The 106,061-nt window shown below is 43.7% G+C and overlaps 3 protein-coding genes across 3 annotated transcripts; all 3 read right to left on the bottom strand.

Annotated features, from left to right (window-relative positions):
* Positions 1 to 2,165: 2,165 nt before the first annotated feature.
* parvaa (parvin, alpha a) lies at positions 2,166 to 24,922 on the bottom strand. Its single transcript, XM_083654655.1, has 13 exons — positions 24,715 to 24,922; positions 17,660 to 17,749; positions 16,228 to 16,298; positions 15,772 to 15,874; positions 15,445 to 15,585; positions 13,194 to 13,309; positions 12,986 to 13,044; positions 10,500 to 10,519; positions 10,337 to 10,398; positions 9,778 to 9,846; positions 8,689 to 8,790; positions 5,414 to 5,486; positions 2,166 to 3,293 (listed from the first exon to the last, which is right to left on the bottom strand). Exons 1-13 carry the CDS (start codon positions 24,851 to 24,853, stop codon positions 3,217 to 3,219), a joined length of 1,122 nt encoding a protein of 373 aa, XP_083510781.1. The 5' UTR covers positions 24,854 to 24,922; the 3' UTR covers positions 2,166 to 3,216.
* Positions 24,923 to 27,903: 2,981 nt separating this feature from the next.
* mical2b (microtubule associated monooxygenase, calponin and LIM domain containing 2b) lies at positions 27,904 to 102,647 on the bottom strand. Its single transcript, XM_083655136.1, has 31 exons — positions 102,520 to 102,647; positions 76,117 to 76,483; positions 68,225 to 68,432; positions 65,786 to 65,902; positions 64,627 to 64,728; positions 63,756 to 63,911; positions 63,088 to 63,188; positions 61,043 to 61,300; positions 60,845 to 60,960; positions 59,415 to 59,541; positions 58,376 to 58,466; positions 56,244 to 56,391; positions 53,461 to 53,660; positions 51,452 to 51,546; positions 50,886 to 50,954; positions 50,613 to 50,741; positions 44,386 to 44,572; positions 43,759 to 43,832; positions 43,550 to 43,625; positions 38,988 to 39,113; positions 38,399 to 38,464; positions 36,715 to 36,833; positions 35,894 to 36,130; positions 35,582 to 35,757; positions 34,881 to 35,284; positions 33,708 to 33,781; positions 33,502 to 33,591; positions 31,787 to 31,880; positions 30,675 to 30,783; positions 30,137 to 30,210; positions 27,904 to 29,480 (listed from the first exon to the last, which is right to left on the bottom strand). The coding sequence occupies exons 2-31, from the start codon at positions 76,378 to 76,380 to the stop codon at positions 29,248 to 29,250; spliced, it is 4,320 nt and encodes a 1,439-aa protein (XP_083511262.1). The 5' UTR covers positions 76,381 to 76,483; positions 102,520 to 102,647; the 3' UTR covers positions 27,904 to 29,247.
* On the bottom strand, positions 90,872 to 91,216 carry LOC310793268 (microtubule nucleation factor SSNA1-like; the record flags this gene model as incomplete). The annotated part of the gene is made up of 1 exon (XM_083655058.1): positions 90,872 to 91,216. One exon carries the CDS (start codon positions 91,214 to 91,216, stop codon positions 90,872 to 90,874), a length of 345 nt encoding a protein of 114 aa, XP_083511184.1.
* Positions 102,648 to 106,061: the final 3,414 nt, after the last annotated feature.

The raw sequence follows: 106,061 nt of genomic DNA on the forward strand, positions 1-106,061 counted from the left end.
TATGGCCCAACCTTGTATCAAATGCCACGTGATATAATAATGTGATACTTCATCGATCGCCACAGGGAATTTCTCTTTTCTCCTGCTCCGGTCTATAAGGAGGTCAGAGGTCATGCCCAGCTACAGAGCAGCAGGCCTGCCGCTGGTATGGATTGCCTTGCTCATGGACACTTCAGAACGTGTGTTCCAGTTGAAGGAGTCTCCCTCCTTCTACCACCCTGCTGCCACACATACAGTAAGAGCATACATTTCTAGAATGGGTGGCTATTATAGGAATCACCCATCAAAGTACCACAAACTAGCTATGACTAGAATGGATTTTTTTGTTATTGTTATTGTTGGATTACAGTACTAAGAAAATCTTTAAAGGGGAAACAATTGGAATATTCTGGGTACAAACATCATGTAGAATATTTGATAGCAGTTGTGATGCTGAAAGCCATAATCAAGGAGGCCAAATTAACAAAAAGTGATTTTTTTTAAATTACATTACTAGGGCAGAGGTTGGAAGGTTCCTGCCTGAGGATCTGCAGCTGCACACAGTCTTACAATAAGAGATCAAAACTTCAGCAAGATATCAAGGGGCCAGGCCACGCCAAGCCTTAGAAGTAATCAATAGCATCTTAAAATCACTTCTGGCAGGCAACCAGTGGAGAGATGCTAAAATGGGTGAAATATGGCCCCATCCGATGCTCATATTCAACTACTTTGGCATGTGTTCTTTACTGGTAGGGACACCAGAGGAGGGTTATTACAGCAAAGAGCACCACACAAGTCCATCATGTTCAGCTAAAGTTAGAGGGACTGGAGACTTCTAACCTGGTGGGATGACAGGTCACCAAAACTCTCTCCAATAAACAAGCTACTTGTGTGAGTCATGTTACTTGTGTAAACTACATTACACTGTAACAAAATTACACAATGGACTATAGATCTCATACAGATTCAACTTCTCAAAAGAAAAGAAAAAAAAACGTAACATTGCCAACCCTCAAACGAGAGCCATTACTGTGGTGTAGTCAATCAGAGGAATGTGGCTCCATCTCCCCATGTGACCCTCACACAGAACGACAATGTAACAATAATGCAATAACAACAATGTAACAAGGTAATAACTAGAGCAGCTCAATCGTTCCCTGGACGAGGGAGCGGAGAGGAAATGATCCAAACGTCATTTCAGATCCCAGAGGATCTGTTGCAACTGACATGAGAGCATCTGGATGGGCAATCATCAGCAGATACTGTTACTCCTATCCAATGTAAAGCTGCGCTCCAGGCATTTAGCTGACACACACATACACATACACACACACACTCGCATCTCTTTCTGTCACACACACACACACACACACACACACAAACGTGAAGGCTGTAAGGGCCAACTGAAGGTGCACTCCCTGAAAGACTATGTTACAACACTCAATACCATTGCTCATACTTTACATTTTAGGCACTTGGTACACACGCACGCGCACACACACACATACGTGAGGGCCCGCGCACACACACACACACACGTGAGGGCACGCGCACGCACACACACACACACACACACACACACACACACACACAAATAGGGCAGAAACAAAACTCAATCGTGATTTTGGCATCAAAAAGGTGACTAGTTTGCATCCCTCTCTTCATACTAATACTTCTCTGTAGATGCACAAAACTTGCTCAGAACTCAGAAGCAGTCTGGAATCAAACACATCTGAGCATCAGTGTCCTTGAAATATACGGTATGTGGGCATCTACAAAGAAGAATAGCACTATACCAAAGTATAATTAATAACACATCAACACAAACACACCAATTCTATATCAGTTTTTTTCCAAAAGCGATTGTGGCAAGTGTGAGAAAAATATACCTTTTGATCCACTCAGTAACTGTCCTCCTATCTATTTCAGTCTATGTTGGGGTCAGCTCCAGTTTAGAACGCTTTTCCACAGCTTTTCCAACAACAGCCCATCTCAATTGACTGAAAGAAGAAGAAGAAAATTAAAATGGTAGTGGACTGTAGAAGTTTACTTGTCTTTCTGAGCGGACAAAATTGGAACCAATCTGACCCCAATTTTTGTTTAGTCTGAAAAGTGTTTCTTCCCCTGCTTCATTTGAGGCTGAGAAAAAAAATGCAATTACCACATTCAGAGACTTGGATGTTTTATTGAATGTTACATGTGGAGATTGAGGTCAAACATTGATAGACACATGAGAGTGTGTGGGCAGCTCAAACTGTAGATAATTAGGCCATTTATTGCTTTAAGAAGTAAGATTGCTTTAAGAGTGTTTGCCTTGAAGAGACACTAAATACAATTTGTTCCTCCAAAATAACCAACAATACAATATATTCAGTCAATAGTCATTTGTCGTGCAGAAAAGGAGTGAAATCTATAGTAATGCCTATAATAAATAATGTGTATAATAATATGTGTCTCTAGTTCATGAAGCATAGAATGTCTATTGACTGGCTGGGATTTTGCATAAAGTAATTCGCTGGTGAGTAAGGTCATTTCTACACATTTGATGTGTCATATTCAGATATGACACAACAGAGCTTTGGTCAAATATTCCACGAGTTTCTCATGCATGCAACCATCAAGAGGGTGGAGATCAGTGAAGGAGCACATGCATGTTGCCCACACAGAGCGAGCGAGCGCTGACAATATCAATAAAGGCACTTATGAATGACATGAAACAAGTAGAAAAAAAATGAAATGATTATGAAGTGTTGGGAATGAGCGCAAGAACAAGTGTATCAAAATGTACAATAAATACAATTCAACAATTTGATTACCCAATAAAAAGATGTTTTGCTCATCTAAAATCTCCCCACCATGATATTAATACGGGGTGATAAAAATATATAAATCTTATAACCAACTGGGGGGGAAAACAATAAGACTTCTGTAACTTTACCAAAACATAATTTATCTTATTTAGTTCATAAATGATACAAGAGCAGGATGGAAATGCCGGATGTACAATAAAAGCAAAACAAACTGTATCTATCTCAAATACAGATTTGTGACATGCTAAAAAAAATGGCAGTTAGTAAAAAAAAAATACAGGAACATTATAGCTTTGTGGTCCATAATCCAACAGCGAGTACATTCTTGTGATGCATGCATTTAGGTAAAAGTTGATTATTTTTCCATAAGAAATAGAAGACATTTCATAAGCCTTATAAGTCCATAGTGTAAAGTGATCTCTGGTGCTCACTCGACGTTCCTGTACCTGGTGAAGAGGTTGTAGAGGACGCGGAGTGTCGACTTCAGGTCACAGTTCACTATATCTGAGAAGAGGCATGAGCATGGAAGCAGTGAGTGTCACCATCTTGCCTGCAAAATGGTCCAGTAAACCAGAACGGCTGCTGTCCCTACAGCTAAGGCCCTAGGCCTAGTGAACACAGCTAAACAGATGCTTAGTCCTGTCCCTACAGCTAAGGCCCTAGGCCTAGTGAACACAGCTAAACAGATGCTTAGTCCTGTCCCTACAGCTAAGGCACTAGGCCTAGTGAACACAGCTAAACAGATGCTTATGGCTCATTTCCACCACATTTTACTGCCCTGTACAGCTCGTCACCACTCGGCTCTAATCGTATCAGCCCTATTGACGTTTTGCTTCCACCGCGGATCATGTGCCCCCACCCACCCCCGCCCACAGCTGGTCGTCTAAAAATAGCGACCGCATATCTGTCCTTCGGCTATAACATAACGTTACAATTAAATCCATCCACAGAACTTTTAAACTGTTTATGAAATACTGGTGCCTCTAAATGACCTACAGTGTACATGGGCAAATGTGACAATCGGCCAAGAGAATGATATCACAGGCATGTGCTGTGCTGTGCGGGGACGGGAGAGGCGCAACAGAGTGAAGCCTCTACCCCGCAGCCTCTCACCAGGCAAGACCGGGGCTTCCAAACACCCGCTGCGGCCTAGCGGAGCGCTGCAGCCTCCTCTCAGCTACAGAGCTCCCTGAGCGAGCAGCGGACTTTTTTCTCAGACAATTGAACACCCGCCACGATTTTATTTCACCGGAGGTGAAGGCAGCGACACAAAATACTGATGGAAATATACATAACAGAAGATAAGGTAAGACCACTAAACTGGTATGCAGCCGCCAGCATTGCATTGACAGTCAGTAGACAGAGTAAACACGATTCTCTCTGACCAATCAGTAGCCATCAGAGTTTTACGTCACCATTTGGGACCTACTCGCCAGCCCGAAGTACCCCGACGAGGCAGGGACCAAAAGTAGCACGACTCGGCCTAAAATCAAACCGAGCTGGGCCGGTTTTTGACGGTGGGATGAGACCAAAAGTCGAGTCGAGCGGAGCGGGACCGCGCTACTAGCTGCTGTGGAATTGGGCCATTAGTCCTGTCCCTACAGCTAATATCCTAGGCCTAGTGAACACAGATAAACAGATGCTTAGTCCTGTCCCTACAGCTAAGGCACTAGGCCTAGTGAACACAGCTAAACAGATGCTTAGTCCTGTCCCTACAGCTAAGGCCCTAGGCCTAATGAACACAGCTAAACAGATGCTTAGTCCTGTCCCTACAGCTAAGGCCCTAGGACTAGTGAACACAGCTAAACAGATGCTTAGTCCTGTCCCTACAGCTAAGGCACTAGGCCTAATGAACACAGCTAAACAGATGCTTAGTCCTGTCCCTACAGCTAAGGCACTAGGCCTAGTGAACACAGCTAAACAGATGCTTAGTCCTGTCCCTACAGCTAAGGCACTAGGACTAGTGAACACAGCTAAACAGATGCTTAGTCCTGTCCCTACAGCTAAGGCACTAGGCCTAGTGAACACAGCTAAACAGATGCTTAGTCCTGTCCCTACAGCTAAGGCACTAGGCCTAGTGAACACAGCTAAACAGATGCTTAGTCCTGTCCCTACAGCTAAGGCACTAGGCCTAGTGAACACAGCTAAACAGATGCTTAGTCCTGTCCCTACAGCTAAGGCACTAGGCCTAGTGAACACAGCTAAACAGATGCTTAGTCCTGTCCCTACAGCTAAGGCACTAGGCCTAGTGAACACAGCTAAACAGATGCTTAGTCCTGTCCCTACAGCTAAGGCCCTAGGCCTAGTGAACACAGCTAAACAGATGCTTAGTCCTGTCCCTACAGCTAAGGCCCTAGGCCTAGTGAACACAGCTAAAGAGATGCTTAGTCCTGTCCCTACAGCTAAGGCCCTAGGCCTAGTGAACACAGCTAAAGAGATGCACACAAGCTTTCCTTCCAGATTATATTATCTGCCCTTTGTTATAAAAAAAATTCAACTGTTTACATGCTAGCAGCCAATGGCATTGCTGGACAGATTTGTGGCTAAAAATTAAACATAATTCAGAACAGAGGAAAAAAAAATGAAATTCCATAATGAATACATTTGAAAAACTTGAGTCCTACCCTCAGGTCTGGGCTTGGGTCTCTCCAGACCTCCGTCCTGCATCAGCTCGAAAGAGAAGGACACATTGTGGACCTGCAGGGAGAGAGACGAGGCTGTCAGGACGGTCGGGACACAGAGATGCACATGTATCAACTTCAATCATGAGAGACCAGTCGGTAAGATTTAACAAGCAGCTTTATTTAGCAAATGCCAAGCATGGCAACTACTTTGGCGTATGACTCCCTTGTCAGGTGGCGCTCCTCTTGAGGTGAGAGGAGGGCATCTGAATAGGCTAGGATAGAGAATCCCCTCCCCGTGGGGAATTCTTTGGGAGTCAAGACTCATTGGTGGTGGACTGGGGAGGTGGGTGGGGCGACAGTTTCAGAGGACAGCTTCAGAGGAGATGATGAACAGCCGTGATGCCAGCTGCTGCTATGATCCAGCCAGAGAGGGAGGTGACGTAGAACCCTCGCTATATGTACTGAGATGAACTGATGTCATACTTAAACTTGACTGACGTCACGGGCTGATCAGGTTATGCGAATATGGCGGCATTCTGATTGAAATTTGGTATGAAACCTCACTACTGCACGCACACAAATGCAGCTCACCCCTACAGGTACAGGTGAGCTGGTACAATCATATGAGCACACACACAACTCCTCGCTGATAAGAGAGTGAGGAAACCGCTCGATAAATCCCACAATACGCTCAGGGTCAATTCAATCGTGCGACCACAGCTTCCTATGTGGGCAAACACTGCTCTGTTCTGTTCTGTAAGACCATAAGCCTTCGGCAGCTGCACAAACACTCTGCTCCCTCGTTTATCAATAGCTTTAGATCATTGGTGTCCTTCAGAAACCTCACATTTTCAACAGTGTCACAGGGATCGACAGCCAGCGCTCGCTTGTGTAGAAAACATTTGAACGACAAGAAGAGAAGAGAAGTGCATTTTCGGCAAAGGAATAAAAGGAGAGGTGAGGGTTTATTGCATTATGCTTTATCGCATTTACTGAAAATACACATTCTGGAATATATGAGGTTCCTGTGGGACGCTGACAATGATGGTCCACATGATGAGCGATGCTGAAATACAGGGCTGTCACTTATTCAGAGCATGCAAACCTTATCCAGGAGTCTACAATGTCTCATATGCAGGTGGAAACACTCTGATCGCCTAAGTAGGACGCATGTTTGACTTGACAAGTCAGTCCTTCTGCAGAAAGTTCCATGCCGTGTGCTCTGGAGGAAACACACAAGGATGCCTTGGATGCCTCCTAGTCGTCCACAATATGATAAGCGGAGTGATGTGGTGCAGGAAAGGGGGTTAGAGGAGATAGAAACAGAGAGATATTGTCTATTTTTTGCCTACTGTATCTGTGCATGCATGTGTGTTTGTGTGTGTGTGTGTGTGTGTGTGTGTGTGTGCGTGTGTGTGTGTGTACTTGCCATGCCGTGAAGCGCTAAAAGCAGTGTGTGGCGAGGGATGATTCTGTGAAAAGCATGACCGCAGCTATCTAATATCTAATACAGTAAGAGCGAAATAGAGGGAATAAGCCTCAAATAGACATGTATTGAGAAAATGTGGGGAACCCCCCCCCCCCCCCCCCCCCCCCCGCCCCGTCCCGGTGTGTCATGGACACGCCTCTAGGCCCTTAGACACCTCTCTCACAAACACAGTAATACAGCCGAACCCCCCGGCCACTCCAATGTCTCCCTGTGCTATAAGAGATTACAGATGCTGTGGGGTCGGTGCCTGTTCTTCCGGGCCAGGAGTGTCTGTGTGTGAGTGTGAGTGTGAGTGTGTGCATGTGTGTGTGTGTGTGTGTGTGTGCGTGTGCGTGTGCGTGTGATGTGTGTGTGTGTGTGTGTGTGTGTGTGTGTGTGCGTGTGCGAAATTGTGCGCATTGTAGCACTGATGCCCATTCTGCTTGGCAGCTTGGCAGTGCCCGCTGGCCAAGGCCCAAACAAAAGGCTACTGTGGTGTCTCCGCAGATCGCCTGTTCAGAATGCCGTAGTACTACAGAGGCCGATGGAGCAGAGGGATGGCTGTGCACTGAATGGGCTCTGGGGAGACGGGATGGCATTTATCAAGCCACCGAGAGAAGAGAGTCCTTGCCCAGAGTGCATGAGGCTCCTCAGAAAATGGACTATTGATTTAAGAGAGTGTTTGGTAAACTGCAGGACTCAGGACTCTAGCAAGTCGCCACATGACAAGCGCCGTTATATCACTGGGGGTGAGCCAACAAGAGCTCTGCTTTCTTTGGCTGAATCATGGTGGAACGTTTACTTTTTTGCATTTTTTCTATTGGTTCATTTAAGGTTCAAACCACCCAATTACAAGTGAACAAGGGGCTTTGTAAACAAAAGTCACGTGACTGAACTCACAAGTAGTTGAAGTAGTTTATTATAGTAGTGCTCAAATGTCCACCATGTTCACAGTATCAGCTCTTGAGTCTGGTTTGCTAAAGGGGTTATCTGCAACATGCGTGTTGCCAAGTGTTCGTTGCTGTGGTGTTTCTGCACTGCTCTTCAGCTGTCAAACAGTGTGTCCAGTACGCCAACGTCTTTCTCCTCAGATTGTCCACGATGCAGTTTGAGTTTCTCTCTTCTTTGTCTGTTCAGACATGGTGGCTCTCAGTGCTCATAACTACCCAATTCTTATTGTTTATTCCAAACAAACTGTCAAAACAAATATGTCACGTCCTTTGTCATGTCAAGTCAGTAAGGCTAAGGGATGCCGGTAGGTTAGGATAGGGTAGGTTATGCTGTAGATTAGCTAGATTGTTTGGTTGATCATTTAGGTTAGGCTGTAGATTATTATTATTATTATTATTATTATTATTATTATTATTATTAATAATAAAATCTACTCTTCTTGCTGACATTGTGTTCTCTTCATCTCTCTTCTCTTTTGCTATGCTTGTTCAATTCTGTTTATTGATTGTGCTTAGTTATACTTACTGTAGCTAGACACATTCTCTGTCCTCTGAGACATGCTTGTGAATTAGAGCTATACAAATAAACTTGACAAGCTTTCATGAACTGGCTATAGGTTGAATCACTATTGTGTTACATTGATCTGTGATGGGAGAGCGTCACGGGCTAAAATGGGTGAGAACAGTGACTGTATGTTTTAATGAGCGTGGAATCACACACAGTGAAATCTGTAAGTAGTTATTTGGCTCTGTGGCTGAAAAACGTATAACTTCAAGGTTTTCCAGTACCTAATACTGTATGATTTCAATAATCAAGTTCAGTGGTACAGGTGAGGTCATAAATTATTCAACCTTACCTTTTGGTCAAAATTCTCTGGTGTGAGGAAGAAGTTGTAGAGTGGGACAAAGTATCCCTCCAGGAGCCCCATCAGCAACACCAGGTACACACCGTCTGCAAACTAAAAGACCCGCACAGTCAGCTATCTAGGCCTGCTCTATGTCACTGTTTCCTTTATTATTTAGCAGTGGGGCACTGTCTAGAGAAATAAAATATAAGAAATGTCCACCATAAGTCATTTAGTCTCAGATTCAGTCTTAAAATATTTACACTCATTTCAGCAATTTCCAAAAATAAGTGATCATCATCTTGTTGAAACACTTGTATCAGGAAAATGAAATTTCATTCAAAACAAATAGTGAAACAAGTTGATTTGCGTGAAATTACCTCACCTTGTTGGTCTTTTGCATTTGTTTTCAGAAGATTATGATTTTTACACCTCAATCTTAGTATATCAATGACATAATAAGATGGACAGGTTGCTGTCATGTTGTTGTTACTGTAAATGTTGCACTGTCTAAAAAATGGGGTCAGAAGCCGTTCCACCATTCTCAAGCAAACTTACAAAATACTATTAAGACTAAGAAGACAAAGACAAAGAATTTCAATTGATTTCACAATGATCCATTACTATCAGCATTTACATCCATCCAGCTGCGTGTGGCTGTAATATTGTTAGATTTATGGCTTTCACTGTATGCACTCATGTACTAAAAGGCACATTAGATAAAGCATTGCCAAATGGCTATGTTAAAGGAATAGTTCACATTTTTTGATGTGGGGTTGTGATACGTTTTTGTGCGCGACTCTGTTCACGGTGACATAATACAGCCGGTCTCAATTTCTCCAAACGAAGACCGTGCCAGCTACATTCTACTGCATGTAGTACACTGACTGTCAGTAAGTACTTCATACAACCTCACATCTAAGAATCCAAACTATCCCTTTAAATAGCATAAAAGTGATGACTATCATTGTGAAATATCAGCACTCAAGGATCATTGTGCAATATTAGATATATAGTGTAGGACTTACTTCATCACCAATGTGTATTATACAATACATGTTACTGCATTTGCATGTGTGTGTTTGTGAGTGTCTCCAGTACCTGTGTATCCAACTCAGAAACCTCTAGGTTGAGCTTGTTCAGGTGTTTGTTCACAAATGTGATCAGCGTCTGAGGAAAGACAAAGAAAATGTTTGTCATCAAGGCTCCTCTCAAACCCGCTAGCAGACAGACATGATATAGATAGAGTACTTTATTAATCCCCTGGGGGAAATTCTTGTGTTGCAGCAGAAGCCAACGTCAGTACTCATGACATACACAAACATCATAACCTATACATGCATATAGAGAGAGAGGGTTAGACAGACACACACAAAATATACGGCTTCCAGGTGACATAATACAGCCTCTGGTGGCCATCTCTTGGGCAACAATGGCTCAAAACAAATGATTGTAATTCTAAACGTATGACTTAGCCCTGTCAGCAGATTTAATAGACATGATTCATGTTTTTGATTGGGAACTGATCATTTTGCCACCAATACATCTGATCGATTTTGTGTAGATGGACAATGTCCATCCATCTGTCAACCATCACCGTGCTGCTGTAAGCAGGTGTGGTTGCTAGGAGATGTGTGATGAGACTGCAAAGCCTCTATACCTTCTTGACAACATTCAGCTTATCTGGAGCGTGGTCGAACAGGGTGTCGAAAGCATCGCGCTCTGCGGAGAACAAACAACATAGATTACTAATGAAAAAAGGGACAACCCAAACATGAACATTTCCAAAATAAATGCTGCTCAAAAAATGCATGTGAACATACCATGTCTCCCAGAGAAAGCCCTGAGAAGAAGAGATAGGAAAAGGAAAAGACAGAGGAAAAGATGGATTCAAAGAATAAGTCCAATGTATATAACAGAGGCCGGTTGTGCTAATTGACAATTTCACACACTGAATATTCATAGGAAACTAAAGAGATAATCAATGAGAAGTGCTTCCAGTAAAAATCACAGAGGAATGTAGAGAATGGAGGGATTAGTTCACAGGAATGACTATGAACAATACATGCACCGTGGGTATCATCATTTATTAACAATAAGCAGAGGTACACCTGGGGTGTTCAAATGAAATTAACAATAGGGGGCATCATCATTGGGACATCAACAGTAGCCACATACTGGAGCAAAACACAACAATCTAAATACTGTTGGGTATTAAATACAATGAATGAAGATGTGCCTCTGCTATCCGTGCAGCTTTTCTATGGGAATGGGATGCTTCCCTTGTCTTGTTACAATGTTAGCACTTTGGAGGATATGATTGTTGGAAGGGGTCAGGTGGGCTTGGAGGGTAGGGAATGCTGCAGTGCGGGTGTCCCTGAGGAAGGGATATCGCATATAGGCAGAGCAGCAAGAAATGGCAGCAGGCACTATCCCACCCACCTACCCACAAGCACTCTCACACATGTCCATGGTGTAATCTGTGATGGCAGAGGCAGGCAGGCCTGGGCAGTGGTCCTGGTAGTGTGGTAATAACCGTGTTTCCACTGTGGCCATGTGTGTGTGTGTGTGTGTGTGTGTGTGTGTGTGTGTGTGTGCGTGTGTGTGTGTGTGTGTGTGTGTGTGTGTGTGTGTGTGTGTGTGTGTGTGAGAGAGAGTGTGTGTGTGTGAGAGTGAATATGTGTGTGTGTGTGTGTGTGTGTGTGTGTGTGTGTGTGTGTGTGTGTGTGTGTGTGTGTGTGTGTGTGTGTGTGTGTGTGTGTGTGTGTGTGATTAACAGTGTATCTATCTACCATGACAAAATGTGTGAGTTTGTGTGTGCTGGCCTGTCGTTATCTCCCTTGCTGCTGCTGTCAGCCTGCAGGACTGCCTCGGAGCGAGAAAGGTGTGTGTGAGTGTGTGTATCAAATTGTCTAATGCTTCAGCTAAGGTGCCATCACATCCTTTCCTCAGATACAATGGTTGGCTATTCAGCGCTGCATACTATTTCTTCTATTAGATCAGAAAAACAGTATCGAAAGCATGATTTTTGGGTCATTTTTGCCTTTATTTGATAGGACAGTGGGCAGACAGGAAAGGTGGGGAGACAGAGAGGGGATGACATGCAGCAAAGGACCACGGGTTGGATTCGAACCCGGGTCGGCCGCGTTAAGGACTTAAGCCTATGTGGTACCACCAGGTGAGCCACCGAGACACCCCGAACGATACCAAAAGCATTTCTATCGTTGGAAGGTCATCTACAGTATCTGATGCTTGTGGATTCAAGTCCCACTGCAGTCATGAAGCCTACTTCTATTCTCGGTAAAGAGGAATACATGTTCCATCTTTGATTGTGCTGTGACTTTGACCGCTACTGTTGCATTCACATCAATCACTCCACAAGCAAAAAAAGAAAAAAGAAAGAAAGCAAAAAGTAACTGTTGGTAAAGTGATAAACAAGTGAAATGTGTATGTGTGTATGTGTGTGTGTATGTATGTATGTAAGTACGTACGTACGTACGTACATGTACATTTGTACATTGACTAAAAATGCTTGCATGCATCATGAAGCAGAGAAACAGGTGAGCTGAGCAGACTGGAGCACCCCTTGCTCCTACCACTAAGCCCTTAACCTTCTGTTTTACATGTTCACGTGTCGGGGGCGGGTAGAGTGTCCCAATTCTTGTTGGCATAAAGGGGTAGTGCAAAGTGGTACTGTAGGGCTTATATGGCCCTTCAAACGGAGGCACACTCGAAAGCGAGTGTTACGAGATATCTCCCAGAATGCCATGCGAACCATCGACAAGATGGCGGCTAATACTAAAAGAAAACCACAAATGTTTTCTTTGTTACTAAAGATTTTTAAATGATAACCATCGTATTTTATTAGTTTGAGGTCATCCAATGTATTATCAACCTTTTCTTTATAGCAAGCATAACAAAACAATAAATTCTAAAACACTAATATGCATTGCTGATGTCTGTGTTCTAATAAAAAATAAAAAATGAAATATTGGAGATAATGCTGATGCCTTTGGCTGGCTAGCTAATGTTACATTGTTTTAAGGCTGATTTGTGCATGACAGTGCGGCATTTTGACATATTCCCTCATATTTATTACATATTTCGATGGCAACAAACTCATCACGTCCGTGTACATAAACACCATCGACGACGACTACTGATGATGCATCAGGGTCTTGAAGGGCTGTCCCATTTCATAGGGGAAGATTTCAACCACTACCTCTTGTAACTCGGTTCCCCGGAGCAAGTCGAAAAGCAAGGGGCACTGCAAAACAAGCGGTAGGGGTAAAAAAGGATTGGGTCTTACTCTGTGTTAGTGGTGATGTCCTCTTGGATTTGTCTGGACTGAAGGATGCCCTCTCGTTTCTGAAAGACAGAAAGGGGAAGCAACGTGTCAATGTATGGTTCTTTTATTCTGCAGAGTGTGAAGGAGACAGGATGAGACTAACTGAGTCAAAGAAAGCCAAAAAAAATGATTCTCAACGATGAGAAGACCCACTGCTGCTGCAACCCACCTGGACGACCACCACCTGAATAGAAACGTGGTCCGGCAATCTGATCGGTGCTCTGAAGTGTTGTGACACCGCCACCAGCAGGTGAAGGATGGCCACTATACTCTTAGCATGGACGGCTTTATGTGTGGGGAAACAGAGAGAAACACCGGGAGACATTTATTACAGATAAGATATAGATGAACATGTGGATCAATAGTGGTACAAGCACATCGTGTTAAAAGTCTTGCCAACACTTTTTCCTATCTGCCATTTTCTGCCACTTCTGAGCTTTTCACATCAGCTGATATTTTGGTGTTTTTTTAATACCTTTAGGAACTTGCTCTGGCTGGTCCCATTTCTGTGTATATCAGTTGTTTTATGTATCTGGATTCAGTAGAGCCTCCACTTTAGCTGCAATCACACAAAATCTAAAATGCCTCCATAAAGCACACATTTAATAATGATACTTCCAAATGTCATTCCAAATACATACTGAGAAAAAGATTAATAAACAAAAGATACAATTTACTGCTATTTCTTGAGTATTTCAATCTAAAATTGAGGCACTGAAGTATATGAATACCCTGCTCTAGCCACATTGTTCCTATCATTTTTCACGACTACGGGGATTTACAATTCAAGGTGTTGTGGCAGGGTCTTGCAGTTGGACCCTCACTGTAAATACATAGAAAGTGACACAAGTTGCCTTGAAATGTTTTTTTTTGTTTTTTTAGAAAAGCTATGGAAATGTGTTCCTTAGCACAGAAGAACCACAGAACAATTGAGCTAAATTCTGCTGGGACTCTGTAGGATAATGTCAACCATAAAGGACTGAACGAATGACATGCCATCTGAATCGTGGGGCCTGAGCAAAGAGGAATTGGCTTTAGATGGCCAAACAATCAGAATCAATTAAGTGGCCCAGGGAAGCCTTTGATTGTGCCTCATGGCAAAGGTAGAAAATGGCAAAGAGCAAGCTAAAAGCTTTCAGAACAGGGGATCCAAACAAGTCACATCAGGAATGAGTGTTTGCATAAGGCTTTTGAAGCCTTTGAGGACGAAAGCAGGGATACACACAAAAGTTAATTGAGCTTCTCAAATAAAAAGACCGCAAAATCAATTACATTCCATACCATTCAATGTGCTCTTTAGCAGTTTATGGAGACATTTCCTACGAGTAGCTTTCAAGGACAAGCTTTGACCTGAGGAACATTGTGAACTATTTCACATTATCTTTACTTTACTTTGATTTGAATCAATATCATCTGGTACAGACTTTCTGTACCGCACTGCTCTAACAAAACCAATGGCGTACCCGATCTTAAAGCTTCCCTCGCAACAAGCTGCCTCCCTCGATCTTGCCATCTTCTCTGGTTTCTCTGCCTCTCTCGTGCAGTCAATTGACCTCATCCATTTCCCCCTCTCTTACCACTCTTGTAGGTCACATACACATACTGTACATTATGTTATGTTCCATGTCTCACACTGTACACATGTTATGTTCCGTGCAAAGACTTCCAGAATGCTGAACAGTTTCTTTCCTCAAGTAGTCAGACTGCTCAACACAACTCATCAGGCCCCCCCTCCCCAAATCACAATCCACGTCTCCCCCCCTCCACCCCCTACCTACCCCCTAACTACCCGTGACCCAGAACCATGAACTCTGAACATGTTTTGGACTATTATATGGTCAGTACAGTACTATTGATCGGTTACTGATGCCTGTGTGTAATGACAATGGCATAATGACGACTACTTAACTTATTATTTCTTCCTTATTTATGCACAGCACACTTTACCTCATGTATTTTGCACTGTACGACTCGGGGATATGCTTTTGCCGTTTGGTTGATAGAGACATTTAACGATGACAATAAGTTGAACTTGAACTGAACTCAGAGCTTTCCTTCTTTCTTCATTAGGATTTCGGGCAGTTCAATTGCCTGGAATCAGCTGCTACAAGTATTTTACCTTGTAAACTGATTATTCTCTTGCAGTTGCAGGACTCATTTGAAATGCTACAAATTCCTTCAAAGTAATTGCTTAGCCGGGATTAATACAGCTACATTCCACTGTATTTTCATTTATGGCGCAGTGGCCTCAATCAGAGATGTCTACCTAACATTATAAAACGTCTCCTTCAAATCAAGCACTAGAGCGTTTTGGGAAAAATGGATGAATGAGAAGTATAGGAGAAAGTATGGATTACATCATGTGTAATATAGTAGAAATGGTATATGCTACAGTATATTAGCATAATCAGGTCCCTTACAGTCAACAGTCCAGCGAATGTTCCTGGGGGAGGGTTTGAGCGAGTCGTTGATGCGTTCTAGAACAGTCTGGAGCTTCTGTTTCTGGGCAATCTCCGACTGGGTCACCTCCGCCACATTTAGCTTCTCCCCCTCCAGCTTTTCTGGAACACAAATGACAGGCGAAGGTAATGACATGTAAACATAAACATCAATATCGACTCAAATGTCTATCTTTTTTAAAGATCAGCACTGAAATCTAGTGCAAATGGATTCAAAGACCGAGTTTAGCTTACAGTCTCAACACTCATGCTATTAACTCCATATATGTTTGGTTCTTAAATCCTCACCAAAGAGTTTCTGTAGGACCTGTCCATCATACAGATCTTCAGCCAGGTCCTTCACAATGATCCTCTCTCCCACCAGAACATCATTTATCCAGTCGATCAGCACCTACATGGGATGATTCATACACTGAGTCTAAGCAGAAAACGGTGTGGCGGCAATGTTCGATTATGCGTATGAATCCAAAAGGTACTCTCCAAAAGGTAGTCACAGCTGACAAATGCAGTAGCAGAACCAGGGGGTAGAACTAATCACGATCAATTTACTCAAGTTTATTTTGCCACTATTTAGCTGGTATGATCATCTTTAGACTGCGGCAACAATAAACTTTGTGGGTGATTTTTTTTTTTGTCAACAATCTACACAAAAGATGTTTGTATGGATCTAATAACCCAACATAGATAAGACATCCAAATGTGTGTACACTGTACATGTATAAAACAAAATGAAGAACTATTGACCTTCATGAGCTCCTGCAGTTTGCGGTCATTCTTGGAGTTGGGGTCCACCATGGTGCGTACTTCATTCTCCTCTAATGGAAAGGTGAAAAGAGGGTATAGGTCAAAGGTCAAAACTGAAGAAGAACACTTTGTCAGGGCTAATACTGAGAGAGGATAGCAACAGAAGTCAGCCAAGAACTAAAGCACAAACAGAAGAACATATTTTCAGTGGACAAAGCTTGCACCCCCAAAAAGTCAAATTTATTTCCTATTCCCCAAGAGTTAAATGGTGAGCTTACTGAATAGCAAAAAGGCACAACAATAAGCAGACCACAACATAATTATAGCCAGAGCCATAGAAAGTGTATTGCGAAAGAAATTGCAATCCTATATTAATCTAATAACTTAAAATAATGTAAAAGTTGCCTAGCATTAATGTAATAACTGCTTTCCTGTTAATATGATATACAATCGTGTTTTATTAGTTTATTTTCCAGTTTTCAAACGTAATAACTGAACTGATAAATAAATACAATTATTATAGTCAAAATTCAACACACACACACACACACACACACACACACACACACACGTCACTCATTAAATTGGTCATTGGTTATGAACTACAGGGCTTCATGTGAAAGAGGGATGAATATGTATGACAGAGGAGCTTGTTGATCACTGAAGATACCTTACATTGCCAGAGTGCTTCAGCATACTGCATGTAAACACAAATAAGCATCATGAAGACTTTCTCAAAGAAATGCCAAATTATATCAGAGCTGCCACATAAACGTTTGCCCTTAAAACATTTTGGTAACAGTTGACTAAATTAGGCTATAATATATTCTATATATTCTGTGATGTACTCAATATTGATAGCTGCAATTAAAAAAAAAAAATCTTTTTAATTTGCTGCATGAAATCCTGGTGTACCAAAGTATTGGATAAAAATGTAGCTCAAGGAGGTCAGGTGGGGTTGGTTGTCATATAGTTAATGTATTACAATTGTAAAACACCTCCTGTTTGCTTCACCATTTAATGGTCTCTGTGCGCATAGGGTCATGTTCAACTCACAAGATTTACACTGCATCTAAAGCTGTCAAAAGCTAAAAGAGTTCGCTTTTGTTGGGTGTGTGTCTCTTAAGGCAAACATGTAAATCAATTGCACAAGCACAGCTCTGTCATTTTGATAAGGTTGAAGAAAACGGTGTGTCACGTGTGTGTGTGTGTGTGTGTGTGTGTGTGTGTGTGTGTGTGTGTGTGTGTGTGTGTGTGTGTGTGTGTGTGTGTGTGTGTGTGTGTGTGCATGTGCATGTGCCTGCTTGTGTGTGAGTGATCGTGTCTTTAAAAGTTGCATCAGTCAACAATAAATACTCTATGTGTTTTTACATAGAGGGCTAACACTGTGTGACATCCATCAGGGACTGGGAGTGTAGCGGTAGCGGCATACCTAGCATGGTGTCTTCAGGGTCCAGCTCATAGTGGGAAGGGCTGAGAGGAAGGTTGATGGCATTGATGCCCTCTTCCTGAAGCTCAGACACTAGAAGAAGAAAGGAATACAGACAGACATTACATCAAATTACATTTAGATCAGGCACCTCATGCACCCTGACAAATGCAACCTTTTTTCTTGAGGGTGCAAGTAAAAATTTCACTGGGTCGCATCAGTGCAAGTGCCTGATAATCATGTGTTGTTGTCCAGCCCTCCCCTTTTAGCCCGCCACAGCCTCTGAAAGACAGTAATATCAGCCACGGATTTTCTTTTCCTTTTTGTCAAATCCACGATGGCCCAAAACAAACAAGCAGGGGCAGGCCAAACTTGGCCTGCAGGCCCCAAATTGGTCCACCATGCTGTAAACGCTCCCTTGATTCCTCAAACAGCCCTCACAGAGCCTCTGTTGAGTCGCTTGACGTCAGACAAACACAGACGACTGCTGCTTCCTGCCTCTCAGCAGGCTTTACAAAGGCCCAGCATGCCTTTCTTCTCCCAGCATGCCCTTCTTCTCAGTGTGTCGGATACCTGAGGAGGCTTGATCATTACTGATCACTGTGTGTGTGTGTGTGTGTGTGTGTGTGTGTGTGTGTGTGTGTGTGTGTGTGTGTGTGTGTGTGTGTGTGTGTGTGTGTGTGTTGGAGGCATTGAGTGAACATCCTGCAAATGTCTCTGCCTTCACCAGAGCAACATCCTCTAATCAACACCATCCAAAAGTGCTTGCGCCTATGTGCACACATCACACACACACACACACACACACACACACACACACACACACACACACACACACACACACACACACACACACACACACACACACACACACAGATAGGTGTATGAGAATATTCTGACAGAGTGACATGACACATACATGCCTCTGTCTTTTTCCTCTTTAAAAGAACGAGATATCGCGCACTCCTTTCTAGCGTTCCTCGCTCACTGCCTCTTGTGCTCGCTCGCCCGCTCAACTGGCAGTGCTCATTTCTACCGTGCCTCGTAGGTTTCTTGGCGACCTCGCCTGCAGCGCCGCGCCACGCCAGCAGCCTGATTATAGTAGTGAGATCATTTGACATGCGCATAATCACCACTAACAGAGTCTGCTGGATCCAACATCAGCCACTTGAGGCCGACTACAAAAGGGAGTCATTCCTCCTAGACTCCCATGTTAAAATACCCGACTTTACAGCAGAAATCAACGTTTACAGCCTGGTTCAAATAACAGTTTTGGCCTCTACTACAGCTTCACCTTTCATAAATGTACCGGGGTGAATTTGTATATAACTCACCAGTTTATACAGTCTATAGCTGCAAAAAGAAATCTGGTTGTATAGAAGTGAATGGGAAAATGACCTGACCTCTTGATTTATGACCTCAGTAAACACTTTCCTAATGAGTTTATGGTCTCAATCGCTAGTTTCAAGTCTCTTCAGTGCAGCATGGTCTATGGTGTTCATTTTGTAAATTAACGTCCCATTTAGAGTCAAATAGACGATAAAGCAGACTTTTGCTCGGGGGCGTGATTGACAGCTTGCCGATCACGGACCAATAGCAGGCGGCGCTGCAGCTCTTCTCCTCCATATATGGTCACTTCTGGCTCCAATAAATCCAAGATGTCAACAGTGACAATGTGAAACTCTTCCCCACCCCAGCTCTCGAATGGTATGACAGAAAACAGAACAAAATCATTATCTGGATGGAAGGCACTGTAGGCACTTGTCGGCTGCATGTCAGAATGTGACTTTTGGGAGTAGTTTAGAAAATTAAAGCAATCTAGTGACATCACTATGGACGGCAGGGGCAGCTAATATGTAAGCGCCATTTTCTCTTCTCTAATTGGACTATGGAAGTCAATGAAAACACTCGGCACAAAGAACCCCCAGTTGAAAGTGATGAGTGATGGAGGGATGATGGTGTTTCTTGGAGTCAAATGCCATCCATAAGTGAAGCAGGTATTCCACTGACTGTGCTGCAGTATGATGCACACTACACTCTACTATAACCTAAAGACTGGATATGAATTATAGCTTATATGTTGCTAAATGTTCAACATTTTAATTTGGGTGAATAATACAACTATGGATTTTCTGCTATTCCAGTTTGACACTTTCACATTTACCGTAAAACTTCTAATAGGGGCCCTCTCCCCAATTGCCGCCGAGTCTCCAATAACCGCAGGGGGTCAAACTCAATTTTGCACATAAGCGCCGGTCTTCCATTAACAGCCGGGAGCGGTTATTAGAATAAATATGTTTTTTCTCCCCCATTAGGCCTACGGTATGTTTTTGTGTTGACTGAATTCAGTCACTTACGGTAATGACGTGTGTTTTGGAGGAAGTCAGGCGGAAGTCAGTCATGCTCTTTCTCCCCCTGTCAGATAGTTTTATATTTTATTCGGACATGTATTGGAAACTTGTCTTGGCGTCTACGTATTTGGTAAGTCTGCTTGTTTGTCTAGTAGTGCTGCAGTGCTGTTTCGTTAGCGTTAGTTTGGTAGCTAACGTTAGCGTGCGTTCTACAATGACGTTGCTATGACTTTCCAATGAAACACTCGTCTCGCTGGACAGCGTCCCCTCCCTACTCACGGAAGGGAGAGGAGGCTAGCCATGGGCTGGCCAGCGAGACTAATGAAACACAAACAACTGAATGTGTGAGCGGTAGGCTAATGTTACTTGTTTAAAATATGGTATTGTGGTGACTGCGCACACTAAGGAGATTGACAGTCTAATTCCCCCGTGGTTTGTTTCTATCTCTACCGTCCACAGACGTGAAGGGAGCGAGACTGAGGATACGTCAGCAGCACAGGAGATGTGTGGATAGTTAGGAGAGACAGGTGAAACTTTCTGACAGCTCCTCACAGCAAAGTCTGTTCACCTCGTTTTTTCTTTTGTTTATTATTACAGGCATTAACGGCAGCATACAAACAACTGTGGGGTTTTTATTGCTGTCATCACCATCACTGTTTTGTAATGGAACAGAAACGACAATAAGGCTGTTACTGGTTGTCAGCTGCAGCGCTGTGTGCGCGCAGGACTGTATGTCAACAATATGCCGCCGTCCGGGGTTATCGAATAAGGTCTATACTTTCATATGAGGATGTCAGCTGAGTCTGGTGTGTGAACTTCAAAGAAGAGACAAAAAACGTATGATTTCATTTCACTTCATCTCAGTTAAAAATTAATTTGCTCATCTGCATTTCCACTTTGAATATATCCAGTGCTAATATCACTTAATCTGCATTTCACTTTGAACATATAATCCCAGTGCTAATGTTACTTAATCTGCATTTCACTTTGAACATGTAATCCAGTGCTAATGTGATGTACCAGGGAATTGTTGACAATACAGTACAAGCAGACCGAATAGAAAAGACAAGACAAGCCTGCGTCCTCCATGTCCTGCACTGGACCACCTTACTGCACATCCCTCCTCCCCTCCTAGCCTAGTGTCGTAAAGCAGAATGCCTTTCTGTCCACTTGGTTAAACAACAGAAAAGCCACATCACGCGGAGCGCGCTTATAAATCTGTGTGAGGCTACATGTGATGAAAGAGCCGCCGTCGCCGTGTCCTACCTGGAGGGCAGAGCGCTCCACAGCCCATGTCTCTCAGTCTCCGTCCCCCAGCCTCCAGCATCCTCCCCTGGCTAGCAGCTCCAGCTCTCTTCCCTTCCCAGCCTGAGCTAAGGCCTGGCCCCCCCCAATTACAACGCTCTATACTGCTCTGTTTCCACAGCGGATATAGGATTCTGTACTATGTGGTCCGCTTCATGCATTGTCCCTGCCCTCTGTGTCCACAGCAGCACACAGCTGGTGTGCGTCCTTATGCGATGGTGCAAAGCCCTGGCTAACGCTCTCTGTCAAACCCAGTAATAGTGATGCAGCTAAAAAAAAAACGTGTAGGCTTTTTTTCTCCTGACCTCACGTTAAGTGACTCTCCTCTCTCTCTCCTCTCCATTCTGACCATAACTGCCCCCATCCTATAGCTCTCTCTCCCCCCTTTCCCCGGCCATCCTATACCCCCCCCCTTCTTGTCCAATCGTTAGTCCCGTGTTCAAGGCTCCTTTCTCGCTCTCCAGCACGAGCAGCAACCATCATAAACGTCAGAGGGACTTACATTTAATCAATGCTCGACACAAGAGAGACCAGCCCAGGTTTTCCATCAAATCATGATGGGACACACACTGCAGACATCCTACACACTGCCACTGCCAGAGTAGTGTGTGTGTGTGTGTGTGTGTGTGTGTGTGTGTGTGTGTGTGTGTGTGTGTGAGTGACTTGGTGAACGCGAGCCAACATGCGTGATTGTAATGTGATTGCGTGTATGCGCCGCAGACTAAGAAGAACATAAAGCGGGGGGCTCAGCTGTGGCACAGTATCCGGGATGACACAAACTAATCATCCAATCTGAAAGAGGCCTTTCTCATTCCATGATAAAAAACCTGGCCTTTAACAATGAATGTCAAGGTCGCTAGAGCCCAGTGCTTTTGGGGGGGGGGGGGGGGGGGGGGGGGCTGCATGGTTATAAAGCAAAACTGGCTACTAAGGCTTTTGGAATGGGTTTATTGGACAGCACATTCTTGGTTGTGAATATGCACGTCCAACATAGCCAGGTTTTATTATCTCCGCCAGGCGTACGCCAGAAGCCTGGAGAAAGATCATGCATTAGGTCGTGTGTGCGTTAGTGAGTGAGTGAGTGTGCGTGCGTATGACGTATGTGTATGACGTAGTGTGCTGCAGGAATGACAGTATTTATGCAAGACAGACTTTTAATTACATTTTTCAATGTAGACTAGATGTGTAGACTACATCAGAGATATATTTCAGAAAGCAATTCCACTGCATGAAAAAACCTTCAATGCATTATTCTGGCGATGGGGTTAGAAAACGTGAGCTTGCAATCTGCCAAATAGTCAGCTGTTTACACATTTCCAAAAAGCACATGGAGAAGTCGGCTGACAAATAGTGGTCGCGGTAACGTAGAATGCTGGAAAAGGCGATTTTACAAGTGGCAATAAAGTCATAGCTGACCCATTTTCTATTTATTTCTCCTCAAAAAATTATCTCTGACAATTGTGTTCATACATACATACACCCCATCCGAATAATGTCTGGATATCTTCAGTTCACTGCATGTCTGAAAAGAGTTTTTTGTTTGTTTGAATGAATACACACCAGAAGTTTGTGGTGTCTTGACCTAACTAAATCTGGGAGAAAATGCCAACAAAATAAGTTGAACCCGCCAACACTGACGTGACGTGACGTGACATACGTTTTGAATGTAAGGGAGCCGGTGTTAACAGGTGTTGTGTCCAACTACGGTAGTCTGTTCCCCCATCAGATAGTGTTTCCTGTAGCAGTGCCCTTCACAGTTGGGTTTTGGTTTAGGTTAGGTTATGGTTAGGCGTAGCGGATTCCTCGACACACCGAGCCTGGCAGAGATCTGCACTCTACTACTGAGTGCACCTTTCTACTAGGGCTGCACAATATATAGTTTCAGCATCGTTATCGCAATGAGCGGCGTGCGCATGTGCAATAGTCACATCGCAGTCAAGTAATAAGGCAAATTAACTCAAACATGTCATGCTATAACTTTTTCGCTGGTTGATACTCAGCACTTAGCACACTAGCATCCTGACAATCCCTCTGGTTGCAGCTAAAAACACTTGCTACTATAGAGACAGTCCGCATGTCTGGGAATGCCCATACAGGCTCTAGGAACGCCCACAATAGACGCTGGGTTAGCCTGGGGGCTGGGTCAGGGTGGGGTAAATTCCCCCAGTTCTATCCATTCAGCAAAGTTAGAATTTAGCTGATAGCCCAGCCCAGGCAGACACAATCGGGGATTTAACCACCGCAGTAAACGCACATCTGAGCAGACGTCTTGTGTTCTGCTCTAGAACCCCCAAACCTGTAGTTTAGAGCCGCAGCACCGTCCTTTGGTGAGTCAGCCCATGAGATATATCGGCGGTTTTACCCCACTCGCGCGCCAGCCGTTTAACATTTTGTGGGCGTTCTCAGACATGCGGACTGTCTCTATGTCGCCCACGCAGGTTACCCACTACCTTCTTAAAAGGCCAAGGCTTGATGAGCTATTCAAATCATTTGGTGAAAATTCCTGTATTTTTTCATATCACAATATATATTGCAGAAACAAAATATATTGTAATGTCAGTTTTTTCCAATATCGTGCAGCCCTACTTTCTACTGTAGTTTGTGAATGTAATCAGGCCACTGGGAGAAAGGGAATCATCAGGAATCCGAGCTGCAGCCTAGTGGTTAGACTCTAACCACGTTCAAGCCTCCACCCTGCATAACTGTCCTGAAGCAAGACTGAACCCTACCTGACCTCTGACCTCCCTGAGGAGGGTGAAAAGCAGACAATTCCGCACAGGAATCATCAAAATAAATAAGATTTTGACTACAGTTAAAAATCCTATTCCCCTGTCAATGCTGTCATATCTATCTAACGTATACACCGTACTCACTCTATCAGTCTGTCTATATCTATCAGTCTGTATCTCTGTCTGTCTGTCTGTCTGTCTGTCTGTCTGTCTGTCTGTCTGGAGATGTGAGCAGTGTAAGCAGCAGGGAGGCGCTGCTGGGCCAGGCAGGCCTGCTGTGTTTACTCACGGCTCATTCCTCACTTATTACATTGTGGCGGACTAGAGTCAATAATACCTTACATGGATACAGACACAGCCCGCGGCCACACAAACTCACTCGCTAGCTGTAGTAGCTGGGGTGTTTGCGTGAAATAAACCTATGCCCAATGCCGAATTACCAGTGTTAAAAGTGTTGTCTAAATGAATGTGCGTAATAGTTTTGGGGTTATTAGCCTGCCCGTGATTGCTACAGTGCCCACTGCTAAAACGATAAGCCATTGATGTCGTTCGATTATGTTGTAAAAGTTAAAACATTGTAGCAAAACATCGTACTGGCGTCTTGTCTTCTTCAATAAAAACGAGTTGACAGAAGTGCTGGTGGTTTGGGCCTGTTATTCTTCTAGCTATGTACCTTCTTTAGCCTTTTTCCTTCTTGCCAAAGTTCCCCCAAGTTTTCCCAGGAACGAGTCATCTTTCTTTCTGGAAGAAGGGGATTTGGGCGTCGTCGGAGACTTGGGAGAAGACGGGGACTTCTGAGGCGAGGAAGCCATCGGCCAAACTGTATCCGAGTCGACGAATAAATGTCACAAAACAACTTGAAATGCTGAAAGTTATGCAGAAGTCACGTTAAAAAAAATCACTGTCCACTCCCTAAAGCGGAAACGGAATTCCAGTCATTTTCTCACGAAGTTGGCAAGAAAGGGTCCAGCTCGGCATAACAGCCAGTACGGAGCACGCCCCTTAAAGTACAGAGCACGCCCCTAAGTACAGAGCACGCCCATATACGAGAAATGGAGAATTAAAATAATAAACATAAGTACAAGTAAATGTAGAGGTGAAAACACTAACACTCAAGCTCTCTCTCTAAAGAGACCAAGTGAGCCAGGTTTTCATGATTTGATTGCACAATGAACTAATTCTCATCAGTGTTTAAGGAGAGCACTGTTGTAAATCTGAAATCTCTGTGTCACTGACAAGGCCAGATTAACACCCCCAGGAGCCCCTGGGCCCTGAAGCTCCCAGGGGCCCCACTACAACAACCCCCCCCCCCCCCCCCCCCCCCCCCCACATTATTCTCAGGCACAAGAAGGGGGAAAACAAGATAAAAAACGGGGGGGGGGGAAATTGTCCAAGTAAAATGCTGATTCTAAATATAACTGACTTGTTTGACCAAGCAAATCTATTTTTTTATATGCATTTTACAAAATGTCTATGGAAAAATGAACGTCTGACCAGTCACCACCAGGGACACTGGAACTGTTTTTAAGTAGGGGGTGCTACAAGGAAGGGACTGTGGGGGTAATAGAGGGTATGCACACCCACTGGAACACGCCCCCTCAATCGGGAACGAGTGTCAAAATGAGTGTCAAATTCCTCCCTGAGCAGCAGGTGTCACTTATCTAGGCTGATTACTGCATTCATGCTCAGTCTTGCTGTGACTCAGTGGGCGTGACCCCACAGTGACTTCTGCCTCTGTGACATCACATGCATACCCTCTATTGATGTTTTTTGGGACGTTTGGATGTTTTTAGCCATGTTTAGAGGAATATCTCATTTTAAATTAACATTAGGTTCTGTTATCTGTTATGATGTCACTATTCAGTATTTTCTCCTTTTATCACTCACTTTTATGTCACCAGCTGCTCTCCCTTTAGGTCATTTTACACTACAACAGACAGCAACACAGGCAGAAACACTGAACTTATTTTAGTATTATATTTTATTATCTTATTATTATAAACCAAACATCAAAAATAACATCTCCACGCTCTTTGCTTTGCTCATAGTCTTAAACTAAACCCTAAATATTGCAGTATGAAACATATAAAACGCATTTTAATCATATATATATAATTGTTTTAATTGACATTACAATTCCAATACAAAACAGCAGAGGGTGCTGCAGCACCACAAGCACCCCCACTTCCCGCGCCCCTGGTCACCACTTGCCCACAGGCATCCAATGATACTCAATCATGAGACTTAATCTTCTTGGAAACAATTTTTAATTTGTCTTGATTCGTCTTAGATTTGTGTCATAGTTCTGTGGAGCCCGACATGAGCCCAACCAAAAAATAAAAATAAAAATAAAAATGGGGCCCCTTCATACTGAGGGCCCCTGGGCACCTGCCCAGGTTGCCCATGGTAGATCCAGCCTTGGTCACTGACTTCTCTGTGGAGGCAGTATCCTTCTCCCTGTTTCCCCCAGTGTTTCCTTTTCACATTTATTAACTGTTAGCATTGGTCAGCATTACATTTTCTGCCTGTATGGCATTGGCAAAAACACAAGCAGTATGCAAATAGGCTGTCAAGGAACTACTGGTATCACTTTACATTACAACTTAGTAACAACATGATAATAGGGGTAATAGTGTGATAATAAAGATGTAATAATTATGATATACCATGTAGGCTATATAGAAATGTAAAAGCTGTGTTTCATCTTAAAAAAGGAACACCTCACCCTATAAGATCAAACATAGGCTATACATTTTCCTCTCACCTGTAGTGCTATTTATCCATCTCGATAGCTTTGTGAATAGCTTATGTAAAACATGATTTTTTAAATTATTATTATGTAACATTGTCTTGTTTGGGAAGGAGCGCTTTGGACTGTTGTTTGAGGTGCTCTTTGGATAGAGGGATTCACCTATGGGCGTGCTCTGTACTTAGTGGGCGTGCTCTGTACTGGCCCCAGCTGGAGCTGGATTTTGAAGTTGGCAGCAGGATTCACTGGCCCCTCCTCTCCTCTCTGGAGGAGGAGAGCCAGGAGAGAGGAGGCTGAAGTGCTGGAGACCTGGGTGCTGAGAGTCAGTCAGTGGAGTGAAAGGTCCACGATGTACCACTGTACCACATTCTTTCTCAGGTTATAGCGACAGAATGGCTATAGTTATATAATATTTCATATTATATAACATATATAGGCTATTATTGATATAGGCTATAGTTATTATTAGTTATACATGTATGTAATATATTAATAATACAATATATTTATATATTTAATTATTATATTATTAATTAAATTATTAATTATGGAAAACATTCATTTAAATACTTGTATTGAAAAATACTATATATGTCTAGCCTACTGGTGGTGGGGAGAATTAGATAATGTAGAGTGAAACCTCTCTACACTTGTCTATCATCATGCATAAGACATTCTTACTGAGTCTGTCATTGTGTTGCGAACTTCTAGCAAATTATCACTACCAGCAACCAATTCACCATTTTGCTGGGGACCCATGGGATACATTCAAGAACCCCTGAGGGGTCCCCGGATCCCACTTTGGGAATCACTTGCTTATGTTATTCTTAATTTAACGCACCTATAATACAGGCATATTGTGCATTTGTATGTACAAATGTCAGTTTCATGTCAGGATAGTCGATGAGAAAAAGTCAATGCAGTACCCATTCACATTTTAAATTATTTTTATTACAGAAAACTTTCATTCAACATAAAACAATTTATGCAGCATAAAACCTAAACACATAGAAACAAAACACACATGCCAGTTTAGTTTTAACGCAGACCCATAACTTGACTTGAGTGTTAGTTCATTCACAACACAAATAAATCACTCTGTGGGTTCTTGAACATTTACAGCCCGGGACCCAAATGAGAACTTTGGTTTCCTGTCCTGGGATCCGAACTCATGTAAACATATTATAATATGGGGACCCAGCCGTTTTGGCTCGCAGTCCAAACCGGAATAACTAAATTAACAGCATGAAACAGTTTAATTTATAATATGTTAGTCACAGATGGATGAGTTAAGGACTTTGCTGGATAAAACAATGAAATGTTCTGCAACTTGGCAAAGGCACAGATGTCTCTTACCGGTTGACTAGAAATATCTGGCAGCTATTATTCTACTTCATTGTAGTTGTGCTTCTTCTGCGTATATATATTAGTGTGTGGACATAAATACATACATTGTTACTTGTAATGCTCCTTCACAAGTACGCATGCACACACAGCACACGCACACACGCACCCAAATGCCACAAAGTTACGAACAGTGCACTGCATAATGCACTCCTCTGGTCTTTGTGACACTAATTAAAATCAATTTACACTGTGCAAAAGACTGAATCTGCATGATCAATGTTAAGTTGCTCCATGTGCTCTCCAGTGGGACTAACAAAGTGTTATGTTAATATATCACACCAATTACACTTAAATAAGGCAAGCAACCATATACAGCGGTTGTTGCTTAGGCAGTGGACTTGGTTTATGAGGTGTGCAAACATTTACAAGGTCATTGGTCACATTATAAGTAAAGTGGTTAAGCATTTTCACATCCGATTCCAGGTCAGTGTCAGACTGTGGCAAGACAGATTACACTTGTGACCAAAAGGTTAAAATATATTAGTAGCAAGTTTTTATTTTTATTTTATTTAACCTTTATTTATCCAGGGAGGACCATTGAGAGCATGCTCTCTTTTTCAAGGACGCCCTGATTACAACAAATACCACGAATTAAAACAATACAAATCAGAATAGGAACTGTGGCATATATAAAACAATACAATCACACTCAAACAATGAAAACAATACAAACATATTAAATCACAGGAGCAAACAAATAAGAGGGCTATGTAAAACAAGTAAGTTATTAACCCTTGTGGTAGTAAAGGAAGTCATTACTGCTCTCCATTCTTCCCACGGTCCCTGAACTCAGCACTCCAGAACAAAGTGAGGCTGACAAACACTATGATTTCTTGCAGAACATCTCCACCCTCACAGATTTTCTAACTTACAGTAGTAGCCTTGTGAGAACACGCCAACGCGAACAACTATGAATTTGTTGAAAAAAACAAAAAACTCCAAGGCACTCTCCTTTAAAAAAGTTAAAATGCCTTTATTTACATGGCAATGTCATATTAGACTTTACAAAACAAAACTATGAATTTGTGTTCGCACTTCGCAAATCTTCGACTATTGCTCCTGCTCCAGCTTTTCAGAGCCCCAGCGGTCGTCGTCTTCCTCGCCCCAGTGGAACTGGTAGCCCCGGGCCAGCACGAGGCTCTCCAGGTCCCTGTCCTCCGCCCGCTCCCTCAGCCTCTGCTCCTCCAGCAGAGACACCAGCGTGTCCCTTCTCTCCACCGTCCGCATGATCTCTGACAGGATGGCCTGCTCCTCCTGCAGCTCAGAGGCACACTTCTTTGTGTCTGGAGTCAGGGGAAAGAGGGGATCAAACATGCGTACTATAGAGTGCCTAAGTCACGCCCTCTTCTGGGTTCAAAAAGGGATTTAATCCCAAATTCCTTTTTCCTCAGATTTTTCGAAAAGTCCTTATAAAAAGAATTGTACTTGGTCAAACTAATCTATTAAGCTAAAATCAGAATCAGGAAGAGACCATATAACTTTTTTTTTGTCTGAGTGAAATGTTACATCTGTTCTGTCTCTCCTGATTCTGAATATAACTTGGTTTGACCAAGTAAAACTCTTTTTATAAGGATTTTTCAAAACGTCTATGGGAAAATTAATGAGGAATGAAATCTTCACTCACTGATGATGACATCACAATGATGTCACAATGCCTATGCCATCATCAGTGCCTATGACATCATCAGTGTCATAGGCATAAGCTGATTTGGCTCTTATGACATCATCAGTGATGTCAAAAGATGATTTCCTCTTATGACATCACTATGATATCATCAGTGGTACAAAAATTGAAACTGAGAACAGAGAAGAGACAGAGATTTCCCACTTGACCCTTTTATAGATAATATAGGTAGATGCGACTGTCAGACTGTGTGTGTGTGTGTGTGTGTGTGTGTGTGTGTGTGTGTGTGTGTGTGTGCATGTCCCCAACCCCTACCATCTATTGCCATCCTGTGTCGTAGGTCTTGCTGCAGTCGACTCTGTGTGTCCTCCAGTTCAAGTTCCTGAGCACTAAGACAGAGGAGGAAAACACACAGGATGTTAAAGAGGTGGTAGTAGTAATCTATGACCTCTACTGGTGACCAGTAGGAATTGCAACAACATCGATTGAACGTATCTCTACCCCTTGAATTAGCCAGTAACTGACACAAAAAACTCTAATTGGCTACTGTAATTAGCGCTCCAATAGAAAATAGTAAACCATGCAAGATATTGTAATACATATGACTGCTTTTTGGCTTGAGGCTTTTTAGCCTTCATAGCTGAAAAGTGTCTTGAAATAAAGCCAGAAATCTCAGCACCTGGTAAAGTAATGGTTAAGTCATTGGCTCTGCTCAGCAACCATATTAAAACCCTTGCAGGTTTTTGGTTTTCAGTGCTATGAGGCTGTAAAAGAGCATATTCATTGCACCTTTAAAGCACTCACACAGGGTATTTGCTGGTTCAGAATGGGCCTCAGAATGGGTTGAACTTACCACAACATGAGTTCAGACTCATAGCGCACCATTCTGTTCTTCTCCAGGACCAGTTTGAACCAGGACTGATACAGCTGGGCCTCCTCACCGTCATCTGACTGAGACTCGTCTGGGAGGGGAGGGAGGAGTCAGTCAATGATGAGGAAGGAAGGAAGGAATGAAAGAAGGGATTCTCATTCAGAGAAGAGCAAGCAGACATGAGAATTGGACATGAATCAGGTTATGTTTTGAGGCACTGCAAAAAGAAATTCATAACGGAATTAAGCTGTGGATAAAGACAGACACAGACACACACTTTTTTGTCTGTCTGCTTGAATGTGTTTTGCTGTGTTTTGACAACAAAATTCACTATAACAAAGGCCATTTATTGTACAAAGAAGAGACAATGAAGTCCCACTGTTTATCGTGAGTACAGCCATTAACTGCCTTTATGTTGTAGAAGCTTTTAACAAGACTGGATTCACAAGCCCCCCCCCAGGCCAAATGGTCTGTGAAGAATCTGCTTTGCAATAACAATAAAATAATAAGTCTCATTCAGGGGAATTCCACTAAACCACATTGTAGTATTAGGATAGAGCAAAAGTACAGTTCAGTATAGAGCTCAACAGTCAAGTGACATTTCTTGCCCCGGAAGTGAGTTTCCCATTCATTTTCTCCATAGACACAAGTATTAAGGCTGGAACCAAGCCTACTGAATTGTGAGTGACCATAAAACATTTCACTTAGAGCAAAAACAAAAAATTAAGACGAAAAAACTATCAAACAAACAAATTCTCTATGGTATTTTTATTTTTGCTCAAATGTGTTATGGTCACTCACGATTCAGTAGGTCATGGGTTGGCTTGGTCCAGGCTTAAAACTCATTATATAAGGATTTTTCTAAATGTCTATGGAGAAAATGAATGGGAAACTCACTTCGGGGGCAATTAAAGATGTCATGTGACTGTTGAGCTTTATTGTAGTGTTAGGATAGAGCAAAAGTACAGTTCAGTATTGGGGCAAATGTACAGCCTTGTAATGTCCTGTTCATGCTCAAAGAACACTGTAAGGACACTGGAGTGTCTGTCTGTGTGTGTGTGTGTGTGTGTGTGTGTGTGTGTGTTGTACATTACCTGTCTCTCCTCTGATGATCTTCTCTATAGCCACTCCTCTCTCCTCTAGGTCTCTCTGTTTCTCTCCCACCTCCTCCAGTTGTCTCTGGATGGTCTGGATATGGCACAAAAATCATGTGTGATCGACATGAAATGCAAGCCAAGAAGCAGTAGGAGATGCCTCAGATCATCAACGCTGGAAAGCCTGGACACTTCTGTATCTCGCTCACGTTCTAATTCATCACTTGTCTGTTGTAGCCCCAATTTGTGATTTAGACTGTTACGACAGGTGTGATTTATAGACTGTTACGACAAGTGTGATTTAGACTGCTATGACAGGTGTGATTTATAGACTTCTACGACAGGTGTGATTTATAGACTTCTACGACAGGTGTGATTTAGACTGTTACAACATGTGTGATTTAGACTGTTACGACAAGTGTGATTTAGACTGCTACAACAGACAGGTGTATTTCTACCTAAAATGTAGTCTCTTAAAACAGACTGTCTCATCTACATCCGGCGAATGCAGCTATACACAGTCTGTACGTTACACCCCCAGAACATGCACAAGGAAGTTGGGAAAAAAACCTTCAGACAGGAAAGAAGTTTGACGGAATCCGACCAATCACGACACGTGTGTCCACGAAAAATGCGGCATATTGGATTCTGATTGGACTAATGAGCGGAAGACCCGCCTTTCTGCGATTCTGATTGGACTAATGCGCGGAAAACCCGCCTTTCTACTTCCCATTCCGGTTGGTGCATGATTCTCCCCCACGAAGTACAGACGGTATGGCGGAAGCATTTGAAAATTGCGGAAGCCAACTCGTCTGTTCTAAGAGACTACCTAAAATGTGTCCGAGAGCAGCTTTAATGCACACAAACTAACACAGACCAAGAAACAAAATCACTGTCCCTTAAGTTCAGCAGCAATAGAGGGATAGAGTGGAGGATAACAACACCACTCTGTTACATTTGAAGAAAATTGAATTGGCCATAACAAGTTAACATTTGTGCAGTCAGTCTGAGTATAAACTGAATTGCACCAAACTCAACCGTGCTAGCAGATGTTTCCACTCTGTTGAAAGCCTAGAATAGCAACGCTTGGGTTAAGAGCATCAGCTAAAATGTAAATGAAACTTGGAGTAGACCATTCACAGATATTTGGTGGGGGTGTGTAAAGAAGTATTAGTGAAGAAACAATCTCCTCTCCATACTATAATTCGAGAGTCGGCGGCAGCGTGGCTTGGCGTGGCACGGCGTGGCACAGCGCACAAACGTTCAACTGCGCATGCTCACAAAGGAGAGAGGGAGGGGGAGGGAGCAAAGCGAATCCATACGGATGGTGATGTCATTCGAGCAACTGTGATGTCATCAGTGACATCACTCGAGCAACTGTGATGTCATCGGTTATGTCACTCGAGCCACTGTGATGACATCACTGATGACATCATCACTGATGATTGATGATACACTTGTTGATGTCGAGATATGGAAAGACATCTTCATGGTTCTGATCAATCACCTGCAGCGGGTTCCAATTTAAGTAATCCAGCACATAGTTGGTGGAAGCTACTATATAATTTGATGGCCGGTGGCACAGTGCAGCACAATTGCTCAACTGCACATGTGTGAAGCGGTGGGTTGTCTACATGCAAGATCTCCAGATTCTCCACTCTCCACCATAGAAATCGAGCGTACAAGATTGCTACTATAAATAAAAAAAATAGTACCTGAGCTCTATGGAGTCTCTTGAGCTGCTCCCTTTTAGCCTGCTGGGCCACTGTCTTCTCCTGGTTCCTCGTCTGTCTCTCGGAACACACCTGGGGCCACACACACACACACACACACACACACACACACACCCTTGCAAATGATTAATATACACACACAATAATGTGACATTTTCTTGCGCGTTTAGTAAGTGCCTTTTCCAAACCTTCTGATTGGCTGATTGGTGTTCATCTTCATCGTCACTGGAGGAACGCTCTTCCAGGCTCTGCTCACTGGAGGCTAGATGAAAAAGCAACAAAACACTTAATTAAAACAAGAGTAGGCAAGCCTAGTTAAGCCAGGCCCAGACTGCTGCCACTCAGTGTTGTGCAAGTTCACATAAGAGCTAGCACAAAGTTCAGTTCCCATTCTGGAGCTGTGGAGTTTGGTTGACACAGGTCAATGTAATCAACTAGTTTTTTTTTTCAACAATATTTATACATTTTTCAATTGAGCATATTCATACACAAACCAACAATTACAATACAAAGACCAAATCAACTAGTTGATTACAGGTGATTACATGCACCTGTGTCCAGTGGGCAAGCCCACCCCCTTCCCTCTGATGATGCCGAAGTGAATTGAAAAGTTGTAGTTCCTCGAATGGCCACTAGGCGTCTGGGGCAGTAGGCATTCCCCCCATGTTAAATGCCCGACTTTGTAACATGATTAAACATCTTTCCAGTGAGGGGCAAAACACGGTTTTGGTCTATATAGCTAATTTCACCTTTTCATAACAATTATAGGGGGGGTCATTTTTTATATAACTAGCCCGTTTGGAGTAAAATAGATGATAGAAAAGGGGGTGATTGACAGACCGCCTGTCCAGTGATCGCGCAGCTTGCTGATCATGGACCAACCAGGTGGAGCTGCGGCTCTGGGAAACTCCCATCTCACATGAGGTGCGGAAGGACTCAACCCATTCCCTCCCACTCTGCTGATGAAAAATCAAGATGGGGACACCCACCGTTTGAACTCCACCAGGAAAATGAAATTTAGTGGGATAGCTACGTCCATATTATTTATGTCAATGCCTGTGTCGCAGGCTTTCATTCAGCTGCCTGCTGCTGCTCAACACCCACCACGTATGCGTGTTTCAACAATGGGGAGTCAGTGAGTCAGTCAGTAAGCCCCTGAGGCTCTTCTAGGCTGGCCCTCCTGGGTCAGAGCCTGGGTGTCCCAACTGAGACTGACATACAAACTCCTATAGAAATAGGAGACCGATACTTGTATAATTGGTGGCTTTTCATAGTCCAGCACACTATACAGGCCATTATAGTTCCACTAACAAAAACACCTTCTCATACAACCTCTGTCATCGTCACTTGAACCCTCTCACCTTTGTTTCGGAGGTTGCTGAGGATGGTCCTGATCTCCTTCTGGGCCTCCTTGTCCTTGGCCTCACTCTCCGACGGCTCCCTCTTCCTCAGCCGCAGGGAGGAGAAGAAGTTGAGGGGCCTCGTGCGGTGGGGCAAGGAACCCATGTCGTCGGAGAAGACCCCTCTGGAGCCTCTGCGGCTCCCCAGGGACACCTGCTGCAACAGAGAGGGGAGGTCTGTCACGACAGCCGCCCCCTGGCGGTGGGGCTCTGGCGCTCCCCGGGGATGGGGGTGGGGCTCAGGCTCGCCGGCACTCTTCTCCTCTCTGGGTGGCTCTGGAGCCGCAGTGCCGAACATGGAGCTGAAGCTGAAGGCTCCTTCTGACATGGGCCTCTGTTTGCGGGGGGCAGCCCGCTTGGTCCTCCTGGTGAAGGGGACAAGAGAAAACCCAAGCTGTAGGAAAGCTATAATTCATACCTTGGATTAAACTGGATTATTAGTTTAATAACAGGCCGCCAACAACAGGCGGCCTGACCGACCAGAGGAAGCACTAGTGCAGGGACCAGGACACATACCCCTAATCTGATTACCCACCCGCAGACACGGCCAATTGAACCTGCGACCTGGGCTTGAACCTGCGACCCCCGTGTTGGTAGGCAGAGAATCTACCACTGCACTACATGGACGCTCATGGGCAATGAGTATTATGTCTTATACATACATGCTGACTGCTGGGTTGGAGTTGGTGGAGGCATTGGTCACACGGAAGGACCTCCGGAAGGCGTTGGCTATAAGCTGGAGGGCAGAGGGGGACGAGGCCGGGGTTTGGCTTGGGGTTGGTTCCCCGTCCTGGCCCGAGTCCACCTGGGGCTTATCTGCTGCTGTCTCTGCTTGTACCTGATAAAACATCAGAGGGAAACAAGGTTGGCAACCACATGGAATTAATTCCTCTTTTATCATCTCTTGCTCTCCTCAACTCCAATCGACAACAATACATTAGAATTTGCTGCATTCATCAGAGAAAAGTGCAAACCTGGTGTTTGGGTTGCTGTGTGGTCTTGGTGTCCAAGCTGATCCGTCCTGGAGTTTCCTCCGGTGTGGGCAGCAGGTCCCAGTCCAGCAGCTTCTCCTTCTCAGACAAAGACAGCACCAGGCGTCTCCTGCACGAGCTGCCGAGCTCTTCCACAGCAGCCGGGGGCTCTTCACGCTTCTCACTCCCCGCTGAAGGGTTCTGGGTATCTGCCAGCGCCTTGGAGCCGACATCGGACGTCTGACAGAAAGGTAATATATTCATGTTCAGATCAACTTTATTATCCCACAGGGGGAGATTCATTTGGTCCAGACTTTCAAAGTCCAATTCCCTCAAATTCAAGGAGCCAACACAGCATAGTTAGACACACGAACCAAGGTTCATTACGCTTACAACACAGCAGGCTTAACAGAAGCTCACAGACAACAAGAGAGAGAGGCTTGAATGTGTGAACACTTCTCAACTGTGCTGTGTTAACCCTATTTAACGTTAAGTAAAAATTATATCAAAAGTTCAAAACTTCAATTCTTATTCTTGCGCAAAATATATAGATTTAAGCACTTTCAATGTCTCTTTGTCTATTTTCAAAAACATTCAGTGCCTTGATTGAACTACTTATTCATGCACGGTCCTTGTTAAATATCTACGTGACATGAATGCTGCTGGACAAAATGTAAGAATTATCCATGACATGACTTTGATTTTGTGCTCGCCTTTGAAGGCCTAATAGTTACACTATTCATGTTTCTTGATAATATAGAAGGTCGTTTCAATAGTACATGTGTAGGCTGCTGTGTGTCTCCAATGAATTCCATTTGACATACAGTTTGTTTCTCCGCTGAAATCTGCTCAAAGTCAGAGTCAGCTTCAGGGACGGTCTCTGGTGCCTCTTTGTCCAGCGACCAGCTTCTCTGGAAGTGCTTGACGAAGAGCAGAGGGAAGGCTGTACATGGGGAGGAAACAAAAGTCTAAGTTTATGAAGGGTGTCATTCCAAAAATAGCTATATATTTATTCAATGTGTGCCATTTAAACATTCAAAACCAAATATTTCATAATCAAAATGTTTTCTAAAGGACTTTCGATAGTTGTTAACTTTAGTTCTTTCTATAGATAGTTTTTAGGATCTGTTCCAGTAGGTGTTGCGGTTTAAAAGTGGGTCTTATGTGGCAGGATGACTAACAAGGCCAGATGCTGAATTTTCATTACATTAATACACTTTTCTAGCAGTGGGAATTATTATTGTCCAGCTGTGTGGGTGGATGCTATCGCTAGTCATCTTATTTGGAACCCAAACCCATGTAACGCTAACCTGACTCTGCCAGACGGGGAGAGTCAGGTTAATGTAACGCCACAGGTATGTATCATTGTGGTACTATTGTAGCTCATGACAGCGCCACATTGGCCTGATCTGTGATTTGCTGCCACATTGTGGGACATTACAGTTATAAAGTGTCAGATTTGCATAAAGACAAAAGTAATGGTGGATTGATCCACTACATATAAAGTAATACAATAGGAGCCACACCCACTGCATAGCATTAGCCTCTTTTGACAATGGGGATATGGATAGGACAATGTTGATACTGATAGATGAGGAAACATATTTTGATGAAAAATAAAGTATCTCTGTTGTAATTGCTGTCAGAAGTGCCAGTCTATTATCTGTGTATCATGTATTTTTATAGAGGAATCAAGGATCGTTGCTACAATCCAGCAAACATCTTCAAGACTTGAAAGATGTTAGTGTCTCAGTGAAATGAAAGAGGATGTTTTAAAGAGAACACTACTGACCTCCACTGTTGTACATGCTGCATTGCATCTATTTACCTTAGCCACACTCTACCTTTCCTCTCTCTCTCTCTTGCTCTACTACCTACACCTACCCACAAATAGGGTGGATCTACTGGATCGAAATGACAGGTGATGTGATCAGGGTTCCCACACCTTCTAAAACATCAAATTCAATCAGCTTTCGAGGACTTTCAGGGCCCACTTCCCTCAAATTCAAGGAGCCAACAGAGCAGTTTGATATACGAATCAAGGTTAATTGCTGTTACAACACTGAGATTTGTTTTTATAATGAGAACTAACTAGAAGGCTTTACAGAAGCTCACAGAATACAGTTAGAGAGGCTTGAATGTATGAACACTTCTCAACTGTGCTGTGTTAAACCCATTTACTAACGTGAAGTTAAATAAATAAATAAATAAATAAATGGTAAATAATGAATTAATATGATCAACAAAAACACAATTTGACATCAGACAAAGTACAGCATGCAGGTGACCCGGCTGGAATACTTTAAGTGGAAATAAACAACAAGAGTACTGCACAAATTAAGTTAGCCAATCAAATTACAATCACCCCATTATCAATTAACCGTAGAAACAGACCAGCCACAGTGCTTAAGTTCTCGATCAAACATAAATTAAGATACAGTCAAGAGCCAGGGAAATCTGATTTTAGAAGAGGCAAAGACAGACAAAAGCAAGATCGCAGGTACTCACTTGCTCGGATCTTTCTCTTCCATCGACTGCCCTTGTCTGGAAGTGGGGGCTTAGTGTTACAGTGATCTACAGGGGGGTGAGAGACAGAGAGACAGACAGAGAGAGAGAGACAGCGAGAGAGAGAGCTCCTTGCATTGTAAGACCCATAACCAGGCAAGAGGGGGCACCACACTATAACTAAAATAAATTCACAGTGTAAAGCAGTGTATAAGCTACAACAAAGTTAATGTGTACGTGTGCGTGCGTGTGTGTCAGTGGACAGAATGTTCAGCCCAGTAGAACTTTGCTGCTGAGATGCCAAAACAAATATTCAGCTAAGTGTGGGAGAATAGCGCCGTCAGCCGCACCCGCATCTCCCAGACATAAGTGGGGGAGGGATGGGGTCTCACACACACAAGCTGAAGTGGGGTCAGTAGCAAAAGTTCAGCCAGTTTAGCATTCTCCCTCAGGGAATATTGAGTGTTCCACCATAACCGGGGTTGAGAACCCATTTATACAGCAGAGCAGCGGTTTCAGTTCAAGTCGTGTGCATTCACACAGTGATCTACCTGCTATTACTATACAGTGCATTGGACCACATAGTTCTAACCTTTGGTATCTTCCTTCAACCCTGTGCTGTCCTGCGCTGACGGGTCAGGAGGGTCCACATCCATCTCTGCTAGCAAAGTGACCTCAGCTGCACCGATCTGCCCACAATGCAAGCTGGACTTCCCACCTGCAAATAGAAGAATACATTTAGCACATTCCAGGTGTACTACTGTATCTCATAGGAAAGCAACAAGACTTGTATTACACCAACATGTAAACAATCTCATTAGCATGAGTTGATCATTACTGCACTCCAACTGTGTACTATAGTATAATATCAAAAATAATCAGGGTTACATGTCAAGAACAGTTGCCAAATACCTAATCACACAAATCCCCAGTAAAACACACATTATCCTATAATGCTATACATACAATCAAAAAATGACAGTTTCTGCATCTGAAAATAACATGCCATTTCATAAAAGGGGATTCCAATTCACTTTTCTAACTGCACAGTATAGCAGTAATCTCCATTTACATTACAAGTACCCACTAATCAACAACACCACCATGTTCATAGTTCAGTACTCACAGAATTGTGTAGTCAATATTGTACAGAACCTTTCCAAAGATGATTCCACTTGGTCACAGCAAAGAAATGAAAGTATCTTGATATAAACTGTGTATACAAATGTGTGGGGCTGTGCCTGTTAGCCAGATTACCGAACCCGTGCGATTCTGCTACTTGTGATTTAACCAGGCTGGACGCTTGCCAGAAGAGGCACAAAATGGCTGGATACCCCGAAAAGTTGACCACATGAGACCACATGGTATATCGATGATAGCCCCAGAAGGAAGGATAGAGGAGACCCACAGGCAGACCCCACTAGAGAGCTGGCAGCAGCCAGGAACTGTAAGTCACTTCAAGTCTGTTCAGTTTCATTAGTCTCTTCAAGTCAGTTGGATCATTTCAGTTTGATTCAATTCAATTTGGTTTGATTGAAGCATGTTTGATTCTAGTTGAGTTGAACTTTTGCATTGCATCTATAGCCATCTGATGAAGGGCAAGCTATGTAACCCCAAAGCTGTGTGTCTGCTGGGAAGCTAAATGCATCGCTCAGGCATGTGTGAATCAGTGGGAAGCATACATCAGTTGTTAAGTAAACAAGAGGTGTGCTCGTGAAAATTATTTGTGTGGGCGATGTTAGGTCACAGGTGGAAAAAAGGATTTGCTTTAATAGAAGCCTTTTTGTAAAGTGTCATTGTTGTTAATTTTGTGGTTAAAAACGATGGAAATGTGTTTTGTAATTATTACAGGGGCCATCAAGCCATCAAGCTATCAAATTAGCCCTGCCACCTAATGTTCAGCCACTTGGAAGCCTTGGAATGAACTAACTTGCTAATTTGTAAGAAACGAGGACGCAAGTGATTTATGTAATCAAATATTTATTTTGTATATACTTACAAGCTTTTAAATATCATAAATTAAGCAAATGGACATTCTTTAACAAATAACAAGGTTGGCAGGCGGCGTCAAGACTTCCTTATCATTATGAACACAACTACAAAAAAATGTACAGTACAGCGAACAGAAATACTCTGGCAGTGTGCAAAAGGCTTTAAGGGGGGGGGGGGGGGGGGGTGGCGATGTCCTGAGCAAAGACTAGGAAGTGCAAGAGACCGATCTGGAGAGGGGCTCTGTGGGGGAGAGGCCTCCTTCTGAAACAGACGAACCACAGACAGACCACAGACACCCGGACGACAAACGTTACAGTCAGAGGAGGAAGGGGGGGCCGCCGATGAGAATCACTCCGGGCCGTTCAGGCTCGATGATTTGTTAGGGGGGGGGGTTAGTGCATGACCGTTAGTGGGGTTAGGATACGGCAAACTCGTTGCGTCTAAAAACAACTCACCAGACTACAATTATGTGACACCCTCAACTCACTTTAAATGGGCAACGTGCAACATTTTAACAATAATAAATCATTACCACATTCATTTTGAAGAATCAGTATAATTACTGTGTACTTGACAGCCTCTCTACTCTCATCTTACATTGTATGTCACTGGGTTGAATTTGGGGGGAAATATGCTGGGCTGCTTTATAGCACAAAAGGAGGTTGCTTTACAGCACAAAACAGGAAGAGGATAACCTGCCACCCTCCAGTAAAAATGGAGATCAAAATTTCGCGCAATAGAGTGCCTAAGTCACACCCTCTTCCAGGTTCGGTATGGGACCTAAGAGATTTCATCCGTCATTCATTTTCCCATAGACTTTTTGAAAAATCCTACAACACTGCTGGTTGATAGAGCAAACCAATCTAGCCTGGAAATCCGAAGGCATCATAAGTAATTTGCCAATGATATATTGATGTTAAAAATGTCACACATAGCACCTTTACTGCTACAACGAACATGCCATGCTTAGAACCCTTTCCGTTGTTGTGATTGGTTAATCAGGGGTTAGGTGGGTGGAGCTACGGAGGCAGCTAATGCAAAAGCAATACGACAAGATTGTATGACCGAAGCAGGCCAATCGTCACCTTCCCCACTGCCAGGAATCAGCCAATCAGAGGGTGCAGCATTGGAAACTTGAAACAGACTGAACGAAATGAAGTGAACAAAAAAGGTGAGGAAAAATGAATTGCGGGGAGGAAATGATGGAGATGAAAGAGAAAAATGGTGGAAGATGGAAGGAAAACAGAAAACAGATAAAATGCTGAGAATCTCAAAGGAAGAGCTTTTGGCCAACAGGCTATTACAATAAAACTCAAAGTGTCCAAATATAACATACTTCAGCAGTGCATTTGAAGATTCCATCTTCAATTCTTTACAATTCTACGACATTATCAGAACTGATTTCACCTTAAGCATTGTCTGCATTTACAACAGAATATTTGCAAAAACTTTTGTTCTTTGTCGCAAACTACAGATATGAAAGAAGAAAAAAAGAGAATAAAGTGAAATATTTTCACTTGTATACATTCTTTGGCTGATTCTGCTTATTAAAGCTGAAATGTCCAGTATTGGGGAAAAAATATATACTGTATAAAGAAAAAAATCAATATGACTGCAGAGATGATTTCTCTAATAAAGTGAAACCAGTAATTTTATTTAAAACATAATATATCGTCAAGTGAATACCAAACGTCTACGATAAAAAAACATACATTTGAGTAACAGAAAAATATTAACTGAAATTGCCCCCCCCTATATTTTATAAAATAAAATAAATAAAATAATACTGTTTGGATTTCCATTGCACATCTCTCTGGTGCAATGCATACAGGTAGCTGGGAGAGTTTAGGTGCAGTTCCGGGCAGGCAATATGCAGAGTCAGTGTAACTTCAAAAGCTGCCTGGACTTTGCAAGATGCTTTTCAGTTGACTAAAAAGGAACCGACATGATCCAGACATGATCCAGACATGATCCAGATGGCTTTCAAGGTTCGAGTCAGAGGGCATCGCTCCAGGGAACTTGTACTGCAATCAAATCCCACATCACCAGTCCTCAGTCAGTCAAACTCTCCCAATTATTTTAAAGTTTGCCTGGCCTGCAAAATGGGAAGGGTTTGCACTTTTCAGACAATCCAATTGTCGAAGTAACTATATCATATTATCATCATATTTCACAATAGCCAATAGTATTAGATGGTGTCTGCAGTCCAAGTAGCCTGGAACAAGCCCAATTAAGTCAGAGATGCATTCAGTAAGGTACAACACAGAGATTCCGAAATGCAACAAGCGGGGAATGGGTGATTCAACACGTACCACCACGTACCACTTTAAAGACCATCAGAGTAAATGTCTGATTGAGATAGCTTGACGGCTGTCTGATTGAGATAGCTTGACTGTGTTTGTTGTCCACTGCAACTGAATGCAAGCCCACGACAATCGTTATCAAGTCAGACTTCACACAGTACAGTCACACCAAGCACTGAACACGGGCATTTGAAGTGAAATCAAGTAAAATGATTTTATAACACTTTATAAAACACTTATAAGTTAAAAAAATAAAAACATAAAATGACCATGAACACTCTTATTTGCTTCCAATGAAAGGCTTTGGTCTGCTTCAAATAAACAACAAGATATGTTGTACATTTGAAATCTGCATGAAATGAGAGGTACATACATGTTTGATCAAAGCTCACAATAGCAGGTAGCGGGAATGTAGCAAATAAAAATAATTATTTGGTGGAATTATTTTTGAATCCTTCGCTCTCATTTGTTCATGATGAAAGTACAAACTGAAATCCATTGAGGCTCATGTCAAGCCAGCTGGCCCAGACTGACCCAAAGGCCCCAAGCTCGCATTGCTACTCGGCCCGGGGGGGAAGGCCTGCCTATGCGAGCCGGTGGCCTGTGAACCTCTGCTGGGCCAGCTGGAGCTCATGGTACATCTGTCCCAGACACTCGTGCATCATGCAGAGCAGAGGCAGCCCCAGGCTCAGCAGCTCGTACAGGAACACGTAGTCGTCTGAGCGGCTCCTGAGGTGGGACGCCGCGGCCGCCAAAGACTCACACACACGCCCCAACAGCCGCCGAGGCAGCACACACACAGCCCGGCCCGCACGCCGCGGCCAGCTCAGGCCTCGCCTAAGCAAGGAAACCAGGGTACCTGGGGGCTGGAGGCTGCCTGTCGCCGAGTAGCTGCTGCCGTCCAGTGCCGACGATGCGCTGCGGCCTTGGTCGCCCTAAACCAGACAGAGCGGGGAATGGATGTAAAAATGATGACCTTTAAAATGAAGTAGACAACCAGCTAATACACATCAAAATACACAATAAATGGTAAATGGATTTTGTGCTGAACTACCACGTGTTGCTTACCATTCTCCTCCTGAACTGGCCCAGCTGAATGCTGGATTGGCACTGGGCATAATGCATCTTGCAGTAGAACTTCCCTGGAATGGAAGCACAATCAATCATAAACATGCTAAGGGACTAGAGTCCAATGCAATTTACACAAATCCTTGAGGTGAAAAGATTTGTGAAAAAGTGTAATGTGAGATATCATTCATGGCATACCATGTGTGTGGAACAGCAGAGCCAAAACAAGGTTAAAGGGGCAACATCTGTGCATCCGTGTTTATAAGGCAGTAGGGGTGAAAACAATTCATTAAGAATATGTGTTGTATGCCATCTATTTCTATGGGAAGAAGATCATTACATCAGTAGATCAGAATTATTCTTTAACTAGTGCAGTGCCCGTTCAAAACATGCCTGTCCGGATTGGCCCAATTGCTGCTTGCAGCTTTCTCAGGAAGCGCACGTGCCCGTACCGCTTGAGCTGCACAGAACCAAATTTGAACAAGTCCGACACTGCACGTCCTTGAGCGCCCAGCAATTGACCCGCCAAGTGTGGAGTAGATCGGATGAACAGTTCTCGAGATATGCAAGGACACACAGACAGAAATTCCTGGCACTGGAGACAGTGCCAATGACAGTTGAACATACCCTGGTGTGAGTCGAAGGCGTGCCCTCCCAGACGCAGCGTGCAGCTGCAGACGTCACAGCGGAAACACTCGCGGTGGAAGAAGTGGCCCTCGGCGCTGAGCCTCTCCATCACATAGACCCGCTTGGAGCAGAAGTGGCACATGTCGCTGCCGCCGAGCCCAGGAGGGAAGTCCTTACGCACCACACACTGACAGGGAGAAGGGGAGGAGGTGGGACAGAAGAAGAAGACAATTTTTATGTTTAATTTTCATTTTTATCCTTCATTGAATCAGGTCGATACACTGTGATTGAGATCAGCTCAAAAGAAAACATCCATAAAAATGAATGAAAAACATGAATGAAAAACATGCCGCTTCAGTCACATGTTCCAGCAATCTCTCAGTCAGCAACATACAGGGATGTACTGTATATAGTAAAAAGAAATGGCACCCATAATAGAAAATGTTGGAAATCAGTGATGATGGATGAGAAAAAATAAATAATCTTGCAGTGGGATATGAAGGAACAAGTGCAAGTTTGATGGAAAAATCACTTCTGAAGCTTTGCAATCTTGTGCTATAATTATACAGTATTTAAAAGACAGGTACAGGAGCAGCCAGCTTTTTGCTATAAATCACGATGGCAATTGACCCCCCTGGGTGATGCACGGCAACCAGTTTGCGCCAGAACGCTCACCACACATCAGCTATCATGGCGGAGAGTTGAGGACTGAATGTGCCAATTAAGTAAGAGGGATGATTAGGTGGCCATGATGGAAGGAAGGCCTGTTTTGGGAATTTAGCCAGGGCACCGGGGTTACATCCCTACTCTTGTGAAGAGTGCCGACGGGATCTTAATTGACCACAGAGTCAGGACCTCGGTTTAACGTCTCATCTGAAGGATGGTGTTCACTCACAGTCCCCGTGTCTGCCCTGGGGCATTGGGGGTATTCTTAATGAGACCAGAGGGAAGAGCACCTCCTACTGGTTCTCCACCAAGGACTAATCAGAGTCAGTCCTGCTTATACCCATATAGCTTACAGTCAAATTAATTTTCTAATTAGCTACCTGTACTTTGAAATGGAATTCATTGAATTGGATTCAATGTGCTGAAAAACAGGGGTTTGATTGTATAGAGGACATTCAATTAAAGAATGATCCATGCCAGGCAGTCTGTGTACTGCCCAGTGCCCACTCACCACAAGCTACAATTAACCATGTTGCATAGGTAAGCAGATAGCAGTTAATATTTAAGCCACTGTGTTCTCTTACTATGCTGTAGCTTGCACGCTCTATTGAAGCAGTGCACATAAGGTGGTGATAAGAGACCAGAGTCAACAAAAGGTAGCAATAAAAAGGCATGTATGTAGTAAAAAGACAACTACCAATGAGCAAACACAGCCAGCAGTCTGCAGCAGCATGAGATGAAAACAAATCACAGGAGAAATTCTTCAAAACACTAGCTGCAGCCTGGGGACCCTTCCCCAGGGAACTAGAGCCTCTAAAGTCAGATGATGTGGTTGTCACATATTTGTGACCACTGACCAGCATGGAAAAAAACAGCACTGTGTTTGTTCGAATTATTAAATCAAAAAGTGCATTTTAATCAGGTTTTCTGTCAAGTTAAATGAGCCCTTGGTTCATGTTTGGTCACATTTTGACTGATTTGAACAAGGGAAAGTTGTAGGCAGAACAGTAGGCAGTTGATATTCTCCCTTCCGTTTACTTTCAATCACGCAAACATAGGTGATCAAATTTTCACTTTTCCTTTTCTAATGGCTAAAAAGCAAAAAGAGCATGAACACTGGGTTAGTGTTATTCCTCTGCAACACCCTCATGCAGCTTACCTGCATGGCACTGGGCCTGTGGTCTGTCTCATAGAGGACAACACCCTCATCTCATGCAGCTTACCGGCATGGCACTGGGTCTGTGGTCTGTCTCATAGAGGACAACACCCTCATCTCATGCAGCTTACCAGCATGGCACTGGGCCTGTGGTCTGTCTCATAGAGGACAACACACTCATCTCATGCAGCTTACCAGCATGGCACTGGGCCTGTGGTCTGTCTCATAGAGGACAACACCCTCATCTCATGCAGCTTACCTGCATGGCACTGGGCCTGTGGTCTGTCTCATAGAGGACAACACCCTCATCTCATGCAGCTTACCTGCATGGCACTGGGCCTGTGGTCTGTCTCATAGAGTACAACACCCTCATCTCATGCAGCTTACCGGCATGGCACTGGGCCTGTGGTCTGTCTCATAGAGGACAACACCCTCATGCAGCTTACCGGCATGGCACTGGGCCTGTGGTCTGTCTCATAGAGGATGGCCAGTGCTTGAGCTCTCGCATCTATGGCTGATGAAACCTTCCCAACCGTACGCTAACATTAACACCAAGGAAAGAGGCACGGAGGCCACAGAGGGAAGGAAGGCAAAACAGAGAAAGAGATGAAAATCACAGAGAATAGTAAGAAGAGAGAAGATTGTATTTAGGAAGTCAAAAATGGATTTCTAACCTATGGAATTGCATTCAGAGTGAGGTCTTATTGACTAGTACCTCTTTAGCGTACTTAGCAGCTCCAGTTGGACAACTCTCGGAGCGAGTGATTCTTCTCGAGTTCTCGAGAGCACTGCTGCCTGCATTGCACTAAAATGAGCACCAGAATGATCATCCCTTGTGCAAGAAAACTAAAAACACCCATGACACATGATGCTACTCATTATCTGTGGACCTTAGAAACAATCAACTCTTGGATACTTTCCTAGAGTTCCTATCATTGGCAACATCAATAGCAAGTAAAAGGTATAAGTGTGTTCAAATTGTTTGAAATTGCCATGCAGGCAAGTTCCCCTGACTTTGATGTCAGGGGAACTGGAGTGTATACATCAATTCTTACCTTCTCGTGGCCATTTTCAGTTAATTTCTTGCCATCACCTTCCTCATGGGACTTTCCGCTAACTTTCTTTTGCGCACTCTCAACATTGACCTGAACCTTGTCCTGAGTACTGTCATCTAGCTTCTGACTCTTTCCCTTGTGCAGCAATGAAACTGGCAGGGAGGAGCATTTCTTGTTTCCATTTTCACAGTTAGTATCAGAGGAGGCAGAGATCTGCTGGCTCTCATCAGTGCAAGGTGAAGAGGGACAAGAGGAGGTGTTCTTGTTGGATAGAGAGGAATTGACACGAAGAGAGATTTCCTCAGCCTTTTCACAATCAGAGTAAGAGAGGGCAGCAGAAGAGGTTCTGTGGCTCTTCTCATTGTGCCCGGCAGCGGTAGGGAGGAGAGAGGAGAAACAGGCCTGGGCGGTGGGGTCAGGGACAGGGTGGACCACAGGGTACAGGGTGGAGCTCTTAGATATAGAGGGTGCGAGAGGCGGGGATGAGGAAGGAGAGGAAGAGCTAGAGACTTCCACCTATAAGAAGAGTCAGACAGAGGGTTGAGTAAAGTAAGGAAATTAAACAGGATGGGGGGAAAACTCTAATGGTCTTATGGAAGGTCAGTACAGTAGTTGTTTGTTTAAATGTCTGGTGACAAGTCAATGGCATTGATATCAGTTCAGTTCAGAAGGCAACGCTTCTACACAGGAAATAAGAAAGCAAACTGTCCAGATTAGTGGCAGGTCACAGAACCAAAAGAAAGCTTATATCTCAAACAGCAAGAGAATGAAGGCAATAAAATGACAAGCGTCTAAACACTAACACCACTAAGTTCATGCAAACTGCTTCCTTCAGCAAAACAAAGATGACAAGCAGCCATGTGCAACACAAAACAGATAACACACATACATATTGTCAATCTGTCACTTTAGAGAACTTTTCTACATGACGAATGAAACGATTTGCACCGACCTCAAGATTTCCAGCCACCATGAAAAAAGTGCTCTAATTGGAAATGAACGAATGAATAATGGATTTGTCAGTGGATGAACACTGCGCTAAAAGCATTTACACGTGCACCAAAACATGAATACACGCAAAACTGAACAAGTCTACCATGCTTGACTTAGCACTGTGAACGTGAACATGCTGCAGTCTGAACTACAGTATGACATTAGTCACGTGTGAAGACGCCCATGCCGGTGGTTGGTGAGATACACAACCTGTGAGTCGAGAAGAGGAGGAAGAGGAGGAGGAGGAGGGTGGTGGTTGGACCCAGGAAACATGGAGGAGAGGAGGAGTGCTCTCTCCTTTATACTCTTCCTATTAGATTCTTTAGCAGATAGTCTCTGGGCTTTATCCTACAGGAGAAGCAAGTGACGGTGAAAGTCAGAAGAGATTAGTTGAGTTTACCTCAGAAATAAAAAATGATCTCTAGTTGACTACCTCATTTCAGAAACGAAAGCACTCACCCTTGCATGGAAACCACAGTCCTAATACAAAGTGTGTTATGTGAAAATTTGAAAAATGTAGCACTAATGAAAGGCTGAATTTTTCAGTGATCTCTATGTAGCAGAGAGAAGTAAAGTTAAACTTGTTAAACCTGCTTTTTATTGGCTGTTCAAAGAACCGATAAAAAGCAGAAAAGGCACAGATGGGTCTTTTCATGTTCAACGGTCTTAAAAGTTTACTACAAGACAATGAATGTACACTAAATGGGTCTGGCATTTTAGTAGCCAATATCAAACATGTGGTGCCGCACATGAATCAGTCAAGTAGGATTTCTCTATACTGTATATGTGAGAAATATGGCTTAAATATGCCAGAAATGGCCCGTAGCTCCTTTGCTGTATGAAACTTGAATGAAATTTCATAGTTAATCTTTTAAAGGCACAGTGTCATGCTTGCCACTGCTATCCACTACTAGGGGACGGTATGTCATTCACCTGGCTGATCGTCTCTTCCTCATTCTCAGAGGGATGACCCATACCCGATGCCGACAGAGACGAAGCAGAGAAATGATGGCTGGCGAAGTCAGGAGAGGTGCATTGTGGGTAGTACCGTTCGGTAACAGGGCTTGGAGAGCGGCGTAGGCCTAACGGGCTCTTGGAGCGTGAGTGTGAAGGGGATTGGCTGTAGCCATTGTCAGGGGGAGGGGTTTTAGGGGAATAAAGGCTTACTGGCTGAGCCACAGCAGTGGGATCCTCCAGTAGGCGAAGGTAGATGGAAGGCTGGAAACGGGAGGAGCAGAGGAGGAGGAAGAGAAGATGAGAGAGAAACGCAGATCTTTAAAAGTTGCTACATCTAGTATTTTTAGCCATCAATATATATCATTGTTAAATGAATTGTCGAATGTTGAGATAATGATTTGTTGATGTTAAAATGCGGGATGTAGCAGCTTTGAAGAAGGTGGAAAAATAAGGGCAACTGTGGTCAGTGTGGACACAAAAGTACTTAGTTTAAAGGCTTGGTAGGACAGGGAACCATATAACAGCTGTTAAGTTGATCCATCGGGGCTTGGCAAGAAAGAAATGTTGCCATCCACTCACATTGAGTGTTCTGCTGTGTACCAGAGCTGAGGGAAACATACCTGCCACTTAGGGCGTGGAGGGGGAGGAGGAGGGGGGAGCTCTTTGGGTTTGGCAAAGCGAGGGTTGTCTCTCTCCTCCTCCTCCTCCTCCTCTGGAGTGGGAGAGGAAGGAGGGGTGGAGATGGGAGACAGTGGAGGAGAGAAGGATGGATCGGATGGGTCTTCAGACTGATGAGAGGAGAGGAGAGGAGAGGAGAGGAGAGGGGAAAGGAGACGATCAAGGAAAGGAGAGAGTAAAGGAGAGAAGATGAAAGGAAAGGAAAGGATCAGAGATCACATGAGCACAGAGAACAGAAGGAAGAATGACAGTGGAGCAAAGAATTGGAAAAAATAATGTTTTAACTGGAGCAATGTGGACTAGATTTCCCTGATATAAATAGAAACAGACCAAACAGGAAGGAATCATTATAACCACAATGTGTTCTTGTGGGCTTGAAAGTAAAAAAAAAAAAGAAGTAGAGTCCACACACTGTGTATAGACTTCACTCCCGGTTTATTTGCGTAACGTTTCGGTCATGGCAACCTTCATCAGAATGAAGCAGGAAGTGACATACATATGGTGTGTGTGTGGTGCTATCACTCCCAAGAGGGCTAGTTTGTCTTAGAAGAGAAAACATTCAAAATAGACATTGAACACTGAATGTTACTGATACTATTACTGATGCACCTACAGGCTGCAACACTGCGTGGGTGTGCGTGCTCTTCTTTAATTTGTACTTAAAGTGAAAAACCCTTGGGTGTATGGTGTTTTTAACAGGATACAAACCATCTGTCTCTCACCTTGGTGCGTAGCTTTGCTGTTGAGGAGTTCTCCTCGAATTTGGCCAGCAGCTGAGTTGCCATGGAGCGGACCTTGTTCTCCCGTAGCTCCCCTTCCTCACCTGCAGGGGGCGCACTCTGACAGGACAACTGGTACCACGGCCAGGATGCAGAGGGAATATAGAGGGAGTTGAGGAGGAGGGTGAGAGAGTGAAGTGTGTATGGATACTTTTGCCACTTTTACTCTGCACAATGATGTTAACTGTAATACATTGGATTTACAGTGCAACCTACCTCAGCCAGGTAGTGGGTGCCCTTCCGCCGTTTCTTGTTGGCAGAATCGTCTTCCAGTTTCTTGTCATCCTATGACAAAGAACACCAATAAAGACTAAAATACACATATTCATTCATATTCACATTTAACCTGACGCCTCTCTGTCTGGATCGGGCCCCTGGTTCAGACCTTTAGAGCCAGCAAAGTTACAATCACAGGAAAAGATAACTTCAGATACTGTCAGTGAATCATGCACTACATTGTTTACATGACCAGACAACAACAATCAGTTGACTCACCATGCAGAGTGACAGCTATGGTTAATGATTACATAACATGTTTATTACAAAAGGTGCATTGATCTACCCGTTAGCTTTACCTTATCTATTAGATAAGGTAAAGCTAACGGCTAGATCAAAGCACATTTTGTCCTGATTAAATCAGGACTTAAATAAATCATGTACCGGTGATGTGTGGAAAGGCCTTAGCCAGCAGAGCAAATAAATGACAGAGAGGAAGACAAGAGAAAGACAAAGAGAACAAACAAAAGAGCAGCAGAATTAAACGTGACAGTATTTTTTCGTACCCTGGGTATCCTCTTTCTGGGCTGAGTCTGGTTCAGCAAGTTGTGGTTTGTTTTAGCGGAATATTCCTCGCTATTTTCGTCCGGCTCTCTCAAACCTGCAACGCAACAGAGTGGTTAGGCTTACATCAAGCCTTATTGGTTTGGAGAAATAATTTTCTAATATATTTCAAATGATATAACAAATAATGATATAACAAAACATGAAGACGACACTGATTAGTCTAGAAGTTGCCCAGTAGGCAATCCAAATTCAACTTAAAATTATAGCCATTTTCTTGAACAGAATTCAATTCAAGGCAACAATCCCCTCTGAGTAAGGTTATTTGAACCCTGTATGAAAACATAATCAAGATCCAATTCATATCTCAGTGGCCAATTAATATTCCTAGATAAAGAAAAGTTACACAATCAGTGCAGTGTGAAGGGAATTCACTTCTGAACTGTAAACACTGTATGAAATTACAGTCAGAACTCAACCACTGTTGTGCGTTTGTACAATACATCCCATAATAACCCAAGGTCATTGTAGCGCAACGGCATACAAGCACCACTTACTGAGGTGCAGCAATAGATTTGAAATTACGGGGAAAAAGAAAACCATTACCAAACCACACACTTAAGCACCTAGAAACTCTTAAGCAATCACGCTTAAGAAGTATGATGTGGACTGTGAATAGGACTAAGTGTAAAATAATTTCCCCAGCCATTCAAAACTAAAGCTGGCTCTGTAGTGACAGCCGTGCGGGGGACACAGAGGCAAGAGGCACGTTCACATTAAAGTAGTATACAGTACTGTATAAGTGAAACATGGCTGAAGCCGGGGCTTACAGCGCTGGTGTGACTGGATACGGCTTCCGCAGACATAGCACACATACCAGCCCAGACTCTGGCAGCCGACCTGACCGCCGAGCACAGTTGTGTAACGCGCAACTCTATCCCACGCAATGGACAAAATAGTGCCTGCAGTCAGACACGTACAAAATGCTTTCTGCACCTCAGAATTTCAGTCATTTTGCACCTTTTGTGTCACAGGCTTGGAGCCAGCATGCCATTTTGGGTAGAATGACTAGAATATTATACATCATTAAAAAAAAATCAATGAAATTGATGAAATTGCCATTACACACGGTGAGGAAGAGCGACTTGCCCGAAATGTCCGTCGAGTGGGAATAAATATTCAACTTGGAGTTCTATCCTTTTTTAATGAGTTTAATATATCAAGTTAAAGCTTTGATCAGAGAGACGTAGTATCGTGTACCAAAAGGTCACTGCTGCCATCATGACCAAATTTGGTTTCGGAAACATAGCAACAAAGATGGACATCACTGAGGAGCCAGTAGGCCTACCCAAAGTACTGTAGGTGGTATAAAGTTCTCCAGAGAAGCAGTGCACCAACATCTTGTCCAAACTGTCTGGTTGAAATCCCCGCAATAAAAAGCCGACACCTCACTGGCAGTAGCTTTTCTTATTTTTTTGTGTTTACAATATATTGATCATTTGTGAAGCACTTTGTTATTTTCCCTTTTGTTTTGGGGAATAGGGGAATGGCAGTCCTGTTTTCACACCATTGCTTGGTTAGGTTTTGTATTTCCCTTGTTTTTGTGGTGGTTTGGGTTTTTGGTTTTGGTGTGACTGACCACTGTGTGGTCGGCCAAGACGCTTCCGCATGCTTCTGTTCTTTTTGGCTGGACTTCTTCAATGCCTCAGGTTTAGCAGGTTTTGCATTGGAGTCTCTAAATGTTGCTGACCTGACTGGTTGAGCCATAGTTTACTGCATACCAGGACTACACTTTTGCATTTATTTAGGTTAAAGGCATAAATCTTTTCAGTGCAATATAAGTGTTGGTATGAAGCCTGCTATCACTCGACATAGTGTAGCAGATAAAGTGTTAGCATGATTTTGGTGTCTATGTTCTCATCACTTAACACTAACAGGTAAGAAGACCAACAGGCTAATCTACCAAAAAAAAGGCCCTTAAGAAAGTGAGAGAAGCGGCAAATAGCCTGACCCGTGTTGCTTCCCGGTAAGTTCCTGAAGGCCTCGTAGAACTTGGAGAGGTAGAGGACCATCAAGAGCTTGTCTGGCTCCGGCTGCGCGGCCATCTCCTTCCCCGTCGTCACTGGCTGGATGCCAAACTCGCGCTCGGCCACGTCAAACGCCAACTGGTTGTTCCCCGCTACGTCTTCCTCATTCAGGGAGTCATAGTCACTGAGATGGACAGAAGGTGATGGTGAGAGAGAGAAGGGGAAACTGATGAAAGGAGATAGTGAGAAAGCATTCGAGTTAGTTTATGGCGATGAGGACGTATGAAGATGCCTGGGTCTAGACCTTCGAATCCGCCCGCTCCACCGAGTTGAGTTTTGGCAGCTTTGCGTGTAACAAGTTAACAATTCAGTCTGATATCAGGCTCGGTATGAAGGCCAATCAGCATCATAATCACCATACTAATTCAACATCATTAATTCAGCAGGTTTAGATATTTGATCAAGTGAAGGATTGATCACCCGCTACTTACCTACTTCTGCTACATGCACTGCATTGACCCATCAGAGTGATAAACTGCCCTATCTGACAGGTGAAACCTGGGACCATGGAAACACACCATGGCAACCATGTCAACACCTAGCCCTTTTCGGTTCGCTGGTACATTCACGCCACACGATTACCAGCTAACTGAAAAGGGCTAGTCAACACCACATCACCTCTATATGAGGATGTGAATTATGGGTGGAGAATCACAGCTCCCTGTGATGACAAGGATGGCAGTGACGTGTGTATGTGTGCATGCGTGCGTGTGTGTATCTAGAAATAGATTATGTAATTCCAATCAAGCTGACAACATTCATATTTGCTTTGATAGGTGAACGCTATCGGCAGAGTGCGACAGATCAAACAAATGTTACGCTTATTGCATCAAGTAGGTCAGTGTGTGGAAACAAACTCACTGAGCACTTTATTAGTTACACCTTAGTCTAATAATGGGTAGGTATCAGCACTCATTGTCATCATCAGACTACCAAACTGACATCCATCTCGAGGTTTGAGGTGTTGTGTTCTGGGATGATTTCTGCTCACCACAGTTGTAAAGAGGTTTTCTGAGTGACTGTAGCCTTTCAGTGCTCCAACCAGTCTGGCCATTCTCCTCTGACCGCTCTCATGAACAGGGTGTTTCCATCCTCAGAACTGCCACTGGCTGCTTTTAGTTTTCACAACATTCTGTATAAACTCTAGAGACTGCTGTGCGTCAAAATCCCACGGTCAAAGTCACTCAGGTCACATTTTTCACTCTGTTCTGATGCTTGATGTGAACATTAACTGAAGCTGCTGACCTGTATCTGCAGGATTGTATGCATTGCACTGCTGCCATATGATTGGCCGATTGGATAATTGCATGAATAAGCAGGTGTACAGGTGGCATGAGAAGGTCAGTTTTGCACCATCAGTTTGTGTGTATGAGAGTGTGTGTGTGTGTGTGTGTGTGTGTGTGTGTGTGTGTGTGTGTGTGTGTGTGTGTGTGTGTGTGTGTGTGTGTGTGTGTGTGTTAAAGCAGAACGGTCCCTCTATTTATTATGGTCCTTTCTCCACTCTATTCATAACCACCAATAAGGATAACCATACCAACAACACAGTCATTTGATGCTGAAACTATTCCAACTAACAGCACAATCACTGTGGTTCTCTATCACTTAGCTAAGAGCGGAAGGGTGTGACAAGAAAATCAATGTTTTTTTTTTATAATATTTTTTTCCCTGATTTTTTTATCCCATTTTTATCCCCCATTAGTGCTAATTAATTTATTTATCCTGGTTGCTACTCCACCCTCTGCCGATCTGGGGAGAGCCGAAACTGGCTCCATGCTTCCTCCGAGACATGGGCAGTTAGCCAGCCGCTTCTTTTCACCTGACAGGGGAAGCTTCACCGGTAGGACATAGCACGTGGGAGGTTCACGCTATTCCAACCAGTTCCCCTCCCTCTGAACAGGCGCCCTTAACGACCAGAGGAGGAACCGCATTAGCAACCAGAATATTGCATGTTTTGGTGAAGGGGTTCCTGAAGGAAACCCCCGGGAGGCACGGGGAGAACATGCAAACTCCACACAGAAAGGCCCTTTTGACGACCCCACCCGGGCGGTGGGCACTCGAGGACATGCGGACGGGCACGCATTCCTTCAGCGTTCACAGCGTCCCAGGTGGGAATCAAACCCAGGACCTTCGAGCTGTGAGGCGACCGCGCTTACCACTGCACCACCGTATCCCCCTAGAAAATCAATGTTACGGTTCTTTCCTGTTGTCTTCTCTGTCACAACAAGTAGTTACATGAATTGAATGGTAATACTACTCTTACCATGTATTTACCTGGTAAACACCTCATACTGTAGTGTAGACTGTATTGCAAAATAGTGGGTGGCTGTAAAAGGAAGTATTACCAAAATATAGCTTTCACTTTCAACCAGGAAATTTATAATAGAACAACCAAGTACATCCTTCTCAAACACCTTTAATTCCAAAAATACTCTATGATTCTTGTTTGAGAACTTTTGAGTTTGAACAAACTCTTCAAGCTATCATTGCGATCTAGCTTGTTCATTTTATTAAGCTGCCCGAGTCACAGGTAGGTCCGGTCTGGACAGGTTCCGGAGACTAGCGACTCTTTATAAGTCAACAGAAACCTGCCCAGAAACCCGCCATGAAATTCCCACATTTGCAAACACCATCTGGGTTAGTGTGTCTTTTGTGTTTTTCATCCCTTTAAGCACTGGTTACGTGTTCCTTCGTATGTGTGTCGTCTTACATCAGCTCGGGCCTCTGGCGGTGTATGAGCGCGCAGAGGGCCAGTCCATTCTTCCAGGAGGAGGTGAGGTTGGTGACGTCGACTCCTCTGTAGCCCTGCGTCTGCTTCTGACACCAGGTCAGCAGCCGGCCGGGACGCACCTCCGACTCTGTGACAGACGGAAGAGGAACGGCACATCAGTCGTACACTGTACCGTCAACGAGGTCCTGGAGAGCTGCTGTAGTCAGACTTGCAATTTGGCCCATGAATGGTTTAGGCTGATGAAGAGCAGTGGACGGCGCTGTACATGAGGGGCGCTAACACATTCACAGGAGAACATTTTCTACCGCAAGGCTGATATCACGATATTTTGCGTGGCAATGTTGTGTCGATACACGGACGGCAAGTATCGATCTTTTTAAAATCGCAATAATATTGAAGTAATATTGTATCGTGGTGGGCCTCTGGCGATTCCCAACCCTATGTCCTACTTATGAGTTTTCTTTTGGGGACATAATTTACAGTTGAAAAAAGGTAATACATCGCAATGTATTTTTTTCACAATACTCAGCATGTCGCAATTTTTTTTTAATTGCAATAATATCGTATTACGACTTCAGTATCGCGAGAATAGCGTATCATGGGGCCTCTGGTGTTTCCCACCCCTATTTAAGAGACTTTTTATGTTGCTGCCATCAGGGAGGGACCTCCACAATATCGGCATGGATGCCACTGATTATCCATATTTAATAGAAGGTAATATGGGTCTAACCCTAGTACAGGTCAGCACATGTCTTTGGGAGGCATTGTGTTTGACCGTGATGTGGTGTGCTGTAATGCTATCCCACCGTATTGTCTGTAGCGAGGTGTGGCGGCCTGTGGCTGCAATAAAGCTTATGGTTCCCCTCAGGAGGGGATGGTGGTGCCTTCACTGTGAGTGTGTGGTGGGGGGAGTTCACTCTGACTTGATGCAGCACGTTCATGTTCTTTGTTGAAACACTAAGACATAACAGGATACGCTACATTGTGGAGTCGGTTTCGAGTTGTTTATCTGAAGCATCTTATTTTAACTCCTAAAAACACCAAGGAAAGCGGTCATGAAATGTTAATGGGCTTGTGGACGCATGCGATCCCCCTGGTGATATCATCAACTGATCAGATTACCATTACAACATGAAAGGGAGCGTTGAGACTAGAATACCATGCCGTCTGAGTTGTTGGCAACAATCCTCACTGTCACTATGTTGTCTAAAGATATTTGATGTGCCCTCTGTCTATTATTATGGCAGAGTGAACAATATGCTGCCATGTACACAAAGACACATTTTTACAGACTGTCCGTTTCAGTTGAGTTTGGGAGATCAAACAGTCTGAATAACTGCTTGATGGCTCATTGTCTAGAGACAGGTGTAGACAGCAGATTAGACAGAGTCAATGAGGATTAGTAGAAATCATTCATTCATGGCCACATCATAGCTAATTCTCCATGCCGTGTTTTCTCATGCCTGGTCCACAAACAACAGAACCCATCAGAACTGTTGTTTTGAAAAGGATCAGTGGGGAAAAGCACTGACATTCTTCAATATGCTTAAGTACATCTTTCTATTCTATTCTATTGCTATGTGCACAAAAGTCAACACAAGTTGAACTGAAACAAATACAGCCACAAACTGCAGCCAGGCACTTGTATAGTAGGGTGCAATGATCTGCTATTTGGAGTAAATACATGAGAACACAACCAATATCAACTTTATTTTCAATGCACTATATCAGGAGTGCCCACACTTTTTTTTGCCTTGTGAGGCACTTTTAAAATTACCAGCTCAACATGATCTAACATAACATATTTTTATGAATGGATTTTTTTCATGAATGGCACGTGATCTTCCTGCATGGCATTTGGGATCGACCAGTCGATTGCGATCGACATATTGGGCACCCCTGAAGACAAATGTACGGCTTGCACGCATCAGCCATTAAGAATTGAATCTAAATGTTTTGAGCTTGTACACAAAAGATGCAACACAAACAGTGGAAGCATTCCTCATTGATTTCAAAAGAGACATTCCCTCTATGGCTGATGGTCTCAGTGGAGCTTGAGGGTAAATGCGTGTTTGGTTAAAGAAACATCCAAGACTTGGTCAGCATCTCACCTCTTCTAGACAGGTTGACTGATCTATATGTGGGACCTCCTCTTTCCAGGTGACAGGAGTCCTGCTGGCCATCTATGAACAGGTGACGCACCTGAGAGGGGGGGGGGGGGGCAAGAGTGAAAGAGAGATGGAGAGACAGATATGGATGAAAGGAAATAAAGATAGAGAGAATCAGAATAGAGGTTTGGCAAAATGGAAAACCTAGATAGACAGCAGGGAGAGATGCAGCCTCCTCGCATGCATCCCAGAGAATGCCTTGGGGTCCGATGAAAGGCCCAGTTGGGATGTGTCGCGATCAGTTGATAGGGATGCTAAACATGATGTAACCGCAAATCTGAAGACGGGCGAACAGAAAAACGCCTAACCCATCACAAGCCCTGACCACCATTTCAATAAATGCTTTTCTAATTTAACCCTAACCTTTATTTAACCCTTTATTTAACCCTAACCTTAACCAAGCTGTTTTACTTGCCTAACCATAACTGTAAACAACCAATGTTTGGGATGTAATTCAACGTTTTGAAATCACATATTTTTGTGACAGTGTTCCCGACAGGTGCTAGGCCTTCGCCAGCTCGCAAGGCATTCTGGGGATGCACACTAGGAGGGTGCATCTCCTTAGACAGCAGGCTAATTTAACCTAACCTAACAAAAACATGCATGCACCTACTAGCCACTGCTAATACTAGCTTATTCTAGACATGTTGTGTGTTAACGACAAGGAAGTAACGGTTAGCAAACCAAACACTATTAGCTAGCTAAAAAGCCAACATGATCTAAATACAAATCCAACCAGATGTAGGTTATTAGTGGCGGAATGATCAGTTAGCTATGTCACCTGAAAGCAGTCTATAGAGATAGCGCAACAAATCGTTAGAACAAAAGAAGATATTCGCTGAACTTTTAATCAATTCCTTGCTGCTGCCAATGACCCAAGAAGGTTAAAATGTTCCCTCGATTCCCTTTCTTCTCTTGTTGCCAGGTTTCATGAGCAAATATGCGATTGTTCATTTAAATGCAATCCAACTGTTGGGCTGACCTGGTGTGGCCGTACACAGCTGGAGTTGAGGTTGGGGTAGCGGGTCACAGGGTCGATGGTGTACTGCTCAAAGTTTTTACTGATGTTCTCGGTGGTGGTCTGAGGCAACAGTCGGTAGAGACTCTCCCTAGGGAAAGACAGAACAGACAAGTGAAATTCAGCATACTTATAGGCTTCATAAAAACTACAAGTAATACATTGTAACTGCTAAATTCAAGTCCTCTTCCAAGGTACAGTAGGTGATAATACTGTAGGTTCGGAGTGAGCATGTAATCCAACCAGGAAATGACCCAAAACATGAGGTTTTACTTTTACGGGTATAAGGAGACAGTTGTTGACATCTGATAGCCAGTAGTTCCTCATGCTTGGAAAGCCAGGCATGTGAAAATGAACTGAGGGCAAAGCACAGTCTGGACTGTCACCAGAGAAGACACATTACAGTAAAGAGCCATGCTTTACACTCATTCAGCTTGAACTTGTATGAACACCAGGAATCACATTCATTTTGTCTCCCCACACCACCAACCTGGCAAGGTGACAGGCCACCAAAATAATAAACAACAATAATGAACAAGCTATTTGTGAGTCATGTGACGTTTGTTTACATGCCCTGGTTTGTTGTAATTGGATAGTGTGAACTAGTGTCCTCTAGAGAGAGTGGCGTCAGCGGAGGACCAAAATGCGAGACTCATTAGCCAATGAACAGCCAGGAATGGGTCTCGCGCTACTTTTGCATGCTAAAATAAAGCTGATAATGTACAATTTGATTCAAGGGATGAAAAACCCTTTCAAAGTACAACACAAACGGTCTATTTTGCTGCAACTCGACAGTGCTGTTTTTTTTACTCAAGAGTTCCAGGACCTTACTTCCTGGAAAAAAACTGGTCCATTGGAGTGAATGGAGATTTCGGAACTCTTCTAGTATACGGCTCTGGTGTGAACCAAACAGAAAAATGCAACAAAGTAAACTTCTGGCTCAGACCAAAGAAAACAAACTGTAAGTGTGATCAGACTCTTAGTTATGCTTTTTCAGAAATGAATTCTTCTACACTCCAGGTTCATCCTACTCCTTCTATATTCCACTCTCCTTTCCTAAATATCCATTCCTTCCCCCACGTCATCGATCATCTTGTCATCTCTCCATTTCTCACCTTTCAGACAGTATCTCTGTTGGACTTTCACCCTGTGCTCAGCACCTCACCATCCCTCTTCACACCTTCTCCCGTTCCACCCACACTCCTCCCTCCCTCCATTCTTGATAGCATTTTAAGTACACACACTTTCAGTTACTTTCAAGGAGATGGATCTAATGTGCCTTGTTTATAGAGGCATTAAAAGTTCTTCCTACTCCTCTCATCTCTCTCTTTGACCTCTTTACCTTTAAATATACCATTGAAGAACACGCGTGCACGCACGCACACCCCACATACCTCTCAGCCAGCATCTCCACAGGGGTTCCTCCCTGTACCCAGCCCCGGATCATCCAGGCTGTGTCGAAGGCCGCCAGAAAGCCCCGAGCGCAACCTGTCCCCATCGGCCAGAAAGGCTGCAAGCAGAGAACACAACATCACACCCTGAGCCCAAGATGTGCTGGGCAGAGGACAGAATGTCAAACACTGTATCTCTACCTCCAGCAGACTGTCCCCCACCAGCGCCACCAGAAGCTGATGTCCGTGCTTCTCCCGGATCAGGGCGGCGTTCTCGGAGGCGTACATGCAGGTGAAGTCGAACATGGCCACGTCAGGCTGGCCGTAGTGGTTGATGGCGAAGTCCAGGGAGGGCAGCTCGTAGTTGGTGCCAAAGTCGGCTGCCTCGCGTGCGTAGCCGAGCAACGCCTCCTGGTTGACATTGTCGTTGCTTAGCAGTCGCTCCGTTTCTATATAGTCCTGTATGGAAGTCAGGGGGCGGGGGTTACAGGAGAGCAGTGATGAGTGGTGAATGAAAATTGGTAAATTATATTCCTCCAATAGGAACAAAAATCAATTATAGCTTCAGAAAAGCATTAAGTTATGCTTCTTCACTTAAAACATCCCATCCTCATTTAAACTACATCAGTGTGATACTATTCCTATGATGAACGCTATTACAAACCCACTTATTTGTGATTTATGTCAGTCTCTAGGTGGGCAAACTCTATTCTGCAAATAAAAAGGAAGGTAATATGAGTTTAGATGGGTTTACCCTCCTCTACATCCCTAGTTAAGGGTAGAGGGATGATTGAGAGGTTGATTGGTAAACTGACTGATTTCTCTCATGACAAATGTAGATAGAAATTTATGAAAACAAGGCAACAGTAAACATGTATGAATAACGCAGCCCCTCTCTGAGCCACTTAGAAAACCAATGTCACCTTGCTTGTGTGTGTAATTGTAGCATGAGATGCATGCCCAGATTTCATCTAAATGAGATCAGCTGTTGTCTGAGATACTGTTGTCTGAGATACTGTATAGCGCATGACAAAAAAAACAAAAAAAAACAAATACCAATGTGTACTCAGTCCTCACCATGATGAAATCAGAAAATCAGGCAAAAGATTTTTTACAGCAGGAAGCACACACTGATGGAACTAAGTCAGTCAGTCAGTCTGTTCTCTGAATCGGTGCTATTATGAGAGTCGGGGCTTTGAAGCCTTGAGTATGTGTGCACACATACACACAGCTGAGGTGATGAGATATCACTCTGCACCAATGGGGCATGTGAGAATGAGACCACTGAGGGCATGCCGACGCATGGCCTCAACACGTGTGTGTGTGTGTGTGTGTGTGTGTGTGTGTGTGTGTGTGTGTGTGTGTGTGTGTGTGTGTGTGTGTGTGTGTGTGTGTGTGTGTGTGTGTGTATTTGTGCGTGTGATTAAGTGAGTGAGTGGGGGAGAGAGAGAGAGAGAGAGAGAGAGAGAGTGAAAGAACGTAGAGACAAGGCATTTTCGGGCTGGAGGAACTTTTTCATAGTTCCAAGAACAGTTGGAGGAATCACATGAATAAGCAGGTGTACAGGTGTTCCTAATAAAGTGCTCGGTGACTAAATGTATGATTCAGTGTGTGTGTGTGTGTGTGTGTGTGTGTGTGTGTGTCTGTGTGTGTGCGTGCACAGATAATTGCCCTGGCAGGGGCTGGGTGAGAGGGTTAACAGCAGTCTCCCTAATTTGATCCAGTCTGTGTGCTGACGGCATAATAATAACCTCATTTATCCTGTCTAATCTCTGTAGAGGGGCATGGACCCCCACTGAGAGGCAACTTCTGACTCATGGCGTATGTGTACGAGAGTGTGTGTGTGTGTGTGTGTGTGTAAGAGAGAGAGGCAGAGAGAGTGTCTGATTAGAGCCCTATTTCATTAATATCCCCATGGAGGCCCATCATTCAGTGCCAAAGCAAGCTAGTCACTGCCACACACACACACACACACACAAATCCCATATTTCTTGTCCTGAGTACATTTATCTCGGTTCACTGCTAGTGGCTGGAGCTGGCCCTTTGTCCCCACCAGGAACAATGGTATGACTTTAAATCCTGCGACCCAATGTGTGTGTGTTTATGCACAAAGTGTGTGTTTACCTGTGTGTGTGTGTGTGTGTGTGTGTGTGTGTGTATGTGTGTGTGTTTACCTGTGTGTGTGTGTGTGTGTGTGTGTGTGTGTGTGTGTGTGTGTGTGTGTGTGTGTGTGTGTCTGAACTCACGTTTATGATGACCCCTTTGTCCAGCAGACTCTGCTTCTTGGCGGTCATGACAAAGTAGTGGGTGTGGTCTTTGTAGTAAACGATGTTCTCCAAGTCGATTCCTGAAAACACAAGCAGCGAAGCCTCAAGTGACATTTAGTGCTGTGGGAATGAAAAAGCGAGGTGGAAGAAGCAAACAGAGCACTGCATGGTGTGTGACTAGGGAAAAAAGGAGATCGTAAACTATGGTTGGCCTGGGCCTGCATGCAAAGCTCACATAGAAACACTGTCATTCCATTAGGGATGGGACGGTATATCGAAATTCAATATATGGCAATGCAGAAATGTGACAACACGTATCATGGGGCAGAAAAAAATAATTGTGATATTAGCTCCATTTTATTCTGCTGTAGTAATCACAAATTAAACACAAGCTCTCCATTCGAATTACATGACATTTTTAAAATGTAGCTTACATTCTAGCAAATAATGCAAAGACGTCATTGAACTTTATTTATTACATCGTATCATGGTGGTATTGAATCATGAAGCCTATATTGCGTATTGGATCGTATCGCCAGATATACATTCTATAGATGAAGTCTGAAGTCGAGTAGGAGAATGCTTCTGAATTGATCTCAGATCTCCTCGACCCGATTTCAATCCGTGCTGCTCATTGCAGGACTCACCCGTCTCCTCCTTGAGGTCGAGGAAGAACTTCTGGTTGAAGATGAAGGCCACGCCGCTGATCTCCTCCACCTTGGCCTCGGCCGTGGTGTTCCTGTTGACGAAGTTTGCCGTGATGGCGATGGCCAACTTGCCTCGGAACTCCTTGCGACGGAAACCTGCAGAGAGGCCAAAGGAAACCTTGGCATTGAAATCTACAGAAGTGAAACTGAGCACGATATGTAATCTTTAGTGAAGCCTTACATTTAGGATCCCCATTAGCTAGTCAGCTAGTATTCCTGGTGATGTTTCATGATGTACTAAAGTCACTTGACATAAAGGTGGCATATTCCAGGGCCAGGCAATATAAACTTGATTATACAGTCCAACTTTGTTTGAAACATCAACAAAAGCTTTAACAAAATCCCAGCTGCAGTAGGACTTAACATATTCGGAGAATTTCCTCTCACAGGTCATGGGGTCACAAAAGCCTCTGGAGTTGACCGTTTAAGGAGGAGGCTGTTTACAATCATTGGAATAAATGACTGTATGAGTGTGCAAACATATACTACACACACACTCACACAGATTAGCACAAAGCACACACACCGCAAATATGAAGCCTCCATCTAAGCTATGTCAACAGGAAATGCCTTATCCAGCAGCTGAAAGCGGCGTTGCAACACCTCACCACATTTGCAGTAAAAAAAACAATGAATAGTGCTTTGACCGCGGGCTTAAAGTCAGATCTGAGCCATACACAGAAGCTCGCTAGCTACAGTATGGCACCATTTCAAATGTTTGACATCATGAACAACAGTGGAGTCTCATTTAGAAGCACACCATCCCTCCAGTGCACATCACCTACTGGATGTGTGCTGTGTGTTCTCTCACCGTCTAAAGTGTTCCTGCGTCCGTCGGCTCCGATCATCACGTCAAAGTCCAGCTCAGAGACAGGATGGCAGGAGGGCCGGACCTCTGCTCGCCACCCGGGACCTGAGCAAACCAAACAGCATTTGGATTACATTTTGGTGATCAAAGGTCAAGGTCACTGTGACCTCTCCAACGCCATTTTCAAGCTTGTTAACGACATATCTCAGGAATGCCTTCACGGAATTTCATCAAATTTGCCTCAAACATTATATTTACGTTTGATTGATTTATTATCCCTTACCAAAAGTCACAAGTCACAACAACTCACATGTGAATTCAAAGCACATGTTCTTTATGGACATTATGTTGGATTTAAGATAAGACTTAGATATTTCCCTCTTGGGAAAATTCAGTTTTTGTGTATGAACAACTTGACATCACACGTGGAAAAATCATCATACAGTGTAATCCCCCCCCCCACACACACGTTTCCACCTGCCATTTCACATATGTCAATATTTGTTTGACATGAAAACTTTGCACACATGCAAAGAGTTAAGTCGCAGGTGAAAATGCCATTTTCATGTGGCCGATTTCACACAGCAAAATGTATCTGAAGAGCAGATAATGACTTGAATTCACATCTTTTCAAGATACAATACTTTGACAGTGAAAGGAGAAAGACAAGAGAAAGCAAATGCATAACATACTAATGACCTAAGATATAATTTAAGGCCCAACTGTATGAGGCTCTGTCCTCTATATGTGTGCTGGATTAGTAGAAGTGATGGCAGTGAGGCAGCGACCACACGACACATTTAGGACATCCAGCAGATCTCGGGCCTCATGGAGTTTGCTGATAGTTACATTTTAGTTCTATTTTCCTCTCATGTTCTATCAATAGACTTGTTTATTATTACACACACTATGCCATAAATGCTTCCACCGTGCAAATCTGTAGTACCTCTCCAGCTTCAGATCACTAATACACAAGTGTGGAGGCAGCACTTTCCATTTATAGTTTAGATGTGCAAGGCTGTTACTGTAGTTGTGTTTTTGTGTGTTTTGAGATGTGTGTGTGTGTGTGTGTGCCCTGGTTGAGGGGTTCCCTCTCCCCGTGTGTCACTGTCACTCATCATCACCCTTTAACATATAGATAGTAACATAAACACACACTTACTGTCGTCATGCTTTTCCTCTGGTGGCTCCAGAGGTTTGACGAACTCCACGTTGACATGGATCTCCACTCCCAGAATCAGAGACACCTTCAGCAGCATCAACTGGAGCTGGCGGATACCTGGACCACACACACACACACACACACACACACACACACACACACACACACACACACAAAAGCTTACCATACAGGCTAAGCATGCAGGCTGGACTAAGTCTAGACTAAGCAGCATACAGCCCTTTGTAGCCAGCACTTTGAATGGGAGCAACGTGTTCTGTGCATTAAATGCAAAAAGTTGGAAATATGAGTTCTCCCAGGATCCCAATGTTGTGCAGCAACATACTCAAACAGCAAGTATGGTAAGTGGTTTTGCCTGCCTATCCGGTGTATAAATACCTTTAAATGAGCTGGAGTTCATCTTAAAATACAATTACAAAAGGTAGACTGCAGAGTGCAGACTAGGCTGCTGCGGTAGTCGGTGTTACTGGTGTTACACGGTGGTTAGGCATACATGTACACCGATTACATTACTTGCCCACCAAATTTTTCATGGCAAATATAATATCCACACTTGGTGACGACCTTGACGGCTGTGGCGGAGAGAGCAGTTAAATTAAAAAATCAGGACATATGATCATATGATCTTCACTGTGGAAGAAAGCGAGAAATAGACAGAAGGGAAAAAACAGATATTGAGCCGAGGAATATCTCTTGTAACATGTCTGGTGTAACCGGTAACACCGGTGCTGTCACGACTTTATTAATTGGCGGGAAAACGCCCACACCGCGGTAAGCCTACTGCAGACTGTATGTTTTCTTTGTGGGCTGTAGTTATGATAAAGGTTAGGGGACACAAAGTTGGATAAAACTTGATTCATGAGCCAGGCACACAGTGGATTCATATACTGTATATCCATATAGCAGGGCAGCAGCTGGTATTTCTGCTCTCTTTCCTGGCAGCAGTCGTGGGAGGAAGACATGGTTGCAACTTGCATATGAAGTTGATATAACAAGTTAGACCAATGGGACGTACAGTTAGGAGAGATATTAATAAGACACGACACAGTTGCTAAAGCTGGACAGGAAGACGGAGCCCCACGGAAACATCCCAGAAGGGAGATACAGACTAAAGAAACAAACTGCAGCAAACTACAGTAGGCTACTGGATCTGTTCTCATAGGTTACAGACACTACAGTAGGCTACTGGAACTGTTCTCATAGGTTACAGACACTACAGTAGGCTACTGGAACTGTTCTCATAGGTTACAGACACTACAGTAGGCTACTGGAACTGTTCTCATAGGCTACAGACACTACAGTAGGCTACTGGATCTGTTCTCATAGGTTACAGACACTACAGTAGGCTACTGGAACTGTTCTCATAGGCTACAGACACTACAGTAGGCTACTGGATCTGTTCTCATAGGCTACAGACACTACAGTAGGCTACTGGATCTGTTCTCATAGGCTACAGACACTACAGTAGGCTACTGGAACTGTTCTCATAGGCTACAGACACTACAGTAGGCTACTGGATCTGTTCTCATAGGTTACAGACACTACAGTAGGCTACTGGAACTTCTCTCATAGGCTACAGACAGACACACGCAGGCAGCAGGCACCTTCCCCGTCGTGCCACAGTGTTAAATATAGAGGAGGAATGAAGCCGCAGTGTGTGTGGCTCTGGTTTTGTACATTTACAGTATCTCTGCACAGTAGTGATTTGACAAACACACGGTAGGCCGTATTTACATTTATGGCGCCAGTGCATTTTGCATGATATCTAGAATGGCAGAAAATAAGAGACACTGCTTGACCAAGTAAGTTTCATCCAAGCAACAGGTATGAGTTTTTATAACGCAACAATAACTATTTCTCTAATAGTTAAAACAGGAGAAAAATTATGGGAAAAGTGAGTTCAGCTTTCAACTTCCCCATTCCGCTCTCTAACTGAAAGACTGGCCTTTTAGTGTTTCACCAAAACATGATATACTGTTTCCGACTCAACTTATTTTTGCATCTAAATAGTTTAGAGAGGCCATGTGATATGAGCACTGAGTCTAGCCACCATGCATTGAGCTGGCTTATGGGAACAGGATGTGTTCTCTGGCCATGAGCTGTTCACATTTCAAACTCAGCTCGGTTTTAATGTATCCAAGTGTGAATACATGAAGTGCTTTTGATTTAAAAAAATATATCATGAAAGAGCAAAGCAAAAAGAAGGAAAAAAACTCATTGCCACAGTCACTGGTAAAATGCACATATTCACATACATAGTCACATACATATGTCTATGTACTGTATGTACAGTATGTATGTATGTATGTAACTTGAAATATTGACAAAAATAAAAAGTGGAATATTTGGAAAGGAACATTTCATTTTCCTCCCATTACAGATCAACAACATTCTGCTGCAACAACAGTGATGGACACTCACTGATGTGGTCGATGGCGCCGGCACAGAATTTGCCGTAGAACTTCTTGGCCCCGAGGCCCCTGAGGTCATGGATGGTGTAGGGCCAGAGGTGCATCACGTTGTTCCTGGAGAAGGTGTCTCTCTTCTCGATCACCACCACCTTACAACCCAGCAGGGCCAGCTCGATGGCTGTCCGAAGGCCACACGGGCCCCCGCCGATAATCAGACACTGAATGGGGGTAGAGATGGAGGACAGAGGGGTGGAAATGGAGGATAAGGTGAGAAGAGAAGAGACAGATGGGGAAAACAGACAAAAAAAGCAATAAAACAAATGGAGAAAGCCAGTTAGCATACAGTGACTCGACCGTCATCAACATCATGAGTGAATACAAGTCACAAAATATACAGAAATTGTAAATGGACTGCATTTTTATAGCGCTTCGCTTTTCTAGTCTACCAACCACTCAAAGCTCTTTATAACACATGCCTACATTCACCCATTCACACACCAATGGCGGCGAGCTACCACGCAGGGTGTTGACACCACCATCGGGAGAAATTTGGGGTTCAGTAACTTGCCCAAGGACACTACGGCCATGTCCACACGGAGACGGAAGCTATCTTTTTTTTTTTCATTTCAGAAAAGTTTTCCATAAACATGGAAACGTTTCAAGAAATGTGTGTATCCACATGAAACCACTGAAACCGCTGTAGAATAACAGAGAAAGACAATCTCGTCAATAATGGCATACAACCTCTAGGGGCGCACAGTCTATAATGTGTATCTCACTGTAGCAGCAGCTTAAACCCTTGGCTTTGCGGGGAGGTTTGCCATGTCGATGAATAAAATGATGAAACTTACAGTATACAGGCAAATGCAGAGCTGTTCAGCAGGGCTGATGGTCTCCCTGTAGCCTACAATATAGAACGTTAACTATCGGTGACATTCCTGACAGGCCCGTAGCCACCATTGTGGATACCGAGGTCATGACCTCGGTATTCTTTCCGACCAAAAATAACTTGATATTCGTGCGGCAAAGATATTACAATGCCAAAATTACGATGGAGTGACTCCTCTTCTCAATAGACGATCTTTGGTCGACGCGGTGCATAATTTGTGGGACGGCCAGTACTAATGCTTGCTTCGGGTGATGGAGTGAGTGGTCAAGTCATCATAGACGATCTTCGGCAGTATTTTGTCAGCAGTGACTGCAGCAGCCAGCGTGTGTGAGGAGGAAGGAATATACAGCGACCTGAGGTAACATAATAGTGTGGGCTGCTTGCTTGCTTCTTGTAACTGTGTCTTAGAATTAGTAATAGGCATTGCCTGTGCATGATGAAAGTAACGTTAAAATGAATGAATAAAGCCTAGCAGTGTGCGGTGGGCGGGAGGGCGGCTACTAGGCCTACTGCTAACGCTAGTTAATTCAAACATTCATTTCAATGGTAGACCGTCGTTCATTCATTTTAACGTTACTTTCAAGTTTCATGCAAGCACAGCCTGTGCTTGCATGAAAGTAACAGGCAGCCTGTGCTTGCATGAAAGTAACGTTAAAATGAATGAATGAAGCCTTAGCCTAGCAGTGCGGTGGGCGGGAGGGCAGCTACTACTGCTAACTAACGCTAGTTAATTCAAACATTCATTTCAATAGTAGACCGTCAATGACATGTTTCACTTTCAATTCAGTGTGTGTGAATGGTTGAAATTCATCTTGAAATGAGGTCCCCTCTTTTTTCATTGCTAGATTATCCTAGCAGAGGCTGGTATTCCCACATGAATATCAATTGACCGTGGATGTGTTTGCTTTCTTCACTAACACAGATAGACCATGAAAATATTCCATCAAACATGAGAGGCTATCTGGACTTGCAATGATACATGTGCATAGAAGAAGAGCTCTGGATCCTGAAAAAGTTCTCAAGCGCTGGGATGCCTCTGGACACAGAAGAATAGCATTGGCGTTCAATGAAAAGGCAGGTTGCATCTATGCTGGATAATCTTTAAAACATTAAGGCCATTCATGTGTTTATAATGGATGGTGTGTTAACAATCAACATTCATGTAGGCTAATTAATGTAATTTCAGTGATTCTACATGAACATGGACTGCCCTCTCTTCAGATGATCTCCACTGCTCTCAGGGGGTTCCTCAACCACCAGTTGCAATAAAAAGGTAAGTAGCATCTATGCTAGAGAATCTTTGAAACATTACTTATTTGAGGCCATTCATGTTTGTAATAGATGGTGTGTTCTCAACAATCAACATTCATTTAGGCCAATTCATGTAATTTCAGTGATTCTACATGAACATGGACTGCCCTCTCTTCAGATGATCTCGATCTCGATCTCGACTGCTCTCAGAGGTTCCTCAAGCGCCAGTTGTCAGCAGCTACAGTAAATAGCCGCCTACTTTTGTTTATGCCTACAATGCTACAAAGCAAATGTTACTTTGTACTTGCGTTCTCCCCAGCTGTAAGTGATGTTGGTGTAGATGTGCCATCGTATTTAATCCAGCAGTATTCTACAAACTACCATATGTGACCTGTATGCAGAATATATGTGGGGAGAGATTTATTTTTAATGGTATATAAAAATATACCATACCACCATAATGTGTAATGGTAAAGCAATAGCACAGTAAAGATGATATTAATCTAATATGATGTGTGTAGTTCTTTATAGATCTAGCCTCTACATGTTGCTGTCAAAGTGCACCAGATTGAAGCATTTGGCTTTAAAAATGACAAAAAAAATTCATGGGGGGGCCCAGCCCCCCCCACACCCCCCACACCACGGTAAAATGACCTCGGTATTGCTAAAAGTCTGGCTACGGGCCTGATTCCTGATATCATCCACTTCCATGATCTTTAGACATGTTGCAAACACATCCCAGCGTATTGGCCGCTCCTGCACATCACAGCACAGGCTAAATGATGCAACATAAATATACATTATATAAACTCATGGCATAAATGTGTTTTTATTGGAAAAAGTCGCGTCAAGTAAGCTAAAGTCTTGTTGGAGTGGACACGAGCGGATATCACAGACATCACAGTGCAACCGCGTGTTCCTCAAACCTCTCACTTCCCTATTCACGTTGTATTTACGAGGGCTATATATAGGGCAAGAGAGTATGTTGATTACACTCAGGGTTTAGATTTCATTTCATTTCATTTTGTCCAATATTAAAATATTCCAGAATTGCATGTTGTATTAAAAATAAATATAATTTCTATCTAACACGTTAAGCCTGATTTTGTTTGTGTTATTGTAAAAATGTAGCCGCCGCTAAGCCTTCTGGGAAATATCCGATGAAGGGAGGGGAGGGGTGGATGGGAAGAGTCAGCTGTGTGGAGCCCTGAGGATGTTGTAGGCTACACGCTGTTCTCCGTGTCCACTTGTTGCTGACGGTGGTAATAGAGGAGCATTATATTTTGCTGCAAGATCCCCACTGCTGTAGCACGAACGTTACTGCCATGATTGTTATTGTTGCTGGTGGAGAGAGGTGGGGCTATGGCGTCATCGTTTCAGGAAAGATGCGTATGGGTTGTAAACACGGAAATGCAAGGGTGGCGTCTTCAGATTTAATCACTCTGGGACCCGTTTTGAAAAATTAGCGTATACGGCCAGAACGTATAGTCCCAGAACGCGGTTCCATCTGGACGAAACGGCTATATGACAAAAAACTTTAGCGGATACACCTAAAGTCGTCTCCGTGTGGACATGGCCTACGACATGCGGAATTGAGGAGCCGGGGATCGAACCACCGACCTTCTGATTAGTGGACGACCTGCTCTACCTCCTGAGCCACAGCCGCCCCGTGTATACATTTATAGGGTCAAAGCGAGTTAAAGCAATATTGTAGGAAAATCAGATTTTTTTCTTTTCTTGTTCTTAAAAGAACATTGTAATATCTTTGTCTGTTTATAGGTTTCAAATCCTCTCCTATTCATACTGTCAAGCAGAACTCTGACCTAACTACACTGGACTGTATGCAGTCACCTATTGCATGTCAGTATCACACTTAATTATGAGAACAGTAATAACCAATATACCCCAATGACGAGGACACTTGTCATATCACAGTTGCTATATGAATCCTTTATCAATACAACTCTCAGTCAACTGCTGTAGTCATTCATTAGTGTTAGGGACTGACAAAAACAGCAAGAAGGAAAGAAAGAGAAGAATGGGCTTCTCTTATTCTCCCATATGTGCAATATAGGTCATTTATCACTGCTGCCTTCAATCCCAAGTTTAGTTGTCACACAACTCTAAGCCATGAACGCAGCTAGATATTGTATGTGTGTGTGTGTGTGTGTGTGTGTGTGTGTGTGTGTGTGTGTGTGTGTGTGTGTGTGTGTGTGTGTGTACATGGTTGGGTTGACTGCTGTTACAGCATCTGCGATGAAGAGAAGAAATTCAGACACAGGCCAAGACTCTACTGAAAGGTGCTGCAGCCAGACACTGGACCTGAGAGAGGAGACTCTACACACAGACACTGGACCCGAGAGAGGAGACTCTACACACAGACACTGGATCTGAGAGAGGAGACTCTGCACACAGACACTGGACCTGAGAGAGGAGACTCTACACACAGACACTGGACCTGAGAGAGGAGACTCTACACACAGACACTGGACCTGAGAGAGGAGACTCTACACACAGACACTGGACCTGAGAGAGGAGACTACACACAGACACTGGACCTGAGAGAGGAGACTCTACACACAGACACTGGACCTGAGAGAGGAGACTCTACACACAGACACTGGACCTGAGAGAGGAGACTCTACACACAGACACTGGACCTGAGAGAGGAGACTACACACAGACACTGGACCTGAGAGAGGAGACTCTGCACACAGACACTGGACCTGAGAGAGGAGACTCTACACACAGACACTGGACCTGAGAGAGGAGACTCTACACACAGACACTGGACCTGAGAGAGGAGACTCTACACACAGACACTGGACCTGAGAGAGGAGACTCTACACACAGACACTGGACCTGAGAGAGGAGACTCTACACACAGACACTGGACCTGAGAGAGGAGACTCTACACACAGACACTGGACCTAAGAGAGGAGACTCTACACACAGACACTGGACCTGAGAGAGGAGACTCTACACACAGACACTGGACCTGAGAGAGGAGACTCTGCACACAGACACTGGACCTGAGAGAGGAGACTCTACACACAGACACTGGACCTGAGAGAGGAGACTCTACACACAGACACTGGACCTGAGAGAGGAGACTCTACACACAGACACTGGACCTGAGAGAGGAGACTCTACACACAGACAATGGACCCGAGAGAGGAGACTCTACACACAGTTGTGTTTGTGTAACAAGGAAGCAGGTGAATTATAGTTTGAGCACAGATTTAACCTGAAACATATTGAGATAAATGGATATTCTGTTCACAATTGATAAAAAGGGAGGGGCCTTCCATATCCACCATCACATTGCCTCATAATAATACAGATAGACAGCATCTCTACCAGCCATTTACAATAGGCCCCATAGTTTTAGTTATCATACATGTCCATGACACTAGACCTAGACTGCCAGGAAGGGACATGGCCGCATACTGGTCAGTGAACTAGCAGCCAAACAAATCCCACTTCAATTTGTTTCACATATTATTTGACACATCAGACAGTCAGGACTGCAACCTGTCCTCCATCCAAGACTTGTACTCCTCCATAGCCGAAAGATCATCACTGACCCATCTCACCCTGGCCTTGATCTGTTTGAACTCCTCCCCTCCGGCAGGCGCTACAGAGCACTGTACGCCAAAACCACCAGAACAGACACAACAACAGCTTCTACCCACAGACTCTGATGAACATTTGAACCAGCCACTTGGACAGTTAGCTTACGCTTACTGTGGAATATATCTGAAAAACAGATCTGTATTTAAGCCTTTGTCTACAACGTTCACTTTTTCACATTGACTGGCATATAACCGTGCAAAATACCTGGAAACATACTGTATCTGTATAAGCCTTTGTTTTACAATCTTGTGTGGCTTATACATTTACTGTACATGTAAATTCTTTCACACATTTAAAATAGACAATTTACACCACACTTATTGTATATAGTAGTTACTGTAAATGTTTGCTAATCTCTGAATGGACCCTTTTCCCTTACCTGTTTTTTTTACTTGTGCATACCTTTCTTTTTTTCCTGTATGCAAGTACTCAGAGCAAAGCAAACCGGAGTCAAATTCTTTGTATGTGTATGTGTTCATACCTGGCCAATAAACCTGATTCTGATTCTGATTTTCAGGGCATTTCTGCTTTGAGGTTACAAGAGCTCAAGAGTGTTGCTCACATCACAAACGCATGATGATGACTGCATTTGAGCTTGTTGCACATTAGAGCGCCAATGGTCCCTAAACTTATTTTTTTATATATACTGACAAGAAAGTGAAAATAGAAAAGGGAGAGGTACTACATGTAGGGTTTTGCCACAGGAGGACAATGTTTAAAAAGCACACATTCTCTCACATAACCATGTGGTTAACCCTCACAGAGCTGGCACATTTGCAGTATGTGACAGAATGCATCCCTCCTGTCACTGCACAGTACAAATAATGTACAAATCCATGAAGTCTAGATTAAACATGTTACATAATAGAGCATTGTCAGTGCAAACATAATGATATGTATTGCCAAACAAAGTCAGACTAAGCTTCCATGAGAATTAAAAATATCCCTCTGGCTACAACTACACACACGCTTTATCCATGTCTGGACTGGGAGGAGAGAGGAGGGGGGAGACTGAAAATCAGAAAGCAGGGATCCTAGAAAAGGGGTGTGAACAGACTGTATCTGTGTGTGTGTGTGTGTGTGTGTGTGTGTGTGTGTGTGTGTGTGTGTGTGTGTGTGTGTGTGTGTGTGTGTGTGTGTGCGTGTGCGTGTGTAATGGGGAGGGGGAGAACCAAAAGCCTCATCTGGAATGTCTGGAAGACCCACACTGATTATAGCCCACGTCTCGTTTCCAGGTCAACACGTTGTCATTTTACACGCTTACAGGGAAAATTAACTGGCAAAATAATGACTATAGGCTTCTGGAAGAAGGGTTACATCAGGAATGGAACAGTTCAGTGCATAAATCAATTTTTACGGCATATTCCATGTGGCAAAATAAAATTAGGGAGATTAAGAGACAGGAAATAGCCAATTTATCTGGCATCTGCCCTATTTATCTAGTTGATATTTATAGATAGAAAGTACTAAAGAGAAAATAAGTGAGTGACCACCCAGCTACAAAGCCTTCTCCAAAATATCAGTTTTCTTTAACAAAAACAAGGTCTGGGATCATCATTAATTAGCAGATAATCATTTAGCGGTTATTTTAGGGCACAGCCTCCCCTCACCCCATCCCTTCTGTTAATCTCCAGTGTGCAAGTCTCTAGCATGAGCAGCCTCCTTCCCCTCCGGACGTCTTATCTTCTCCTTTAGGAGGAATGAAGTCATCCCAACACTATGCTGCTAAAACACTCTGACACGCTGAGTAGCGACACTACTTACACTTACACAACATCAATTTTCTGGGGTATCTGCAAATCCCCCCCCCCCGCCAATCATCATCATTCAAATTAGCTAACGGTGTTAGTCATGTTTTGTGTCACAAAGTACACCAAAACTCAGTGTAGAGTAGACCATATTTTCTATGAGACAGAAGCTCATCAAAAGCATCTGAGCAGGACTGATTTGATTCAAACTATGACAAAACATTAATATTACATTCTGTTTTTCATTTACTTCTTTTATCCATTTGAAGAGCTCAATTTATTTAAATTGTTTAATACTGATTGGTAAGATGCTGTGAACAGACTACCACTACAGTATGTCATGTGAATGGGCCCATTAACCAACACAGCCTCTCTTACCCTGGTGCCCGCGCAGGCTTTAGCATGGTTGTACGTCTTATGCTCGGCCCTTTTGTCCAGTTTGGTCCACAGAGCCTTGACCTTCCAGGTTCTGACTGCTGCCTTCAGGGAGCTGTAGAAGCTGCTGTAGTCCAGAGGATCCAGCTGCAGCTGCTTGCACAGGATGCTGAAGGCTTGCAGAGTGCCTCTGCAGGTGGACGCCTGGACGAAGTTCTCGAACAGCTGGCTGGCCTGCGCCATGCGCTCGTCCTCCGTCTCACCCATGGCACAGCGTCTTGAAGACTCGCTCTCCGAGTCCTCTCCTCTCCTGTTCACTCCTTCTCCTCTTCCTCTAAGATGTGGCTCAGGCTGCCATGTTTAGCTGGTTCTGAAAGACACACATAACAATGCAGACCTTTGAAAACTAAATAAGCTCTGGTAAGAATCAGGAGATGAGTTTCATGTCTCTTGCTATAGGCTACAGATGTACCAGTCATACAATATCAACTGACTGTCCTACGGGGCATGTTTCACTGTGCTATTTAAGGGATAATGTACAGCATGCCAGTCATTATCACAAGATAAGCCTCTGTACTGGCTCTGGCTGTTATGCCACTTATCACAGAGCTACTAACTTACATACAAAAACATTCACGATTTGAAATCTTATTAAAAGCTAAAGTAATTTGTAAGGTTCCACAAAGAAATAATTCAGCAGGGTTGTAAATATAGAAACATCTATAACAAGCATCCATGCTACACTGTAGTCTCAAGGCCAGACCTATGAGAGTTCTTAGGCTGATACACTACGTTACTGCATACTGCAGTACTGGGACACTCTAATCAGGTCCAGCTTGGCAAAAATCTAGTCGATAAATATCCCTTTAAGACCGCAGTGCATCATGTGTGTAATCGCCTACTGTGGCTAATGTTAGCGGCTAGCTAGCTATGTTACATGGCAGTAAAACGCCACTGAATGACCAAATTGATATCACTTTTAACCATTTCGAGTAACACTGTTTCCATACGGATCACCAGCGTTAGTTTGTTGTTTATAACATAACGTGGCTATATTTGTCACGTTCTCTATCTAACTGATACACTGAAAATACTGGGAGGCGCCCGAGGCGGGCCATAGCGTCGATGATTTGATAGTTCTGGGCACTGGCGTTGGCGTTGGCCAATCCTGGCGTGTTCCACCCCCAAATCGATTGTGTTCTGGCGCAAAGCGAGTGGCTTCCAGGACGAACAGGCTTTCTGAGTCGCGCGTCACTAACGTTATTTTAGAGCAGTGCAGTAAATACAATATTCCTGGAACACGAGTTTAATGAAACAGTTACATGTCCTCTGCATTCTACATCAAATAAAGACATAACCGTTTGTTTTGTTTTATTTGGTATGTTACATACTCATTGGCCAAGTTATGTTCAATTCAGCCAGGGTACAAGGGAGTATAGGCGGCCATCCCATCTTTTCAAATCAAGTAGAATACCGTTTTAGGAAATGGCAAGCTGCAACAATAAGTCACGTTAAACCGGACCTTGTACCCATAATTATTTGTACAGCGGGGCATTCAAAAATAAGGTGGATATGGATAGAGTAAATTACTCTAGCTTGTCATAAAATCACTTTAAATCAATAATCCGTTTCCTATCACGCTTGCGCTGCGTGGTGGAAAAGTCTGAAAGCATATCAAGAAGAGGTCACATTCCAAATGTAAGGAATGCCTGTAGCTTGCACTGGAAATAACCTGCAGAGGTCAACTACTTGTTTCCTCATATAGCCCGAGTGCCATGTCCTGCAATCTATATGCTGTGCCTAGGGACACATACTGTGTGCTGCACATGGCTTGGCCACCCATCTCTACAGGCCTATAGCCTCACACCTCTGGCCAACAACAATACGCTTGTCCAGTTCAGTCAACTGAGGCTGCACACGTTTTTCTCCAGCAAAGCCGTTTTCTCCCTCCAGCTCCACTGAATGCCTGATGGGATTATGAGCGAGTGGACATGGAGGGCTTCAGCTGAGCAGTCACGAGAGCAACTAATGTGTCTGCAGGAATACATCAGCTATAGATTCTCACTGTTTTCATGACTTGACGGCCAGGGACCCAACAATGGATTGAGGGCCGCCCAAGAAAAAACTGAAATAATAACACAAAATAATTCCAAAATAAATATTTTCTTTAATAGTCTATTCTAGACTAACGGTCATGTTCTTTAATAGTCTATTCTTGATTAACAGTCATGTTCTTTTATAGTCTATTATTCTAGACTAACAGTCATGCCAGTTGTGAATCATGTGAGATATGGAGCTATGTTGTGCTTTCTAGAGAGAGAAAAAAAATCCTATTTGTCCATTTGTAGATGTTTGAACAGAGAGATGTTTAAACAGACAGACTAGATGCACGCACATGCACGCACAAAATACCTTTTGAGCCCCTGCTATAGAGAGACAGCCATACAGTTAGTCACTCTCCTATACAAACAAGCAGCAATTGGGTCATCCACGAGGATGCAGAAATAAAAACAATCTTTAAATACACCAGTTTTAGATAGCAGACCAGACCTGCTGTCTGTTGACTGTACAAACTGTTACATAGCAAGACTAGACCTGCTGTTTGTTGATTGTACAAACTATTACATAGCAGAGTAGACCTGCGGTCTCCCTTGACTGTAAAAACTGTTCCTCTTAACCCACAGCACAAGAGGAAGTGGACCCACCATCAGGAGAACATTGCTTCCCCATTCCTTTAGTCAACCAGAGTCCTAATCTCTGACATTTCCTTATTCCTTGTACCTGACTGACTCAGCTGATTGGTCGACTGATATCAACTGATTGAATTTTAGAACTGCAATGTCTTAGCTTTCAGAATGTCCCTCTAGCACTTTCCAAGACCCACTTTCTATACAAACAATGCTAAAAGGTGACAAGTCCAAAGTAATTCCAATTATATTTACATGCCTTTAATTGACAGCTTGTTTCTTTGGCTTATATCTGCTCAAGCTATGAGAAGAAGAAGAAGTGAGGGGCCAGCTGCACATGGCTATATTTCAGCTAAAAATTATATATTTTCATGTCAACTTGGCATCTCTGGGCTTGTGGAGACTTGGATTACGCCAGGTTAGCAGTATGGAAGCATTTTATTTTATTTTTTTCTGTTGTTTCTTAGGTTTTTGCTCATGACTCCATTCACACTCAGCAGACAGCTCTACTAGAGCCCTGCATTCTGGCCCGAGCCCGAGGCCCGGCCCGACCTAGGGCCAATTTTCACATCACTAGCTAGGGCCGGGGCCAGGCCTGCCTCTTTTTAGTTTACTTTAGTTTTTTAACATTTGAGTGGTGGTTCAAAGTGGTGTTCAAAGTGTTTTAATGTACTTTTTTGTATAGTGTTGATTTGATGGGCTTAGTCTATTCGAAATTGATCAAAGACATAAGGTTCGGGTGGAGGGGGTGGGGCCGGGGCCAGGCTTGGGCCGAAATACTGACAAGCCGTAGGGCTCACATTGGGCTCGGGCCCGAACATGTAGGGCCTAAATTTGAGGCCCGTGCAGGGCTCTAAGCTCTACTTGCCTAATGTGGCCAGTCTCCATTTCTCCAAACTGGGACCACATGTAGTACATTGACTGTCGGCAAGTACCTCATACAACCCCACATCAAAAAATCTGAACTATCCCTTTAAAGCAGAAATGCACCCTACAACAAAAACAAAAAACCTATCTCATTCCTATATAGTTTGATAGTTTAGAATTTATTAACACTCACTCACCGACATGCACCCCAAAGATAGAAACGTTAGAACAAAGTACACCCTAATCTACCATGGTGTCCAGTCCCAAAACCTGAAAGCCGCTGAGTTGCCGACTGGCTTTGTGAACTCAAGACTGTTGGTTTGAGCGCTCACATCCAGAGGAACTTAGTAGTGGTAACAGTGATACACCAGAAAATGACCCTAGGCGATGTGTGTGTCCGCAAAGTCAGTCACCTATTCACTGTCAGTGGAGCAGAGCCAGAATGACTTTCTCGATGACGTCGGAAAGGGAGTACCGCCTCTCTTGTTTCTAACTTTAGGGGAGAGGTGTTTATGCTCGCAACGCGCTGCATCTCATTTTAATCAAATGATCGCTTTTCAATCCCCCGACTCTGCCCCCCGACAGCCTGCTCCCGAGGCATTTGAAGCTTAGCGTTTCATAGATAACATCTCTGTCAAAGTTAATGTTGCCGTATCGGATCCCGATCACTTGAAGCCTAGCAGTATTATTCTCCCTATTACAGTGATGGAATCCCCTGTCCTGGAGGAGGATCATGTTACACACACACACACACACACACACACACACACACACACACACACAAGCCTTGATCTATGAATCCCCTGAAAACTTGGCCTTTTAGTTGTGTAAAGCCAATAGAGTGTGTGTGTGTGTAGTGGCGAGGGAGGGTACATTAAAGTGCAACTTGCACAAGGTCCATTACTCCAGCCTGATGCCCACCCCCTCCTCCTCTTTCCCCCGAACACACACACACACACACACACACACACACACACACACACACACACACACACACACACACACACACACACACACACACACACACCTTGAGTGGCCCAGAGGGGGTCTCAGGTCTCTGCTACATTTAGCAGCAGACAGTAGCCTCCCGATTACGATGACCCCCCTACACACACACACGCTAGCTTAGCTTAGCCCTTTCATGCCGTTTCATGCCCCACCCAGACAAAAAGGTACAGTATATATACCAGCGTGAATTGGCAGAATAGTGTGGTCCTCCCATGTGCTACATCCTGCTGGAAGAGGCTGGCGACTGCACATGTATCGGAGGAATCATGTGCTAGTCGACAACTCTCCCTAGATCAGCAGAGGCCAGAGGGGGTGGAGCCACAACCGGGACAGCAGGGGGAATAGAGCTCAACAGTCACGTGACTTTCCGTGATGTTTCTAGTCCCGGAAGAGAATTCTCCATTCATTTTCTCATTAGACATTTAGAAAAATCCTTATATAACGAGTTGAATCGTAAGTGACCATAAAACATTTCAGTTGGAGCAAAACCAAAAAATAACAAGCGAAAAAAATCTAATTTTCGATCCAGGTTTGACCTCACCTGTTGCAACATGCACAGTATTTGATGGCCTTCTTGTATGATGATCTAGTGCAGTGCAAGGCAAGCAGTCAATGATTGTGTGCGTTGGAATTGTATTGTTCACTCGAGAGCGCCTCTGTGAAATAGCTTGATAATTAGCCATCTCAAATTATTCATCCTTTTGGATCCTCTCCATATTCCACAAGCCTTGGGAACTGTAGAGTTACAAAAAGCGACAAAACAAAGAGCTTAGTCATTTGTAGGTTGGGCCGATTTTGGATAATAATGAATATCACAATATTTTGTATCGCCAATATTATCACTCCTCAAAAATACACATCTCCCTAAAAAGGAGGGGGGTACCCCAACAAACAGCAACATTATTACTAAAACTATATTGTGATATTGTGGATATCGCCCAAGCCTAGTCATGTATTTTTGGATCCAGACAGATATCAGCTCAGAAACCAAGTGCTCCTACTACCTTCTAGCTCTGATGGCCACCCTAGATATAAGTCCAACTGACCCACAGTCACAGTAAATCCAAAACTCTGCACAGACACACACACACAGCTACAATGCTATGGGAAAGTTCACGGCCTTGTTAAGCTATATATAGCCTAACCTCAACTGGGATGGTGCATTCTGGGAGTTTTGGTACAGGAAGTGGTTGACATGGTATCGCTTCCCACATGTTGTGTGTGTGTGTGTGTGTGTGTGTGTGTGTGTGTGTGCGTGTGTGTGCGTGCGTGCATGCTCGCGTGTGTGTGCCAGTGTGCGCGTGTTTGTGTGTGTTTGTGGGGGGGGGGGGGGGGGGGGGTATCTGACTTCTGACTTCTGACTTCAAAACCAACACAAGTAGGAGATGGATCTAATCTGACGTTTCTGCCTTCAAAACCCACATTACGTTCTTGGTCAGAAAGTAGACTATACTAGTATTATAGTAAGTATATAACCTATTAAAAACTACTGTAAGAGCATCCTACCTTCCCATCATCTGGCTTGTGAAACCTCAAAGCATGAACTAGTGTATATACCAGTGGTTCCCAAAGTGGGGGTCGCGGGAGTCGGGACACCACTGGGTGGGTTGCGAGATGATTTCCAGAATGTGTGAAATTGGCCTAAAGAATGTGTGAATGACAAAATGCGTGAAATACAGTTTAAAAACTATTAAAAAAAGAGTACATTTTAACCATAATTGTTTGTTTGTTTACGAAATGCACACCGACATTTGTATGCTTCAACCACCTCCGGGGATAGTGGGGGTCACGACACGAGCCTCTGGCACCCTTATTTTGGGGGTTGGGGGCTGAAAAGTTTGGGAACCCTTGGTCTATACTGTTGCATCGTTATAATGCCACTATAAGTCATTACACAGCTTCAATATCCCATTTTATAACTTAGAGCTTCCTAGTCAATAGTCCAAATGACTTTAGGAAACACTATACATAGCCAGCTGCCACTGCCACTCATGCACCCTCTTAATTCATACACTGTATATGTATTCCTGAACACTGAACGGATGACTTGCTAATTAAACAAGCCATTCATATAAGTTCAGTGTCTATACTGGTAATGTAATGTGCAACACAAGAACCTGTGAGGCGCTAAATGCTAACTGCATTTCAAGGCGACTGGTATTGTTAGGAAAGATGTAGTCCTGTTACAGCGTTAGCATTAGTGCCCAACAGTATGATGTCAAATGATGACACAAGGTGAAGCCAAGGGTGGCGCTTCATTTACGCTGTGCCACTTCCTGTTCCTACCACATCTTGATGGCACTGCTGCTGCTTTCTCCTTTTCTGTCCAAGCTGTGATCTATTCCCTCCTTCTCTTTTCCACTTCATTCATTCCCAAGTGTTCATTATAGAAAAACACTCATTTTAAAGCTACAGCTTAGTCACCACCTGTTGTACTCTAAGTAGGCCTGTTCTAGGGTGGGACAATATAGGATATTATAATATAAACACTCAAGATAATTGTATCATGGTGAATTTCCATTAATCGTATAATTGTGAATATCGTCACATGAGAATATATATTTCATCCTGAGTAGGCTTGGGCGGTATTAATCTATTACGGTATACCGGGGTATTTAGAAATTCAGACGGTATGATTTTCAATCCCATCAAAACAGTTTTCTATCTTTTTTGTTCAACCAAATAGTCGCAACTTGCGACTATTCTCGCAAGTGTCCTTTCCTGTGCTGGGCTTAACCTAAATTATTTTTTATTCACTTTTGGGGAACTTGGCCAACAGAAGAATTATTTGGAGGTAGAAAAGAAACACTTAACACAATTGGCATAGTTACTCTTAGTTGAAGTTGGGTTTGGGGTTTAGTTACTCTAAGTTGAAGTTGGGTTTGGGGTTTAGTTACTCTAAGCCCTGGTTCACACCATAGGCATCTCAGAAACAGCGCCGAAGCAGCGCTTCACGGAAACTTCGAGCAGGAGCCTTGCGTTCACACCAGAAGCACTCCTAGCTCGGCGCTGCCCTCCCCCCGCTCACTCGGATGCAGCGTGCTGCACACTTGACAAATAGAACAGAAGCTGAAACTATCGCTGCAGCCTGCATGCAGCATAGCTTCAGTGTGGCTTGGCGTTCGGCTGGTGTAATCGGTCTTGTCTTTCAACAAGGATGCTGAAATGAAACTGCCTCCGCGCTGCGTAGCTTCAGCGTTGCTTCGGCGACGGCGTATGGGGTGTTCGGGCAGTTAGTTGAAGTTGGGTTTGGGGTTTAGTTACTCTAAGTTGAAGTTGGGTTTTAGTTACTCTAAGTTCCTTCATGTAGCATCACAAAACTAGTTCTGTCCTTTGTTCCTCAGGATATAATGAAAGAGAAGTGACTTGCCAGGTGACATGTCCAGTCACCCAATATTATATGATGCACCTTTGGCAAAACACTAGAAAATAAAGAGAGCAGTGGAGAGATAAAATAACGCTTCTTACACAGAACCATCTGGGACTTCGTCTTTGGAAATTGTTTGGAAAAGGGCAGGCACGTTCCAAAAATACCTGGCGATTGGATAAACCATCTGTCTATCACACTCTATCACAGGCTCACTTCTCCCTGTTGTCACACCTAAATCCCGCCCTGTAGCTGCCTCTGGAAGCCCATTGGTCCGGCCCACTGCTGGGATGGAGTTAAACCAATAGCTTGGGGCGCAGCAAGATGGATGTCTTGCACCATCGTGATCTTGCGAATCCAGCTGCCTCGCAAGGTTATCGGAGAGAAGAGAGGGCCAGACATTCTGAGTGCAGCGTTCTGATGCTCCTCTAGAGCTACAACAGAAAGGACAATTGGGACCTTTTCACAAATGCAAAGGAAAAAGTTTCTTATTGTAGACGGATTCAAGCCTATCGTCCTTCCACAGGAAAACGCTTATCATTCCTAACGGCGAGCCACATCAGCTGTGGTCGGAGGAACGGAGCCCAGCTGACATTCCCGAGCCTGATAGACCTCTACAGCCTAGAATTAGAGATCCAAATCCTACATTTTACAGAGGGAACATAGGACAGTAGGCATACAGTGTGTGTGTGTTACCAAGTCCTCTAAAACTCTGTTGCCAGACTGCAAACTCCAAAATCACCTTGTTTTATAGACATTTATACACCTTTTCATTATACTCTAAATATAAATTAGTTATAAATTATTTTATTTTTTTCCTAGAAAGGAAGTGGAAGATGGGATCTGTAACATGTTATTTCTAGAGGGCAGTGTGAACAAGACAAAGGAGCACACACTCACATTAAATGGAAATTTAAGCCAGGTAGGGCTGTAATAATCAGCAAAAATAAATAAAAATAAACCAGTGTATAGTTTGATTTCAGAGTTAGGCTGAACTATAATGAGTTGAGTTTCCTCCCCCTCCCTCCCCTGATATGTGAAGCGCTTTGAGTGTCCAGAAAGGCACTATATAAATCCAATCAATTATTATTATTATTATAAACTCTTCAGAGAAGCAATACACTTTGGGGGGAAATGAAGCAATTGAATATTCATAAATCTTAGTCCATTTCCTGGTTTGTAATATGCAACGTTTCGAACCGGAAAGTCCTCTTTTTCATTTTGCACATCTTCTTTTAAACCAGCTGCCCCTAGCCCCAAACAATGTAACGCTCAGAGATCCATCAGCCTCCCTCTCTACACATTCCTACATTTTGACAAACATGTTTGTTTCCAATAAAGGGAAGCTGACTCCAAAATAAATAGTATGAAACGACACGGCTGTGAACTTCTGCCTCTGTGTGCAGTTCCAGTATTTGGAGATGAGAGTGAAAGACTCAGTCCAACTATAATGTACGTGTGAAATACAGTCTTTTGCTCTAAGAGCCGAGGTATAATAACAGAGTGAAGAATAGAACAGATTGTCCATAGACTGCAGCACTGCGTTGACCTGATGTAACTTGACTCATGCCTGAAAATACAAACCTGACCACATCCTTAAAAAAACTTCAACCATGACCCTAACTGAGTCCAGCAATACTCAGAGGCAGACGCCAAAACGTTTTCTGAGGCAGAACTTCAAAATTCTATGTTAATAATACAAGATAGACAAAAGTCATACAGAATGTGTGTGTGTGTGTGTGTGTGTGTGTGTGTGTGTGTGTGTGTGTGTGTGTGTGTGTGTGTGCCAGAGAGAGAGATCAAAGCCGAGTCAACAAGTTCCTGCCCAGACAGACTGGATGCCGAGGGAGGGAGAGAGAGAGAGAGAGAGAGAGAGAGAGAGAGAGAGAGAGAGAGAGAGAGAGAGAGAGGGGGAGCACCAGAGAGAGAGAGAAAGTGTGAGTGGGATTCTTGAGTTATTAAAGTGGAATTCAAATCCGACCACAGTGAGTTCAGTGTTAGTGGGGAGACGTGCTTCTCCTAAATGTGATGCTGATTAGCTCCAGTGGCGGCGGCTTCCCCTCAAACAGGAAATCTTCATGGCTGGAATGTCAGAGAGCTGAAGCATGTACCTGCTGCCTCGCTCTCAAAACAGACAGAATGTCAGAGAGCTGAAACATGTACCTGCTGCCTCCCTCTCAACACAGACAGAATGTCAGAGAGCTGAAGCATGTACCTGCTGCCTCCCTCTCAACACAGACAGAATGTCAGAGAGCTGAAGCATGTACTTGCTGCCTCCCTCTCAACACAGACAGAATGTCAGAGAGCTGAAGCATGTACCTGCTGCCTCCCTCTCAACACAGACAGAACGTCAGAGAGCTGAAGCATGTACCTGCTGCCTCGCTCTCAACACAGACAGAATGTCAGAGAGCTGAAGCATGTACCTGCTGCCTCGCTCTCAACACAGACAGAATGTCAGACAGCTGAAGCATGTACCTGCTGCCTCGCTCTCAACACAGACAGAATGTCAGACAGCTGAAACATGTACCTGCTGCCTCCCTCTCAAAACAGACAGAATGTCAGAGAGCTGAAGCATGTACCTGCTGCCTCCCTCTCAAAACAGACAGAATGTCAGAGAGCTGAAACATGTACCTGCTGCCTCCCTCTCAACACAGACAGAATGTCAGAGAGCTGAAACATGTACCTGCTGCCTCCCTCTCAACACAGACAGAATGTCAGAGAGCTGAAACATGTACCTGCTGCCTCGCTCTCAACACAGACAGAATGTCATAGAGCTGAAGCATGTACCTGCTGCCTCCCTCTCAACACAGACAGAATGTCAGAGAGCTGAAGCATGTACCTGCTGCCTCCCTCTCAACACAGACAGAACGTCAGACAGCTGAAGCATGTACCTGCTGCCTCACTCTCAACACAGACAGAATGTTAGAGAGCTGAAGCATGTACCTGCTGCCTCGCTCTCAACACAGACAGAATGTCAGAGAGCTGAAGCATGTACCTGCTGCCTCCCTCTCAACACAGACAGAATGTCAGAGAGCTGAAACATGTACCTGCTGCCTCCCTCTCAACACAGACAGAATGTCAGAGAGCTGAAACATGTACCTGCTGCCTCCCTCTCAACACAGACAGAATGTCAGAGAGCTGAAGCATGTACCTGCTGCCTCGCTCTCAACACAGACAGAACGTCAGACAGCTGAAGCATGTACCTGCTGCCTCACTCTCAACACAGACAGAATGTTAGAGAGCTGAAGCATGTACCTGCTGCCTCACTCTCAACACAGACAGAATGTCAGAGAGCTGAAGCATGTACCTGCTGCCTCGCTCTCTCAACACAGACAGAACGTCAGACAGCTGAAGCATGTACCTGCTGCCTCACTCTCAACACAGACAGAATGTCAGAGAGCTGAAGCATGTACCTGTCCTGCTGCCTCGCTCTCAACACAGACAGAATGTCAGAGAGCTGAAACATGTACCTGCTGCCTCGCTCTCAACACAGACAGAATGTCAGACAGCTGAAGCATGTACCTGCTGCCTCCCTCTCAACACAGACAGAATGTCAGACAGCTGAAGCATGTACCTGCTGCCTCCCTCTCAACACAGACAGAATGTCAGAGAGCTGAAGCATGTACCTGCTGCCTCCCTCTCAACACAGACAGAATGTCAGAGAGCTGAAGCATGTACCTGCTGCCTCCCTCTCAAAACACAGACAGAATGTCAGAGAGCTGAAGCATGTACCTGCTGCCTCGCTCTCAAAACAGACAGAATGTTAGAGAGCTGAAGCATGTACCTGCTGCCTCCCTCTCAACACAGAGTGTCAGAGAGCTGAAGCATGTACCTGCTGCCTCCCTCTCAAAACAGACAGAATGTCAGAGAGCTGAAGCATGTACCTGCTGCCTCCCTCTCAACACAGACAGAATGTCAGACAGCTGAAGCATGTACCTGCTGCCTCGCTCTCAACACAGACAGAATGTTAGAGAGCTGAAGCATGTACCTGCTGCCTCCCTCTCAACACAGAGTGTCAGAGAGCTGAAGCATGTACCTGCTGCCTCCCTCTCAAAACAGACAGAATGTCAGAGAGCTGAAGCATGTACCTGCTGCCTCCCTCTCAACACAGACAGAATGTCAGACAGCTGAAGCATGTACCTGCTGCCTCCCTCTCAACACAGACAGAATGTCAGAGAGCTGAAGCATGTACCTGCTGCCTCCCTCTCAACACAGACAGAATGTCAGACAGCTGAAGCATGTACCTGCTGCCTCCCTCTCAACACAGACAGAATGTCAGAGAGCTGAAGCATGTACCTGCTGCCTCGCTCTCAAAACAGACAGAACGTCAGAGAGCTGAAACATGTACCTGCTGCCTCCCTCTCAACACAGACAGAATGTCAGACAGCTGAAGCATGTACCTGCTGCCTCCCTCTCAACACAGACAGAATGTCAGACAGCTGAAGCATGTACCTGCTGCCTCCCTCTCAACACAGACAGAATGTCAGACAGCTGAAGCATGTACCTGCTGCCTCCCTCTCAACACAGACAGAATGTCAGACAGCTGAAGCATGTACCTGCTGCCTCCCTCTCAACACAGACAGAATGTCAGACAGCTGAAGCATGTACCTGCTGCCTCCCTCTCAACACAGACAGAATGTCAGACAGCTGAAACATGTACCTGCTGCCTCCCTCTCAACACAGACAGAGTGTCAGAGAGCTGAAGCATGTACCTGCTGCCTCCCTCTCAACACAGACAGAATGTCAGACAGCTGAAGCATGTACCTGCTGCCTCCCTCTCAACACAGACAGAATGTCAGACAGCTGAAGCATGTACCTGCTGCCTCCCTCTCAACACAGACAGAATGTCAGAGAGCTGAAACATGTACCTGCTGCCTCGCTCTCAACACAGACATAATGTCAGACAGCTGAAGCATGTACCTGCTGCCTCACTCTCAAAACAGAGTGTCAGAGAGCTGAAGCATGTACCTGCTGCCTCGCTCTCAACACAGACAGAACAGACTGAGGCACAGAGCATCACACACTAAAACCCTACCAATAGATCACAGTAGGTCTACCGTGTGTTTGCTGCAACACTTTAGCTGGCAGCAATTTTAGATTGAGAAAAGTCAATGCTTCTTGTAATTGAAGAGCACCTAAACTACAAACCCAACTGGGCTTTGATATTTAGTGTCGGATGATGTCATCGTTTTATAGACCACAACAGGTGATGACATCACCTGGTACCAAAGATCAACCATTAGCATGTCTTTTACCATTTACATGTCAGGCTTCACACAGGTTTGGGTTTGTGGTTTAGTTACTCTTTAAGGGATTACACACGAGAGTAAGTGCTACATCGCCTCCTGTCCATTAGCGACGCAGGGTCGGAGACAAATGCTGTATAATGACGTCAATTATGCGGCCATGATATCCAGGAATACAGACAATATTACTAACGTCGTGCATTCTAATGTAACTGAACTACAAATACAGATGACGTGTCTGATTAGACATGGCATTGGTTAAGCTGTTCATCTGACTTTACTTGATGGGAATCCTCACTCAAGAGGCATTTTGAAAAAAAAAAAGATGATTTTCTCCCCAATTGTACTTGGCCAATTTCCCCCTGCTGCCCCGGTCGCTTCTCCACCCCCTCTGCCGATCTGGGGAGAGCCATAGACTAACACCATGCTTCTTTTCACCTGACAGCGAGGAGCTTCACCGGCAGGATGTAGCACGTGAGAGGATCACGCTATTCCCACCAGTTCCCTACCGCCCCAAACAGGCGCCCCGACCGACCAGAGGAGGGGCTAGTGCAGCAACCAGGACACATACCCTTAATCCGGCTTCCCACCCGTAGACACAGCCAATCGTGCCTGTATGGACGCCTGACCAACACAGGGGTGCGAACCTGCGACCCTCGTGTTGGTAGGCAGGGAATCTACCGCTATCTACCACTACACTACCCGGACGCCAGCGTTGAGCGTCTCCGAGTCCTTCCACAGTCACCCATATGCCTATTTTGCAGAAAATATGCAAACATGTGACTGAGATCCTCCGATACAAGATGATGAAGATACCCTGTTTGTGTGTGTGTGTGTGTGTGTGTGCGCGCACACGCGTGTCATCAAAGCAAGCATACTCACCACACAATTGAGTTCATTTGAGTCCCATCCTACCACAATATAAATAAAATACATTTATTCCAGTTAGAAAATAACCAAATTTTTGTTGAACAGTAACACCATCATTTAATATACAGCGTAACAAAGTACTGTAACGTTATTCGCCTACTTTTCTATTCTTGACTCTGTGCTTTAGCCTCTTTAAAACAATCAGCATCCCAAATTCAAAAAGGAAAGATTTCAAGCTCAACTTCAACAAAGGCTTCTTCGGAGGAAATTCCCCAGAACTCAACATTCTCCAAACACACTATTCCTCACTATCACTCCCAACTTCCTGTGGATGGTTTTCATCATCATCATCATCATCATCATTATAAAATTGAGTAAGTGAGCTGGCTCTGTCTGTCCACGATTTTGGTCCCACATTGTGAGATTTGTGATGATTTTGGTCAGTAATGATGTCACTGATGATGTCACAATGTCTATGACATCATCAGTGATTTTTTTTAGAGTCAAAACAAACTACGGTATATCTAAATCAGAACTACAAAAGAGTAAAACAAAACACAAATATATATCAAACACATAATCAAATGGGTATATCAAATAACCCAGAGTCAAATATGGTAATTTACTGTGTAGGTCGGAAGTGCAGAGAGCCAGTGATGTTATTATGGTTGTTGGTCAAAGGTAAAGTTCAGAACAGAAGCATTTCATCAGTATTAGTGGTCCTTCCCTCTGGGCTCTGTGGCTTTACTGAGGTTTCCTGCCTCCTCCTTCAGGACGCTCAAAAGTGTTTGTGAACTCTCCAGGATCTTCATGTAGGCAGCCTCGGTCTCGACGATGGTGCGGTCGAGGGCTTGGTGGGCGGCCAGTCTCTTGGTGAGGGACTCATTGACACGGCTCAGCTTCTCTGTGAGGACACTCATGTCGTGCTGCAGACGAGCCTTCTCCTCTTCCTTCTGCTGAATCTGACGGTTCAGCTCGTCCTTCTTTGAGCACATTTCCTCCATGCACTTGACAAGTTCATTGTTGTAGGTCTGAAGTGCAGCACCATGCTGGCTCATCTCAACTCTGATTCTGACAGGTCTTCAGACCCTTTGATTCAAAGTCAAAGATATGGTAGCGTTTTTCATTCACAACTTTATCTTCCCCGGCTAGCTAGTTTAGCTATCTCACTAACGCTTCAAATGCCGAGTTTATCTTCCCTTGTGCTTTGAAGTCTCCCGACATAGCAAGTTTCCAGGACAATGTTAACTGAAGCTGCTCTGAATTCAAGATCTGATTCAACTAGATGCTGCTTCCGCCACACTCACCCACTTGGGCAATTGTGATGTCACTGATGATGTCACATCAGTGATTCATGACATCACTGATGATGACATCATCAGTTCAGATGACGACATCATCAGTGGGACAAAAATGTATTTATGACATCACTGATGACATCATCAGAGAAGAGAGAAACATTGCCCACATGCTCCCTTTTATAATACGATATATTGAAAAAAGCAACTAAATTTGGGAAAAATAAAACATAATTTGGAAAAAAGAAATGACAGATCTCATATGGCCCTAGCCTTACTTTCCACCATTTTGGTGCTCCATAGGGCTTTTCACACTGCATGCTCTTAGCCTGGGGCTATCTTAGCCCTGAGCTAAGAATAGGACTAAGATAGCCCCAGGCTAACAGCCCCTTTTCGCGCACACATTTGTTAACCCAGGTTAACCTAAACCCAGGGCTATGCGATTCACCCTTGGCCCACTTTGGAATGTTCCAGGTTTGTGCAAGTGTGAAAGCTTCCTTAGCCCCAGGCTAAGAGACTCACTTAACCCTGGCTAAGAAGGGTAGTGTGAAAAGCCCTCATGTCAATGAAATCTCATCTTCCCCACCATGAATGTATAGCTAGACCCATAACCTGGCTTAGAGCCTATTTACAAGGATTTGCTTTAGTCTTTTGAAAAAGCATCAACACAGATTTGAGCTGCTTGATGGACATGTATGTAATTGTATTCACAGCAATTAGGCCTATTTGAAATGAAAATGCAAAAAATTCCAAAAAGCAATCACAAAAACAACACCCTGGCAGTGGCACTAACCGTCAACAATGCCAGTTGACGGCTTTTCCGGAGGTGAATCTACTGAGCCAATATCTATATAGCACATCAGACTGGTCCAGGGGCGAGGGGGCACACACCCATACTTTACCCTGCAGATAACAGCCTATGGAGGCACCAAGCGATTCATCAGCTGCTACATATTTGTTATTCCCTTGGTGGGAGACCACAGTGGACTGAAGCAGACTGAATAATGCATGGTAAAATACAGTATAATGTGGGGCAGAATGCACATGTCTGTGTGTTTAAGAAGTGTATATGTGTAATTAAAGGACTTGGTTAATCATGTGCACAGAAAGTCTCAAAATACAAAATTAAAATGGCAGTATGTTGCTCTAAAATAGAAGTGAAGAGTAAAAATGAAATGCAATACTTAAAACTTAAAACTAAGTTTTTATATATTTTATTTGATGGCACTTTATAATACCATAGTATGTATTATTTGAATTAAATACAGGCAAATATATTTTACTGTGTTTTAGTTGATGGTTTACCATGGTGGTGCCATTGTTGTGTGACGTCAGACAAACAACTGATTCTTCGTGAAGTCGGGGTAGATCGGTTTGTCCCAAGTTTACATGTAGGAACTCTGACTTTGAGTGCCGTTTCAGTGTACTTTTTCTAGTAGGAGGTAGGAAAATCTCGACTTCCATGTTATCTGGAACGTGGCATAAATCACATATTGTGGCCATACCCTAATCAGTGATGTCAAAACAGGTGTTTTGCCTTTAACAGCTGATGTCAAACACCTGCTTTGACATCAATGATTGGGGTGTGACCACAAGTGCAACATGCTTTCAACCCATAGGGCGCAGTGCAGCAGCTGTTTTCAGACCTACCACCAGTATGTCATTTAATGTTGATTTGCTCTTTAAAAAGGAAAATAGTACAATGCCTGATGCCTCTATTAGTTATTTGCGTACTACGGTAGGTTGATGGTCCACATTTTATAAAACAATCCAGCCAAGCAAGACAGGAGGAAGAACAGCAACTTTCAGATGAAACCTGGCTGTCATACATAAGCAGCTCTCAGGTTCCACATTGGTCTACTTCGATCCTGCCGTCAGTGCCATAACTCTGCAGGCCTACACTTGAGATCCCAGCGCCATGTTTGAATTCCCAAGCCAGACTACATAATGTAAGATCCCACTAGCAGGTCTGCAGCTTTAGGGAGGACAGCTGAGTTTTATGGCTTCGGACTCAAAAGTCTCTCACCCTCCCTAACCAACATACATGAGATTACTGCTTGGCATATAAAGTTAATATACTGTTTTGTTTTACGATAGCAGATACAGTAGAACAACAGTAACATATTTCTGCAAGTACCTGTACCTGCCAATTGTGTTGTAAGTTAACACACGGTATCTTGCTAATTTCCCATACATGTCCAGGGTTCTGCTCCTAGTTCTAGGAAGGTTCCTATAGAGGATGCGTGAAATGCAGAGGATGAATTTTCCCATGGGGATAAATAAAGGATAACGTAACTAACTTAACTTCTGTGGATTTCCATGACTTTCCATAACTAAGTTGTAGTGATTCCTGGTTTAATAATGTCATTTCTCAGCTCAGAAAAGTTCTAAAGGGGTGAACCGTCTGGTCTGCAATGAAACAAGTTATAAAATGTATTGGCTCTATGTAGGGCTGCATAGATGTTACTCTGTCAATTACAGAGACATTCGTTATAAGTGACATGAATGTCCTGCAGTAAAAACATGCAATTGAATCACAGATAAAATAGTTTTTTCTGATTGGTGAATTACACATCTATCATTCTGCAAATCTAAACCCTAACCCCTATCAACAAAGACAGCAACATGAATCACAAAGGCAATGGTGGCCCAACGGTTAGAGAAATGAGCTTCTGACCGGAAGGTCGTCGGTTCAATCCCCCGGGACCGGCAGGATAAATCTGGGTGGGGAACGTGAAAAGGCAGCGCTTGCCCCTCCCTCATTAGCACCACTGAGGTGCCCTTGAACAAGGCCCTTAACCCCAACTGCTCCAGTAGAGCTGCTCAGTGGCCAGCAGATCAGACTGTGGTTGTACTGGGCAGCCTCCAGGTACAGTATGAATGTGTGTGTGAATGTGAACAGGGCGCTCCTGAAAAAGACAGCATTGGTCTCAGTGACACTCCCCTGAATAAATAAAGGTAAAAAATAAACACAATAAAAATAACTAAGCCATAGGGACAGCTGAGTTTTATGACAAAGATTTTTACTCAGACCTGTTGGCCTTCAAGTGGTCAAGAATATCCTGGATTCATCTTGTGGCAATGGCAGGGAGAAAAGGACAGACTGTGACAATGAGCAAACCTTAAACCTATACGATTTTTGATTTGAGCTGTGAAGCACCCTGACAATTGGACTATGGTGCTCGTCTCTCTGCCTCTTTCAGTCCAAACAAAGACAGGGCAGAAGGACAAATGAGAAGGATGGAGGAAGTGGGAACCAAGATTTGCATCTCTTGTCTTTTCTAGTTTATCAGATGGAAATGTCAGGCGTGCAGCAGTCAGTCCTACAAACAGGCAAAATTCAAATGCATGGAAATCAATCAGGATTGGCCAGCAGTAGCCTGAGAATATGGCTAATGGTATTGAGGACAAAGGCACTGATAGATATCCTTGATGAACTCTCAAATCCAATTCTCTATTGAATTATTTGTGGAAATATTGCAAGGTATGCTGTTTGAGGATGACGTCACATAAACCCAACCGCAGAAAAACACAAAGAGAATGTTCAAAGAAGGAGAAGAAATTACTTAGCACAACATTGCAGGTCCTGAGGCTTTATGGGCCAGGCAAGTGATATTCAGGACATGTGAACAGGATATTTACCATATGGCCAGCGGCAGTGACAAAAACTCACAAAGAGAGAGCAGTGAACCAGAAACACAAGTTTAGTACACTCCCATAACTGTCACAAATACACAGGACACAGGCAGGGAAGACACACAGTGCTGCTGTAAGCTCAGTGCTGACGTAAGCGGAGACAAAGGTATAGTTATCAGGGATGCAAACTCATGGACAGTGAAAAAGGTGAAGATATCAGGGCAGAAACAAAATCATTCACTTAACACGTTCACTGCCATTGACGAGATATCTCGGCTTACAAAATCCAACGGTTGACTGCCAATGACGAGATATCTCGGCTTAAAAAAAAAAAAAAAAAAAATTGACGGTGGGACGTGGATCAACGCCCCCCACGTCTCCTATAAAATTATTGGAGCCACCGAACGTGTACAACCCATTCCACCGACCCACTAAGTGGCGACAGTGCTCTCCAAACTAGAAAAAGCAGAGCCAAAACTGCAGGGGAACGCGCAATGAAACCATTCTCATACTGTAGAATGGATTGGCGAAAACGCTTTCGCTTTCGCGCTGATTGCTGGCGGTGAGGGATTGCAAATTTGCATAATAGATTACGGGTGGAACACACTTTGAAACACGCAGCATAAATAAGACCAGAATCGCAAAAGCTTCATCAAAGCTCTCAACCGAAACCGCAAGAAACGAGCGAGCCCATCCAGACTTGCCCAGCGGCCGCCAGCAGACAGGAGCAGCAGCAAAGCAGTGAGCCTGGTGACGCGAGGTTACAGCAGCAGCAGAAACGAGCTTGTGACACGCCCGCTGCAGCCAAGAAGAACACACACGGAGGGAGGAGTTTGAAGGAGAGGGGTGTTTCCTGCTGTTATGGAGGAAATTACTGTTCAAAACTATTGTTTAGATGTCTGACGTCTTACTGATGCCAAAAATGAATGGTTAAAGTGACTGTTCTATCGAATTTCACAAAAAGCTATTTATCTCAGCTTAAATTTTCAGACGCTGAAACCATGCTGTATTCAAGTGCTAATGCCTACATAACTACTAACTCTACTAACTAACTCTTTTAGACAGAGAAAGCACACATTCTATTAGTTCTTTTTAGATATTTTGTGTTCACAAAATCTTAGCAGAAAAGAATCCTCAGGTCTTGAAAGATGAGCCAGAATCCTCAAAAAACCCCTCTGGCAGAAGCTACCTACAGTAAAAAAAAAACGGCTGGCAGTGAATGTGTTAAGTGCCCTATTTTGGGATCAAAAGTGATTGTCACCTAAAGGTGACTAGTTTGCATCCCTGGTTATCCACCACTTCCCTTTTCACTGCTATCATTGCATAGAAGTTTCTCAACCCATAGAAGTGATTTGGCACTGTTGACCCACACGAAATGTAATTAAACTAGCAGCCTATAGGCTAATACCTATCATGATTCATTCATTCAGTTCATATGCTCTAGTCTTGACACATTCTCAAGCACTAACACTAACCAAATATTATTTATTTCCTCCAGTCCCTCTGAAATTCATCTCTCCCTAGGAACTCAGAGCAAAATTAAAACATACAATACTGCAGGATGGGAAACAATGCCCACTGCCCTTGCTTCCCTGATGCATAGGAACATAGTTAAAGGTTTCTTACATACCATGACGTGAAGAAAGATGTCTCCCTGAGCTGTAAATGCTGCAAATGTCAGTTCTCCCACTTACTTAGATTGATAGGAAACAAGATAAGGAAGCTTGTAGCCAAGCAAATAGCCAATCAGATCCCTGATTTGAGGTTAAAGACATTGGAGATTCCTTACATGGTTTCCCGCTATCGTACTTTGCCTGTGTGCCCTTATTCGTTAATAGAGACAGCCAGGTAAATAACAGATCCCCATCTGAAGTACAAAGGTTGTCTAAGCACAAGAAGAAGGGAGTGTCCACACATCACGCAACCAATAAAAGCAATGCGACTGTAAAAGGAAAGGTCCCACTAACAGCATAGATGGGCAATTGGGCATTGTTGACGTGTAGCGTAGCATCACTACCAAGGCTGGATCTACCATTATGGGCAACCTGGGCCAGGGGCTTGACTTGAGGAGGAGTCTCAAGTCAAGTCTCAAGTCACTGTGTGTGCGACTTAAGTACGACCAAAGTCCAAGTCTCAAGTCCAAGTCCACATCTCTGTCTGAATGCATGACATGTTACATTTTTAAGTCGGGATGAGGCCACAGTGATCGACACACCCCAATGTTCACAAACCAGTTGGCTAGCTAGTTGTACCACCTTATATTGAAAACAAGTTCCTGCCTGATCTCTGGGTGTTGTCAAAAGGCATTCTGGGAAACATAGGAAACCACTAACTGGGAGGTTGAGGGAAAGTGGATTCAACAATAGACCAAATCAGCGGGATGTTTACATTTACTTCCGGGTACCCCTGAGGTCCACACATTATAATGGCGGTGGACGGCACAAACTGACGTGTTGAAGACAAAAACAGACAAAGAAGACAAAAATGGTTTGTTCGTGTTGTGTTGTTGTTTAATATCATTCATAACAACACTTTCACTAACATTAGTGGAGACCAGACTAGCTAATTTACCTGTTGGACCAGACCAGAGTAGACTTGAAGCTAAATTAAATTAACGTGGCGTCAGTAGCTCTTTCTCGCCGAGAAGAGCCTGGTGACGCGAGGTTAGTAGCTCTGTCTGTAACGTTAACAAGTCTGCAAAAAAACAGCGAGTTTGACAGACAAACAAACGTTATTAGCATGCTAACACTACACAAAACAAACACAGAAGAAAGGCTAGATACGTCGGACAAGCATGTTTACCAACCGTTTAACCATTTAAATTGAAAGTAGTCGGCCGAAAACAGCGAGAGGGTTTGACAGCATTTATTTGACAACACGCACATTTAAACCTGCCGCCTTCCCCAAGTGGTACCCGGAAGTAAATTTGTTTACATGGTGACGTCACGGTGATTTGGTCTATAGATTCAGCATCACAAAATAACCAAATGCATTGGACATCACAAATCGATGATCTCCACAGTTCAAGGGGGATTTTCCCTTTGACACTGTTCAGTGTTCAATAGCCATTTAGCAGGTACATGTTCAACAGCCGTCGTAAAACATTATTAGAAAAATTATACAAATTTTACAAGTCTAATACACAAAGCAAGGGGCATTTAAAGGGAGGCTTTAGTGATTTCAACCCGCTTTGTAACATTAAAATATCAGTAATTATGCAGATGGGCAGCCTTTACCTTGTCTTCATGTTTTCCTGCACCGAGAACTCTGCAGTTTATTCCAGCACTTCTGCGCGCAGAATGATGCAAAACGCATCATTATACAACAGGTAGTTCCGGCCGAGCAATTTGATTGGACAAGAGGGATCCTACGAGTGCCTATATTTCACGATAATGCACTGGCGCTTCACTGTGTGTAGATCACTCCACTTCACAGCTGCCCTAATCAACAAAACACTTCACAGCTGTAGAGTAGACAGTAGTAAAGTAGACAGCCTGCAGTTAATTAGGCTGATTAGGCTACATTTTCAGCAAAGCAGAAAGCTGAGGGGACTATTTTTGTTGGCGGAGGAATAAATACAGAAATCATCTATTTTCTCAGCTTTTTGTCATTTTTTTAATCAGCTTTGTTTAATAGAACTGTTGTATAAAAGCAATATCACACTTGAGGTCGTGCATTGTTGTCTAATATTGGCACTGCTGTGATTATCTACGGCACTCGGCCTGCGGCCTCGTGCCTGCGACCGAATCACAGCAGTGCCAATATTAGCCAACAATGCACTCCCTCTCGTGTGATATTGCTTAATTCTATACAGGAAGTGAACAGATGTTGCTCGAGGGCGGCTTCGAGGACAGCTGTTATCGTTTCTTTTTATTTTTTCTGTATGCGCAGATCCACAGAGAATGGCATGGAGAGCCTTAACAAGCATTAGAACACGGCTCTCTCGAATACTCGATTCTGATTGGTCAATCAACAATATTCACCGGTCATTATTTCTCGACAACCGACCGCTGCTCTGCCACACCTGGATTAATCAGTTGATAAGAGCTTTTTGTCAGCAAACACTACTAATTAGGCCAACCAGTTGCAGCTGTGGTGTCTTGTGTGCCAATTACGAATGAAACCACTTTGCCGTTGAAAACGCTATTAAAAAATCTATTTGAATAATTATTTTTGTCAGATTATTGAATGATTTAGTTGTAGGCCGTGTTCTAAGCGGGATAATGTATATTGAGGCGGTGATTACTGGGAAATAATGACCTTCAGGTGAATCATTAAGCCCTCCGCTGCGCGTCGGGCTCAATCATCACCTGTCGGTCATTATTTCCCCCGTAATCACCGCCTCAATATACATTATCCCTTACTTAATGACCCATACCAGCTGGCAGGGCGGGGTTTCTGCAGGCAGTCAAATGTGGATTACTCGATGCAGAAAACATATACACAAGGTAAGCACTGTCCATCCACTGCTTTATATTACCGAAGCAGGTTTAAAATCAGCAACGCCTTCCTTTAACAGAGAAATGAGAGAAACACGTGACAGACGTACAATGAGTTGAGATGAGGGTTCAGTTCAGCCCCGACAACACATAGCAAACCGTTTACTGTATTTATTTTAAACATAAACGGCGGTGCTTTGAACACCCCGTTGTGTGACACAAGCGCTGCACAGCTATCTGTTGGATCCACGGTGCACACTGCCTCTTTATAGGGCGGGGTTTACACGTCGCTGCTGATTGGGTAACTCCTCTGACACACCCACCATGGTCTGTTCAGCCATGGTGGCTGTCACTGCTCATGATAACTACCCAGTTCTTCTGCTATTGATTCCAAACAAACCATAAATGTAAAACGTTATCATGGGGCGTCATGCAAGCCAAAATTCTGAGGGGGTGACATTCGGCAACTGCCCCCTCAGTTTCAATGGGCATGACGCTTCTGGCATCACTTCCTGTGTACCAGAGGATTTCTCCCAGGAAAGAGCTACCAGGCACCAGGTGTTTATAACAGCAAATACTATTGCATTGTATTAATCAAGATAGAGAGTAGCAAATTGACATTTATTTATATAAAAACATATGTTGGCCTCTTATTTCTTTAGTCTGTAATCTACTATCCAGTGTTTCACTCAGTTTACCTGATGTCTCAGAGATTTGGGAAGCTGCTAACTAGAACATAACCAATAACTTCATATAAAATAATCAGACTTTATCTGAGACTTGTATGTAATATCTATCTGTCTGTCTGTCTGTCTGTCTGTCTGTCTGTCTGTCTGTCTGTCTATCTATCTGTCTGTCTATCTATCTATCTATCTATCTATCTATCTATCTGGGAATCCATTTTAATTAGCCCACATCCCAAATTTGGGGTCCCAACCCAACCCAACTACATCATGGCTTAACTTGGCCTTTCAGCTGACTGACAGTAGCCCATCTGGTTGGCCAGTGACAGTGACACTCGGCTCCCTGGTGTATTTTTGTCTCCTGGGTGATATGCAGGCCAGGGCAGCCCCTTATAAGTCAACCACTTATTCCAGGAAGTGACAGCTTGTGTCATGCTGTTTTTTCCCCTCTTTGCCCCCAGGGGCAACATGGGACAGATTATTATGAAATGCCAATATGAAGCAGTCTGGGATCAACATATTGAGGGTTGGCAGCAAATATCAAGGTCTTAAGAGCTAAAAGAGCTAAATAGTATTTCCATATTCTATTGTTATGATCTTCAGTCCAGTCTTGATTTAGTCTCTCTCAACAGACACAAGAAAATTAAGACTCTAAAACAATGAATGGGGGACCGAGTTCCACACACTTTCTTGATGCTATTTAAAAACTCTGGCACTGCCATGAAATAAAGCTTTCTTGGATGTAACTGCCCAAACAAACATTGAATGAATCCACACAAGCAGTCTCCAATGGATTGCCAATTGTCAATACATACAGTAAACCCATGGAAAAGGATTCAGCATTATTACTGTACTTTGCCTCCCTGTCTGGATGAAATCAATTACATGCAAAAGAGATGAAAAACTAAGCTGCCACCTAACAAAACACACACTTTAACCCAGCAGAATCAGACATACGGACTATTTCAAAATTGCACATTCTTTAGATATGGATCAGTCAGCACTAATCGTCCTATATAGGGACAGCAACAACCAGTAGCCCAAGCCTTTTCTGTGATTACTACATCATTTAACAAGCATTGGTCCAAGCCCAAGCCCACGACCTTTGACCCCTGAACACCTTATGCCCGCCACCAAGCCTCTGATCAACACTCACTCAGACTTTAGCTACTTTAAGCTGCTTGCAATTGCTTAGAAACATAATGTCATCCGTGTATATGAACAGAGCTGTAGATTTCCCAATCCTTTCTCCTTTCCATCAGTTAGTCGTGTTCTGCCTCTGCACATCAGCAGGCAGGGATACAGACAAGAAAGAGGAAGCGCATCTAAGCTCCGTGTGTGAATGCAAGGCCAGCTCTAATTATCCCATGGACACTTGCCCCCATTATGTGTCACTATAAATGACTTTTACTTTGCACTTTATAATTTATAGTTTGAGATTGTTGTCCGTTTACTTCATCTTCTGCTATTGATGTGATCTCTCCGGTGCATACTGCACTAAGTCAACTTCTTCTTTTGTATTATTATGATTACTCACTATGGCTATTAAAATGACTATTGGGTCTTGAATTAAGATGAACAGACTCAGCTGAAAACTGAGTGAAAGGGTGTCTAGGATGAGAGGAGTGCTTCTTGGCTGACTGGATTTCAGCTCTCTGGGGACATGGAGCCACCTGCCAGATGATCACAACACAAACCACTAAGACTGATTAAACTCATACAAGAAAATAGGCTACTTGCGTGACAACTTTGGGTTGTTTGATGGTCATGATATTTCAAAATTAATGATGTAAGCGTTTCCCTATGTAGCCTACTGTTGTGTCATTTACCAGCTTCATCTCCTTACATTTGTTTATTTAGTCCTCCAGAATCACCAATGCACACTTGACTTGCCAGCTTATTCAATGGTGGAAGTTTACAGAAGCAACTGGTGGATGGTAAACCCAGGTATGGATAATGAATGCTTTCCTGTTTTTGTTTTTTGTTTCCATATTTGTTAATTGTATTCACACTTCATGCCTGTCTGTCACTGTCTTTGGGCATCATATTTGTCTGGAATCTAGCATTAGTTTATTTTGAGTCTGTCCATGTCACTGTTGCAACCTACACACTCTCATATAAAGTTACAAACACGCTTAAATAATTAAGCAGCAACCACGTTTCAGTTCCCCCAGGTGTGTGTCAGGTATATGCACCATTTCAAAATTATTTGGCATTCCCGGTAAGCCCTCGTGCGCTCATAAGAAAGTGCGTCTGACGCTGTCAGCCACTTTTAACATTTTTACTAAAACAAAATAAAACCTACCAAATGATAGCAGTCCCGTCGGAGTCCGCCTTGTTTTATCCAGTGTATTGTTGGCTCTGGGGCTAGCGAGGTATCCACAGAAGGTTAAAAACGCTCTGCTCTCTATCGACCTGTTCCTCATGAGCTGCGTGTCCCGTCTGTGTCGAAGGTGTCGAACCCGTGTTGTAGACACAGCGTCAAGCTAGACAGAGCGACGAAAATACATCTTCCGGTAAGTACTTTTCAAAATAAAAGCTCTATAATGATCGTGTCACGTGTGTTCAAGTATAGTATAAAAGAAAAAAATAGTAGCCTACATAGGCTTCCAAAGTGAGAGGCTGCTCGATGCTAACCTCGCGTCACCAGGCTCTTCTCGGCGAGAAAGAGCCTGGCTTCCGTTCACAATTGATTTTGTCACCCTACCTGGTTCCGGCCTAGAGCCCGCCCTAGACAGGAAGGGCAGCGTTTCTAGCTCGTCAACTTTTACGTTAACTTGACAATTTGACACAAGTATCAGAACGGCAAACAACAAAACAAAAGATGGACGTACCGAACGAAGTTTTTGAAGAAATTCTTTTAGAAACATTGCGGATTCACAATCTCACATCTTTTAAGCCAATACAGAAGCTTTGAATGAGACAATTAATCGAGGAAAGAGACGTCAAGCTAACGGCAACAAAGACGTTTTTTGGCGCACTGCTTTCCGGTGTTCATTCTGGTTCCGTGGTTTACGCCCCATGACAAAAAGCGGGGTGAAAGGTGCCCAGACTAGCTCGATGCAGAACACAAAGCCGTAGCTCCTCCCCTCTGGAGCTCCAGCACCACCCCTCTGGAGCTAATTAGTAATTAGTCAGAGGATCCTTGCTAGAATTGATTGGCCGGAGGGACATTAGGGGTGACACTGCGCAGCATTTATCCATACTGAGAAGAACGTTCTCAATATTATTAAAAGTTATTGTCATAGAGAAACATAATTTGTATTGTATAGCTTCGTTTAAATGCTTAGTTTATTTTTTTAATCTGCAAAATAACACCTTTTCAGTGTCTTAAAAACATACATTATGTCGCTTTTATTTTGAAGGCTAAATGTCCACAACGGAAGTCTTATTGTTGTTGTTGTTGGACCAGGTTGTTACCCAGTGGTGTTACATGTACATGTGGGTTACACAGGTCTTGCTCACGGTATCAGGCACTGTTGGAACGGGAAGACGAACCAGCAAACTTTTGACTACCATGCTAACCATGCTGCCCAAAGTGCAGGCTTATTATTATGGATACAGCCAGTGACCTCTTTCAAAAGCCGTAACCCTGAATGAAGCCTGGGGAAACAAGGCCATCTATTGGTATGAAGATGTAAGTGCAACTCATTCTTCTGCTCATGTTTTCCAGTCAGGAAATTCAAGATGTCACATGGGAAGTATTTTGCTCCTGATTCAAATCAGCCCGTACCAACCTGTAGGCCTACCAGACACAATTTCTTGTCATTTTTAGCAGGTAAAAAAAAACAAAAAACAGCAGGTTAACAGCAGCTATATATACATATATATGCCACATAAAAATGGTACACATCATCTGAAAACAATTAATTTGCGATACAACAATAATAACCAAAACAACAACAACAACAACAATAAGAGGCAAAATCCTTATTTCTAAATAAAATGCCACCTCCAAGCACCAGGGAGACGTGCTTGGAGGCCCAGGTTAAAACATTATGACACTATAGACAAGGAATGAAAAAAGCCAAAAAAATTTTTTTATTGATTTGTGAGTAATTTTCCCTTGGCTATTTCCCTTCTTCTTTTTCCACGGTGCCAGCGTAGCTTGCCTCATGGCAACACATGGCAATGTCAGGTGATACGTAGAACAGATAGCCTACTTGGGGACGGTTACTAGTCGCCTCTAGAGGGCGACATTGACTAGTCCGTGGCTGTATGGCTGCCAGTGCCCGGTGGGCACTGTGGCATCACTGACATGTAAAAGATCTGTGCTTGTTTTCCTTGATATATATATTTTTTCTCTTGGATTTCCGATCTGGGGAGAGTTGTAGAGTTACTATCACATGCTTCCTCCGATTGTGGAGTCACCAGCCGTTTCTTTTCACCTGACCTGACAGTAGGCTAAGGAGTTTCAGTAGCAGGGCGTAGCGCATGTGGAGGGACAAGTTATTCCCCCTAGTTCCCCTCCCCACTGAACAGGCACCCTGACCAGGACACATACCCTTCCCGGCTTCCCACCCGCAAACATGCATGGCCAATATCTGTAGGGGTGTGAACCTGCAGTCCTCATGCTGGTAGGCGGGGGAATAGACCGCTACACCACTTGGGCGCCCCTGAAGGACATTCTCTTAAAAAAAAGCATAAAACATTCTTCAAATTCCTCCAAACTGCTCATGCCGCATAATCCACGGGTTCTGAAGCCAAACAGTTGCACTCGAGGGTCCAATACTTATATGCAACAGTCAATGTTCTGGTAGTCATTGAGGAAATATAATATCTTGCACATAAATGAGCAAACCTACGTACTGTATCTCTGTATGTATGTGTCTCTGTTTCATTTGTCCTCAGACACCATCGCCCTGTTAGCATTCATATTTGGCACAGGTACTGGCAAGGGTCCCGAGCAGACGGTGACAGGGCTGGATTTTTGAATAGGTCATTCATTAGGGCTGACTAAATGAGCAAAAATGGCTAATTAGTGGCTAAAATGAGTGAACACAGGTTCAGCACCATGGATAGCTCCATTCATAGCTCCACTAATAATGGAGCACACCTGAGCAGAGTTGGAATCAGCCAGGTAAGTGGACTATGAAAGCCCTCTGGGGAGAGAGAGAAGAGGCTGTGAGCAAGGCATGACTAAATGGCCAGTGATTGTGTGCTCCCGAACTAGTATAGTTAATGATGATGCTATTGGACTTTGGCCACGAAACCCAAAGTGGTGGCCGTGGTCCCTCTGAGCCCCCATGTTTACTTATTTTGATCTCTTTGGATTTTTTAAATGTAGTGATTATTGGAACTGAGCACTTTGCACTAAGCTATCTGCTTTTATGTTTGTCTACTGCATGTGTTTTTCTTATGTGTGACTCTCTTTGCAACCAAATCTGCGTACGGGTACAAATAAAGTAACCTTGACCTTGAGAATTTAGATTTTTAACAACACACTGTAACACTTCACTTATGGTTGTTGATATAAAGTAGGAAAATCAACAGTGGTTCACTGTCTGAAGGCATGGTCTATTCTGTTTGATGGTTGCTTTCCTTATACTTTTTACTATAAATTCTATAGAACACTTTAATTACTCATGTGACTGCATATTTTTTTGTGGCTACAACATTGTCCTGTGTTGGTTTCATCGAAGTGTAAATTTTCAAGTCTGTCAGACACTGTCAAGATAAGCAAGATTTGTTGTAAAAATGTAATAAATTAGATGATTAAAATGCATGTGCTATTTGACTATTTAACAATGGCAGTAATACATATCATGTCAAAATGTTAGACATAATGTATATCCATTAGTAAGCCTAATGCCTAATGTTGGCAGATATGCTTAGTGTAACCAGCAT

The sequence above is a fragment of the Poromitra crassiceps genome (assembly GCF_964638095.1).
Source record: "Poromitra crassiceps genome assembly, chromosome: 18".
NCBI classification, from domain to species: Eukaryota; Metazoa; Chordata; class Actinopteri; order Beryciformes; family Melamphaidae; genus Poromitra; species Poromitra crassiceps.

Excerpts from the sequence above, each read along its gene's own strand:
- parvaa (XM_083654655.1), bottom strand. The coding sequence starts at position 24,853 with ATGGCTTCCTCGCCTCAGAAGTCCCCGTCTTCTCCCAAGTCTCCGACG. Across the intron at positions 15,586-15,771 it reads GGTCCTACAGAAACTCTTTG|AAAAGCTGGAGGGGGAGAAG; the intron begins GTGAGGATTTAA and ends TTTGTGTTCCAG. Across the intron at positions 9,847-10,336 it reads AGCTGAATGTTGTCAAGAAG|ACGCTGATCACATTTGTGAA; the intron begins GTATAGAGGCTT and ends GTCTTTCCTCAG.
- mical2b (XM_083655136.1), bottom strand. The coding sequence starts at position 76,380 with ATGGGTGAGACGGAGGACGAGCGCATGGCGCAGGCCAGCCAGCTGTTC. Across the intron at positions 33,592-33,707 it reads ACCAATCAGCCAATCAGAAG|GTGTGTTCCGAGAGACAGAC; the intron begins GTTTGGAAAAGG and ends GTGTGGCCCCAG. Across the intron at positions 30,784-31,786 it reads GATCATCAGAGGAGAGACAG|ACGAGTCTCAGTCAGATGAC; the intron begins GTAATGTACAAC and ends CTCCCCTCCCAG.